Genomic DNA, 144,179 nt, shown 5'->3' on the forward strand with positions numbered 1-144,179 from the left:
TGCATGAAAGGTAGTAAGCCTCTCTTGGAGTTTTGCATTGAATATTTAACAACTATCTTGTCAATATACGATGCTTGAGACAAAGCTAGCGTTTTATTCTTACGATCTCTAAAGATCTGAATACCCAGAACAAATTGTGCCTCTCCCAAATCTTTCATTTGAAATTGGGCTGCCAACCACTTTTTTTATGTCAGTTAGTAAACCTACATCATTCACAATGAGTAGGATATCATCTACGTACAGAACTAAGAAAACTACTAAATTGTTGATGATTCTTTTGCAGACACAAGGTTCATCAAAGATTTGATCAAATCCATAAGATTTTATTGCAGTATCAAATCTTATGTTTCAAGATCGAGAAGTTTGTTTCAATCCATAAATAGAACGATTAAGCTTGCATACCTTTTGATCTTAACCTAGAGTTATGAATCCTTCTGGTTGTTGCATATAGATGGTCTCCTCAAGATTGCCATTCAAAAAGACAGTCTTAACGTCTATTTGCCAAATTTCATAGTCAAAATATGCAGCAATGGACAAAAGTATTTGAATAGGTAGTGAGAGGGTTAGTCCTATGCAATGTATTCCAAAAGAAAGGCGAGATAATTGTTGTAAAGAATGAAATTAATGAACTAATTCCAATGCGAATAGTCATGGGGTAGAGGATTTGTATGGATTACAGCAAGTTGAATGCGACAACAAAGAAAGACTACTTCCCCTACCTTTCATTGATCAAATGTTGGACCGACTTGCTGGAAAGGAATATTACTGTTTTTTGGATGGTTTACTTGTCCCTATGGTTGCATTTCGCAAATGCCTTTTCGCTTATGCAAAGTGCTAGGGACATTCCAAATGTACATGATGGCTATCTTCTCAGACTTTCTGGAGAGATCAATTGAAATCTTTATAGATGACTTCTCAGTTTTTGGGGAATCCTTCAAAGAATGTATGAGCAGTTTAGAAGTACTGGAGAAATGTGAAGAGACACGACTCGTACTAGGAGAAGTGTCACTTCATGGTCAAAGAGGAAATTGTGCTTGGGCACAAAATCTCTAATACGAGATTAGAAGTGGACCTTGCGAAGATTGATGTGGTTAACAAATTGCCATCGCTTTCTGATGTCAAACCATTGAGGAGCTTTTTGGGACATGTTGGGTTTTATAGAAGATTTATCAAAGGTTTTTCCCAAATCGCTAAGCCTCTAAGTAACTTGCTATACGTCGATGAACCCTTTATCTTCGATAAAAATGCAACCAAGCGTTTCAAACTTTAAAAGATGCGTTGACTTCAGCATCTATCCTCATCACGCCCGATTAGTCACAACCATTTGAACTCATGTGTGACGCTCTGGGACGAAAGATTTTTACCTTTAGTTATTTGATCTCAGACCTTAATTGCACCAAGATGACACAGAATGAAAGAATTCTACCTTTATTTTATTCGATCTTAGGCATACATTGCCACGAGACGACTTAAGATGGACTTCTGCCTTTAGTTATTCAATCTCGGACCTTAACTACACTGAAATAGCGCGAAATTAATAAATCGCAAAGAAGATATAAATCGCAAGGACATATATGAAATTTGTGAAGAAAAAAATGACCACACGTCATGAACTTTTCTTATTTTGTTATAACGGACCGTAAATATTTTGGATTTTTGTTACATTTATGTAAATTATTCTATAAAAAATGAAAAAAAAATAATAAAACAAAAATGAAACAAAAACTGAGGAATGATAAAAAAGTGGAAAGTTTATTAAAAACCCACAAATTAAGATTGGAATAAAAAAGATACGAAAGGGTAGACATCGAAGATGTCTAGAAAAAGTGTTTTTCCATGTAAAACCACAAACTCTTCAACCAAACAAGGATTTTATGCCCTCATATACATTCACTCCCTTATAAAACTCCAACCATATCGGCTATTCGAACTTGAAACGTTCATATAATTATAGAACTTTCATAGTCAAACACAAACTAAATAATAAAAGCATTAACAATAACAATATATGAAAAGATTTGGAATTTCCTTCTCCTCCCTCCCTCCCTCCCTCAATTTTACACCTTAAAGATAAATGCATGTGATTGAGTATTTTGTTCTTACTTTTAGGTTAACTTCCACAGTAAAAACTGAAGACAATACCTATCAACATAACTCATGACAAGAAAATAATTTTTGTTTAACAAATTAGTTGAATGGTTAGCATACGAAGTAGAGAGAGTTAATCTAAGCAAAGAATATTAGGTCACGACATAAAGCAATAAAATCATTTAATAATTATTTCGTTTTGAGATCCTTGTTTATAAAAATTAAACAAATTCTCTCAATTTTTTACCATTCACATCTTCTCAAATTCATGGATTGAATTATTAGACAAATTCCATCGACTTAATTTTTGAAAGCATGGGTAATAAACCTCTATTTCAAAAGCTAAAAAAAAAACCAAATAGTTGACTCAACAATATTGGATTGACTAGGTCAAAAGTAAAAGATTTTTTGGAGAATGCAGTAATAGATAATTAAATTTATTTATAACGTTTTATTGTTCATCCTGTCCATCCTACTTGGAACAAGAAAATCTCCAGTTCCCAAATAATCTTATAATGATCTTTTTCTAGAGAAGAACGACGAACCTAGAACTTAACAAATATAATCCGATTGTGTATAAATGAAGCTAGTTATCTCCCTTTCATGACCTTTGCTTTTCACGCACATGGTAAGAGTCCAAACTAGAGATCATGTTCTATAAACAATATTTCACTGTTACTTTAGCACTCATTGACGTTAGAGCAGTTTTTCATTGAACCGAACAGTAGTGTCCCTCTTTGGAATCTACAGCTACAAGAGACAACCTAATCAATGAATAAATTACCTAACAAATCCAAAACCTAGTTCAACACGAAATACAAGTTGAAACCACGTTACAACAGATTGAAACGCTATTCCAAAATTTCTAAACGATACAGAGATCACAATCAATGAGAAAACCACAAGTCCAAAACTCAAACACGAACGAAGCTAACAATTAACTACGAAACCAAGAAAATGATCACAAGAACAAGGGGCAAGAGCTGAAAGAGTCCTCTGAAGATGCTACATTGTTGAGAAGAAGAGCCTCTGAAGAGGAAAGAAATGATCTTGATGGCCAATTTTGGTGTCTTCACATAAAAAACTATTGGATACTCTTATTAACAAAATAGTCTCACTAATACACTCAAAGATATATTTGCAAGCTCTTGTACATTGTGCTATACTTGCAAATACTTTGAGTTTAACCACTGCATTTGCAACTACCAAGCGATTCTTTAAAATTTTAGAATGATTTTAGATTTCCTTTTTTAAAAAAATGACTTATTTCCATTACAAAATCACTTTAGGAGGAAAATGATTTGGACAATAGCAAAAATACACTCGAAAAGAGAACCACATAAGCTTTTATCATTTGATATCAAGAGAAAGAATGAGAGCACAATACAGACATGTTAATTTCCCCAACTGTAATAACTCAAGTATGTGTCAGTCTCTTAAAGTGAAAACCTTTTTCTCTGTTCCTACAAAATTCCTACAACAATCATTACTCAGTGATCCCAGGACCTGCATTCTCAACATCGACTTCCCCCATTCCTGTGTCTTCCTCCTCCTCACTATCCTCATCTCCACTGATTTCTTCATTGTCTTGTCGTAGCTTCGCCATGTGCTCAGCAAGCAATTTGTCATCTCTTTCACTTACCTATAGTAGTAATTGGAGAAGATAGGATGTGAGCTGACACTAAGGATGTAATTATTGATAATGTGTGCATAAATGACAATACTCACCGCTCTGGGTGTCTCCTTCACCACAAGCTTTCCCTTGTGATGCTCAATTGCCTCAGTGCAAGCAGCAATTGCTTTTTCAAGAACAGTGATTCCTTGCTCCTATTCCACACGAAATAACAAATGGAAACCACAAACCAAAGATGTCAGTTGAAAAACATAAACCCAGAAATCCTAGAACTTGAATTCACCATCCTACTGGAAGAGGTGGATTACACCAATAGATCTGCAAGTTCCTATTTGGAACTGAAGTACGCTTCTTTTCTACAATGACTGTTTCTAACTCAAACTCTTTGTAGTTACTATGAGGTCTTAAGATGATTCTAGAATAAGGTGGTATGTAGACTTCTGTTACACTCCACTGTATTTACAGATTAATAGGTGTGAAGTGGCTAAATGTGCTATTCATTATTGTTCCAGATATATAGTTCATATTAAAACAGGCTTTCAATCTTACAGGTAAATGACCAATCAAGTTGCTTCACTCCTTTATTTTCTTTTTTTCTTCGCTGGATGTTTCTTTCTCATCACCTATCTCATCCCATAAGAGGAAAGGAGATCCCCTTTGATTAGGAATGAAAGAAATTAAATGGTAGAAAGGTATACATAGTAAGAGGGGAAGCAAAGGGTGCGCACGTGTAATGGGAAGTATAGCTGCTAAGCCTGGGTCCCACATTTTGTCAGAAAAGGGAGAAGGTTTAAATAGTGAGGGAGTCAGGGAGTGACGGGGCAAATTGTAAGAGGGGAATGTCTATTCCCGGAGAGATGAAAGACAGAGTATTGCCTAGGGTTTCCATTTGTTCTTTCGGAATTGACTTTGTTCTTGTTCTGTTCTTAATGATAGACCAAATCCTTGTAATAGTATTTGGCTATTTCAATTGAATAAGATTCATTTGAGTTGGTGTTCTATCATATTAGTACCAGAGCATCATTAACCTGCTGAGAAGTAAGAACATGGCGCAGTTTTGAGGAGAAATTGGAAGTGTTATGATCAAGAAACGTCAGGCTTACGAGTAGAGATACAGAAATTGCCGGTAACTAAGGAGAATTTTTCATAGCTGGCAGAGTATTGAGCAATTGGGAGTTCAGGCGGAGAAATATCAACAGTTGCTGATGATGTATGTAGAAGGAATGTTGAAGAGTCGTTCTACTACTACTGGAAGTATGTAAGAATCGGCAAGTAAGGGAAAGTCAGTGAAAAGTAGTTTTGAATGAGGATCAATGGCAGTAAAGGAAACTAAATCGGGAAGAGATGAGTATGAATGATCGAAGTAAGTTCAAGAAAGTAGAGATGCCAACTTTTAGCGACATAGATCCTGATTCATGGTTGTTTAGGATGGATCAATTGTCGAAGATGAGGAAGACAATCATAGCAGTTATCAACTTTGATGGAGCAGCGTTAGATTGGTTTCGATAGCAAGAGTGTGAACATTTCAAAGATTGGAAGGAATTGAGGCAGAGATTGTCGATTCACTTCAGATCTGTGAGGGAAGGATCAATTTGTGGGTCTTTTTTGGCAGTTAAGCAAGAGACTTCCGTTGAGTATCGAAATCTGGTAGCGCCATTGTCACATTTGCCAAAGGAAGTTCTAGAGGAAACATTCATGAATGGGCTTAATCCATTGATCAAGGCAGAGGCAAGAACCGATTGGGCTTGCACAAATCATGAAATTAGCCCAACGAGTCGAGAGGCTCCAGGGAATGAAGCAGGCTTCGGCAAAATTATTGAAGGTAAGGCCCAAACTGATTTGAATTTTGTTAAACCTAATTTCGACAATGATAAAGATACTAAACCGATAGAAACTTTAACAATGCGTACAATTACACTGAGAGGAGCAACGATGGTGGGAAATTGACGTGAAGGTTCAACAAAAAGGTTGCCAGATGCTGAATTTCAAGCTCGAAGAGAGAAAGGGCTTCCTTTGTGATGAAAGGTATTTTGCAGGTTATCATTGAAAATGGTTGACTTGATGAATCCGAGTACTATGAAGCTGCAAGGGAAGATTCAAGAGGAAAAGGTGATTATATTGATTGATTGTGGAGCGATACACAATTTTATTTCAGAAAAATTGGCAATCACTTTTGAATTTGCCCACAGTGGAAACTTCAAATTATGGATTAATTATGGGTTCTAGTTCAACAGTGAAAGGGAAGGGCATTTGTGAGGGAGTTGAGTTGTCAATTAGTGACTGGAGAGTAAAGGATAGCTTCTTTACCTCTAGAATTAGGGGGAGTGGACGTGATTTGGGAATACAATGATACATTCATTGGGAGTAACGGACATTGATTGGCTGAATTTGACCACGACATTTAATCAAGGAGGTCGAAGTATAGTGTTGAAGGGTGATCTTAGTTTGACTAAAGCTAGGGTGAGTTTGAAGAGTCCAATGAAATCTCGGTTAGCGTCGAACAAGGGATTTCTAATTGAATGTAGAGCAATGAAGGGTGGGTATGTAGTTGGCAAAATGTTATGGAGTCAAGGAAGTACCTACAGTGGCCAAATCGGTACCCGGTTGTTGTCCAAATTTTAGGATGTATTTGATTGGGCGGAGGCACTTCCACCAAGGAGTATAGAATATCATATTCATTTGAAGAAAGGGCCATATTGGGTGCTGGAAAGAATTAGGCCACTGCCATATAAATTGGAATTACCTCATCTGCTGCAATACGCCCAATGTTTCATGTTTCACAGTTGAAGGGAGTGTTAGGGAAGCATCTTGAGGCGCAGCAAATGGTACCCTATCTGTCTTAAACTCATGAATGGGTGACCAGATTAATGAGGTCTATGGATATAGGAATAATCCTGCGATGAGAGTGTGGGAAGTGTTGATTAGTTGGATGGGATTACCTCCTCATGAATCTACTTGGGAAATTAGTGATAATTTTCAACAGCAGTTTCCGAGTTTTCACCTAGAGGACAAGGTAATTTTGGAGATGGGGAGTAATGTTAGGCCACCTATTATATTGCAATATGGTAGGAGGGGAAGCAAAGGAAACACACGTGTAATGGGATGTATCAATGCTAAGGTCGAGTCCCACAATTAGAAAAGGGAGAAGGTTTAAATAGTGAGGGAGTTGGGGAGTGAAGGTAGGCAAATTGTCTGAAGGGAACGTCTATTCCTTGAGAGTGAGGAAAGGCAGAGAGTATTGTCTAGGGTTATCATATGTTCTTTTGTAATCGTCTTTGTTCTTGTTCTGTTCTTGGTGATAGACCAAATCCTTGTAATAGTCTTTGGCTATTTCAATTGAATAAGATTCACTTGAGTTGGTGTTCTATCAAAGGGTTCACTCCACGCACTGAGCTCATAACCCACCTTCGGTAATTGCTGAGAAGCTTTTAAGTTACTAAATTTTAGAGAAAATTCAGACTCGAGATTGATCGTTGGAAAGTTTCTTGTTATGTCAAATGTCAAAACATCCATTTATGACAATCCATAACATCATAATGGAGACTGCGCTAACCTTGTCAAGTGTCTGAGTAGTAAGGACGTAGAGTGGAGGAGCAACCAATTTAATTTTAACAGGACAATCATCATTTCCAGCAGCTTCAGCTTTACGCATTGCTTCCTGGAGAGTTAGATAGGTCAGTGTTTACATCTTTCATGAAACAACTTCAACAAGAAAACAAATGTTAAAGGAGTCAAACAAGCACCTTTATGTGAAGAACACCATCAAATTGGAAACACTTCATCTCAATATCAGCTCGGACCTTCAAGGGTTGGGGAGTCATTCTTCTTCTAATATTCTTTATTAGTGCATCTTTTACATCCTCGGACATTGCAGGAACTATCTTAGTTTCCTAAAATACAATATACAATCAGATTTTAGTCCAAATTTGAGAGAACAACACCTCAATTTTCAAGGACCAAGGCTACCTCCTGTCCATCAGGACCAGCTTCCTTGACTTCACGGGTTAGAGAATTCAACACTGAGTCAGGGTCAGTTACAATGATCTTGAATGCCTGCACAAAAGATGGTTCAAGTCCCTAAAATCTTCCAGAAGATACATTATTCTTTTAGGAAGCAAAACAGAATGCATACCTCAAAAGCATGACCATATTTCCGGTACAAAGGCCATCCAACATGGATATATAAGTCCTATAAGAAGAATAATACCACCTTAGAATTATATAATTTAGTACTTTCGATAACAACAACCTTGATCCCTCTCACAAAAATACTGCTGATTATTAAGGTCCCGATGACAACTTGCATTGAGATGAAAATGAAAGAACAAAACCAGCCAACAAAACCCGCTATACAAAGGAAACTATACAAAGAGAGACATAGTGAGTTGTGTAGAAGGAAGAGCTCAACACACTTCTACTAGTGGCAAGCAATAGTGTATTGATTTAAAAAAACTATCAAGACTATATTTTTTATTCTTAGGAGGCTAACACCTACATGAAAATGCACACAACAAATATTTTTGTGCCATGTGCATCAAAGAATCATAATATCAACTTGGTGACTTTCCATTAGAATATAAGACTCCAAATATAAATTTAAGAGAAGCACAACAAGATTTCTGGTTATTAGGCTCTTTACTGTATTTACCAGTACCACCTAGGCCTAATAAACTAATGGATGCAAATATTAAAGAAAAGGCACATTCCATTTGTTCTAATGATAATGAGAATGACCCTTACAATTCAAGGAAGTGATTTTTGATGGGAATGTTTACTAGTACTTGGCTTATGATTTCATGATTTTTCTCAGTACATCGAAGATTACACTGCATACAGATTCAAAACTTATGCCTCCCAATTTCCAATTAAAAAAAACCTTGAGACAAATTAACAGTTAACACATTTCAAAATGTGGTCAAAAGGCTCAATGAGGAGAGACAAAGTTTACATTTGCGTCCAGAGCTGATTGTTCAGAGAGGGTGGATAAAATGAAGGGCACTTGCTTGTTCGTTACAAGTGAACAAAAGAAAATAGGGACTAGGACTTGGATCAAAGAAAGGTTATCCAATGGTGGTATTTTGTTTTTTCTTTGGTGGTATTACTAAATACCCTACAAACTCCCTCTTTTAGAAGGAAGTAACAAAACCTAGTCTAGATCAAGGAAACTAGCCGTGAGTGTCCTACTTCAAATCCAAGAAAAGGGTGATTGCCATGTCTTAATGACCACCCCTCACCCATCCCACTGTATCTAAGTAATTGATGTCATCAACACAATTTTAAGTAAGACAACCTTGGCTAGATATAAGCCCCTTCACCAGATTAAAACATTCTCACTATTGTCAATACAAAGGAACCGGATCCAACTAAGTAAACCAATTTGTAACAAAGAAAAGGGGAGAACTCCTATGAACATTTAGGAACCTTTTTTCAATCTAACTTGCACACCTTCAACAGGTAAACAACATGAACCTACAATATTTGGTTGTTATCAAGAAACTCATCGAATTTTTAAACCCAAAGGTGGCTGGCATAGGTTAGAACCACACCCTAAAAGTGCTTCAACACTTTCCCTTACCCTATCCCAATAATCACTAGGCCAATTCAAGTTTATACGTATAATACCCTATAACTTATAGACCAAAAGAATACACGAAAACAACTTAAGACACCAACCAAGAAACTACAACTTAAAGAAAAACGCCTAAAACAGCCATGATACTTCTCAAAGAAGCCACATAATTAAAAGGAAAAAAAAATAAGGATACCTCTAAATCAATGTTCATAGTTTCAGCAACATGGCGCATTATAGAGTGAACGAGCTTGCTCTTGTTATACCTCTCCTCACAGGCCTGAATATCCTCCTCAGACACCCTTCTCTTACTCAAATCAATATATCCCTTCTCCTTGTCAACCCTAAGGACCATGACGGGCTCGATACGGCCGACCTTAATTAAGCTGCTGACACTACGAATTCGACGGCGAGAGAGCTCGGAGAAAAGAATCATACCCTCGATATTGTTGTATTCAAGAAGGGAGACGTAGGCGCCCATATCGGCGATGTTCTTGACCTGAATCATGACAGCCATATCCACCTCTGGGTACTTTGCCTCGTACATCCGACACTCGAGGTTAGGGGAATGGGAAGCCATGGTCGAAAGGCTCTGAGTTCAGAAATCGAGAAATGAGATTTACAAAAGAAAAGAAAAGAAAAACAGAGAAACACGGTGAGGGAAACGAGAGAGAGGGAAGAGGTGAAGAGTTACCTTTGGTGTTTGTACTCACTACCACCGGAAATCGATGAACTGCAATGAGAGAACTGCCGTGAGGGAGATCGACGGTGAGAGAACGGCGAGTTGAGGGAGATGAGAAGATCGACACAAGTGAAAAAGGGAGAATCGGCGAGTGAAGAAACGCTGTCGCAAAGCTGGTGGAACTCGAGGGGAATGCAAGAAACGAAAACCTAATCCTGGGAGAAATGTATAGTTGGTTACGTAGGAGTGAAAACCTACCAATCGTTCGGTTTGGTCCAACTTTATTATTAACTGGTTCGGTTCGGTTCGGTTCATCTGAATTTTAATGAAGTTACGTTTGTAGTTGGTGTTATAAATTTCTTAGTTTAAAAAATGTTACTTAAATTTTCTTAAAATGTTCAAATATACTAGAAAAACATTAAATTATTTTATTAAGAAATGCCTTAAACTATTCAAAAATTTCTTAAATATCCTTAAATTTCAGAAAAAATATCTAAATTTTACGTCGATTTTCTCACCAACCATAATAGAAAAATTGCATCAGATGACAAAAAAATTAGAAAGACTAGCTTATAGCACCTTTTTTTTTTCATATTGCAAATATGACAAATAATTAGATATACCATACGGTTATTGAAAGACTATTAGAGGGCTATCATAGGGTTATTCGCTTTTAAATTTGCTATTTTTGCAATTTAGAAAAGATAGTGAGATTGACTTATTATTATAAAAGTTTTTGTTATTTTTATAAAACGCTCCTAAAATCAAAAGTTTTAAATTAAAAAAATTAAATTTCACAAAATATTAAAATAAAAATTTCTTCTTAAAATATTAAAAACAATAGCTTATCAAATAAAAGATGTGTTTAATATTAATCCACACTAATTTTTTTAAAATACTTTTAGACTTAAATTTTTTTTTTAAATACTCTTATACTTTAAAAAAAATTAAAAATGCCTTGTTATATAACACAAGCTTTTAATATCGTCTTACTTTTCTATTTTTCTTCTTTTTTTTGTCTCCTCTCTCCATAAGAATAAAGAGAATAATAGAAACACCAAATAATTTTAGACTTAAATGTTTTAACGAAGTATGTTAATAGTTTAATGTATATTAATAGTCAAATACACTTTTTTATTTGATTAATTATTGTTTTAGTATGTTTTAAGGAGAAGTTTTTATTTTGGAATTTTGTGAGATTTTGTAGAACTTTATGTTTTATCGTCAAAATTTTGTTTTTATTATTACTTTTTTGTTGAGAAATTTGGTGTTAAATGGGATCTGCGAGTGTTTTTTTAACATTTTTCAAGTTGAAAGGTACTTAGAAACTTTTCTGAGTGTAGTACTTTTTAAACAAAATTTTAACTATTTCTATTCAGAACTATCGATAACGATATTTTTGAACTCTTTTTTAAAGTTTAAGTGTATTTTTTTAACTTTTGCAAGTCTAGGACTAATTTTATACAAACTATAATGTTTAGAGACATTTTATAATTTAACCTATTCATTATCTAACAATTAATTTAAAAATTAGTCATCCATTATTTCGTTTTGTGATTTTAGATTCGGGAGTGATTTGGGAATCAATGGTTGGGGTTCTCAACTTATGATTTAAAATCATTTGTTGTGGTTTGGGTATATGATCTAAGTGAAGGAAAAGAAGTTTTACGAGGAGGGAAGCAAGAGAGTAAAAGGAAGAATACTCACAAAAGAATAATACTAGGAATAGTTACAAATATAACAATTGGATTTAAAATAATTAAGTATTTAGCAACATTTTAAAAAATTGCAAATATAGCAAAATCTATCAAATTCTATTAATGATAGAAATTTATCACTGATAGACCATGTTGTAAATATTGGTTTATCATTGATAGATCATAAGAATCTATCAGCGATAGAAGTATATCACTGATAGATTTTGCTATATTTGAATTTTTTTTTAAATATTGTTATATACTTAATTATTATTTCGAAAATTGCCATTAATTATAATTACTCATAAAACTAAGGTCATGTTTACTCTGGATGAAACATAATCAACAAATGATAATCTATAAAGTGGCCTAATTGCTTACATTTGTTGTTGTTATTGTGTTCCATAATCGTAATGAACTGCAAGGTCTACCTCCAAATTTTTAATCAAAATGTGCAATATGTTTGAAGAATGAAGGGTACTCAATCTGTTTGCATTTGAAAATTACATGAGACTCATTACCTTTACCGCTACCATTGCAAATACTATTATTGTAATAGTATGAGAATAATGAATTTGTCACATTTATTATTGCATTTACCATCTTCATTACGTTACATTCAAAATCAAAGGATAATGATAATAGTAACAGTAACAGTAAATGTGCGATAGATTCGTAATTCTAAGTAAACACAATAAAAAACAATCTAATTACATTTGTAATTTCGTTCCATTACTATTGATTCATCAATAAAATCCTATCACGATTATACTAATTTTTATTATGGATTGGTAAACATGACCTAAAGAACAAAGAGCAGAGTGAAATACTATCAACAAAACAACAAGAGAAACCAAATGATTTACGAGGGAAATTAAAACTAAAGGTGGATAGTGAAAGAGATACAATAATAATACTAGATATGTTGAGACGATACTTCTAAAGTGAGAGCTAAGAGCAAAGAGAAAGAGTGAGGCCGAGAAAGAACTCTTATAGCGAGACTTCAACAACTTGCTTTATTTCCTTTAGTTTAGTTAGTGTGACAAACTAATTTGTACATGTTGGTTTAAGAGGTTAATTGATTCAAAAATATTCGAGGGTGATTACTTTCTTGCCTAAGCAACAAGTTTTTTTTCCTACATTGAGACCTCGAAAAAGATTGTCAAGGTAAGTTTGCAAATAGAGTTTGACATGTTTAGGAGAACAATTAGCCAATTTGTAGAAATTAACCTAGGTCTTCAATATCCCCGTTGTCACCCCATATTATTTAAGGAAGTTAAAGCCTATAGAGAAAATGTTAAAGGCTTCTCCATAAAGGGAATCGTCGTCACATTTGTTGAAGAATGAGTTTTTGTTGATGACTAAGTTTGTAGCAGACCTCAACTTCAGTGGTTTGTAACAAGGAAATTTCTAAAATATTGGAAATTAAACACCTCAATAATAGGTCTATGTCTGACCCATTTCTAAATCAATGTTCTGAAAAGAAAAGTACAAGCAGTTGGAGTTGATGATGTAGTGAAGATTACACCATATTTGTTACACCCCTCCCTAGTACCCTCTTTGGCTTAAGGAACAAGTGTGAAGCCAACACATGTCGACTCTAATGGAAAATATTAGACATGCGCAATAGAAAACAAGATCAATTTTACCCTAATTGCATTTAAACTATTTAGAAATTAACATGCATCATTACCTTAATTAAACGAAATTAGGGTCAACAAAAACCATGCCTTCAAAGTTTAAAAACACAATGAGAGATAATCAAATAACCTTTAGTTAATCCACATGTTAATAACTATTGTAATAACTAGAGGGACAACAAACGAGAATAACACAAGAAACTTTGGTAACCCAGTTTGGCCAATGATGCCTACGTCTGGGGAGCTGCGCACAACCCAGATGAGTAATTTTATTAAAATTCACTTTCAGTCAAAAATACATAGAATCAGCATATGAACTTTGTTCTACTATATGACTATTTAGCATACTCAATAGCTTCAAACATCAGGCTTCCCCCGAATACATGAGTCATCCTTCTCGATGGTGTCTGACTTCAGGCTCCCCCTGAGTGCATAAGTGAATCTTTCGGACGTAGTTTTCATACTTTACTGAAGTTTCTGCTGTGATCACTCAAATCACTTCTTCGTCCTTATTATTACTAATCATATAAATCAACTTAGATCAACATCCAAAACCTTTAGTCATAAGATCGCACTATCTTTTCGTACCTACTACTTCTACTACTGATTAGTACCTCCGGCTTTGGCAAATAGGCAATCGATAGTTTGTCAACCTTCAACACTGTATATTGTTTCTTCGTCTGTTTCGTCAGTCCACACATACATAATCAAAAAGCACACTTTAAATATATATATATGTGTGTGTGTGTGTGACTTATATATATTTCCTATTTTTTCAAAAATATTTTGAAAGATTCCTAAAATAAAGGGAAATTTTTTTATCTTTTGATTATCTTATATTTAAAAATAATCTCATATTTTCTTTTAGACAAAATCTTCAACAAAGTTTTTCCAATCTTTGTAATCTCCTCATGAACACGAACCTGGGACCACCACTAGTGTTGACCCACTATTCTCCAGACTTAGAACTGGGTTGTAGGATCCAATCAGTAAAGGAATTGAGAGAGAAAGAGATGGAAATTAGATTAGGGTTGGGAGAACTTAGGTGAGTTTTCCACTTTTTATTTTAATGTCAAAAATTAAAAATTGTCAAAAGTTTTTTCAATTTTGTAAAATTAGCCTTTAAATAAGCAAAAGTCATGCAACTATTGCGTGTGAAAATTCACCCAAGTCCAGCACCTTGCATTCCACTAATCATTAGTAGAATTTAGTAGGCTCGGTGTTTACATCCCATGTAGCCACTTATCCCACTAAATCTAACAACATGTCGGATTTTCCCACTAACTTTAGTCAAATGGCAAAATGGTCATTGGATCATTTGAGTCAAATTCAAACTTTGACTTTTTCAAATAAAAAATCATTTTTTATTTTTATCATTTTGCCTATCTTGACTAATTTCAACTTTATGAGTGAATTTGCATTCATATTTTTAAAATTCAAATCATATTTGAATATAAAACCAGTCAAAGTTGGAACTTTCCAAAGTCAAAATTTAACATTTTGGCTCTTTACAACTTTGACCACATCCATCAATTTGAGGTTTTGAAATGAATATGAAATCATATTTTTTGTATTTAAATATAAAGAACTATCTTTAAATTGATAACCAACTGTTGTATTACATATATTTGTTGGTTTCTCTCTCCTTACCTTATTCGAACTAATCCAATATTCTATTCTAAGTTAATTTCATATGAGCTAGTAGGGGAACCTAATGTACCTATAGATCATGGACTCCAACAATTCAAGATTAACAACTCTTTTAGACCAAGCTAATCAACATTCCTTAACTAACAAGTCATTCCACTAAAGTCCCGTAGTTACACTCCCCTCACTATAGATATATTTGTGTTCATCTGATGTAACCATGATTAGTAAGTTAATTCTTCAAAGGTTGTTCATAATCTCGGTTGGGTCAAAATAACTGTTTTACCCATTAGATTACATCTCGTTCCTTAAGTCTTACTGAACCACTAATGAATAATTAATTTAAGATCTAACGTGTAAACTAAATCCCTCTCAAGCCAATGAGTGGGTAGGGCCCCTTATTTAAGACCTGGATTTAGTGCTTAAGGGAACAACCTATCTACTAACCCTATAATGAGTAGAAGTGTATTCCATCCTTCACCCTATGTCCTCAACTATCCACCCTAGTTTTATTCCTAAAATGGGAGGCTTATTGGGTCAACGCTAAAGAGTTTCCTCACCTATGCAAATCAAAGAAAAATTCCGTGCAAACAAGAGTTCATAGTTAACTCAGGATTAAGGTTAAGTTACCTGGGTCATCAATAAATGAAAAAGTCAATTTGAAACGGTAAATGATGTTAAAATGTAAAAGTGACTATTTCATAGTTCAGTCTTATGTAAACTCTTTATATAGGATGCCCCTACTTTCATGTCTCCACATGAACGATTCATGATCGCATTGTTTGTACTAAGTACAAAACGGGTGACATCTATAGTGTCCTCAAAATAAGGCACACAATCTTAGTAATATACTATAGATCGTTTAGGCTATATACTCGAACTTGATTCATGTTTATGTCTCTACATAAAGTTCAATTCACTCAAGATAATCTTGAAACCTTAGTTTATTGAATTTAAGAGTATAGTATTCAATTTTCACTAATAAGTTCTCAATAATCACTTTATTAAATATAATATAATTTTAAACTATAAACTATAAACTACGAGTTTTAAGACAAATTCTAACACTCTCTTTCAACATTTACTAACCACCTTGACTTTACTAACTGAAAGATATTCTATAAAAGTTTATAATATACTTTTAACACAATGGAAAACTTACATTAAGTACACCACTTTGAAAATAAACATATCTTTTAAAGGTGTTTTAAAGAGTTGAAAACGACACAACTTTACTGAACTCAACAACTGTACTCTAACTCTGATCAAATAATAAATAGGTCCACTGTGGTCAAAGACCAACCACAACTTACTAGATCCACTAGCAGAATGACAGTAGTAGGCTAAGCTCATGGATCATGATCACTACTTGAAAAATAAAAATATTTTGGAAACATGAGTTGGAAGGCTCAATGAGTGACTATCCTTATTTATCATGTAAAACTTCTAAATCTCGTACTTCTTGACTATTAAATAACTAGCTTGAAATAATATTTTGTTTTATTATTAAAATCACATTCTTTACCCGGTATAATCAAACTTGATTTAAATAACATGTTATTTAAGGAACTTACATAATACTCATGCTTTGCTTCTAAAACATTTCTTTAAACATGCTTTGTTCAATTACTTTGCTAAACTCATGTCTTGCTTAAATACTTTTACTAAATCTCATACTTGAATATTCTAGCTAAATCTCATGCTTTAGAACTCACTAAAATATATACAAAAGACTTGCAAGAATGCGTGTGCATCCAAATCCCATCAATCAAGCCTTGCGCCCAACTCATCCCATTGAGTTGAATGACTTATTTTTTAAATTTTGAGATTTTCTAAGTTAAATTTGGATATTTCTAACATCAAGAGGATTGATAAAAGATTTAATTCTCTTATATTAGGCCCAAAGGAGATAGGGAAAGTTGTTAGAGCTATATTAGCACATATACAGTAGAAGCTTTTGATGTGCTCGTGTGGATATTCTCCTAGGTATCCTCCAGATTGGCCAGCGTTCTAGATCATTTGTAACATGACCAATTTTATCTTAAATCTTGCATTCTTGCCAAATACAGAGTAGGTAATACCAGGGTTGAAGTCGTATAAGTTTGGTGAAGCATATGCTCTACTATAAAGATGGGGTTCTCTTGTTCAGGGCATCGTTGTTTAGAGGAACTCTGTTATTGTTTGCCATTCAGTTTAGTTCATGTCTCCTCTATCTTCTATTTCTCTTCCTTTGCCGAAAGGTTCGCTCAATCTTAAGGTCAAGTATAAATTTTGGTTGCTCACAGTCACTTATAACTTGTTCATGTGCTCTTCGGTTAAACACGCGATTCAGCTTAAATTAAACTTTTTGCATAAGATTAGAACACAAATTAAATCCACAACAAAATTAGCTAATTCCCCAGTAACAACGCTAAATACTTGCTTGTCTTAATTCGTGAAAGCATTTTAATTAGGTTAGGTTCATGTGATAAAAGGTGTTGAATCCTACCTATGCGTTGCTAACTTCAAAGATTCATCGTTTATGTACAAATTTTTCTCTCTCTTGCCAAGGTGTAAGCGAAGAGAGAGGTTTCTTAGTTAAGCCAATGTCGAACTTAGGGAACTAGTGATCTTAAGGGATTAACCATAATGTGGTGTTTGTACAGTATAATTGTATGAACAATATTATCTAGTTTATACACTATGTGCATTGGAAGAGTAAGATGAATATGACATTTATGAATTATGGATTGTGAACTCTAGTGTACATTGGCGAAAGGTAGTGCAAGAATATCTAAATAATTAGGTGTGAAATAAGGGTGACCATGCGTTGAGGCAATATAAAGCATTTGTTAACTTCAGATTTAAGGCGAGCACCAATTGGTGCTTTTGCCATACTTGATCGCGTTTTGAGATCCAAATACTTAAAGTCAAGAGATGATTTATATATAATCCTTCTAAATGAATCATATGCAACTCATCATATATTAAGGCGAGCAACCTCTCGGTGCTTTATCACCACACACACTCTCATTTTGATATATATGCTAAGGGTAAGTTTAGCGACAAGAATGCTACATTCCTTTCGTCGCCTGCTTAGTTAAATCCAAGTCCTCACTTTGTCAAGTGATAAAATTCATTACTTCATTCTTTATCTCAAATGGAATGAGGTATTGATTGTTGCATTTAACTTAACAAGACAAAGGCATCCAGATTCTTTAGCATTGATTATGTCTTACGTCATTTTCCTTTTTACTTAGAATTTAATAGTCCTGAGTAGATACAAAAATGGGAGAATGGAAGTGATAAAACAAGGAAAGCGTCAACAACAGTAAACTTAACGAACCTTTAGTAACCAACACAGGATAGAACTATTGTATCGTATAAAGAATTTAACAGAATAAACACACAAGATTTTTAGTCCAGTTCGACGACATAGTATCTATCTCTGGGGGGTCCTTGACCCAAATCTAGTTTACACAATCAAGGAATAGTATATCTTATTTGAAGTTCTCCCCCTTAATCAGACGTCTCTTAAAGCTTCATGAGCATCAGTACGAACTTCGCACAATTCTATTTGGCTAGTCGAGATTCACAGAACATTCAAACTATTTTTCTAAGCAAACTAACTTATTCAATTCTTCACTTTGTTCAGAAGTTTGCCATAAACAATTAATCTTGGGATGCTTGAGTGTTGTATTGCTTTGCTTCAACCAAGATGTATATATAAGTTTTTACGCCACACAATATTCAGATGAACAAAATCTTTGTCAAATAAAATCTTTTCTTAACAAGATTATTTTTGAAGAATAAAATAAACTTTTTGTAAGAAAATCTTCATAAGGAAAACTTTCTTAATTTGACAAAATAATATTTTCTGAACAAATAATCATCTTTTATGAAGAAGGTCCCACCAAATAATCAATAAACTACCCCTAGGGACCTACTTCCATTATTTATTCAGTCATGCACAAAAGACAGTATGTAGTTCCAAAGTTCATAATCATTAAAGATCATTAGAGGAGTAAGCAAAACAAATATTAAACAACCCACTAAATAACTTCTGCAACATAAACAGATAATGTGCAGCACAAAATAGATGCATCAAAATAGACAACATAAGTTAAACTTCATCTTGCTATAGAACTTCCTCCCCCTTGCATGTAGACAAATAATTCAGAAGCTGGAGCATACCTAGAGGACTCTGGAGATTCAAGAAGAGTCTGAATAGCATGAAAAATAGAGTTAATAGCCACATGTCGACTAGTAAGACTAGCAATCATTTCATTTAAATCAAGAATCGCAACACTGAGAAATCGCGATTCATTAGTTAGAAGTTGAAGTAGGCGATAGGCTAATTTTAAGTGTAGAAGAAGACTTGACGAAAGAATGTTCAAATTTGTAGCAGAAGTCTAAGAACCAGCTTGTGGAGGGTGAAAAATGGATGGAAGATTAAGCACATGCGATCCTTGAAACAACTTGTAACTTAGGGAAATTGTGCAAGGGGCAGGTCCTTGCATATCCTCATCAGTGTGGACTTTTGAATGTTGAGATAGTAAAAATGCATCGAGCAATCGAGGAAAACAAATAGGAATATTTACACCAAAAGTAGTGTTGGAATTTATGTCCTAAAACTCGTAGTTTGTAGTTTAAAACTATATTCTACTCAATAAAGTGGTTATTGAGGACTTATTAGTGAAAATAGAATATTATAATCTTGAAGCCAATAAAACTAAGGTCTAGAGGTTATCCAGTGTAGACTTGAACTTTATGTAGAGGCATAAACTTGAATCAAGTTCGAGTATATAGCCCAAACGGTCTATAGTGAATAAATAAGGTTAGGTGCCTTATTTTGGAATCGCTATGGATGTAGACCGCTTTGTAGTTAGTACAAACGAAGTGATCTTAAATCGTTCATGTAGAGACATAAAAGTGGGGACATCCTATGTAAAGAGTTTACATAAGACTGGAACCATGAAATAGTCCTTTTTTAAGTTATAACACCTTTGACTATATAAATTGACTATTTTATTTAAGATGACCTAGATAACTTAATCTTAATCATGAGCTAACTATGAACTTTTGTTCAAACGGTATTATCCTTAGATCTGCATAGGTGAGGGCAGCTCAACGACATTGGCTCAATAAGCCTTCCATTTCAGAGGTAAGACCGAATGGATAGCTAGGGACACAGGGTGCAAGATGGAATTCAATCCTACCCGCTTTAAGATTAGTAGATAGGTTGATCCTTTAAGGACTGAATCCAATTCTTGAATAAGGGATTCTGCCCTCTCATTGGCTCGAGAGGGATTCGGTTTATAGGTTGGGACCTTAAACTAAATGTTTAATAGTAGATCAGTGAAACTTGAGGAACAAGATGTAGTCTCGGAGGTAAAATGGTATTTTGACCTAGCCAAGGTTACGAGCAACCTGTGAAGGATTAACTTACCGATCATGGTTATATCAAATGGACACAAATATATCTATAGTGAGGGAAGTGCAACTTGGAACTTTAGTGGAATGACCTGTTAGTTAAAGAATGTTGATTAGCTCGGTTTAAAAGAGTTTAGTCAGTTAATCTCGGATCGTTGAAGCCCTCGATCTATAGGTCCATTAGGTTCCTCTACTAGCTCATATAGAATTAACTTAGAACAATATGTTGGAATAATTCAAATTGTTTGAATTAGGTAGGGAGAGAGAAACTGACGAATATATATGATATAGTCATCAGTTCTAGGGCTTTATGTTTAAATGTGATTTAAATGTTAAAAATATGAATATGGACTCATATTTGGAAGCTCGAAATTGATGGAAATGGTCAAAGTTGTGAAAAGTTAAAATGTTGACTTTTGACTTTGAAAAGTCAAACTTTGACCAACTTTATATTTAAATGTGATTTAAATTTCAAGAAAATGAATGCGGATTCATGCTCGGGAGGTCGAAATTAGTCAACATGGACAAAATGGTAAAAAGTCAAAATTTTAACTTTTGACTTGAAAAGTCGAAGTTTGATTTTGACAAGAATGGTCAAATGACCATTTTGCCCCTTAACCAAAGTTAGTGGAAAAATCCAATATTTTGTTAGATAATTCCACTAACTCTTAGTGGGCTATGTGGAAGCTTATGGTGATGACACTAAGCCCACTAAGAGAAAATGGAGTGGTGAATCAATCCACTAATGGATAGTGGATTGTGAGGTTTTGGGCCTTAGTGGTCTAATTACATGCAAATTTTTCATGTAATTTTTCTATTTAAGGGACATTTTTCAAATGGAAAAAAGATTTTTGCAATTTTGTAATTTTTGAATTACAAAAGAATTTTTTTTTCTCTCTCAAATCTCACACCAAAATCTACCTCAAAATTCAATCTTTTTCTCAAATTTCCTACTTTGAACGGGTCCCACAACCCGGTTCCAAGTCCGAAGAATAGTAGGTCAATTTTAGTGGTGGTACAGTTCGTGTTCGAGAGAAGATTTGGAGCTTGGAGAAGCTACAAAGGTAAGTATTTCTTATAATCCTAATCTAATGTAATTAGGGTTGTGTTTAGTATGCATGTTAATCACCAAAGTAGGTTTAGTTGCAATTATGGTAAAAATCCAATCTTTTTTTTGCTGCATTCGTATGCTTTCCATTAGTATCAACATGGTGTAGCACATGTTGATAAATTAAATCCCTAACATCAATTATAGATCCAATTCTAATTAAATATATAAGATTAGCTAGAGTAGTAGAGATGGTAGAAAGATGAATTGTAGGATGCCAGTTGGTAATACCGATCTTGTGAAGAATAACATACTTAATACTAAGTTTCAATACAAGAAATTGTTCATCAAACGACCATTGACGAACTGAACCACCAGATAGTTCAAAAGCAAGTTTCTCAGGGAATGGTAGAGATATAGAATAATTAGCAGATAAAGAATGCTTTAGGAACTGATTGAGAAGAGCTAGAGAAATCTCAAAGCACTTACCTCGAACATGGACCTTATGGTATTCTGGAAAGCAATTATCAATTTAGATCAGCAGGCAGATTTACTATAAACTCATGAATAAGCTTCGGATATAAGGGGCCAACATCGGTGATAGTGGGCAAAAGACCAGCAACTATAATAAGATCAAAGATAACTGTATAGGAGCGGTGTTGATAAAAAATGACAGCTTCATCTACAATGCGCCTCTTAACAACAAACTTCCACTTGTGTACACAGTCTTCTGAATGAAAAGAAATCCCATCAATAGGGACTGTTAGAACATTGGGAGGCACCTTGCGTCTACTAGCCTTAGTTGTAACTACTTTTTGGTTACTGGAGGGAGCCCGATAAATCTTTTGAGAAGGGTATTGGTGAGACTGAAATGGGACAAGAAGGGGGAACTTTAGGTATAGAATCTTTTGCAGCTATGTGATGTGACAAGTTAGTGGTTGGAATTGGTGTCTCTATAAAGGTTGCAGTTTGTGGAGGAACAAGCCCACGAGACGGATCAACCACAGGCTCATGAGAAGTACCTTCACCATGTGAAGTGAGGACATGATAAAACTCAACAAATAGATCATCAATAGGTTAATCAACGGAGAGGTGAGCTTGAGATAAAGAAGGAGCTACTGAGGTAGTGACCTTGCCAGAAGGAGAAAAACCATGACTAGAAGAAGGCGAACCAAACAGTTCGTCGTAAAGCTCTTCTGTGTTTTTCGGTTTGGAGGGTTTTAGCTTCTTGTCATTTTCAAGCTGGCTCCTGACATTGATTTCAGATGATGAAGCAGTAGCCTTACGCTTTAGAACATCAGCCAAAACATATTAATCTTCCTCAAAAGATGCAGATTCAACATCAATAGTGTCTTCTATCTTAGAATTTGAGATGATGACCTTGGGTTTTCGTCGAGAACCAGGTTTACTAGTGGTAGAGGAGATGCCTGAGAAGTTATTGTCGTGGTGCATTTTGACGGTGTTTTGATGGTTCTTGAACCTGGTTTAGTACCAAATTTCCATGTAGGAACTCGAAACACTCTAATGGAGAAGATGATGGTGGAATTTCACTAGCACAACGCAATCTTCGAAAGGGGTGATGAACAGAGATCATCTTGTATCTCTTAGGTTTAGAAGTAGGGTTTGATGAAGAAGATGTAACCGACATTTATGGAAAATGTGGTTGATAGTAGGATTTTCTGGTGGTGACCATAATGAAATCTCTTTGGTCAAATAGCAGTCGTAAAGGAGAACGAAGCGTCTTCAAAGAGCGAAAAGACAGGTGAAGATGAAATGCTAACAAGGACCTGCAATTTAAATTTAAAAGATTTTCTTACGAGCTAGGCAATAATAAGGAGGCCTGAAAAGAAAAAAGACTAGGCCCAATGTAAATGAAAATTAGTTGCTAGTTATTAAAAGCACGCACACCAAGCCCAACCTGGAATTTTTCAAATAAATTAACTTCCAAAGGCTTAGTCAGTATATCTGCAAGCTGGACAAAACTGTGAACATGTTCCAATGATATTTCCTTAGTCTCGACAAGTTTTCGTATAAAGTGATGGTGAATATCAATATGTTTAGTTTGGCTATGTTGCAAAAGGTTTTTGGAGATATTAATAGCACTCATGTTATCACAGTATAGAACCATAGTCTTGATGGATATTATATTATGATAACATCTGGTTTTATCCATAAAAGTTATTTACAATTGCTTCCTACTGCTATGTATTCAACTTCAGCTGTAGAAAGAGAGATGTTGTTTTATTTCTTACTGAACTAGGGAATCAAATTATTACCAAGAAAGAAGCACCCACCAGAGGTACTTTTACGATCTTCAGCACATCCTGCCCAATCAACATCGTAGTATCCTACAAAGACAGATGTTGTGTCAAAAGAGTATCAAAGACCAAATTCTACGGTTCGGTATTGGCTTTCATCAACCTTTTCTTCGACACTATCTTCAGATACTTTGAATTGAGTTACAACAGGAGTTCGTTTAACTGTAGCCTTTTCAAGGCCAAACTTCTTCACAAGATTTCGTGCATATTTTTCTTATGAGATGAAAAATCTCTATTTCACATTGAAGAATTTAAAATCCAAGAAACAATAAAAATTCACCTATCATACTCATTTCAAATTCAGTTTTCATTTGTTCCATGAAGGAATTTATTAGAGACTGGGGTTGACCGCAAAAAATGATGTCATCTACATATACCCGGGCTACGATGAACTCTTCACTATATTTTTTGATAAACATAGTCTTGTTTGTACCTCCTCTGAAAAAACCTTGAGAAAACAGAAAGATTAACAAACGATCATACCATGCTCGAGGAGCATGTTTGAGTCCATAAAGAGCCTTATGCAGTTTGTACGCATGATTTGGATACACAAGATCAATAAACCTTTTCGGTTGAGCAACATAAACTTCTTCGGAGATATAACCATTTAGGAATGCACTTTTTACGTCCATTTGAAATAATTTGATTTTTTATACACACGCTAGGCCTAACAGTTGCCGAATTGCCTCTAGTTGGGCAACTGGTGCGAAGGTCTCTCCAAAATCTATTCCTTTGATCTGAGCATATCCCTGGGCTACAAGATGAGCCTTATTTCTTGTAACATTCCCTTTTTCATCAGTCTTATTCTTTAATATCCATTTTGTCCTTATTACATTTGCATTTGATGGTTGGAGAGTTAGTTTTCAGACTTGGTTGCGTTCAAATTGAAGAAGTTCATCCTGCATAGTTTTTAGCCAGTGTTCATCTTTCAAGGCTTTAGTAACATTTGTAGGTTTTATGGTGGATGTAACACATAAATTTTCAATCATTTTAGCATAATCCAGTCTATTTTTCTTTCTGGTAACGTCTCCACTGTTTAAGTCTCCAATAATGCAATTGGATGGATGATTCTTTAGAACATGAGTAGAGGGATGTGATTGAAGCTTGAAGGGATTAGTTTCTGTAGACTCAGCGTCTCTGTTTGATATTTGAATGTTTATTGTAGATGCATCAGATGGGTCAGGGGTGTCATTAATTGTATTTTGACTATCTGTCATGATAATATTTTGTTTAGAATCAAGTATTTCACATTTTTCTTTTGAAAATTGAACATGGAACCCTTAACCACACAACTAACTGATGCTGATAAGATGTACAGATAGACCATCAACTAGTCTAACTTCCTTGAGAGAAGGTGCTCTTGAACGATTAATTTGTCCTTTTTCAATTACTTTGTCTTTTGCTCCATCACCAAATGTAGTTTGACCAGTTCGGCTTTCTTTCAGATTCGAAAAGAGTAAGGAGTTACTTTTCATGTGTCTTAAGCATCCACCCTTGAAATACCAATCTTCAGCATTTGATGTATAAACAATTGTAAGTGCTACATTGCAGTTAGATTGAATTTCTCCCTTGTTTTCTTTCCAAACTTTCTTAAGTAAGTGTAAGAAGGAGGATTCGTATTTTTGTAAGGCCTAACCTTTTTAATAAAGGTATTTCTACCTTGAAGTTTGTAGCAGAAAGGTCTAATATGTCCTGGTTTTCCACAAAAATGACAAACCCAACATTTAGAACTCCTTTTTGTTTCTTCCGAGTCTTTAGGACATTTTATTATTTTAGAGATATTGTCACTATTTCCTTTTTTCGAGGCACTAACAAAAATATTTGATTTAGATTTTGATGATTCTTCACCTGAGTAACTAATTCCCTTTTTGTCATTTTTTACTTTTTCTTTGCTCAAATTTTTGTTGGGGGTACTTATTCCGAAAGACAATAGTCTAATAGATTTATTTAGAGTATCATATTCTTTTTTAGCATTTTTTCAGTTCTTCTTTTAACTATGAAATTTGCTTCATCAAACGTAAGTTGTCTTTGGTTAGAATCATTATACAATACTGTTGGCGATTTAGAACTTTCTGATCTTCTTCCCACATGGATAACACTTCTTCTAGATCTGTATGTATAGATTTTGATTTATTTTTCTCAGTTATTTTTGTTGAATCTTCTTCAGGGTTTTCTATCCACTAGAAGAAATATAGGCTTTAATGTCAGTTGGAAAAAATGCAAAATGAGCATTAATGTCGGTTTTGAAAAGGCGGATGTTTAATGTCGGTTTTCCACCGACATTAAAGAGTAAGCTTTAATGTCGATTTTAAACCGACATTAAAGGTCCACCATTTTGAAAACCGACATTAAAGGTTTATTTAAATTTTAATTTTAATAATTTTATTTTGTAAAAAAATAACAAGCTTTAATGTCGGTTTTAAACCGACATTAAAGGTCCATTTAAATTTTTATTTTAATAATTTTATTTTGTAAAAAAATAACAAATTCTCTCTCTTACTTTACTCTTTCAATCTTCTCCCGCTCGCAAACCCTTTCTTCTCCAAATGGAATCCATCCATTTCTTCTCACATTCTCACCGGTGAATGCATTCCAATCTTCTCACGTCGTCGCCGTCGACGTCGACGTCTTCGAATCTTCTCACATTTTTGGGTTTGCTCGCGTGAGCTTCCCCCCAAATTCCCCTTTTCATTTTCTTAACTTTTGGTGAGATCTCTCCAATCCTCTCTTGGATTTCATTTTCTCTTCATTCTATCAATTTCAAATACCAAACACTCTATTCTCTATACTATTCTCTCATTTTTCTTCTACAGTTCTAAAGATAGGACAGAGGAAGATGAGGAGGAGGATGATCGAGAGATTGATTCACATGAAGAGGAAGATGGTTTGGGAAATTTTGGCATTGACGCCACCATTGTAGCTTTGGAGGTTAAGGTTATGGAACCAGCTTGAAGTAGAGTTGGTGTTGAAGGTGATGGGATGCGATTTGTGAGTAGTGATTTACGGAAAATGATGTCTCTGCCGCTTGGTTCCCTTCAACTTCTCTCAAATCCAAACATCAACCTTCACAATATGAAGATCTTCCACATCAATCCACTGATGCTGACATTTTCGTCACCGACAACAAAATAGTTCCATCTCATCCCGCTAGTTACTACGTAGCGGCTGGCGGTGGTGAAGAAGGTCAAAGCGGGATTTCCAATGTTTCCTCATACTCGCTCATTTCGATTTTTAATCTTGCTCGCTCTTTGATCACCCTGTAAACTCTCTCTCTCTCTCTCTATTCTTTGCCGATTATTTCTATGATTGGTGTTCTTTTTTTTTTATCATTTTGTCTATGTTATTGAGTGAAGGAGAAATAGGAACAGGTTATAATTTTGTCTTTCAATTGTTGATTCTCTTGCTTACCAAAAGGTGTCTTTAAATTTATTATCCTGTTTGTTTTGGTGATTTCTTTTTCACATGTGTATCGAATTTTGAATTGGGTGAAAATCTGAAAATCTAAGGTGTTGCTTACTTACATTGATCTTGTCATCTCAAATCTCCAAACAGAATAATTGTCCCAAATTGTCTTGCAGTGCTGGTGGTTAACACTACATTTTGATTTGGTGATTTTGAGTAACTATGTAGAGTTATTGTACCAGGCAAGTTCTTCTACCCTTGTTTTAATTTCTTTATTATGCTATCGATTGTTTAGGCCGAACTTTAAACTTTTTGGTTAGAAGATTTTTTGTACTTTGAGAATAATGTATTTTTTTATGTGAGCTATCATCATTTTATTGTATAAACTGTATCTTCTCTCTTTCATCTCTCTCGCTTTCTGGTTCTTCTTTCTTCTTCTCTTTTTTTCTTTTTTCTTCTTTATTCTTTATTTTGTCTCCTCCTCTGTTGAATGCATCAACCCTTTATTATTTGTTTCAAATGGAAAGGATAAAATTTATTATGTTAAACGTGGATCAAAGGTGCTTTTGTATTAATGTTTATGGATTTGGGGGGAGGATTTTTCCAGGAAATTCAATTTCAGAAATTGTTGATACTATTTAACTCATTTAGAGGTACATCATGGTGATGATTTGATGGCAAAGGGAAAGGGATAACCCTTTAGACAATCCTTCATGACCATATCTAATATATATATTAACCCTGCTACAACCCTTTTCTAGAAGTTAAACATATCCATCTCCCTTGTTGCCTAGTTTTGAATTTAGGCATATAGGATCCACGGATGTTTCAATTTGGGGTGTACATTTTTAACTTTGTTCCCCCGTTATAAGAAGGTAAATATTTTTTAAGCAATTCTGGTATACTTTGGTCTCTTGAGAGTATTTCTTCCATCCATATCTCAGAGTGTATTTATTAAGCCTAATCGTTTTTTAGATAACAAGTCTGCTTTTGTATTAGATAGTGTACAGATATTGCTGCTTATGTGTATTTCCTTCACTTAAAAGAGAGATGAAACTAAGATAGACATCTTTACCAACACTAACTTCTGGCTGAACAAAAATTTTAGAAGGATATCGTAATAATTCAAATTGTTACAACTCAAACCTTTATATTTCTTATGAAGAATGAGGTAAGTGAATACTAGTTTCCTAGTTATTATAAGAGGGGTAGATGCTTTAAGCCTCATTGTATTTTGGCCCAAAGGAAGCCTATGCGTTGAGGCTAAAACTTAGAATGCTCGTCAATCTTTTTTACTCGATGTATAGTTAACATTCTTTAATATTATAATTTTTCTTATTTCTAGTGAGTTTAAGGAAACTTGATGAACAGCCTGAGTGGTTGAAGGGAGGCAAGCTTCGAGACTATCAGCTTGAAGGTTTGAATTTTCTTGTTAATAGGTATATTTGTTATTTATTTATTATTTCTAGTGAGTTTGAGGAAACTTGATGAACAGCATGGGTTTGTTTACATTCCATATTTTTTGCTTCTTTGTCATTTAAGTGATGTTGCTAATACAAAGTAGTCAATTAGAAGAAACAACATGAAGGGTCTGTGTGTAGTATATGTGGTGTAAACAAAAGTTAATGATTTTGGCTGTTAATTCCTCCCTTTTCAGGGGACCCTTTCTTTCTCCTATGAGTCCCCACAGGCTAAAGAACTGCTTACTACTATGCTTGACATGTTTGTTTGCTACTGCTTAAATGGTTTATATTGATATTGCTTGTAGAATGATTGAAGTCATCAGATTGAAAGCTAAGCGATTGTTTAGATAGTCAGGCGATCGTTGAAGGTTGAAGACTGAGAAGGCGTTTAGGATTTCTTATTTAAGTCTTGTATTAGGATCTTGTTTCATATACTATTGTAGAATGTATATATAAACACAATATTAAATTTTCATTTTGTGTATACAAATGTAAAAGATAAATATTATAGTTTCTAAAATAATATTAATTTTATTAATTTGTTGGAGCGAGAAAAAAATATTTATCTATATGGATTCAATGTTGGTTTCTAAAAAGTGGACAATAATACAACAATTCAATAAATATAAATTTCTAAAAATGGATAAAAACAAGCCTTTAATGTCGGTTTTAAACTAACATTATTGGTCTCTTTAATGTCGGTTTTAAAACGACATCATAGCCCAATCGACATTAAAGGGCTTCAATAACACTATCAAAGATGTCGGTTTAAAACCGACATTAAAGTCCAACCGACATTAAAGGGCTTCAATAACACTATCAAAGATGTCGGTTGAAAACTGACATTAAAGGCCTTTAATACCGTTTTTAAACCGACATTAAAGAGGCCTTTAATGTCGTTTTTAAACCGACATTAAAGAGGCCTTTAATGTCATTTTTAAACCGACATTAAAGCCCAACCGACATTAAAGACCTTTAATAACGCTCGCAAAGATGTCGGTTGCCAAGTGACATTAAAGCCCTTTAATGTCGGTTTTAAACTGACATTAAAGGTCAGATTTCTTGTAGTGATCAGACTGTTTATAAGGGCTCTTCCGAAAATTTCACAATCACTGTCTGATGAAGATTCATCGTCTGAAAGAGTAGTGGTAAGAGCCTTTTTCTTACGTTTTAAGTAAGTGGCATATTCAACTTGAAAGTGCCCAAAGCCTTCACACTCATGACATTTAATGCTTATATCAATTTAACCAGGATTGTGATCATTATCTTTTCGTCTTGAAGAAGTAAACAAGTTTGAGGATCCTGTAGTTGAATTATTGCTATTAGTGAAATCTTTATTTGGTTGGGAGTTAACACTTCCAGATTTTTTTGTAGAATTTGCTTTTGATTTTTGAAAAGCGTTTGGATATTAGGGCTACAGTTTTGGCCAAATTTTCATTCTGACTAGGTTTGACAAGAAGCATTAGTGGTTTCTTCATTTATTTCGTGAACAGCAACACTATTTTTCTTTGAATCAAATAGTTCATCAAGTTTCATTGTGGTTATGTCATTTGCTTCCTCTATGGTACTAACTTTCATGTTAAAACGAGAGGGAAGGGATCTAAGAACTTTCTTAACTAATTTAGTATCTATGATTTTTTCACCCAACGCAAAGGATTCATTTGCTAGAACTAGAACTCGTACATTGAATTCCGCAATTTTTTCATCTTCTGCCATATTGAGAGCTTCAAACTTTGAGGATGGGATCTGAAGTCTGGAAATTTTAACATTGGAAGTCCCTTCGTATACAGTTTTTTGGATATTCCATGCTTCTTTTGCTGAAGAACATGTGTTAATTAATTTGAAGACATTTTGATCAACACCATTAAAGAGAGCATTCAATGCTCTAGAGTTTTCGAGTGAAGTTTCGTCTTCCTCCTTAGTCCACAATATCTGAGGTTTGGGAGAGATCTTTCTGTTTTCATCCTGGATTGTTGGGTGTTCCCATCCATTAATTACTGCCTTTCAGAATTTGCTATTGGTGAATTTTAGGAGTGCCACCATTCTTGCTTTCTAGTATGCGTAGTTCTTCCCATCCAGAACAGGGGGTTTCATTGTTGAAGTTCCTTTTCATACAGAATCCATTGATCTCTTAAAACCTTGCTTTGATACCAATTGATAAAACAAGGAAAGTGTCAACAATAGTTAACTTAACAAACCTTCAGTTAACCAATAAAGGATACTACTACTAGATCATATAAAGAATTTAATAGAATAAACACGCAAGATTGTTAACCCAGTTCGATGATATAGTATCTAGGTTTGGAGGGTCCTTGACCCAAAGCCAGTGCTTTTAACAACAATCTTATGATCTTTAGTACAAAGTTTACACAGTCAATTTAATACTCTATACTGTAAGTGATACATTTAACATAATAACCTAGATCACTTAGAATAAATCAAATAAGATATACTCTTTCTTATTCAAGTAATTCATCTAGCTTTGAAATAGGGAAAATTTGATGAAGTTCTCCTCTTTAATCAAATGTCTTTTAAAGCTTCATGAGCATCAGTACGAACTTCGCACAATTTTATTTGGCCAGTAGAGATTCACAGAACATTCAAACTATTTGCTAAGCAAACTAACTTACTCAGTTCTTCACTTTTTTCAGAAGTTTGTCGTAAACAATTAATCTTGGGATGCTTGAGTGTTGTATTGCTTTGCTTCAACCAGGATGTATATATAAGTTTTTACACCACGCAATATTTGGATGAACAAAATCTTTATCAAATAAAATTTTTCCTTAACAAGATTATTTTTACAAGATAAGGAAAACTTTCTTAATTTGACAAAATAATATTTTATGAACAAATAATCATCTTTTATGAAGAAGGTTCCATCAAATAATCACCAGGAAGTAAAAGAATTTGCATTTAAAATTAAAACTTTAGGCTTTTCGACAATGATGTTCAAATTACAAATACAATTATAAAAATTACAAATGAAAGTACAAGAAATTCGTCAAGCCACCGAGTATGATTTTTTATATTGATTGGCTTAGCTTTTTTTCTAATACACTGAGGGGAAGCGGTAGGGGGACATCTCTCAACTCTATTCTAAGCTCTCACCTAAAACACAAAAGGAAAAATGGAAGATGGAAGTGAGCTTTCTCTCTAGTAAATTTGAACACTCTTCTTGAAGATGCAACCTTCTATTTATAGGAGAGGATTAATAGGATATCATAGTCCGGGCTTCATTAATTCTTTTGAAAAAGTTGCTTCGTGCTGTAGACGTCAGTTTCATCCTTTTTTGACATTCGTGCCAACTATTTTGTCCACTAACGATGTGGAATGCTTAACTTCATTCTTTTAATTGCTTGGTGGTCGCGTGTCTCCTTACCTGTCGTTTGTCACTCGACTACATTACTCTTTTTGACCCAAAATCTTGCACTTAGACATGAAAAACATGATAAACAGACATAAAATCTCTTTTGTCACTTGTAACGCGTAAGTGACTTATTTTATCTATTTGACTACGCGTTTTCTTCCTTTTTCTTACATTGAGAATCCGTTATTCTATCTGAAAGACTTTAATAACTTGGATTTCTATAAGTTATCAGTAGGCGAGACAAGCTCCTCTGTGCGGCATAATGACTATCCACCCAAAGCCACGACGCAGAGCGATGGAGAAGACATCTTTGAGTACACTGGGGACACTGTTTGCAAGCCCATGCTCGACCATTTTGAGCAAGTGCTTACTAATAGACAGACATGCTTGCGCACATTGATGTCGCCCAGAACACTAGCACTCAGTTACGCAATGAGTTCGCTGACACCCAAACGTTTCGTGCACAACATAGATACTATTTCCATCCTTTTGTAAGAAAAAGGTATGATGGGAAAAACAACAGAGAGTATGCAGCAGCGGAAGAAAAGGATCATGCTTTACTCTATATGCATCTAAACGATTTAGAAATTAACATGCAACTACTAAACGATAGACCTAAACGAAGAATGTAGAAGGTAAACGATGAGCTTACCTTTGTAGTTCTCAACTTCTTCTTTGCTCCAAAGCTTTTTCTCTGCCTAAAGATCATGAGAAAAGGACAACCACTATGTTGACCTACTAATCTCAAGACCAAGAACCGAGTTGTAGGACTCATTTTTATGAAGGATATCTTAGAGAGATGGAAGGAAGAAGGTGTATCGTTTAGAGATTTTTATTCTGAAATGAAAATTATATCCAAAATGCATGCAATTTATTTCATATAATCTCAACTCTTAATTAATCCATTAACTATTAATGGAATTAGTGGCTTCTAATTCATTATAAGTTACCACATTTTCCACTAACAATCAGTAATAAATATATTAGTCAAAGGACAATTTGGTCATTTGATCAATTTAAGTTAAAGTCAAACTTTGACTTTTCTTAGTCAAAAATCATTTTTTTGACTTTTTGCTATTTTATCCATCTTGACTAATTTCAACCTCCCGAGTATGAATCCACATTCATTTTCCTAAAATTCAAATCATATTTGAATATAAATCTGGTCAAAGTTTTGTCTTTTAAAGTCAAAAGTCAACATGTTGACTTTTACAACTTTGACCATTTCAAAACTTTCCAAGCTTCTAAATATGAATCTATATTCATATTTTTATTATTTAAATCATATTAAAACATAAAGCTTGAAGTTTATATTTTACCGACTTATATCATATATACTTGTCGATTTCTCTCTCTTTACTTAATTTGAACAATTCGAGTTATACCAACATATTGTTCTTAGTTGAATCCATATGAGCTAGTAGAGGAACCTAATGGACCTATAGATCATGGGCTCCAACGATTCGAGATTAACTGGCTAAACTCTTTTAGACCAAGCTTAATCAACATTCGTTAACTAAAGAGTCATTCCACTAAAGACTCTTAGTTGCACTCCCCTCACTATAGATATATTTCTGTCCACCTAATATAACCATCATGAGTAAGTTGATCCTTCACAGGTTATTCGTAATCTTGGTTGGGTCAAAATACCGTTTTACCTCCGAGATTACATCTTGCTCCTTAAGACCCACTGATCTACTATTGAACAATTGGTTTAAGGTCCAACTTATAAACTTGAGTCCTTCTCTGGCCAATGAGAAGGTGGGGCCCCTTGTTCAAGACTTGGATTCAGTCTTTAAAGGAACAACCTATCAACTTATTGGGCCAGCGATGATGAGCTGCCCTCACCTATGCAGATCTAAGGATACTACTGAATGAACAGAAATTCATAGTTAGCTCTGGATTAAGATCAAGTTACACTACAAGAAAATGGAGCGTTTCCAACACAGAAAAGGACGTCGGCATAAAGAACGTCGGGAATAAAGGCTTTCCCGATGCCGTCAACAACGCGTTGGGAAAACACTCTTTCCCGACGCATCACGAAGGCATCGGCAAGTATACGTCGGGAAAAGGGTAAATTAATTTTAAAAAACGAACTATTCCCGACGTCGTGAACACTACGTCGAGAGCGGCGTCGGGAATAGGTGTTTTTTCCGACGCAACATCAAACGTCGGACAAAACGTTTAATGAGCATTGAGAATTCCTCTTTTCCCGACGCTTTTTGGGGATTTCCCGACGCCGTGTCACTGCGTCGGGAAATCCCCTTTAAATCGTTTCAGTTCTGTAATTTACAGAACCGAAACCGAGAGGGGAAAAGAGAAGAGAAGTCGAGAGCGTCATCGCCATTTCCATTGCCCTTCCGCCGCTATTCCACCACCGTTCGTCGCCGCCATCTGCCACTTTAGGTAAGTGGAAAAATGGAAAATTATTTAGTTTAAATTTATGTTTTAGGGTTTTTTTTTTATGAAAATTATTTTAGGATTTTCTTTTGGAATAGATTTTTGTTTGTTAAATGTATTTTTGTATAGAGTGTGTGTAATTTGTGGTTGAATTGAAATTTGAATGGTTTAAGGTTTAGGGTTATTTAGAAAATTGAATTGAGGGGGGATTTTATAGTTAAATGAAAATTGAATGGGGGTTGAATTGGGGAGGGGGTTTATTGTTAAATTGAAAATTGAATTGGGAGGGGGGTTTATATTTGAATTGAAAATTGAAATTGAAGGGGATGGGGGTTTAAGTTAAATTGAAAATTGAAATTAGGGGGAGGGATGAGATTTATAGTTGAATTAAAAATTGAAATTGGAGGGGAGGGGAGGGGAGGGGGGAGAGGTTAATAGTTAATTAAATTTGGGGGGGGGGGGGGGGGGAGTTAATAGTTAAATTGAATTGGGAATGTAATATGTGTATTAAGATTTGTTTTGGCTATCCTGCAGTTATGGTAGCCTGTTTGTGTTGAAATTTTTATTGTTGATTTGAGATGGCTATCCTGCAGTTATAGTAGCTTTTTTGTTTTGAATTTGTTTATGTTTAGGATGGTTATCCTGCAGTTATGGTAGCCTTTTTTGTTTTGAATTTGCTGGTTTCAAGGGGTGGTAGTAGGATAGCTTGAAGTATTTTGTTGTTAATAATTAGGTTGTGTTGGCTATTCTGCAGTTATGGTAGCCTCTGTAGTTTGGAGGGGTTTGTAGGATGCGATGATATTTTGAAGTATTTTGTTGTTAATAATTAAGTTGTGTTGGCTATCCTGCAGTTATCGTAGCCTCTATAGTTTGAAATTAGTTATTGAAAAATAGTGAAAATTCAGAGGAGTAGAGAGTGAGAGACATATGTTTCTAATCAAACCTATTTATGTTTTAGGAACTTAAACAATGGATAAGGGTTGGATGAAACTTAGAAATAAGTTATCCCTTGAGTATAGACATGGAGTGACCCAATTTTTAGAATTTGCCAAATTTTACGTTGATGCTTACAGATGATTAAGGTGTCCATGCAAGAGATGTTTGAATTTAAATTGGAGCTCATTATAGGGTGTGGAACGACATTTGCTGACTATTGGAATATCCTCCTACTACACAGAATGGGTGTATCATGAAGAGTCATTAAGTTATAGAGGTACAGAAAGCTATGATTTCTTCTCACTAGCGATGGGACCATCCTTTGACGTTCGTTGTTACAATGGATGCATCGTAGGTGGTGTAAGATTTCACACTATTGAACTTGATTCTCGACGTACTACTCAAAATAGTGGAATAATGGTCATTGGTGAAAGCGATGCAATTGGAACTAGCGACAATAATTTCTACGGTGTTCTGGACAAAGTGTTGTACGTACAATATCCATTGGGAAGAAATGTATGGCTATTTAAGTGTCGGTGGTATGACACGGACGTAAACAAAAGTCAAAGAACAGACATTGAAGTAGGGTACAAATCTCTCAACACATCCCATTTTTGGTACGCAGAGGAACCTGTAATTCTTGCAACTTAAGCACATCAAGTTTTTTACGTAGATGATCCAAAAAATGGTAGCAATTGGAAAGTTGTGCAAGTCATCCAAAATAAGCGTATTTGGGACGTGCCAGAAGTGGAGGATGTTCAGAATGACCATATTAATATACTAGAAGTTGTTGTAAGCCACCAAGTGGATGACCACATCGAGGATGACACTCTATGCAGAAATGACGTTGATCCCACAATCGTTGAAAGACCGGTTGTGCGTCATGTCACTGACGACTTCATCGACGATGTGGATGAACACTTGTCACATGCAAGCGATGAGGAATTATAGTGACAAATTAAACCACGTACGCACATATTTATATCTAGTTTATATATTTTGATTCTAGCTATGTGTTTGTATTTGGTTATTGAATGTTTGTTTTCTATGTCCATAGTCATTATGTCATATCGACGATCAAGTTTTATGGAGATGGACGATATGTTCCTCCAGTTTGAGGATGATTTAGATAACATTGCAGGAGGGTCGTCATCTGTGGGCGACAGTACGGGTGAGTCTAAGAATTTTCTTCATTTTAACTTACAAATATTTCATGTAGGGGTTTCTAACTTTATATGTTATTGTCTATTTATTCAGCAGGGTCTTCTTCTCAACAAACGACTCCGACTCCTAGGAGACGTGCGCAATCTCGACTCTTGGAGTTAGAGCGCCACGTTACAATAAATGAGCGCATTCCGATGACGATCACCCCTAGAGCGGAGAAGCCTATTTCTCCATACGTCGTTCACTTTAGCCAGGCGATAGGCGTGTGCGTGCGAAAGACATTTCCCGTCCGCTGTCTTAAGTGGACAGACGTTGGGAGAGAATACATTGAGGTCGTCAAGGGCGACCTCCAGGTAATTAAATGCATTACACATTTATATATGATTTCATTTGAAACATATCTAACTTTAACCAATCTAATGTGTTATGTTTGTAATGTGTAGCGATTTTTTGTGCTTGATTTCAATGATCAAGCAATGAACAGGTTTGTTAAGCATCAGATGCTCACGACCTTTAAAGAGTTCCGAGCCGACTGTCATAGACATTTCAAAAAGTACAGTGACCTGGAGGAGGCTCGTGCCAACCCACCAAACGCATTGGTTGGACGTGATGAGGATTGACACTTCCTCTGCGACCATTATATCAGTCGTGCATTCCAGGTATTTGTCATGATTAATTATGATAACAAGTTTTAATATGTATAAGAAATAAACAATATAATTGTTTTAATGCATGAGCAATCATGGACGAACAAGGCTGCTAGACAGAAGCAGCCTTACAATCATAGTAGAGGGTCCAAGTCGTTTCTACAACAACAGTATGAGCTCGCTGAAAGAAGAGGGCAGCCGGTCGATCGTATGGAATTATTTCGGGAAACATACGTTCGAGCTGGGACATTCGTGTCGCAGGCCACCGAGGATGCGCATGTAAGTTATGCCCTTATTAATTATCCACTTTCATTAAATATTTTTGCGCGTTACCTAACATAGTTTTTAAATTTTTTGTAGAATCAAATGCTGGAACTCCAATCCCAGCCTACCCTAGAGGGTAGTCAGCCACTCTCTGAGGATGAGATATGCGATCAGGTGTTGGGTAGACGGTCAGGCTACTCAAAAGGCCTTGGTTGGGGATCCAAGCCGAAGGCCCGCAGAACGGCGAGTGCAAGCAGTTCGTCGACATCTTATTCGCAGTCCACAGACAAAGAGATTGAATTACAAGCTAAACTTCATGAAGCTTTGGAATGGATTGAAGTACAAGATAGAAATCACCAAGCATTAGCTTCACAAGTGGAAAGTATGAAAAAGATGATAGAAGAACTAACTCGTGCACAATAAGGACCACCACATGATACCTAGCTCTGCGGTACGTATATGTCTCTATTATTCTTAAGTTTTTGCAATATATGATTATGTACTAATCTTAGTTATTTTTATACCATTTTTAGGACCGAAGGTGTAGAATAACGCGCGTACGCACCTCGTTGGGAGACTTTTTCTTAATGTTTATGTTTTTTCTATTTTGAGAACTATATTTTGTTGTAGTGAACTTATTTGTATTATGTATTTTAATTCTATTTTTTTTAATTTGTGTTTGTATATTTCTTAATTTATTTCAATTTATATTTAATATATTTTAATTTAATCCAAAATGTCGGAAAATTTTTTTGAGATATCCGAACATTATTGTGAATGTTTGAGCAAAATATTATAAGAAAAAAAGTAGAAATAAAATATTTAAAAATATATATATATATAAAGGAATTCCCGACGAAAAGAAACGTCGTGAAAAAATGTCGGAAAAGAGCTTTTCCCAATGCCTAAACATGCGTCGGCATAGGTTGCATCGGGAATACCTCATTCCCGACGCAGCGATGACCGACGCATTTCTCCCAACGTTCTTCCCACATCGTTTGGTACGTCGGGATATCCTTTCCCGACGTACTTTTCATTTTCACCGACGTTTTTTGGCATCGGGAGTACCTCCTTCTCTTGTAGTGTTACCTAGGTCATCATAATTGAAATAGTCAGTTTATAGTTTACGGTGTTATAACTAAAAGTGATTATTTCGTGGTTCCAGTCTTATGCAAACCATTTACATAGGATGCCCCCACTCTAATGTCTTCACATGAACGATTCAGGATTACATCGTTTGTACTAACTACGGAGTGGGCCACATCCATAGTGTTTTTCCAGAATAAGACGTCCAACCTTATTCATACACTACAGACTATTTGGGCTATTAACTCGAACTTAATCCATGTTTATGTCTCTACATAAAATTCAAATGTATTGACAAACTTAGTAAAATAGCATTGGGAGCTTAATTTATTGGTTTTAAAATTATAGCATTCAATAATAAATTTTATTGAATCAAATAACAAAGTATGAGTTTTAGGACATAAATTCCAACAAAGTACGCCTTGAAACAACATTTGCGGACCATTATAGTGGAACAAGTTGATATGTTTTCCTCCCTTTCACCTCTTACTTTGCTGGTTATCTTGCAGTTTCAAATGATGCGACAAATGTCTTTTTGGCATGATCGATAGTTTTGAACTATGATGGACTATACTCACGGGTCTTTGTGCAACGCGTGCCAACTCTAGTCATATTGTTGGGTCTATAATAGCCCAACTATTACATGTCTAATTTCTTTTCCATAGCATAAATATATTCATTTTCTTTATATTTTTATGAAAATTATGAAACTAGACTCTGTTAAAAACTCAACGCAACAAAAATCGCCTTAAACAGAGTTCAAAGGAAGGAAAACGGGCAAATTGAAGTTCAATTGCAAAGTTGTAAATATTTTAACCTTTACACGAGAAAAGGCCCTCGCGTCCATTAATGACCTTAATGTCACTGGTTCAAATCCAAGCCGCGCGTTTCTTTTCTTTCGCCAAAACGCCGTTGTTTTCGTCTTCAATACAAGCCCCAATAGGCGCATTCAAATCCCTACATCTCCAAAACCATTTTTCTTCGAATTTTTATGATGACATTTTCGTAAATAGTTTGGAAAAATCTGAAAACTTCCATCTGGTGTGTGTTGTTTTGCCTCCAAAGATCCGTGTTTGAGCCCCAACCTTGATTTTCCTTCATATTTTTTTATAAATACCCTATTTTCTCCAATTTTCAAAATTAACTTCATTCTTTTAGTTCAATATTCAATTGTACTCAAATCCTCTCTAGAAATAAAAAAAATCTCAGAATTCTTCTTAGCCTTCTGACATTTTTCTCTTCACTTTATGTAGAACTCTTCTCACACATGGAGGGCTAAAGTACTTTAAGTCAGGGGTCTTGGTTCAATTTTATTTTTGAGAGCATGATTACTTAATTTGTTGAATCTCTAAGATTATTGTCTAGCAATCTTTTAATTCTTGCATATTGAATTTCATTTCTTTAATATTCTTGACCAATTTAATTGTTGAAATTCAAGTTCAATTTCTTTTAATATGCAATATACAAGGTTGAGACATTAGGGTTAAGAATTGTTTGTAATTTTCTTTCCTAGGACTATAAGTTTTACAGACAATTCTTGATTGATTACTACGCATAAAACTTGGTATAGTTAATTGCTAATTCAAGTCTTGGGTTGAAATTCATTGTTTAATGCCTTGTAAATAATTTTGTATTAAAAGCAAGTTTTATAAAAACACTTTATTATTTACATTAAAAGATTGAATTTTTTGATTGAGAAAAACCTTGGATCTTAAACAAGTTAATTAAGAATTCAAAAAGATTGGATTCTTGATTAACTTGACCAAGAATCTTGAATTTTCCATTCTTTATTTTTCTTGCTCAATGAAAAAGAAGGCAACCACACTGATACCCTTTACTCTTAATCTCTCGAGAAGAAAAAAAAAAATATTGTCTTTGTTGAAGCTTTCATGCACATTTACCAGTTTTTTTCCTTCAAAAGCTCTCTAGGGTTTGACCCTACTTTTCCACGCTTACTACAGTAAAATTTGTTAGAGTTGGCTAAAAATAAAACTTCTTGAAAGGGTTGATTATGATAAGGATCTACTCTTTTACATCTGAGAATATAAATTTTACATACTTATTCCTACTATTGATTCATTTCAATTTGTTGTAAATCCCTTGTATGTTAGCATTTTGCGACCTTACCATTAATTACATGTAACACCCCATAAATTTAAGGAACTTATTTTGGGTGTTACATTAAGTGGACTTCGAAGTTAAGGAATATATTCGGTTGTTTTGTGTTGGATTAATTAAATATATATACATGGTTGTGTATATTTAATTAAAGATTTTGGAATTTTGTAGAATTTGTTTTTAATTAAGACGTGAGAGCCAAGTATCCCAAGTTGTTCAAAGATTAGAACTTTCGAGGACGAAAGTTTCATAAAGGAGGGAAGATTGTAACGCCTAAAAATTAAGATAATTTTGGAGTTAATTATCTTAATTTTGTTTAATTAGATTTAATGTATTGGGCGTTATTTTGAATTCATTTAATGAGAATTATTTGATTTATGTGGGAATTGAAATTAATTAAATATTTCTTGGACGAATATTTAATTAATTAAAGGTTTTGGCATGTGGTGTTTGTTGAGTTTTTGATTAAATGGTAAGTTAAGAGAATTAAGTAGAGTTGTGGATTTTTAGTGTTGTTGAAGTTGAATTTAATTAAATAATTATGGACGTTATTTAATTAAATTGTGGGATGAAAGTTTGTTGGAAATTTAATAATTATATGTATATGTGGAAATATATATATATATATATATATATATATATATATATATATATATATATATATATATAATTATTATGTGAAAGGAAAAGATAATTATATTTGTTGAAATATAATTATTTAAGGAAAAGATAATTATATTTTGGAGAAAGAATATCTAGTAAGGGAGAAAAAGAAAAATAATTATATTTTGGGAAAATATAGTTATTTGTAAAAGGATAATTATTTTGGAGAAAGATAAATAATAGTTAATTATTGTGAAAGATAATTAATTATTTTGGAGAAAGATGAATAATAATTAATTATTGTGGAAGATAATTAATTATTCTGCAGAAAGATAAATCTTGATTATGGAGTGGAGTTGTTATGGTTTGGTTAAGATAATTCATGTTGAAAGTTATAAGTGATTTACTGGAAAAGATTTAATTGATTAAATTAATTGAGGATTTAAGTTAATTTGAGATTTTAGAGATTTACTGGAAAAGATTTAATTGATTAAATTAATTGAGGATTTAAGTTAATTTGAGATTTTAGAGGGAAAAGTTAGTTTTGGTGGAATTGGATTTAATTGAGTATATATATAGATATATATATTTAATTAATAATTTCGAAAGGTGGAGTTAATTATATTATGGAATATAATTATATTTGTTTGAAAAAGAAGATAATTCATGAGAGAGAGATAATTGATTTGATTTGACGAAAAAGATATATATTTATTTATAAGAGAGAATAATGATTTAAATAAATATATATGTTTATTGTAGATTTTGGTGAGAGAAAAATAATAATAATAAAGAAGTATTATTATTATTATTATTATTATTATTATTATTGGTTATAAATACCTAAGATTTTGTGCATTTAAGGCATTTATTTAGGAAAGATAATGGAAATAAAGATATATGTATGTATTTGATATTATATATATATATGTAAAAGAAAATAATAATAATAATAATAAATATTATTGTAATTATTATTTGGGTCTATAAATAGCATTGGAATGCTTAAGTTGGAAATAAAGGAAAAAAAAAAAGGTTCTTTATCTTCTTCTCTAAGATAACCCTCTGCTGTCGCCGCCTCATCAGTTGAAGTTAAGATTGGTCTCTTTGGAAGCTTGAGGATTTAAAGTGATGAATTTTTCCATCAAGGATAAGAGGATTTTTCAACTTCCATTTGAGTAATCTTGGTAAGCTAATGAAATTAAATTAATATTTTATTAATTTAATTTTGAATCTATTTGGGATTTCTTTAAAGGTTCAATTGGCTAAACTTTTTGAGATTTAAATCTTGGAATTTTCTCAATCAAGGTTGAATTGGTTTCAAACCTTTTTTAGAAAGTTAATTAATTTGGGAGGATTTTTGGATGTTAGTCAATTGCTAATTTCATTAATTAAGATACTGAGTTTTCCTTTTATGATTAGGATCAAGTTAATTGGAGAATTTTTACTATCAACTAGGGAGTACTTTGTTTGGCTAAAATCTCCAGGTAAGAGATTCTCCTACTAGACCTTCGAACTGAGTTTAAGAGACCGCATGTAATTATGATTATGCATTGATGGTAGCTAAGATGCATAATTTGATGCTATTGATGATGACTGTCATTGTATGGATGATTGATGACGATGATTGATATCATGTTATGATTGGTAGTATGTTGATGATGATGACTGAGATTATTATGTTGATGATTGATGATGATGACTGATGTTATGTTAATGACTGGTAGATTGATGTTGATGATTGTTGATGCATGATATATTAATCACATGATTAAGGACGTTAAGATTAATATTCATGCCATGTTATGATGTTATGTTATGCTACATGCTATGGATAAGGTGTTCTGTTAACTTTGTCTATTAGAGTCGTACCTGCATGGGTGTCCTTCGGGATCACCACCTTTTTAAGACTGCGTAGTCCGACGGGATCGCCAGTCTGGCATTGACATAAACATGATTCGAGTGATTCGACGGGATCACTCGCAGCCCGATTGTCTTAGTGTTTTCTTCGGGTACACTAAAGACTAGATTGTCCTAGGTGTTCCTTTGGGTTCACCGAAGACCAGATATGTTCCTACGGGATCACAGATTGCACGTGTTCGGGAACGTGCCAGTTCTTGGCTACCACTTTTTAGGACTTCAATGGGAAGTTAACAGACACCTAGCGGGACTAGTAGTAGGTCCCTTACTGAGTATATGTTTATACTCACTCTTTCTATGTTTAATATTTCAGGCGAAGGTAAAAGTAGAGGAAAGCTGGCGAGCGACAAAGAATGATCCTTGACATGCCATATGGGGACTCAGTTTTGCTTCCGCGTCTATGTTTCAGTGTTTCAACATTCTGTTTTTAATGAAAATGTAGTTTCCCTCTTTCAAAAAAATAGTGTCTCTTGTTATTTCTTTTTAGTAATGACCTTAGCTTAGTATAAAGAGTTGGGTCGTTACATTACATGCTTAAAAATCTACCTTTCACATATAGCCCGAATTAGAGGCACCACTCTAACCACGAACACAAGACAACCTTGGCATTCCTAATCCTCACCAAGATACATAAATTTGAGGGTGTCTACTCCTTTTTGTATTTATTTTTTTTCCAATTTAATTTATGCTCTTTTGAACTTGTACATATAATTGTTTACTTTATTCTCAGAAGTACAAATTTTCTTCCTATCTTGCGTTCTACTTTTCTTGTCGCTAGCATTTACTTTCTGTGTTTTAAAACCTTTATTTCCTTTGCTCTTCGCAAGGATAACTTCCGTAATATTATCCATTAGGCACGCTAGCTTTACTTCAAACCTCATTTGTAAAATTTAAGTTCATCTTGTTGTTCACTTTTCAGCAATGAGGTTCTTACTACGTTAAAAAATTTGGGGTATGCAAAGTCCGAGCTAAAGCATTCAAAAAATCAGGCCATTTCTTGACATTTTATATATATAAAATTCTTAAAAAAATTATACTTTCACTGAAATTCAATTGAAATAACAACTCCAATGTTGTCGCCTCTCAACCAAAAATAAGGAGGAAAGCTTCAAAAACTTGAGAATAAGTAAATAAGTGACAATAAGAGTTATAGTTGAGAACATAAACGAATTCATATAATACCACTAATTTCCCACTTAACACCAAATGTAACTAAGCAATAAATTTATCGCCTAAAGGAATGAATTTTTTTTAAGAACAAAAACCATTCCTAAAAATTGAAATAAGATTTTCTGGAAATGAACAAGAGTGTTTTGTGATTTAAGCTTGTTGTGTTTAGAAACTAGAAATATTTTCACAAGTAGGAAGTATGGGAGAAGAGAATAAGTTGTTTAGAATGTGAAGTGGATTCAAACCGCATTATGAGAAGTTTAGCGAAACCTGTAGAAGGAAGAAAGTTTTAGGACTATGGAGTGATGCTTGTGGACAAACATTATTTTAAATTTGAGAGTGTGATAACTTGTAGAAATACAAGTTATTATAACCTTTTAGGTAGAATAATGCAGTCACAACACAAGAAAAAGGAAAAAAACACGTAGCTAAATAGATAAAATAAGTCAATTACGCATTACAAGTTACAAAAGAGTTTTATGTCTGTTTATCACATTTTCATGTCTAAATGCTAGTTTTTAGGCCAAAAAGAGAAGAGTAGCCAAGTGACAAATGTCAGGTGAGAAGACACGTGACCATCAGACGATCTAAAGAATGAAGGTAGGCGATTCACATCGCTAGAAGACAAAATGGTTGACGGGAATGTCAGAAAAGGATGAAAAGGACGTCTGCGGCATGGAGCAGCTTTATCAAATAATTAATGAAGTCCATACGATGTTAAGTCCTATTAATCTTCACCTAAATAGAAGGTTGTCTCTTCAAGAACAAGTGTGCAAAAAGTATTGGAAGCAAGCTCATTTCATCTTCCATTTTTTTTCGTGTTTTAGGTGAGAACTTAGAATAGAGTTGGAAGAAATTCTCCCTTATTCTTCCCCTTGGTGTTTTAGGTAGAAAACTGAGCCAATGAATATGGAAAATCATACTCAGAGGTTGGACGCATCTCTTTGTAATTCCATCCATAATCTTTTATATCGTAATTGTAATTTGAACACCAAAGTGTAAAGTAGTATGGAGTGGGTTATTACTTTTGGTACACGGGTTAATACAAACACTATTCACTCCCCCTTTCTTCTTCATGGTACTGTTGACTACTCTCTCTCCCCTTTCGTCACCCTTCATTTTCACTTCCTAAATCCCTCCATCTCCCTCACCTACTCTCTTCACACATCAAAATACTTCCTTCACTTCCACCAAACTCCCTCTCGAAGGTGTTTTCCGTCTCGCCTTCGAAGGTGCCTCCATCGTTATTTCTTCCCACCGACAGTTTAATTCATATTCCTAATTCTTCTTTTTTCTTTTAACCTCAAATTTTAACATCCTTACCCTTCATTCTGCTGTTTTCCTTTACGATCCTGTCCAGGCTTCATAAATTACTAACTTCTAATCAATAGTCAGGTTGGATCGACCATATTCCTATTCTTTCTTTTCATAAGAAAACAATACTGTATTTATTTGTAGGATTACCTTGTTCTTTCTAAATTGTAATTAATCTTTAACTACTTGCTCTGATCATCTCTTAGTTACTTAAAATTTTACCATATTCCATTTTAGTCTTCATTCTATCCGTTTTTCTTTTGAATTTTCTGTGCTCTTGTTGTTTGATTTCTATAGGTAAACCACAATATAGGATTTTGTCCTTTGAATACACATACAGTGTTTAATGATAGATCATATGAGATGTCTTTTTGGCGAAAATTTTTTACCAACAAGGATTGAAAATAGATTTTATGAAATTTCAAAGTTTAACACAGGGCATCTCAGATTATGCACATGGAAATTGGATCAATTAGACATCTAAAGAATTATGATGGGATTTAAGTCCCAAACATACCCTTGAGTTTTCTTCTCTCTTAGATTTGAATTACCATGTGCAGAGGAACCTAAGTGAAATTTATTACCTGTATGAACTCTACTTGTCACTATTGCATGTACTAACTACAGTGAATTTATTTTGTGAATTTTACTTTTATGTGTTGTGAACTCTTCTTAAATCAAATGTTCTAGAACAATGTCGATAAGGCAGTTGATAAACTCAAAGCTCAAGGACTTGAAGTGTTAGGGATTGTTTGCAGGTATCAAATGCACAATAAAGGAAGAATCCGGTGGAAAAGACTATCCAGGTGAGAATAATTTTATTCTTGCTTTCTAAGTTCTCCTGAACCTAGTGAAAACTGAAAGAGTGGTTATAATAGATGATCCTTTAACATTATGTTATTGGTAGATTCAAGCTCGTAAGGTTTTTGTTTCAAAAAACAAATAATTTCTCATTTCATCTACTGAAAATTAAAGCGTGGCCAGATTTTTGTTTGATAATAAAGAATGAAGTCATATCAAGCTGAGAGCCAATGATATACACCTGTAACAGTTTTCTTTTGGGCAAGAAACGTGTATATACGGCCACGAGTTATAATGTTCTCCTTCCCATTGCATGTTTCGGTTACTTATTTGAGGTTTAACTGACATTCATCAGTTTGCTTACAGAAATATGGAAAAATAGACGTAGTTGTATCAAATGCAGCTGGCAATCCATCAGTTGATTCCATTTTGCAAACTAAACAATCTATACTTGACAAGCTGTGGGACGTAAATGTTAAAGCTTCAGTCCTCCTTTTGCAGGTACTATATCTTGAGGCACGATTTTTCAGAAAATTGTCATGATTCAGGGTTTTTTGAAATTAAAGAATATTTCGATTTGAGATGGCATTCTATTTCGTGTGAGATTTTGATATTTTGGGCACTTCAAAATGTCTTTTGAACTACTCCTTCCGTAACTTCTCCCTTCAATATGGACACGACTAGTGTATTTAAATTTCCTGAATTTCTGCCACAGGGTGTTGCTCCACACTTGCGAAACGGCTCTTCAGTTGTTCTCATTTCCTCAATGCCCATGATAGTGTCATGGCATGTCTGACTTTAGGTCAACATTGGATCTTTGGAGTTTTTGAGAATTTTGGTTGTTTTCTTGATATTTTATAAGTAAGAAAGAGTTAATATATGAAATATTAATTCATTTATTTCAGACTAAAAAGAGAAAGGGAGAAATTCTAAGCTAAAGAGTTAAGTTATTAATTTGTGAGTGAGAAAATGATTTTCAATGTTTATTTATAGACATGAGTTTAAATCTAAATGTTTTTAGGCATGTTTGAGAATTCTGAATGATATGTCTTTATTGATCTAGTAAATTATTTGAAAAGCATGATTTATAAACTATTTCGAAGTATGTATTATGATTATCAAATCTTAAAGAGATTTAATGCAAGCATGTGTTCAAAGTTAAGATTTCAAGCATGTTCGCATGAATCTATGCCCGTGTGTTCTATGTTACTCTCATGACCAATATATGTGCACATAATGGTTTTCTGTTACTAATGTGAAGGTTAACGAACCTATGTTCCTTGTACCACTACAAGAAGGGGGTTTGCCGAAGTAGAGATGCGTCAGTAGAAGCCAAGATTGCGTCGGAAGAGGCTATGTTGACGCAGAAACGGATGTCGACAAGAATGTCATGAGAGACGGGTCATGAAAGGCACTCCCAATGCGCGAACGGGACGATGTCGATAAAGGGTTACAATCGACGCACTGTTCACCGACATGGTCAACACGTTGGTAGTGGGGAACTACCAACGTCTGGTAATTAACGGCGTTGCAAATAGGTTACTGCCGACGTCGTCAAGTTCGTCGGCATACATGAACCACCGACGCGGCGTCGGCATATCTTCTGACGACACCGCGTAGGCAAAATAACCATTAGCGATGCATAATGTGCATCCCGAAATCCTTATTATAATATTTTTTAATTTTCTTTTATTTAATTTTAAATTTTTTTGCAAATTGGAATCAAATTTGATTTAAATTCACAAATACTAAAAACAATTAACGTAAATAGAATAAAATACCAAATGAAATTTATATTAAAAATAATTAAAAAATACACGTTCGTAGTCCAGAAATTACATACATAATAAAAATGAAAAACTTAAACTAAACACACAATCTAATCGTCGGTGTCCCATGAAAGTTTCCCATGCCTTTGAACCTACAATGTCAAAAAATTAAGTTTAAATATATATCATCAATAATATAAAATTAAAGAACGTAAAAGTTGAAAATTACGTACCTCAATGAAATTAAGGTTCTCTCGAAACCCGTAGAGGCCTTCAATCATTTTCCTCATTTCTTCCATCTGTCGAGCTTGTGCTTCCATATGGCGAGTCTATGCTTCTATCAAGTGAGCACTTTCTTCGTGCTTTCTGTTACTCTCTTCTTCTACTACCTCAAGATGAGTTTTTAGCTCATTAACCTCTCTAGCGTGGGCTAGCTCTCGCTTGACAGATCTAGATAAAGAACTACCAGTAATGTGTCGAGACTTTGGCTAGTGAAGGTACAATTCATTGTGCCTATGTGGAAAAGGTTACCGTTAGAATTGTGTCTATGTCAATAGAATGATGGTAAGGTGTTTTAACACCCATGTTTCATGTTATGAATGGGTTATAATTAAATGATCAAGTACAATTTATGATATGTATTTCAAACGTTTATAAGTTTTAAGATACATGCTTATGAAATTTGATTAACTACTTGACTGTTCCTAAAACTTAAAGATTTATGCATAACTATTTTGAAAAGCATGTTTAATAAAATCGTCACTCACTAAATCTTTTAACTTATTCTTTCAAATGCTTTCTCACTTTCCAAGTAATGATTATCGTGCCAAGCCTGCCCTACAAATGTTATCCGCTATTTGTGAGTTGAGGTTAATTTATCTTTTAGTTAGCATGTTTATGTTTGAGTATGAGTTTCAAGTTGTGGGCCTACATAGTAAGTTATTATCAAGTCTATGTTTTTGCTGAGTTTCTGTCAAAGACTGCAACTAGTAGTCCAACTTGTTTGCAAATCATTTAGCTTGTGTTGTTTCTTATAAGCATGCATTATTTGTGTTATGACTATTGGTTGAGTCAGGTAGGTTAGTTGGTTGGTAAATGTTGTCCAATTATGGCAATGCTTGCCAGCCCTTGTAACCTCTTTTGGAATTAGGTTAGGAGTTAGAGAAGGGACTTCTAGAGGGGTGTGATAGGAAACACTCTGAAACTTCTCGAATCAACAAAACACTCTACATGTATAACATGTTTTTTTACAGTAGAAAACATCGACAAAAGCTTGCTTATCTCTCTCATTTCTTAAATAAATTACCGCAAATTTCTTTCGTAAAACTTATAAAAAACCTTTTAAATAACTAACATATGAATTTGGAGCTTTAAAATTGCTTGAATTGATCAGAATCAACCTAAAAACAACTTTGCTTTCATTTACCTGAAATCTTATACATTATTACGTTCCTTATTATTCTAGTCATTTCAAGCAAGAATTAGCTCTTAAATCCTTCATGAGAAATGTAGAAAAGACCGCTATCTTACTAACCTCCAAAATTCAATATCTAACTCGTTCTCTACACTTCAGAATTGTTAAAACACTAGAGTGCTACAAATAAACCCAAAAATCTGCCAAGCTTGCTATTTTCCTCCAATTTTCTTCGGCTTCTCAACCATATCTTTCCATGGCAGCCAAGATCCATCTTCTTCGAGCAATTATCTCCACTTCTTCTATAGCAAGCTTGATGAAAGAGTTTTTAGAAATGGTTGCACCGATGGACTTAAGAATATGGTTTTTTTTCCTTCTCATGGTCGACCAAACTTTCTTCTCCACCTTAAACACCTTCCACCTTCGACCTCCTACTTTCATTTTGGTGGCCACCACTTAACATCCATCCAAATTCCACTTAAACCTTTTAAAATTTTACGTAAAACTTAATGGATAAATAAACCATTACAATCCTTCTTTGAAGAAATAAAGATGAATTAAATTCTTTTTATTATTTAAGGATTATTTAAAAAAAGGTAAAAAATATATTTGTTTTGGAAGATAAAAGATCTTCCTCATAGATAAGAATATGAGATTCTTTTTATTATTTAAGGATTATTTAATAAAGAGGTTAAAAAGATATTTATTTTAAAAGATAAAATATCTTTCTCATGAATAGGAATCTTTTATCTATATCTAAGATTTCGAAGATTTGATAGGTGGCTATATATTGAAGCTTTATGCCTGGTTCGTGGTGGGCATCACTGGACATTCAATTTGCAAGCATTCTTTCGGGAGAAAGGTTTCAAAGGTACATCAGTTACCTTTTTTCTGATGACAAATTACTGAAGATCTACTGGTGATCTTACTGTAGTTGATAAGAAATATGAAAGAAAATTGAAATAGTTGAACTGCAGTCAATGAATTTAGGGGAGCATACGTTTATTTTCAAGAAGATTCATCCATAAATTCAGGGAGGAGTCTGACTGATTTAAGTTATATTGTACGTAAAGATAGTCATATACATAAGAAGAATGTTCCTTTATATTGATTTATATTGACTATTGTGAATCTTAATAATATTTCTTATTTGAGCTGTGCGCAGCTCCCCAGACGTAGGTGACATTCACCGAACTGGGTTACCAAAGTTCTCTGTGTTATTTTTCTTCAACTGTTTACTTAGCTATTTCGATTGTTATTTACTTACTTTTGATTATCTCACACCGTTTTTCAAACTTGAAAAGGCCATGGTTTCATTTTTAGTAACTTTCAAAATTTTCTTCATTTTTTTTATCCTTAGCAACCTTAGAAAAACTTTTCCTTGTATTGATCACACTTTTGAATTAAATGTTTAATTTTATATACATTTTAAAAAACAAAGCTCGGGCTTAAAGTTTTAAGGTTATAAGGAATTTGGAAGCATTGAGAATCATTGTCTAGCAGCTTAGAGTTTAGACGGTCGCCGTTTGGTTGAAGTTGTGAAGGATTGAAGCAAGACTAAGTTGGGTAAGTTATTGGGAGTCATCAGAAGAAATGTAAATTTGAATTTTATCTTGAAGGACATATTTTAAATATTTTGGCTCGTTTTAGGTTTCGATTCAAGGTGGTGAAATTGGATTTAGAAGTGGGCTGCTTGCATATTTGTTATTTGTGACTAAATTGAGGTAAGTGCACTTACTATCGTTTGCCCTTGAACCCAAGTTGACATTAGGAATATGTATACAAATTAAAGCATCCTATTTTTGTGTTGGAATGAATTGTTCTGTTATGTTATGAAATGCTATGTTGAACTGTTTGCAATGATCTGGAAGTTCATGAGATACGTTACCAAAAATTAAGAAAACATGTTTATGATTTCATACCGAAGATGAATGTTGAATATTGTATGTTTAGATTGATGGTAATTTTGTTAGTTTTCCTATCAGGTTGTGTATACTTGTATGTTATGTTAGGACACCACTTACACTTACGACTAATATATGTTCCTTCGGGTTCACTTACGACTGATTGCATTTCTTTAACTTCACTTACGACTGATATTTTATATACCCTAGATCCTCTAGCCTTTTGTTTATTGATATGTTATAATGACTAAGTTTTAAGTGTAGCCAAGACCGCATGTTTAAGTTTTTTGAATTAGATCAAAATTTGGTTAAATAATATTTGTATTGTTGATTTGCATTTGGCCTTTAAGTAATTGTTAAGTTATTATGGGCATCAAGGTGAATAAGTTAGAGCAATTATATAAGTAAAAAACAAAAAAATAAAAAGTAAAAGAGAAAGTGGAAATTAGTGTTAATTAATTTGTTAAAGGTTTAAAGAAAAAAAGAAAGAAAAGAGAACGAAGGGGAAGGAGTACATGAAGCCTTTTAAGTTCTTCTTCAGGTATAGTTCCCATCACTTTGCTTTTTCTCTCAGTTTTTCCTCTCAAAGTGGTTGCTGGAAATTGAGGAAGGAGTTAGAGAAGAAGATTAGAGAAAGTTGAGAAGCAATTTCAAGTTTGGCTGAAATTTAGAGCAAGCTGAGTAATCTCTTATTTCTAGGGAAGAACAAGTTGTAGAGGTGAATTTACAAGTTGAGATTGGTCAGATTAGAAAGCTAACTCAATTCTTAACAACTTTTATGAAGAGCTTTTGAGCTGAAAATGACATAAATTGGGTGAATTTTCAGGTGGAAGTCGAGGGTTGTCTGGAATCTCGAATCTGGAATAACCTCTAAATTGAGGGAATTTCTGAACAATTCAAGGGTTTTTAGATCTTCGTATCTTCATATAAGTTGCAGAGGACTTAAAATAAAGAGTTTGACACAAAACTCACATGATTTGGTTAAGTATTGGCTGAGTTGTGAATTTTTGAAGTTGGGGTTAAATATGAAAATTGTTGGAATTTGTTCCTATCTATTGTGCGCACGCCTCATGGTCAAGACAACCCCCAACACGCTTTAGCACGCCTTTAAGCCTTCCAGCACGCCCATCCTTGTCCACATGGAGGTGTCACCAGCCCATAGCACCTAAACTTGGGTAGTCAAAGCTTATTTTGAAGTTTTGGTGAGTTTGGCTCATATTTTGGTTATTTTTTTAACTTATTGTTTTTTTTTTGCTCAAATAGGTATTTTAGAATAGTTTTACTTGAAATAACTGAATTTGGAGTTTAGGTGAATTTTGAAGATTTTATGTTTATTGACAGAATATGTTGAAAGTAAGTCTAATCCGATTACAAATAAAGTTTGAAAGTGAATTTAGAAGGTTGGGTAAGGTTAAGAGTTCATGGTTAAGCCCATTTTTGAAAAGTATAACTTAGCTTGAGTTTTGACAAGCTGTTTAGCCAAACAATAATTTATAAGGGACTTGTTTTTCTGGTCAGCTAAGGCTTTGCAACATGTATAAGCCAAAGAGAGAAAATTTATGAATTGCGAGTGACGAAAATGAGTTTCAACTTGATTTCTAAACTTGTTTTTCCCAAGTTTTTGTTCTAAGCATGCTTTGAGATGAATGTTTGAGCTATACTTGATTTATATATGATTTCCAAAGCATGAGTTTGAAGTTTAGAAATGTTTGAAGGTTTAAAACATGTTTGTGCTAAGTTTCTAAAGTAATTGAGTTTAAAGAATGTCTTTGCTAAGTATAAAGATTGCTTGTGCAAAGAGTTATTGAAACATGTGTTTAAGATTTAAATGCATAGTGTTTGAAAGCATGAGATGTTTTAACACATTTTACTCTATACTTCAGATATTCTTAGATATATAGCAATCCTATGGGGGAGATTTTTCTGTGCATAGAGGTCTTGTGATAAGGGTATTCAATAGATGCCTAGAGTTTTCATCACTAAGACTAGGTTAGAGATGAGGGTCTCTACAAATACCTAGATTTTTCATCTCATGTAGCTATCACAAGATAGGACACTACTAATGTCTAGATTTTTGTCTTGTAGTATCACATCACTAGATAGAGCTCTATTGATGTCACACCCCCTCCTAGAGTCCTTTCTCTCACTCTTAATCTAACCTTAAAAAAGGGTGCGAGGTATGGGAAGCATCGTCGTACTTTGACAACACACTCACCAACCATCTAATCTATTTGACTCAACAATAGTCTTAACACAAGAAATGCAAGCTTAAAAGAAATAACACAAACTAAATGCTTTTGCAAACAACTTAAACTACTAGTTAAACCTTTGACAGAACTTCAGCGGAAACATAGACTTGATAACAACTTACTATTTAGACCCATAACTTGAAACTCATACTATAAACATGTTAACAATGAAAGTATAATGACCTCAACTCATAAACAGAGACTAACATTTGTAGGGTAGGCTTGACATGAGATAAAGTGATAAAACATTGAAAAATAAGTTGAAAGGCTTAGTGAGTGACAATTTTAATAAACATGCTTTTTTAAATAGTTATGCATAAATCTTTGGCTTAGAGAAACATTCAAGTAAATCATTACTGGTCGGATGCCAACTGCTATTTATAGTGAAAGATAATAATTAATAATTGCTACACAGCAATTATTAACCTTCACTATTGTCTTCACAGTGGCCCAACAAAGTTTGATAATACAAAAGATTTTCAGAATGGCCGACAGGACAAGACCCCTATTTTGGCTTTTTTTGAGAATCTTTTCTTTTTTGAAAATTAAAACTAGTGGGACAGGACCCCCACTATGGATAGAAAGCATTTAAAGAAAGCACTAAAGATAAATGTGATATGTCTGCTGTTTGTCCCTTTCTTCAAAAATGAAAATTTGTTGGGGAAAATAATGACGTCACCCGATTGTCTTCTGCTTGGCATGGAATATAATTCTTGATAGATTAATTACTCTCTTTGTAGCGCACATGCTCCCAGTTTGGTCTTACTACGGCTTCCTGCCTGGCTGCCAATGGAGCGCCCGTAGGCCCTGCTACAAAAATTGAAATTAATTTCTCAAGAATTCTCTTGGAAATAATCCCATCCAGAGTTATTCCTTTACGCTGTCTGCGTTGCCTGAGGTTGGTGAGTCCTCTACGGAAGTGTATCTTCTCCGTCATGGAGTCTTCTCTTTCAAATATTCTTCTTGAAGAAAGTTGAGATCAGCAGACTGTTAAAGCAAAGGATAAGGTCGGAATACAATGACCTCATCTAAATAAATGCGGTAAAATTTAAACAAATTAATTTACATAAATTTACAATATTATACATAAACACTTGAAATTCACTTGAAATACCACATATTTGGACTAATATGGTTGTGTGTCCAAAAATGGGTCGTTGATGTCGAGGCCTTCGTATGGGTCATAGTCAAGATCATCGACATCATTAACGGAGGCTGGGGAAGCGTCCTCTGGTAAACCGTCGTTATCGTCTGAAAGGTTCACAACGACGTTATTGACAACAGAATTGAATTCCTGTTGAGTGCTTGCTCCGGCAAGGGTTGACATGACTGCGTTTTTGGTGAGGAGAAAGGCTTCGTCCTCTTGCCTAGTCATATCTTGTAGGTGAATGTTGGCTTTAAACCAATCCTTGATTTTGTTGACTTCGAGATGGGAGTAGTTGAATTTTTCCCACCATTTGATTCTGAGGGATTTACTCAGGGCTTTGAAGTTTCCCGAAGGCCCTAGCTGGAAATTCCAACAAAAGATCCAAGGAATTTGGAAATACAAAGAAAATCTAAACGTCTTTGAGAGAGGTGACGAATAGATACTTTGTTGAAAAAGGTGATATGAACGTTGAACTTCTACTGGAAATATTTCTTTGGAGAGTCCAAAATACATCCACCAATTTTGAAACTAGTTTGGGAAGTGCATTTTGTAAGCTTGCTTGCAAAATGTCACAAACCAAGAATGGTTGTAAGCTTGGAGCCAAAATACAATATACCATGCTTTTGTATAGTCACGGTAATTGTATGAAGGTGGTTTGAAGGGGTGAGAGAATTTTCTTCCCACAAACATTCCCTGTTTCCAGTAAGATGGAGTGAGAACACGAAAAATCCTCAACTTTGAATAAATGATCTTAGAGGGATCATTTTTGTCTGGAATGTGAGTAATTTTAGCTGATTTTGAGTCTACTAAAATGTACTCGTAAAAGGTCCTAGTTTTTGAAAGATCCTCAGGTAAGAAGTTAAACCCGTGAGGAAATATTTGATTACAGACTTCTTGGACAGAAGGTCCATCGAATTCTGGTTCTATAGTTAAATCAACCATTGTGGTTTTGGTGAAATAACCATTAATTGGAGGTCTAGGCTGGAAAATATTTGGCCTAACGATTTGAGAATACGAGGAAGGATTCCTCGGTATTGCAGACCTTGAGGAAGAAGCGGCCGGGGAAGCGGCACGCTTATTTGGAGCTGTTGGTCCAGAGGGACGCAACAATGCGGTTGAAGGAATAGGGGGAAGACTCGAAGAGTCTGATTGAATAGTCAATGTTCTTTGACGTCGCCTGGAAACTTGTTCGAATTGCAAATCCATGGCGTAGTTTTCTGCACTCATAGGTGACGGTGCAGAGGATTGAGCTGGGGATTTTTTTTCTAGAAGGAGTAGTTCCTGAGGAGGTAGCTACTGATTGAGGTGGTCTCTGTGGACTACTATTTTGACTGTTTTGCGGCGGTTGCCGCTGGTTCGGTGGTCGTTGCCGGCCAGGAGGCGGTTCCATTTGGCTGAGGATTCAAGGCTGAGGAGGTAGTTTTCAAGAGATGTTCTCTTGAGAGGTAATCAGCAAGTGAATTTTCACTACCTTTTATAGGCTCGATTTTGAAATCAAAGCAAGATAAGATTGTCTGCCATCTTGCAAAGATTTGCTTTGAGATAAGATTCTTGACATCTTTTTCAAAAATGAATTTGCTTGCCTTTGAATCAGTACGAACAAGGAATTCCTTGTTGATAAGATCTCCTTGAAATTTTTGAACGGAGAGTACTATTGCTAGGATTTCCTTCTTGACGATGGAATAGTTCTTTTGTGCACTATTCCATATTCCCGAATGATAACGAACAATGGAGATTTTTCCGTTAAGTTCCTGTTTAAGAATGCCTCCGTATCCAATATCAGATGCATCTGTATCAATAATGAGTTTGGCTTGTTCATCTACAAGAGATAAGCATGGGATGCTTTTAGCCAATGATTTGATTGATTGGACTGCTCGAGTATGCTCGTCCGTCCACGGCTTTGGATTCTTTTTTAGTCTGTCGTATAATGGCAGACAAATTAAGCGGAGATCTCGGATAAAATCACCGATATAATTTACGCAACTGAGATTAATTGACAAACTTCATTTTTGAAATTCGGATGAATTGACAAACTTCTTCTTCAATACTTAGAAAACATTTTTTCTCGTTTACACTTGGGCAAGAGAGAGGAAAATTTATACGTACACGATATATCTTTAGTCATAGCAACATTTAAGTAGATAGGTGTCAGACTATTTTATCGCTTGACACTATCTTAGTCGCAAATTTAAAGCCTATATTTTACGTCCACGATATAGGTGGGGAAGTAAAATTAATCCTTGTTCATACATGGGCTTCTCCGGTACGAAATGAGCCACTTCAAATAGGTTCATTGCTCCGACCCAGAATACGATTAATCCGGCATGGGCTACATGAGCCCCCAGTAGTGTAATTTCATGGTATACTCATGGATTGGCAAGTTCCTATTTGGAAGGATGCAACTCGTAGAAGACAGAATATAAGAAAACAAGCAAGTTTTTAGCAGACTCGAAGAAGCAGAAACAATAAAATGAAAGAAAATCTTTGGAAAACTTAATTATTTTTTAGAACAAATATCTATGCGCTGTATAATAAAAGAAGTGTTAGGAAAAGTGGAGACAAATTTCCATTTATTCTTGAAGTCCAAGATTTGGCCCAATCATCTTATTAATTAACCAACAAGGAAAGCTTTTTTATTGGTTAATTCTGGAGGTATTTCTCGACAGAAGGAAAAGAAGTGGAGGCGATGGAACTCATCTGCAATATTGATCAAAATTAACAAGAAAAACAAGTGGCTGACTTTTTATTCAATTTCACCTAAATTCATCAAAGCAAACTCAATATCTACAACAAATGGTTGAATCCTCCCTGCGTAAATACAACGACAAATCTGAATAATGAAGAATCAATCTTGGCGTTGCTCCTTTGGAAAGTTTTCGTCAAATTTGTTCCTAATTTTGTGCAATCGTTTAATGCAGATATTCTTTCGTTGTTATTCCTTTTCTTCTAGCCTATAAGTGCGATGTATAAAAGAGAAAGAAAATAACTCTAGATCATTCATTAATTTGAAGAATAATATACCAGAAATTCTTCTTATATTGTATGGCCCATAAGAATTTTTCTCTCTTCATCGAGAGGTTGTTTTTGCTGGAAGGGAGGAAATGCACCCTACGAGAATTGAAGAGTTATTTATTTTCTGTGTGTAATTTCAACTGAGGGCAGTGTACATTCTCACTAGGTTAAAGAGTTTCTCTTATTGTTTATTTCAAGTTAAAGTTAGTGAGTCGTGGTATTTGAATTTAAATAGTTCTACTTGGGTAAAGAGATTTGAAGAGTGGATTTCTGTATTTTCAATCTCTATTATAATAGAACTTGCAGTCATAGAAGACTTGACGGCATGGTCTTGAGTTTGGTGGTACTTAGAATTAAAATAATTTTTGTTAGGCTATTTGAGTAGAGATTTGTAGTGTGGATTTGAATGCCTTCTCAATCTTTATCATAGGAGAACATGCAGTTGTCGAAGACTAGTCCTGAGTTTGGGCAAACGAGTATATTTTTATGTTGTCCTTCCGCTTTTTCCGACTGGTAAAATGAGAGTTTGATGTACTCCATGTTTTATTTCTATCTCAGCATCAATTTTCAACAAAATCACCACTCACAAACTTCGGTCGAAATAAAATTTGGATCCATTTTAACTAATTTCATGAAAACACACAAAATACCTAATGCTAACTCTTGACGTTTATTGGATTCCAAATTCATGTTCTTGAATTACCAACCCTCCGCATACGATCAGAAACCCTATTTCTCAACAAATCCATATCCACTCCATTTTTTAACAAATCCATATCCACTCAGAATTGACAATTCTCAATTCAATTTTCATCATGTCCATTTTTGGGGCAAGAGTTGCTGACCGAAAGAGGAGATTATTATGACCACAGAAGAATTAAGACAGTATTTAGTAACCATAAAGATTTTTAGTGTTTGGTTTTTAAAAAATTAAACTTTATTTTCTTATAATTTCTTACCCTAATTGAATTATTAACCAAATTTCAAAATCGAAACTAATTTGTTAGTTACCTAATTTTGATTTATATTTTAAATCATTGAAAAATTGGACTAAAAAAAAGGAAAACATTTGGGACCTGTTTGGCCTGCAGCTTAAGGAAAACCAAATATTAGGGTTATTGTAATCCATCTCACTATCCCATTTCCCTATTCATCACTCCACCATTTTCCCGTTCATCATTTCCCCCTCAACCCTTCACTGTTCACCATTCCCCCTCTCTCCTTCCCTCTCTTTTCGTTTTCCCTTCTCCGAATTGTAATTTCTTTTTTGTTCGCATCCAATGAAACCTCCAATTTCTCTTCTTTTTTTTTTCGTCGGTCCTAAAGGAATCAGAAGCTATCCCCATTATATGAATTACTGATGAACGAGAATCAAGGAAAAAGCCAAATACATCGAAGGAAGGCAGATCCAAGAAGAGTTTTGGAGGTCTCCATCTCTTACCTAATAGAATCCACCACCCCAAGAGGGAGCTACAATTCGCGTATGAGTAGCGTGATTTACTTTCGATTGTGATTTTGTGTCATTTTCAGTAGTTCCTTAGCTTAATCTTCTCTTCTTCTCGCACTCTTTTTTCTTCTTCTGCGTTTACCCATCTTACAATCAAGCTTCAATTCCTCGGGGTTTAACGATTTCGATCTTCTTCGGGATTTCATTTGATTTCTCCTAAAAATTTGAGATTTCTTTTCTTTTTTCCTCAATTTCTAAACATTTCAAGTTGTATGTGCTTTCTCTTTGTTCCTTAAATTTGTTACTCTCTCATTGTTATAGCCTGTGTTTGAAGTTGGAATTGGAAGGATTTTTGACTTCTTCATACAATTTGTGGAACTTGTTTTAATTAAGATAAATTGGAAGGAACTTCTTTTAACTAGAGGGAAACAAATTACAAGAATACTTATTTTTTTGAGAAATTTGAGTGGTATACTTTCTTTGGCAATGCCTCTATTCTTGTGTGTTCGTGTGTGTAAAATATCTCATTAGTTATCCTTTCTGGTTTTCTAATTGATGGTTTCATGGCATATATGTATTTTTTTTCTGCATCTTTTCATTTGGTTGGAGTTTTATTTGCTTGCAATGCTACTAAATGAATTCAGAATCATAGAACTTCATTACCATATGTTTAATAAGTAGTTGTTTCTTAATGAAAATGTGGTTGTCTATCCTCTTGGCTTGTAATTGCAACCGATGGTTTTATGATCTGTCCTCGAATTTTTTTTATAACACCAAAAAGGAAAAATAGTTATGAAATTTCGCTATTGTAATTGTTTTTTTTTTTTTTCATAATTTATTCTGTTCATTTTATTATATTCGATCACAAAAACCAAAAAGGCCATTTATGAACCACTTATGAGATATAATTAAATTATAAGACTAAATTGAAGGACTAAATTGAAGTTGAACTAAATATGAAGCTATATTCAATTAGGAAGGAAGGTTATCAACTGTACGTTATGTTATGTTTCTCTAGTAACGCTGTTTTCTTGCAATTATGAATGAAAACAAAACCTAGAAGGGTAAATTAGTGTTTAATTTTCAGAGGCAAGAATTTTATCCCTAAATTTGTTCATTTGTTCAAAATTTTACTCTCAATAACAAATTCACTACATAAGGCACAAAGGTAAGTGTTTTGCGATTTTAACATTAAACTTAAAAGAAATGAATAATGATTAATATTTATATATATAGTATTTATACATGGCAAATCAAATTAAAATAATTTTCATTCCAACCCCGACGCTTCCTAAAAGTAAAAAGTAAACTTGTCCCAAAAGTAAAAAGTAAACTTGTCCCAAACACCTCCTAAAAGTAAAAAGTAAACTAGAGAGAAAAAAAACTTACCGGAAGCAGTGAGTAATTTTAAAAAATCGAGACAAATTTTATTTCCTCAAAAATTGGATCATTTCCTCAAAACATGTGTCTTGCAAGAAAAAGTTTAGTAAAAAAATCATTTTTGATATACCTCATAATATAATAATTTACATTCCAAACACATTATAATAATCCAAACTATAATAATCTGCATCTTAAAACATATTATAAAAACTCCTATATTAACCTAACTATAGATTATAATAACCCACTCCATGCTCCGAACGCCTCCTTAAAAGTGAATGAACAAAACTTCAAGGTCGAACATTGTTTAGAAACAGAGCATAAAGCTAAAGGAATCAGTTACTCGGTGAAAAACACCCATAACAAGATAGAATAAATAGTACAGTTAGAAAAAATTTGATCTATAAACCAAATAAGACAGACAAAATTAAGATTATACTAGAACTTCAAAAAATACATCGTGCAATAGCTAACTCAGATGAAAAACACAATGACATCAAAACTTCAAAAAGCCTAAAAAACAAGTAGATATGAACTGTCCCAACAAGGAATCCAAAAAGAGAATCTTACACGATAGTGTTCATTAGATGAATGTGGCCACACAAGAAAAATAACATAAAACTCGTGCTATGCCACATAAAACGAACAGTGAAATATAACCTCAACGATTAGCCTTTGCAACTCTCTCAATTTCGTCCTTTTTCTTGATTGCGTAACTGTTTGAAGAACCCTTTGCTGCATTAATAAGTTCATCAGCTAAGCATTCTGCAATAGTCTTGATATTCCTGAAGGCAGCCTCACGAGCACCAGTTGTAAGAAGATAGATTGCTTGGTTAACACGACGCAAAGGCGATATATCCACAGCTTGACGCCTAACAACACCAGCTGAACCAATTCGAGTAGCATCTTCACGTGGCCCACTGTTAACAACGGCATCAACAATGACTTGAATTGGGTTGAGATCGGTTAGAAGATGGATAATCTCCATTGCATGTTTGATAATCCTAACAGCCATAAGTTTCTTTCCGTTGTTCCTCCCATGCATCATAAGTGAATTTGTGAGCCTCTCCACAATTGGGCACTGAGCTTTTCGAAAACGCTTGACAGAGTACCTCCCAGCAGTGTGGGGGACATAGGTGGCATGCTTGGCAGGTGCAACCCCAATGTAATCAACCAGGGAGATGTCATTCACCTGGACATCATCGAAGGTCCACCGGTTGAACAGCTTCACATCATGATGAGGCTGGGTCAGTTCCTGGTTTACCACATCAATTTCAACAGCCATGATTCCTGAAGATCAATTATTTGCACTAAAAAAGTGAGAACTAGTTGGCTTAAACATGTTATGCATATCAGGATACCTAATCATTTTGCTTTTTCCAAGGACAAAATTACAAAGGCAAGGAAACCGAGCAACACCAATCCACATGTTCTCTCAAAAGCAACTAACCAGATAGCCCATTCCTAATAGAGAACTTCAGAAAAATAGAAAAAAATTGTGATCACATGAAACAGCTCTGTAAATCTATTGAGAAATAACAAATTCCTACCAAGATGTGAAAGGCTTGTTTTTCGTTCAATCATAGCTTTGTGGGTCACTGCTCTTAGCTATCGACTATGTGACATTGAACCAAACATTCCTAATAGAGAACTTAATGAGTAAAAAAAAAGAGAGAAGAAAACTCAATATATGTTAACACAAAGTTCTTAGGATTCCAATAAAATTGAAAATTGTAACCAAACTTTCCACAAATGTAATAAGTCTGAACTTCAAAATTATACCAATAAAACTCTAATTATTATTCAATTCACTAATAATCGATAAATATGTGGATCACACAGTACAATTTTGAAAAACATGGCTTCCTAAATAAGAAAAAAAAAGTTGTGAAGGTTCGTTGAAAATATTAGTATTCGTCTTCCCCTTCCATTCAAATTAAAATAAGGAGAAGTATTATGTTCACCACATTTAGAACAAAAATTCCCCAAGCTTAAGTAGGAGAGAGGGTTTTCTCAATAAAAAATTGACATCCCTAAATGCTATTCATCCTCTCCATAAACAAAAATGTGCAACTATAATAAAGTGGCACAAGTGATGTGTACTAAAAAATGAAGCATACTCTCAGCAAGAAATAAACTAGATACAAATGCACACAAATGCAATAATTAGAACAAATACAGAACTTTCCTGCATAGGCTATTTTAACCCTAACAACATACCTTTACACCCTGAATGAGAAAGGACTAAGGATAAAACTTTCAAATGAGTCAAAATTTACGAGTAAAAGATATCATATATGAATAAGTAGTCATAAAAGATATATTAATAACCAAAAGAAAAAAAAAAAAAAAACGGGGAGAACACCCTAATTCATAGCAGAGCACAAGGGTTCCAACCAAATACCCAGAAGACCATTCTCAAATACCATCCTAAAACAATTCATTTTAATAACCAAGTAGGCAAAACTCACATGACCATTCTCAAATACCATCTTAAAACAATTCATTTTGAATAACACAACAGATCAAGAGTATTATCCAAGGCATGAAGTACATAGATTTCAACTAATTCCTGCAAGTATAAAAAAAAGTAAAAACAAAACTCGAAAAACCCACTACATACAGGCGAAACAAAACACGAGCCGAAAACGTCATAAATGTACAGAAGAACTCCAAAGGACTAATGACAGGATTGAAAAAACTAGAAGCCGAAAGCAGTAAGGTCGACTTACCGTAGTAGGGAGTCAAAGGATTATTGAGCTGCTCCAATGGCTGACCGTGGCCTCAGAGAAGTGGAAATGCGGTGAAGTCTTGAGAGAATAAAAACCCTAAAGGTGTATTTATATAGATGCTAAACCGGCCGGTTCGGGTTATATTTTGGATCCGACCCGGACGGTCTTGACAATTTTTTTTTTAATTAGAAATTATTTTAAAATTTGTCTCTCTTATTGAATGTTTACGTTACTTTAGGTTGGGTTAGTTTCTATTATGGGCTTTTAACTAGAATAATATAAATCGCTATATGATTTCTTTCTAATATATTTCATAAAAGTCTTAAATGGGCTAACATTTTTCATAAAAGAATCCACTAATTTATCTTATTACCTAAATGTCATTAATGTAAACGAAAAAATAATTGAAAAAGGAAGGTTTGAAGACGTTGAATGCGTGAAAAGGGGGGTTATTTGAGTGTAAAAGGAAATTTCAATATACCGACGAAAGATTTTTAAAAAAGACTCCCAATTGTTCACCATCTTCAATTCTAAGCTCACATTAGAGTTTTCCTTCGGTCTCCAACAGTTCCGAGCTCCGGGTGAAAGTGAGACACCTTCACAAACAATTGGTGCTCCCTAAGGTGACACACTAGGTCAAATGAAACCCTTGTCTAGCAACTCCTGCACTGGACCTTCAGCTCTTTCAACTCAGTTGGGGTTATTCTATAAGAAGCTTTAGATATGGGAGTAATGCTGGCTCTAACTCAATAGCAAAATCAATCTCCCTATGAGGTAGAAGTCCTGAAAGCTCATCAAGGAAAATATCGGGGTATTCTCTCACCACCGATTCAGATGATAAGGAAACTTCAGGCTCTCTGGTGTTTACTATATTAGCCAAGATACTCCAAGTACCCTGGTTGAGTAGTTTGCTAACTTTTATAGCTGAGATGACTTTAGATAGGACCACAATCCATGCCCCCTTATACTTGAAACTAGCCACTAAATGAGGGTTAAAAATTACCTCATTGCAGGAACAGTCTATACTTGCATGGTTAGTAGATAGTCAATCCATGCCTAGAATTACATCAAAATCTCGCATGTCTAGAACTAGTAAAGTTACATCTAACACATGATTTGCTATCTCTATTTGACATGCTTTTATGTTTTATTTGGACAACATAATTTCTCAAGATGGAGTAGAAACAGATAATAAACTATTTAACGGTTCTACCTCTAAGCACATATGCTAAACAAACACAAAGATATGAAAGAATGAGAAGACCCAGAGACAAACAACACAAATGCGAAGTGCCCTAAGATTAGGAGCGTACCTGTCACCACAGTACCAGCTTGCTCGACCTCCTAACGAGTAATGGCAAAAACCCTTCCCTACTGGGAAGTAGAAGTCTGGTTCGAGGTAATCCCAAGCAGTTTCTGAGGACAAAAGTTAGCTATATGCCCTGGTTGCTTGCACTTATAACAAACTTCATTTCCTGCTAAGCAACGTCCTCCATAAGATCTCCCACAACTATGATAGGCAGGTAGTTCTCTCAAGGTCTTTCCAGCTGCAGCCATCTCCTAACGATGCCGCTGGAAAGCACCACCTGACCTTAGATTCCTCTATGGTGATATAGTAGGATGCAACTCAGTCTTCCTCTTCTAATCTAGGGTTGACCCTCTCCCTGCAGCCTTAGACGGATCAACTCTCTCATGCAGACTCATATCCACTACCAGACGCAATGCATCAGCATAGGTGGTTGGCCTGAAGGCTCGAACGAAGACTTGGAGTTCTAGTTTGAGATCGCTAACATACTTGTCGGTTCTGGTAGCCTTATTCGTTACCACCTCAGAAGCAAAGCGAGACAGCATATCAAACTCTGCATCGTACTGCTCCACAATCATATCGTCTTGCTCTAGGTTCAAAAACTTTTGCTGCTTAGCATACCGCAGGCTAGCAGAGAAGAATTTGGAATAGAAGCTCTTCTTGAACTGCTCCTAGGTTATCTGATTGACATCTCCACCCAACATTCTCTCTATGGTCTCCCACCAGGCGGTGCCTCTATATGTAAAAAAGAAAACTGCGAACTAAACCTTTTAGTTGTTAGGGCACTTCATATACTTGAAGATGGTCTCTACAGAAGCCAACCACATCTGGGCCTTGGTGGGATCTTTCAAGGACCCGTCAAACGTCTTGGGGTTGTAGTTCTTGAAATCTCTTAGATGCTTAGCCTCTGCTGACAGTTGGTCTGACGCATTCTGGGGTTCCACTAAGACCTGAGTAGGGGTTGACGGAGTCTGTTGGATAACATGAAATGGCGCCAATGCATCTCTTAGCATATTTTGGTATTTCTACTCCATTGTAGCGAGGTCTGCTTGAGTAACAGATGCAGTAGGGTTGGCAGCTTGTGCAGCAGGTTGCTTTTCAAGCTGGGTACGTCTAGCTCCTCTACCTTCCCTACCACCTCTACGTGGCGGCATTTTTCCTAAATTCCACCAGCATAAGTCTTTCACAATACAATCATAACATTCATACTTTATCTAATTTAATTCAAGCAAAATTATAAACATAGTATCATCATAAATCATAAAACATACCTGGTGAGTAACGAAGGACTGTATTAGCCATAGGGGTAAAAAAAACAAAGACTTACATCGTAAAAAAAACAAAGACTTACATCGTAAGTTAGTTTGCATAACCTAAAAACTTAGGCTCTCATACCAACTGTAACGACCCAACTCTTTATACTAAGCTAAGGTCATTACTACTTAAAAGAAATAAAACTTTCTTAAAACAAAATGGAAATAACTAATTTTCATAATCAAAATCTCGAGTATTCATTCAAATCATAAATAAATCACTTTAAGTAGAAATAAATCAAAAAATAAAATTCTAACTCGGACCCTATCTAATTTTAAAAGAGTGAGATAAAGAAAATACGAAAATACTGAAATCAAGACCAATAACATAACGTTGGAAGCAAAACGTTTCCCTATGGCACGCCACGATCACTTCTTATTATTTGCCAACTTTCATCTACCCTTGCCTGAAAAATTAAACATTAAAGAGTAAGTATAAAATTATACTCAGTAAGGGACCTACTACTAGTCCCGCTAGGTGTCTGTTAACCTCCTATCACTGTCCTATAAAGTAGTACCCCTAAACTGGCACGTTCCCGAACATGCGCAATCTATGATCTCGTAGGAACATCTCTGGTCTTCAGTGAACCTGAAGGAACACCTAGGAAAAACTAGTCTTCGGTGAACACAAGGAACACCTAAGACAAAGCTGGTCTTTAGTGAACTCGAAAAAAATACTTGGGTTGTGACTCGACCTCGAGTCACTCAGATACATATCATCTCATATTGGACTGGTAATCCTGTCGGACTACACAGTCATAAAAAATGTGGTGATCCCGAGAGATACTTGAGACTGATACGTCATTAGACAAGCAATGTTGTCGACCTATTCGAAAGACATCAACGAGCATTTCCTGATTGGTTTAGAGATCAAGTATGTATGTGGAGTACATAAATCCATTTGGAATTTTCCTAGGCTTATTTCATAGACGTATATAGTTATTAACAAAACAATTTTAGGTCATTGAAACGCGTGAGAGAGACAACCTTTTGCATGATTTTCTCTCATTTGTGATTGGACCTTCACTTGACATTCGATCCTACACTAGATGCATTGTGGGTGGCATACAATTTCACATGATAGATCGCAATTTTTGGCGCTTAACAAAAAATAGTGGAGTCATGGTAGTTGGTGAAAGTAGTGCAAGTGGAAGCGACGACAATAATTTTTACGGTGTATTAAATGAGATTCTTTCCATGGCATATCCGATAGGCTACCATGTTTCGCTATTCAAGTGTAGATGATTTGACACGGACAGGAAAAAAATCATAGAACACATGGGATACAAATCTATTAACACATCCCATTTTTTGTTTTCTGGAGCACCAGTCATTCTCGCAATCCAGGCACATCAAGTTTTTTACGTCGACAACCCAAAAAATAGTACCAATTTGAAGGTTATTCAGGTGGTTCAAAATAAACGTATATGGGACATCCCTAAAGTAAATGATGTTGAGGATCAACAATTAAATGTACCTGAAATTGCTATCGGTCATCTTATCGCTAATCACGTTGAGGACAACGCCCTATGTAGAGTCGACGATTATCCTATAGTGGTGGAAAGACCAATTGCACATCATGTCGATGACGACTTTATAAATGATCAAGATGAACAATTATTCATTCAAAGCAGATTAAGCGCTGACGAATTACATATTAGTTTTTTCATTTTTTTTACATATTTAGTTTTACGTACTCTCATATGTTTAATTAATTTTGGTTTATATGTTCACATATACTATGTCTCAATTCCCATCGATTTCGATGAGAGCGATGGCCTATTCGATTTTAATGCTGAGGAGTCTAATACCATTCTAGGCACCTCATCGATCGACGACACACCTAGTTAGTCATCATAATATAAACAATTATTCATAAATAATTATTTATGCATAAGTCTTTTTGTTATGTTTATGAAATTATTCTATTTTTCTAGATGCCTTCAACGTGCTACTCCCACTTCCAGGAGACGACGACGCTCCAAGAACCTGGAGTTGGAGAGATATGTTGCACAGAATGGGAAGATCCCCATATCTATCGCTCAAGGCTAGGACAAGCCTATCTCGCCATATGCTGTTCACTTTAGCAATACCATCAGTGTGTTAACGCAAGATACTTTTCCAGTTTGCTTTTTTAAGTGGGCTGATGTGACACTAGAGTACATCATTCTCGTTAAGGGCAGTTCAAAGGTAATTTTTTAAATCACCCATACATATAGGTTACCTATACGTATACTCATACACTCAATCTTAATTAGTGTGTACTTTTTCTACAACAATGGTTCGTGTTGGATTTCACTGATCCAATGCTCACTCGGTTTGTTAAGCATCAGATGCTCAGTGTATGGAAGTTTAGGGGATAGAACCACCCCCATTTTAAGAAGTTCAATGATCCTGAACAGGCTCGTGCCAACCCACCCCCATATTGAGCAATCGAGTTCAAGATTGGCACTTCCTCTACGACCATTACCTCACTCGACAATTTCAGGTGATTTAGTACTTATAATGCTCTCAAATGGTACCTCATTTTTTTTTATGTAACATTTTGATTGTTTGCATGTATGAGCAATCACAGGGCTACTAGAGCGAGGCACCACTACAACTACAGTAGCTACGCCAAGTTATTTCTACACTGACAACACGAGCTCGCTGAACAGCAGAATCATCCGATCGACCATGTGAAGTTATTCAAGAAAACACACGCTCGGGGTGGCCAGTTTGTTTCACAAGTGGCTGCGTATGCGCATATAAGTTTATAAGCTGTCATTTGTCTTATTTCACACATTAGTTGATTTGCACATTTTACTTAATTAACAAAAAATTTATTTGTAGAATCAAATGTTGGAACTCCAGTCCCAGCCTACCCTAGAGGGTTTTCAACCACTCACTAGGAATGAAATATGCTAGACCATTTTGAGTAAACGACTAGACTACTCAAAAGGTCTTGGGTGGGACACCAAGCCAAAGTCCCGACACACTACAAGTAGTTCTTCATCTCCATCTGTCGAGCGAGAGCTAGCCTACGTCAGAGAGGTTAACGACGAGCTAAAAACTCATCTTGAGGTAGTAGAAGAAGAGATTCACAGGAAGCATGAAGAAAGTATTCGCCTGATTGTAGCATAGACTCGCCTATGGAAGAACATGCGCGCTATATTCAAGAACATGCTTGACAGATGGAAGAAATGAGGAAGATGATTGAAGACATCTCCTGGGCTTCGAGAGATCCTTCATTTCATTGAGGTACGTAATTTTTAACTTTTACGTTCTTTAATTTCATATTATTGATGATATATATTTAAACTTAATTTCATGTAATTGCAGGTTCGAAGGCATAGGAAACTTCCATTTCGTAGGACATCGATGTAGATTATGTGTTTAGTTTTATGTTTTTAAAGTTTAAGTTTTTTGTTTTCATTATGTATGTAATTTATGTATTGGAACGTGTACTTTTGACTTATTTTTAATTAAATTTCATTTGGTATTTCATTATATTTTAGTATTTGAATGAATTTAAATCGAATTCGATTTCAGTTTACATAAAAAACTAAATTAAATAAAAGTAATTAAAAAATATTATAAGAAGGATTTCGTGACGCACATTATACGTCGTAAATGGTCGTTTTGACGACGGTCTGTCGACGCCGCATCGGTGTGGTTCATGTACGTCGACGTACCTGATGACATCGATAGTAACCTGTGAGCCAATGTCACCACTAGAGGTCGGTAGTTCCCCAATGTTGATGTGTTGACCATGTCGACGAACACTGTATCGACAATAAACCTTTACCAACATCAGCCCATTAGTGCGTTGGAAGAGCCTCTCATGATTGTTGTTCTTACCAATGTTCTTGTCGACGTACATTTCTGCATCAGCGTAGCCTCTCCCGATGCACTCCTTGCTTTAGCCAACGCATCTCTACGTCAGCAGACCCCCTTCTTCTTGTAGTGTGAACAATCAAGAAATTTCTTCAAGTTTCCAGCATCAAACTTCAAAGATTTCTTCTCAACAACCCTCAATCATCATCTAGACTCATTTAGCTCCATTGTTTTCTTAAGAATTTTGGTCTTTGCAAGGGAGAAAATGGTGAAGTTATTTGTCCTTCAATTTTTATTTTTAGGACCTTAAAACATGTATTTCTCGACACTCTTTCTTCATTTTTAAACCACTTAACTTAATTTTTTATTCTTATTCTCCATTTGTCTACCACTATCTTATAAAGCTCCCTACTTAATGCCTAAATTAACTAAAAAACATCTCAAAATCGCATACTTTTCTTTGCGCATACATGCGTTGCCGCCTAACTCTCAACTTATGCTTATCATGTGGCAACACATTTAAGAAAAATCTCTCGATCACCCAACTGTTGATTAGAATTCACCTAACTGCAAGCTTAACAATCTTAATCCTTATGACCGCATAGCCCTCACACATGCTTAACGCATGACTTTCAAACTTAAACATACTCTGCGACTTCTTGGCCACTACGTTCTTAAGGGACCTTCAACACTACCCTCAACACATGCTTAGCCATCTTGCTTCTAATCAAGTCTCAATCCTAAGCCCCAACTTTTTGTCTGTATAGCAATCTTGGCCACATAATGTTTGTGCGAGGTTTACTTAGACAAATAAACTTTTAGCCCATGCATGGTCGCCCACTCTATGTCAACACCAAGGCCTCTTAGTCACATGATGTCTTTATCCTAGGTGTCCTAACTTTAGAGGCTTTCTTTCTTCCTTCTAACTTAATCTTACATAAACTTAGGTTCATTAAGCATATTTTTCTTAATTATGAATGACACCAAACAACAAAGCACATAAATGAACTTGAGCTATTGAATGAAATGAGTTGGGGTTTACAACTACATACCTCTTTAAAAAAAAATTCGTCTCGAAATTTGTTAGCTCTTACTCGACTAAGGTAAGGTACTTTTGCTTCATTTGGTCTTCTAATTCTAATGTTGCTTCTTCCACTTCTTGATGTTCTTTTACATCTTTTAGTTTCACTGATTATTCTTGTAGTGCATAGGATGGGTCTGGAACATACTTCTTTAGCATGGATACATGGAATATATCATATATCTTAGACAACATTGTGAGACACTTTAACTTATAAATTGTTATCCTAACTCATTCTATTATCAGATATGGCTCGATGTACCTCAAACTCAGCTTACGTTTCTTGTTAAAACTTAAAACATCTTTTCGTGAAGATAAGTTTAGGAAGACTTAATCTCCCTCTTTAGAATCTAACTTTCTTCGCCTCTTGTTTGCATAACTTTTTTGGCCATTTCAAGCTATCTTCAAGTTATCCTTCATCAACTTAACACTTTATTAGTACTTTGGACCGACTCTAATTTTACAAACTTCCTTTCACCATTCACGTTTCAAAAAATTGAAGTCTTGTATGGCATGTCATACAAAGCATTGTATAATGGCATTTTGATGCTTGGATGGTAAGTGTAGTAAGCAAACTCTATTAAGAACAAGTGAGTATCCCAACTTCCCTTAAATTGTAATACACAAGCTTTAAACATATCTTTTATGTCTCGATGGTCCTTTCTGACTAACCTCATATGTCCAGAGATGGAAAGTTGTACTAAATGTACTTTATACAAACTTCACCAAAACTTAAAAATAAATATTGAGTATCGATTTGACAAAATCAACACTAAACTCCACACTAACTCACAATTCTGTCAACATACAAATTAGCTAGTTGATCTAGTGTAAATGCTATCTTGATCAACAAGAATCTTTCTATCATAGTATGTCAATGAACAATCACCCATACTCCATCAATGCCACTAGGAGTACAAGGTAATTTGAATAGGAAAACCGTCGTGATGTGTTCCTACTTTCGCTTAGGTATTGGAAGTAGATTTAAAAGTCTTTTGGTTTCTGACGTTCTGGTTTACCCACTGGCCTATCAAACACTTATTAACATATGCAGTTACCTTGTGCTTCATACCTAGCCATCAATATGTTTTATTTAGAGTCCTGTAAATTTTAATGCTCCCTAGCTCCCTAAACGTTTATCATAAGCTGAGCTATGAGCTTTTTCTAGGATAACATCTTTAAGATTTTTTATACTTGGAATACATAACTTATCTTCTTTCACTAGAGCACGAGTCCTATTTAAACATTTGTTCCCTAATTCTATCTTACCTTCTCAACTATTTTTCTAAGATCTTAATCATTTGATTGCCTTCTAACAATATCATATTTGAATTACTTTGGCTTTATTGGCTTCTTATAGATATAGGTATTCCTTATAGTCAGTTACTATACATCATTGTGATAAATACTATGCTATTGGGATTGCTCACAATGATGCACGTCATGAACGCACCAAATATAATGAAAATGACTGCCATTTTGTTCGTCACCATTTTGTTCATCACCATTTTCAGAGCAACACTTTCATCTTATGGTCCATCTCTACTCTGAACAACTTGTTGATATCTTCGGGTCACTTCACTCAGTTGCTTCACAAATTCAAGTTGGTCTCTACTCTACCACCTTGAGTTAGACCAACTTGAGTTTGAAGGAGGGTGTTACCATATATGCATATTAAGAGTTGTCAATTAGCTAGGTTAATTTAGAGACTAGTCTTGTGAACGTCAAATATACATGCTAGCGGAGTATAATTAATTAAGCACTCTAGATTTCATGAATTTTGAGGATTAAGTATGTTAAGAAAATTGGGAAAAATTAAGATTTTAGAGCACTTACCTCTGAAGCTCAAAATTCTCCCTTAATTCTTGATGAAATCAATTTGTACACAAGCACAAGAGTCTTCTCTATTATCCTCAAGGCTTAGAACTTGATTGTACGATCAAGAAAACGAACAATTTTATGAGTTTTTTTTTAAGAGAAATGAGTTTATGAACACTTGATAATTCAAATTACTCAACTAATGTGTGCATTACATGCAAATTACATTTGCATAATAATTTGACACACAACATTCAATTAGATAGTGGATTAGGTGGAAGAACAATTGATGAACAAGATTATAAGCACATAGTTATTCATAAAAAAAATGGAACAATTCGATTCGTGTGGAATTATCCACTAACCCATGGTCAAAGTTAACATTTAACTTTCAATGATCAAGAGTCAACAATTTGACTTTTGACAAAAAAAATTCCTATTTTGCCCTTTGATTTATTTAATTTAATTAATTAAATAATTAATTTAAATTAAATAATTATAAATAAATAATTTAACAGTTTTAATTAAGTAAATTCTACTTAATCCCAATCAATCCAATTGACCTAATTCGAATCCCTATTCAAATTTTTAGTATTTAAATCTCATTTAAATACTATTTCTCTCTAATTTTGTAACCATTAATTGTATTGAATATTACTAACTATTCATTTTTTCAACTAATTCAAACAATTCGAATTTTTTATCACTTTGTTTTAAGTTTAAATCCATAACGAGCTAATAGAGGGACATAAATGACCTACATATCATAAGCTCCAACGATCTGAGATTAATTAGCTAAACTCTATTAACTGAGTTAATCAATATTCGTTAACTAATCGTAATTGTACACCATAGCCCGTAGCTATACTCTCCTCACTGTAGATATATTTGTGTTTACTCAATATAACCATAATTAGTAAGTCAACCCTTCACAAGTTGTTCATAATTTTGGCTAGATTAATTTAACATTTTACCTCTGAGATTACATTTTGTTCCTTAAGCCTCAACTGATACTCTAATAAACAATTGGTTTAAGGTCTAATCTATTGAAATTTATGCCCTAAAACTCGTAGTTTGTAGTTAAAATTATATTTCATTCAATAAAGTGGTTATTGAGAACTTATTAGTGAAAATAGAATACTATAATCTTGAATCCAATAAACTAAGGCCCCAAAGCTATCTAGTGTAGACTTGAACTTTATGTAGAGACATAAACGTGAATTAACTTCGAGTTTAGTCCAAACGGTCTATAGTGTATGAATAAGATTTGATGTCTTATTCTTGAAACACTATGGATGCAACCCGCTCTATAGTTAGTACAAACGATGTGATCCTGAATCGTTCGTGTAGAGACATGGGAGTGAGGCCTCTTATGTAAATAGTTTGCATAAGATTTGAACCATAAAAGAGTTTCCACAAGAAAACATAGTGTTTATATCGACAAATGCTACTTTCTTGGAAGAAGACCACATGAGAAATCATAAAGCACGATGCAAATTAGTACTAAATGAAGCTACTGATGAATCAACAAGGGTTGTTGATGAAGTTGGTCCCTCATCAAGAGTTGATGAAACCACCACATCAGGTCAGTCTCTTCCTTCTCAATCGTTGAGAATGCCTCGACGCAGTGGGAGGATTGTATCACAACCTAACCGTTACTTGGGTTTAACTGAAACTCAAGTTGTCATACCAGATGATGGTGTTGAGGATCCATTATCCTATAAACAGGCAATGAATGATGTAGACAAGGACCAATGAGTCAAAGCCATAGACCTTGAAATGGAGCCTATGTACTTCAATTCAGTGTGAGAGCTTATAAATCTACCTGAAGGTGTAAAACCTATAGGGTGCAGATGGATCTATAAAAGAAAAGATAGATTCAGCTAGGAAGGTACAGACCTTTAAAGCTAGACTTGTAGCAAAAGGGTATAACCAAAGGGAAAGGGTTGACTATGAGGAAACTTTTTTCCCTGTTACTATGTTATAGTCTATAAGGATTCTCTTGTCCATAGTCACATTTTATGATTATGAAATATGGCAAATGGATGTCGAGACTTCTTTTCTGAATGACAATCTTGAAGAGAGTATCTTTATGTCTCAACCCGAAGGGTTCATAACCCAAGGTCAAGAGCAAAAAAGTTTGCAAGCTGAATCGACCCATTTATGGGTTAAAATATGCATCCAGATCTTGGAACATTAGGTTTGACACTGCGATCAAGTCTTACAATTTTAACCAAAATGTTGATGAACCATGTGTATACAAGAAAATCAACAAAGAAAAAGTAGCTTTCTTAATACTTTATATGGACGATATCCTCCTCATTGGGAATGATATGGGATACCTAACTAACGTTAAAACTTGGCTGGCAGTCCAATTCCAAATGAAAATTTGGGAGAGACATAATATGTTCTTGGGATCTAAATCATAAGGGATCATAAGAACAAAATGCTAGCACTGTATCAGGCAACCTATATCGATAAAATGTTGGTTCGATATTCAATGCAGAACTCTAAGAAGGATATATTACCTTTCAAGCACGAGGTTCACTTTTCTAAGGAACAGTGTCCTAAGACGCCTCAAGAAGTTGAGGATATGAGACGTATTCCATATGCCTCAGTTGTGGGTAGCTTAATGTATGTTATCTCTACACTAAGTCAGACATTTGTTATGCAGTGAGAATAGTTATTAGGTATTAGTCCAATCCAGGGTTAGACTACTAGACGATGGTTAAAATTATTCTTAAGTATCTTAGGAGAATGAGAGACTATATGCTTGTGTATGGAGCTAAGGATTTGATTCTTGCAGGATACACTAACTCTGATTTTGAAATCGATAAGAATTCTAGGAAATCCACGTTAGGATTAGTGTTCACTCTGAATGGGGAAGCTGTGGTATGGCGTAGCATCAAGTAAGGATGCATTGCAGACTCCACCATGGAGGCTAAATACGTCACTGCTTATGAAGCAGCAAAAGAAGTAGTTCGGCTTAGGAAGTTCCTACATGATTTAGAAGTTGTTCCAAACATGAACTTGCCCATCACTATATATTGTGATAACAGTGGGACAGTACCCAATTCTAAAGAACCTCACAACCACAAACAAGGGAAACACATAGAGAGGAAGTATCACCTAATACAGGAGATTCTGCAATAAGGGGATGTGATCGTCACTAAGATCGCTTCGGACATAACATTGCTGATCCATTTACAAAGACTTTCATGGCTAAAGTGTTTGAGAGTCATCTAGAAAATCTAGGTCTACGAAATATGTACATTAGGTAATCTAGGGAAAGTGGGAGATGTGTAATGGATATGAGAATACCCTAGTTTATTGTATTTGTATATATATGTTTTATGTAATATACTTCTACATTTTATCATTTCCAATGTTTGAGAATTACTTTATTATGTACATCCCATAACGACTAGAGTTTTAGTCCAAGTGGGAGTTTGTTGGGTTTTATGTCCAAAAACTTGTAGATAATAAATATAATCCATTGACCGTTATTAATAAAGTATTATCATTATAATTTCAATAAGTGTTATTGATTATATTATTAGCTTTGTCTTAATAACATAAATCCAATAAACTAAAATCTTAAGCTATTTGATGAGTCTTGAACAATATGTAGAGACATACAGGGATCAATGTTCAAGATCAGCTTAAAAGGTTTATAGTAGAGGGTTAAGGTTAGGTACCTTATTCTGGTAACATTATGGATACGGCTCACTTTATATTTGATACAAATGCATTGATCAAACGTGTTCATGTAGACGACATGCGAGTAAAGGTATCCTACGTAATGAGTTTGCATAAAAATGGACCACGAAATAGTAACCACTAGATGTAACTTCATTAACTAGTTGGGTTTCTATTTCATTAGGATGACCAAGGTAACTTAGTCTTAATCCTTAGTGTATTAAGAACTTCTGTTTGCGAGTGATTGTCCTTTGATTTGTACAGGTGAGAGTGGCCAAATTACCGACTCAATATGCTTATCATTTTGGGGACAAGACCAAGTGGGGAGCTGGGAACATAATCACACAAGACGAAATTCACTCCTTTACGACTTTAGGGTAAGTAGATAAGTATTCCCTTAAATGATGTCTCCAAAACTTAAATAATGGGTCTTTCCCTCTCTATGGCACGAGAGGAATTTCTGTTTAGTGGTTGGACCATAATCATGTTGTTCATTAGAGGAGCATTGGTATTTACGGATTAGAAGTAACCTAGGGATAAAATGGTAATTTGACCAAGCTGGTGCTACGAACACTTGTGAAGGACTAACTTACTGGTATTGGTCTATATCCGTGGATATAGAAATATATCTATAGTGAGAAGAGTTTAGCTGTGAGTCGTTAGTGAAGTGTACATACAGTTAACAAATATTTATTGATGTGGTTAATGAGTTTAGCTAATTAATCTCATTTCGTTGTAGCTTCTGATCTGTAGGTCCATTAAGTCTTCTTCCTAGCTCCTATAGGGTACTCAGACTTAATTGTATTTGTTGTAATTTCAAATGTTCAAATTTATTTTGGAAATTAATATAATGCATGGTTATACATTATAATATAAAGTTTATATTTTAATTAAACTTTATTATATGAATTTAATTTTGGATATGATTCAAAATTAATTTAGGAGAGAATAAAGTATTTGAATAAGTTCAAATATCAATTTAATGTCAATTAGATTCATATAAAAACTATAGGTTAAAATTTAATGTGTATATGATACATATTAAAACTATAGGTTATGAGAGAAATTTATATCTGAATATGATTCAAATTTGGATTAAATTAAATATATGATATTTAATTTAGTAATTAATTAATTGAAGAATTAATTAATAGTTTAGTTTAGTTTGATTTAATTAAATTAATTATATTAAAACTATAGGATATGTGGGAAATATTCATTTAAATATGATTTAAATGAAATATTAATTAAATATGATTTAATTATGGAAACTTTCGTAAATATAATAAACTATTTAAATATTTACGGCATGTGTAACAAAGCCCATAAAGTTAGCAATTTTTTAAATATTTCAAGTTTGCCCTTGTTGGAATTTATGTCCTAAAACTCGTACTTTGTTATTTGATTCAATAAAATTTATTATTGAATGCTATAATCTTAAAACCAATAAATTAAGGTCCCAAGGCCATTTTTACTGAGTTTGTCAATGCACTTGAACTTTATGTCTACTTTATGAGACATAAACATGGATTAAGTTCGAGTTAATAGCCCAAATAGTCTATAGTGTATGAATAAGGTTGGACGCCTTATTCTAGAAAAACACTATGGATGCGGCCCGCTGCGTAGTTAGTACAAATGATGTAATCCTGAATCGTTCATGTAGAGACATGGGAGTGGGGACATCTTATGTAAATGGTTTGCATAGACTAGAACCCCGAAATAGTCACTTTTAGTTATAACATTGTAAACTATAAACTGACTATTTCAATTATGATGACCTAGGTAACTTGATCTTAATCCTGAGCTAACTATGAACTTTTAATCATTCGATAGTATCCTTAGATCTGCATAGGTGAGGGCAGCTCTTCATCGCTGGCCCAATAAGCCTCCTATTTTAGGAATAAGAACGACTGGATAGCTAGAGACATAGGGTGCAAGATGGAATTCGCTCCTACCAACTTCTGAGATAGTAGATAGGTTGTTCCCTTAAGGACTGAATCCAAGTCTTGAACAAGGGGCCCCACCTTCTCATTGGTCTGAGAAGGACTCAGGTTTATAGGTTGAACCTTAAACCAATTGTTCAATAGTTGATCAGTAGGTCTTAAGGAGCAAGATGTAATCTTGAGGGTAAAACGGTTTTTTGACCCAGCCAAGATTACAAACAACCTGTGAAGGATCAACTTACTCATCATGGTTATATCAGGTGGACAGAAATATATCTATAGTGAGGGGAGTGCAACTAAGAGTCTTTAGTGGAATGACTCTTTAGTTAATGAATGTTGATTAAGCTTGGTCTAAAAGAGTTTAGCCAGTTAATCTCGAATCGTTGGAGCCCATGATCTATAGGTCCATTAGGTTCCCCTACTAGCTCATATGGATTCAACCAAGAACAATATGTTGGAATAACTCGAATTGTTCGAATTAGGTAAAGAGAGAGAAACCGACAAGTATATTTGATATAAGTCGGTAAATATAAACTTCAAGCTTTATGTTTAAATATGATTTAAATAATAAAAATATGAATATGGATTCATATTTAAAAGCTTGGAAAGTTTTGAAAAGAAGTCAACATGTTCACTTTTAACTTTAAAAGACAAAACTTCGACCAAAATTATTATTCAAATATGATTTGAATTTTAGAAAAATGAATGCAGATTCATACTCGAAAGGTTAGAATTAGTCAAGACGGGTAAAATAGCAAAAAGTCAAAAAGTTGACTTTTGACTGACAAAAGTCAAAGTTTGACTTTGGCTTAAATTGGTTAATTGACTAAATTGCCCTTTGACTAATTTCTTTATTAACTAAATGTTAGTGAAAAATGTCGCAGATTATTATGAATTAGAAGCCACTAATTCCATTAAATAGTTAATAGATTAATTAGGTGTTGAGATTATATGAAATAAATTGCATGCATTTTGCATGTAATTTTATATATAAACTTCTTATTACAGAATGAGAAGAGGATGATGATTTCTCATATAAAATCTCTAAACGATACACCTTCTACCCTTCATCTCTCTAAAAATTTACTTCACATAACGAGTCCCACAACTCAGTTTTTGGTCCTGAGATTAGTAGGTCAACATAGTGGTTGTCATTTACTCGTGATCTTCAGGTAGAGAAGAAGCTTTGGATCGAAGAAGAAGTTGAGAACTACAAAAGGTAAGATCATCGTTTACCTTTTACATTCTTCGTTTAGGTCCATCGTTTAGTAGTTGCATGTTAATTTCTAAATCGTTTAGATGCATATAGAGTAAAGCATGATCTTTTTCTTCCGCTGTGCATGTCATCTCTGATGTTTTTGTTCCATCAGCCCTTCCATCTTCTTCTCCTCTCTACGATTTTTTTATCATCTTTCCTCTTCTTTTTTAGCTGCAATTTCTTTCATCTTTCTTTTTTTTTTACGTTGTTTAGATTTAGGTAACCAAATCTGATTTCTTTCAGTCTTTCTCTTTTTTTTTCCTTCTTCCTTTCTTCTTCTTCCTTTTTTTTTCATTCACTGCATGTATCGTCTATTTTTTTTTTGCGTTGTTTAGATTAGGGTAACCAAATCTAAAGATGGTGTATAAAGAATTTTGAAAAAAAAATCGTTTAGCCATTTAGATTAGCGTAACCAAATCTAAACGATCGTGTAGCCAAATCTAAACGATCATGTAGCCAAATCTAAACGATCATGTAGCCAAATCATCTAAACAATCGTGTAACCAAATCTAAACAATTGTGTAACTTAATTATTTAAACGATCGTGTACCAACCAATAACCAAATCTAAATGATCTGTACCAAATATATTATGCGCGTTATTAAATATATTACGCACATTGTTAACGGGGTATTTTTGGTAATTTACACGGTGTGCCTCTGGGTTTTTTCTGTTTTCGAAATTGTTCTATACATTGTAAATATTTTGTCGCTTTTTTATATTTTTGAAAAGACCCCATTTAATTAATTATTAACTTAATTAATTAATTATTTAATTCAATATTAAATATTAATTAAATATTGATTTATTAAATTAATAGGGAACGTGAGTGGTTTTCCCACGTTCCCATTTTTTCTTTCAACTTTCAACTTCCCACTTCTTCCGTCTGAAGAAGAGGAAAATTTATGCGTAACAAAATAAAAGAAGAGTTTTGTGTTTTTGTGTACGTTAAGAAGAAAATTCTTTCTCGCTCTCTAAAAAATTCCATTCTCCAATTTTGGTCCCCACAAACCAAATAACCCAGAGAATAGAAAGGTTTCCAAGTTGTGGTGCCTCCAAATTTGGTGGTTAGTAGATCCAGAGTCGTCCATGATCTAAGTTTCTAATTATCTGTAATTCACTATATTTTAATTTTAGAAGCATGCTTAGCCTAATAAGTAAATTGGTTTTTGCCAATGTGCATGTATATTTAATTTCCAATTAAAATTGGGTTATGGTCTTTGTTAATTTTTCGCTGCATAGGGCTTTCATCCCTTCACTCCCCACGTTAAGGACCATGGCAAAATATTGTATAATGCAACACATTCCTATAGATGTGGACGCATTATTGTATATCAAATTAGGTAAGTTCTCAACCAATCTAATGGACAACTACTAATTCCTTGGATCACGACAACACTATGCATGAAAATAAGTATTCCTAACGAACCTTAGGTTGAAGTTGAAGGGCTTGTTCAAGGGAATGCCTTGCGAACAATTCTACAAGTGAAGGACAAGCCCAACAAGAAAGCAAAGAAGTCAACCCCAAAGAGAAAGGTTGCTAAACCTTCAATTTCTAAGTTGAAAAGGAAAAAGGTGATCTTTGAGAAGTCTAACGTAGATGATGAAGAATAAGAACAAAACCAACATTAAAGAGACCAACAATGTTGATTTAAAATCAACGTTAAAGAGGTACAATGTCAGTTCTAAACCGACATCTATGATCGTGTTATTAAAGCCCTTTAGTGTCGGTTGGGCTTTGACGATGACAACTAAAAATCGAGATTAAGGAGGCCAACAATGTCCTTTTTACAAATTTTTTTTTATTAATTGTTGCATTGTTGTGCATTTTTTATGACGTCAAATAGTTTAAAAACCAAAATTAATTATCTAGGGTTATATCAACAATGTTTTTTTAGAAACTATAATATTTCTCTTTTACTTGTATACATACAAAATGAAAGCTTAATATTATGTACGTTTATATAAACAACTTGGCTCCAAAAACAAATAAAGTGAGAAGATTAACTATTACATTAATCATCCTTTGGAAGGTCTAAATTAGTCCAAATCCACCATAAATCTTAAGCAATCTTCTCAATTAGCCCACACCTGCAACCAACAACAGATAGGAGTTAAATGTAAAGATACTAAATTGAAGAAAAGAAAGGAAGAAAGATACTCAAATCAAGTTTTGATGCAATCAAAGTGTTGTGGAATTGGATCCATTACAATGATCTCTATTACCATTCCCAAAGCAAGGGAACATATGCAGAAATTTCCTATGCCTGTCAAGACCTACAAACGAAGCAACAGTGATACACGATCGTTTACTCTCTTACGATCATTTACCCTATTACCTCTTACATGATCGTTTACCCTCTTACTTCTTACAATGGTCATTTACCCTCTTACTTCTTATACTATTGGCTAACTTCTTACACGATAATTTTTAGTAGACCATTTACCCTTTTACTTTTTACACGATCTGCTAACTTCTTACAATATCGTCTATCCTCTTACTTCTTACATGATCGTTTACCCTCTTGCTTGCTCCACCTTCCATCTCTAAGAACCTTCTGTAGAAAATCAAAAGCCAAACATAGAAATTCAATTACATATCACCTAAAAATTGTAGTTCCACTAGAAACTTTAAGCATCTCAAAGACAGATGAAATTAAGCTAATAAGGTATAGTTTCTACCAAAAAATATAACACACACAATAATTCATCTCTAATACCTTGGCTTGGAAGCAAGATGAGCCATGAGAGCAGTTGCGGTATTTCTTGCATTGTTTTCCTCAATAAAACTAATTGTAGAGTTAATGATAAGTAGGGTGATGATGCCAACAAAATCTTGCCAATCGAGGGGCTTTCCCTGCAAGTGAGTAAATAGTACTTAGAACAATGAACAAAGGAAATATGAAAGAAAGAAACATAAATAAAAATTCATGTAGCTGAGCATTACTCCTCCATTTGCAAGTGCAATAGCCCTAATTGCACCAACTTCCATGACTCATCATAGAGGATTTTACATGAAACCCAAAAACTTCAAAACTTTGCTTTCCTACAACCATACAACAAGAAAAATTCAGACCAAATTAATAGAACTAACCACAATGCTACTAGTAAGTGAAGCATTACCTTCTTTTCCTCAAGCTTATTGTGGCAAAAACTCTCCAACCTTTTCTCAACAGCCTCACTGGTACAACCCTCTTTGCTACATCTAATATTTTCAAAAACCTCATCAATTGGTATATTTTCATGCAATTAAACAAAATGAGAAAAAGGCAAAGTAATCAAACAACCAAACACCAAAAAGACTTCAAAATGCTCAAATCTGTCTATGTATATGTCACTATTTATCCATGCAAGCACATTTAAATCCTAACTCATCAGAAAAATCCATGATCTACGACCATAAAACAACCAAGAATCGGAGTTAGAACAAGAACAGAGAAGATAAGAAATCAGATGATGTTGAGCCAGTCTGAATCAGAATAAACAATCGAAATCTATCACCAGAGACCGAATCGATAAGAAACCACGATCAATGTGTAGATCTACACCAAATCAATCGATCTACGCACTTCAAGACGTCAATAGAAAAGAAGACGAAGCTAGATCTATGAAAGAAACATGATGGAGCACAAAAGTAACATCAAAGAAATGTGACGACTACGAAAGACGTCAACAGTGCAGTGGTGATGGCGAGACTTGGTTCAGTAGATCTTCAACGGTGATGAGCACAAAGGATGGGACAACGGTGCAGATGTGCTTTGGGGGTGGAAGAATGGGTGATTGAGAAGAGAGGGTTTGGGGAGTTTAGTGTGAGATCAGATGAGAGGGAAGAAGAATGAGTAAAGTGAAGAGAGTGAGGAGAGACTTAATTTTTTTTAAAAAATAAAACAATATAAAAATTAAGGATAGCTTTAATGTCGGTTTTAAACCGACATTAATCCTTCCTCTTTGATATCTGTTTAAAACTAATATTAAACATTCATATTTTAAAAAGCGGTACTAAAGATCCATTTTCATTTTTTTCAACCGACATCAAATGCGATACTTCTTCTAGTGATAACACCTCCCCTTTTGCCAAAAGAGGTCATGACTAGCCATATAATGTAGCTTGAAGCAGACAAAAGTAAGAACATTGCACAATCTATTGAATCCTCCTCTTTCAACATTGATTTTCCCTTTACTCTAGAACAATCTCCCGAAACTTCATAAAAAAAAAATACCTTCCCCCAACCTGTACTAGATTCAACAAAAGCAAGCATCTCTAGAGGATGGAGTGAGAACCAACCAACAACCTACAATCAAAGTGATTCAATAATAAGACGTAAAGATTGCATGTTGATGACATTGTTCATTCTTCTTCTTCAACACTTAGAAGCAAGCTTTATTTCAAATCTCTCTTTGCAACGTTTCGACTATATTTTTCTTTTCAATAATGAGAACCTTAAGATACTCTAATTTAAGGGTGTACGAAGGTTTAAGCTTATATGATTTAAAAATATATGATAGGCACATACCATTTTATTCAAATATAAAAAAAATTTGATTTTTTTTTGAAAAAAATAACAACTTCGTTGTCATTACATAGGGCTTAAGGGTAAAATGTGAAAAAAACCTAAAAAATGAGTAATCAAATAACATAACGTCAAAGTCTTGACAAAGAAAGCAATATTAAAATTTGAAGTTGTGAGAAGGAACAAATTCATAAAATACCAACGATTTCCCTATCAACGCATAATAAACTCCATTGTCATAGACTTGAGCTGAAACTAATAACTTTTCTTAACAAATAAAATGGATGCTCTCCTTATCTTTAGAAATGTTAGCCTATTGAAGTAAAGGAAAATAAGATAGTTTGAAACAAAGTAAAAAAGCTTTATGACTTAAGCTTGTCGCACGTATGGATTAAATAAATATCTTTAAGCTAGTGATTAAAACTCTAGCAAGAAGGCTTAACTTGTGAATTTCAAAACTAAGGACGCATCTAGTAGAAGAAGATCAAATTCTATGTTTGAATCTCTAAATACACGCTTGGGACAAGCTTTGTTAAATTTGGGAGTGTGATACTTATAGAAATACAAGTTATTTAACTCTTTTAATAAGATTAATGAGAGAAAAATAAGAGTTAGCATAGCATTTTGCATCATAATTTGTAAGAAAACGCTTAGTCTATGCATCATAGCCTGGAAGAACCATATCCTTTATATTCGTTAATATTTGGTGTTGTTGAACACAAGATTTTAGAAAACTGAAGACTAGGATGCATGAGGAAAAATGAATACAAGCAAACCATGCGCGGTCAAGATATCACTCTAAAGTTGAAGCATGAATAACGCAGCGCAAGATTAAATGTGGCACAATATCAAAAGAGAACACAAGGACAACCTGGACTCTACACTTTACATCTACTCAATACAACTAAAGCACATCGTCCATAATGCTAAATGAGACAAATATAATGCCTGAAGACATAAAGAATATTCCTAATTTCAACATCCACCAATAATGTGAGCTATCAAAAGCTGTCTCCTGCATCCGACATCTATAAAAAGCAATTGGAGTTTTTCATTAAATCATCATATAACTAGACACACAAGCTACTAGATCAATCAAGATCGAAAGTTACTAAAACTTGCGACACTCTAGTTAACATCCTAAGATTGTATTTTAATCTTCTTTCCATGATAGACACTTATGTGGAGTCAATCAACTAAGTGTGAGAGATCTTAAAATCAATCAAAGAATCGATCAAGATAGCATAAGAGTAGAGTTTAAGTGATTTCATTAGAAAGAGTGAAGAGATTTAAAAGCACGAATGATGTCACGTCCCGCCTCAAAACTCATTTTACGCGACCAATTGGAGGTGTTCCGCCTAGACACTCAACGCATATCTCTCAACGAGATAGCAAGCTGAACGCCTAGTAAGCGAAAATACTTCAACAACCAACCACAACACAACTTCGATAAACACAATACAACGAAATCATAACAAACAACCTTTCTTTATTTACTTAGCAACAAATGTTCTAAATATAATACAAAGCTCATGCTTTCTTTACAACGAAGCTTAAAACATAAACTTTAGGCTATCAACGCCTAGTGCCACTTCTTTAGCTAAACGCCTAGCTTGCTCACCTTATCCTTCTTTTACTTAGCTTCAACGTCTGGTTGCCTGGGAAAGAAAAACTTAAAGAGTAAGTCAAATACTTAGTGAGTGATGTTTTTAGAAATCCTTTTAGGGAATACAATTAAATAAAAAAATGCACTTTATTTTCAAAAACAGGCTTTCAACGCCTCATTTCATAAAACATATAAATCACAAATTAGCCTTTACTTATTCATTTCCACTAAGAACATGATATATTCCCTTGCATAAACTTGGGATTCATCTCACTAGTATCTCTTGGGAATTTTCCTGATTCATTTCTCGTTGCTTAGGCCGTTCACTTAATGCCTTTACTCATTATGTGCATACCACATAATAGTTAGCTCATTTATAGGAATAAAGCTAATGGTTTACTCTCATACAAGAATCACAACCATCAATCAAAAAATATTAGTTCATAAACTTTCTTTTCAAATAAACAACATCAATCATCAAGAACAACGTAATAATGCACGCTTACAACACAAGAATTAGAAAGAAATCTTTCAAAATACTTATTTCCTTTATAAAAATCACTCTAGTTCCTTTTTCTCGCCTAATGCTTCTCAACAAGCAGCTTAGCATTTATTCTCAGAATAACACACCTTATTTAATCATTCCCAATTTTATTTATACTAATCCTTTTTCTTGCTTAGTCATCACTAAGTCTCTCTTAGCTTGTCTTGTCCTACTTATAATTTACACATGTGGACTTATAACTTCTCAGGCCATGCTATCATCTAAAGCTCAACACGTAACCAACTGTTAACTCAAGTTTAGATATTTTCCTTAAAATGCTAAACTTATCTTTTTAAATACTAAACTCTTCCTCGTCTGGTCACCAACTTGCATAACAACATCAAAACGCCTAATTCTTAGTGTTGAACGCGTAATTCCTTCTCACCATGTTGTCAAGCTTCAACGCCAACTACTACTTAAAACTCTTCTTCTTTACACCTAAGAAAAAGTAATCCTTTTAATCAAAATTCTTCCCTCAGCCGAACCCTTCTATTTCGGATATGTGCCTCATAAAAAAATCTGTCTTATATCACTTCATTGAGACTTTGTACAACACCTTCACATGGCGTTGGGAGTAAGACATCATTATAGTTGCAATTCTTTCTATCAACATAATCATTCTCTTGTCCTTTTATATTTCTTGTTAATCATATTCTGTGGCAAAAGTTATTGCTTTGTTATTAACATCGGTTTCTTACTTTATCATAACAACTTTTGTTATAATTATCTAAAGCATGTGTTGGCGTTCATGGCCATATGATTCCTAACTTTTGATCCTAATATCAATTCACATCAAGTGGCAACAATTCACTACTTGAACAAATAAATGATTGAATAACTCATTAAATCAGGTGAAGAGGTTGTTTAGACATAAATAAACTCTTTATTTCTGCTAACCTTTACATGTGTCATAGAAATATGACATATGAGGCTAATTCACACTCATCTCATCTTCTGATCTTATTCATCTCTTTTTCTGTGTTTGATACATAGTTCTCACACACTCTAAATTATGACACATACCTTTTCATAGTTTAATAGATAACCACACCTCGAATATTTGATAAACACTCACTTGCACAAAAAACATTTTTCAATTTTTTAACCATATGTTGCTTATTCCTTATGTTCGACCTTAGTTAATCTTCAAGAAACCTTTGTTTAAATTACATTTTCGTTAGGGATAGGAAAACTTATGGCAGAGCATTACCAACGTATTTAAAGATGCATTACTCATATTCATACACCTCATCATATCATCAGCCACATGTGCACACAACATCACTCATCACAAACCAACAGTCATATCATTGGGGCTTCTAATTTGTAAGTCCATTAGTTCTCCTTTTTAGCTCCTTAAGGGTAATATTGAGAAATAATTGATGGTGTTCAAATTATTTATGGATGGAAAATAGACATGCACAACAAACTTTAGAATAATATTTTACCCTAAATGCTCCTTGTAAACATACAACCCTAAACTAAATTGACTTAGGGTTAGGTGAAGTTTTACCTTTGTAGCTTTGTTTACTCGAATATTTTTGCAGAAACTTGATTGGACCACCACTAGTAGTCACCTACTATCCTCCAGATTCAGAACTGGGTTGTGGAACCCGATAGATGGAGGAGTCGAGAGAGAGATTTGAGAAAGAGAGAGCGATGGAATTGGAAGGTCAATAATTTTATTAAGGTTGAAGATTGGGATTTGTTTTGGTGAAGTATATATTTCGAAAAGAAATTTTTTAAAATCATCAAAAGTCTTTCATAAGTTGAAAAACGCTTTCTTAAATAACCTAATTACATACAACTATTGCACGTAATTAGTTCACTTAATCTCAACACCTCACTTTCCACTTACTATTAGTGAAATTATTCACCATTGTATTTTCTCTTAGTGGGCTTGGTGTCATCACCATGAACCTTCACTTAGCCCACTAAAAGTTAGTGGGATTATCCAACAAAATCTTGGATTTTCCCACGAACTTTAGTCAAAGGGAAAAATGGTCATTGACCATTCAAGTCAAAGTCAAACTCTAACTTTTTACCATTTTGACCCCACTGACTAATGCTAACCTCCCGAGTGTGAATTGATATTCATTTTCTCGAAATTTAAATCATATTTGAATATATCAGTTGGTCAAAGTTTGAATTTTAAAGTCAAAAGTCAACCCTTTTACTTTTTACAACTTTAACCATTTACATCAATTTCGAGCTTCCGCATATGAATCCACATTCATATTTGTTTTGTATTTAAATCTCATTTAAACATAAAACTCTATCTCAAGTCTGAAAATCGACGATTATAACGTATATACTTGTCGATTTCTCTCTCCTTACCTAAATCAAACAATTAGAATCATTCCATCATATTGTTCTAAGTTTATTCCATACAAGCTAGCAGAGGAACCTAATGGACCTATAGATCATGGGCTCCAACTATTCGAGATTAACTGGCTAAACCCTTTTTGACCAAACTAATCAACATTTGTTAACTGGCGTGTCATTCCATTAAAGTCCCCTAGTTGCATTCCCCTGACTATAAATATATTTGAGTCTATTCGATATAACCATGATCAATAAGTTAATCCTTTACAGGTTGTTCTTAACCTTGGCTAGATCAAAATGTCATTTTACCCTCGAAATTACATTTAGTTCTAAGTCCCACTGATCCACTATCGAACAATTGGTTTAAGGTCCAACCTATAAACCAAATCCCTCTCGGGCCAATGAGAGGGTGGGGTCCCTTGTTCAAGACTTGGATTAAGTCCTTAAGGAAACAACCTATCTATTAACCCTAAAATGGATAGGAATGAATTCTCTTGCACCCTATGTCTCTAGCTATTCACCCGATCTTACTCCTAAAATGGGAGACTTATTGAACCAGAACTAGTGAGCTACCCTCACCTATGCAAATATAAGAATAACCGCATGCGAACAGGAGTTCATAGTTAGCTCAGGATTAAGATTAAGTTATCTTGGTCATCAATAATCAAAATAGTTAAAACTGTAAATGGTGTTATAATGTATGAATGAATATTTCATTATTCAATCTTATATAAACTCTTTATATATGATGCTCCTACTTTCATGTCTCTACATGAACAATTCAGATCACATCGTTTGTACTAACTACAAAGCGAGTCGCATCCATAATGTTCTCAAAAAAGGCACCCAAACTTTACTCATATACTATAAACCGTTTAGGCTATATACTCGAACTTAATCCATATTTATGTCTCCATATAAAATTCAAATTTACTCCAGATAACATCGAGACCTTAGTTTATTGGATTCAAGATTATAGTATTCAATTTTACTAACAAAATCTGAATACAATTTTATTGATTAGAATATGGTTTTGAATTACAAACTACAATTTTTAGAACATAAATTCCAACATTTATAACAATTTTATATTAATTTGATTTATATAGAGTATAATGTATTTATTTTAATGTTATAAGGTATAGTTAATTGTAAATATGATTTGTAATTAAAACTATATTAAAAGAAGAAATATATTAGAACAAGATTCATAATACAAATTATATTATTCATATTAATAATATATTGTAGACAATTATATGCATATAAAAATATGATATTTATATACATTAACTAAATATGATAAAATTATTAATTAGTTAATGGTTAATTAATTAAATTAATAATTAAAGGTGGCTTGAAAAAAGGATCATTATTCCCTATAAACAATTAAGAGTTAGTTTAACGGAGAAAACCTAGCAATTTTATTTCTTTTTTTCCCTCTCCAGAAAGAATTCCTCTCACCAAAGTCGTGGAGCCCACACATCCAATTCTTTGAATCCTACGAGAATAATAAGGAAACCCTTGGTGGTAGTGTTCTTGTTGATCAAGTTCGATGAAGGAGCAATAGAAGAGAGGAATTGCTTGAAGACAAGAAATCTTCAAGGGTAAGTTTATCTTAAATTTAGAAGTAAAAGGCATGCCTACAGAATCTGTATGTTTATCTTAAAACAAAAGGCATATTTAGTTCTTCCAATTTTATTGTTCTTTTAAATGAATCATAAGTGGTATGACAACCATACATTTCCACGTAAATTTGATTTCCTTTACCGTGACCATTTTCTAACGACAGACGTTGGCCATCCTTTGACGACTATTTTTCAATAACCATTGCAAGACAACTTTCAACCACGTCTCCATCAATTGTTTTCCAACGACTGCTAACAGCCAACTTCTGGTGTTTGGTTTTTTGACAACCACTACCAACCAACTTCCAATAATCACTTTTCAATATCCATCCTCAACCAACTTCCAATGAATATTTTTTTGACAATCGTCGTCGGTCAACTTCTAGTGTCAACTTTACGACAACTATTGATGACCAGTCTCTAACTATTATTTCTCAACATCTGTACGTGGTACCTCCTACAACTCTCCAACAATTGATTTTTTGTAGCCAACTTTAGACAACTATTTATTCAACAATAGTTGTTACTCTCCTACCAACAACCTTTTTTTTTTCTGTGACTATCATCAACAAACTTTTGACAACCTTTCTGAACATCACCAACCACCTCTAACCATCATCTCCAACAATCAGAAAAATGATTGCTTGAAGCCAATTGTTATATAAAACATTTTTTAAAACAAATTAATAAGTAAAGTGATAAAGAAAAAAAAAAACATATTATATAGTTAGTTAAATGATTCCTAAAAATAAATATAATTTGATAACTAAAAAATCAAACCAAGCATAATAATTAAAAATCACTTAAATAATTTTTGAAACAAAATATAATATGAGTGTTAAAACATCTCTTTAACAAATTCTTTCCAAAGCATTCCCCGCCTTGTTGAGGGATATAACTGAGTTCGGCTGTTGAGATTGTATGTTCCCATAGTCAGAAGTTCATGGATGAAAATATTTCATGGTCGTCCTTATAAATTTCATATATAGAGCAGTATTAAATATTTCTCCAATTCTAATTAGCAAAAACGAATTTTTATCTGGACCACTTTCAAAGAAAATTGCCCACTGAATTCATTGAAGTGTATCAGAATTTAGATGTGAATCATGAAATCCAATTGGAGCAATATATTCAAAAGGGAAGGTTGGTTGCCCCTTTGTCGTTTTTTATTTCAAAAGAAAAAGGAAAAAAAAGCTATCAAACATAAAAAATAAAAATCTCTTTGGAAAGGCAAATTGGCCTCTTTTCCACTGTCACAATGATTGGAAAACTTTGAGCACCAGCAGGCAGCATCAACGATAGCAACTTTACAAGCAAAATTAGGCGAAATATGTAATATCGGTTAAATAATGTATTTACAGATTTTCCACCTACTTCTTAGTCGAGATAAAAAAGCGTGACAATTTTCCGGAGATTTTTTGCCTCTTGACATGTTTCCATGAGCAACCTACTATCATGAAATGCAAAGCAAATGACCTGCTGCACGTGCGAAATGATGTCCATATTACACAACCTGCAACTTTCAACAAACCCATGAGATGGAACAATGCAATGATACATAATTTCATTTTAAAATTTGTGAACTATAAATTAAACACAAAATTCAACTTTATATCCACGACTTTGAATTTTTAATCTTGCGTTTAATAAGATCGGTGGTAAATTTCACAAAAAGTCAAATAGGTAAAAGATTTATTGGACAGGGATCTATGAGAAGTTTTGAAGTTCAAGTACTATTAGACACAAAATTGAAGCTTTAACAACCTATTTAAAATTCAAACACCTGTTGGACAATTGGATTTTAACCATAATTTTATTATATATATACATACATGTAGATAAATCACAATAAGCAGTGGATAGAACATCTGATACTATTTAGACATAATCATAGCAGCCGAACTTATGTATTTACTATTTAGACAAAAAGCTAGGTGAGTTCGAGACGGCCTTCAAATATCACTGGAGAACAAGGACAATTGTTTTCTATATTATCTATTAAACACTAAACAGGCCCTCATGCAGGCATCTATCTAAGTTTACTCCTTAATGGTTAAAACTGCTTCTGTGGTCCCTTCACTTTCCACTGTGTAGTAGGGTTGTTAACTTTTAGATGAATTTCCCAATTTAACCCAAGTCCCAGATAGCTTTCCTTCATTGTTAGGAGGTGAGGAGGTAGACCGTGGTTGATCGGGTTTTGAAAATTCAAGCCGTTGGGCATTTGATGGCTGAAAACTCTAAACAGTGCCCAAGCTGATATCTGTCACCGCAAATCAACTTTTAAACCCAGTGATCTGGTGATGGTTTATGTTAAGAACCGTTCACCTGCTAGATCTTATTACAAACTCTCAGACAAGAAATCCATTATGGCCCCTCATCAGATTATAATTATAAGAGAATCCAAATTCAGATGGAACATCAATCTCTTTTTATAGAATAACAAATCATTCCTCAGTGTACAATAAAAACGAATAAGAGTGCGATAGCCAGCATAAAACCTCAAACTATCATCTTTCTTTATAATTAATAACGCCATACTTGAGAAAGGACTTGTGTTTGGCCGGAGTATCCCCGCCAACATTTCTTTCATCAGACGTTCATTCTCATCCTTTTAAAATTGTGGATATCAGTATGCTCAAACATCTACCAGTCCCGCCCTTAGAATTAATTCAATTGGATGATCTTTTACTTCTAGTCAGTGGCAATCCATCTAGAGGCTCAAACACAAAAGCAAATGTTGAAGGATTAATCAAATTGCAAGGATGATGGGGAATTGCTTACAGAAGCCTCAATACTCAAGAGAAGCTCCAAAGGAAATTTCCTAATTGGTCTCTGATCCCTTCTATGGGCTGCCTTTGCTTTAGAGAGATGGAAACAGTTGATCACCTGTTTTTACATTGTGATTTCGCTGCTAGAGAGTGGAGTAACTGTTTAGGAGGGGTGCACCAAGCTACGATGGTGAGCACTCCTTAAAAGGTTAATTTAATATCATGTAGGCAGATGGCCCACATATCGGATATTAAATTAACCTTTTAAGGGGGAGGGCTCACTTTAATACTCTTGGGTTGAATAGCTGCCTTCCTAAGAAGGTCGATGACTAGATGATGGATAGTCTAAATGGGAGAAGCTTTCATGGAAAAGAAAAAATCCTTTGGAGTTGCACTTCCCATGCGCTTTTATGGAATCTTTTTTTCTTTTTTTTTTTTGGATAAAAGAAATGATTTCATTGATATATGAAATATAGAGAAGGGCTGTGCCCAAGACCAATGGAGTTGCATAAGATTTCTCCAGTTGGTTTAGAGGGAGGAAAGATCATAAGAGTGAAAAAGGGAATTGCCTTACACCAGCTCATGGCATGATAAATAATAAGGTTGAAGAAACAGTCATAGGAGCTTTTCTTCTCAGTGAATAGACTTTTGTTTCTTTCCTTCCAAATGATCCACGGAAAAGCTCGGATCGTAAAGTTACAGTACTGCTTCAAAATTGAAGTCTAAAGAGAACCTTGAAATCTAACCAAGGAGCAGACATCACTAAGATCTCACTCTCTTCTTCTAAAAATTCTATCATTCCTCTCACCCCAAATATCTCACAAAAACGCTCACACACTGCTAACCACAAAAAGCAACCTTTTTCTTTGAAAGGTGGATTGAGAAGTTCACTAATCATTGCTTGATTGTCATGCTGTCCTGCATAACTAATACCAAAACATGTAGAAATAAGCTCCACACAATTGTCGTGTAATGGAACTCCCAAAAAAGGTGATTAAGGTCTTCCTCTGCCTTCTAACAAAGAATATAGCAAAATGGTCCCATAAGAGAAGTTCTTTTCCTCACTACCCAATGTAAAGTATTAACATGACCAAGTAACACTTGCCACATAAAAAAATCTCACTTTCTTAGGAATCTTGAGCTTCCAAACAACCTCAGACATAGACTCTATGCTCGAGATGCTCGAGAAGTATCCAACAAAGATTTGAAAAAAGATTTACAAGAAAAGCCTAAATTAGGACTAATCGGATATCCTCTCCCCACTCTAAAAGATAACTCTCAATGAGAGACAAAAAAGAAACAACCTCAGTCGTTTCTTTATCAATCAAATTACAATGAAACCCAAAGGAAAAAGATAGAACTTTCAAATCTCACCAAAAAATCTGAAATAGGACAATTTTTAAAGGTAGATAAGTGATACAAATGCAGAAAAAAAAAAAGAAAGAATATTATCTCCCACCCACTGATCCTCCAAAAAATAAGTGTCCTTACCATACTCCACAATACGAGTAAATAAAGAGAACGAAGGTAATTCAAAAGCATTGCTAATCCAGGGGATTTTATACTACCTTCAACCCTTTGTGATATCCATTTAGAGGGATGGTTACCATATTTACTCAATGATTTTGTGCCACAAAGCCTCTGGTTCATGATAAAAGCGCCATAGCCACTTTGCCAACAAAACTCTATTGCAATTCCTTAAGTTACCAATCTCCAAACCCCCTTGATGCAACAAACCCCCTCACTTCTCCCGGCTAACAAGATGAGAACTCGTTCCTTCATAAATACCATTCCACATAAAGTCTCTTATGTACTTTTCTAAACTCTTACAAACCAAACCGGGAATCCTAAACAGAGAGAAATAGTACATTGGAACACCTGAAAGCACAGCTTTGATCAAAGTTAATCTTCCCGCTTGAGAAAAAAAGCATTGTTTCCAAGATGCAAACCTCCCGCAAATCAAAGCGGAGAGATCACCCATGTCTGAGCTGGACACCTTGTAAGCAATTCGTGATAGAAAGCTAGACATCAAACTTGTCATCCCTCAAATTTCTTCTGAAGCTAAGAGACCACAAATGTCTGGGGTCCCACAAACCCATTTAGCAAGGAGCTATATTCTTATCTTTCAAATTTTGAATTCCAAGACCCCAGTGGAGAGTGGTTTAATGATCCTATCCCAGCAAACCAGATGAGATCCATTTTGGGTGGTATCCCCTATTCATAGGAAATTTCTATAAATTCTTCTCAATTTTATTGGCCACCATGATAAGAAGCTTAAATAAGTACATGTAATATCTAGGAAAATTGGATAGTCACCTGAAGAAGAGTTAGCCTGCCACCTTTAAAGATATGTTGATGGTTCCATGATGATAATCTTTTCTCAATCTTTTCCACGATGGGGTCCCAAAAAGAAACTGATTTTGGTTTGCCAAACAATGGGAGGCCGAGGTAGGAACAAGGCCATCGATTGAATTTGCAATTATATCTAGTGCCAAGCCGAAACAAGTCCTAAGGAGGTGTGCAAATGCTGAATTTCCAACTTGTTGAGGTTAATGCTGAACCCTGTTTCCTTTTCGAACGAATCGATGATGGCGAAGTGTTTATCAATAGCATCCTCTTTTAGTTCAAAGAAAAGAATGGTATCCTCAGCAGAGAGGAGGTGGTGAACCTAGATGGAATTGAACCCCATTTGAAAACCTTTCATTCGATGAAATGGAGCTAGCTTCAATAAACATTCTGCAGAGGCAATCCATGACAATGATGAATAGGAAAAGTGATAAATGGTCCCCCTGTCTAAGACCCCTTGAGGCATGAATCTTTCCTCAAGGGCGACCATTGATTAAGTTTGAGAAGTTGGCTGTGGAGATGCGACCTCTAATCCCTTTAGACCAATTTGATGTAACTTTTACCCTAAGGACAAGATCAAGGAAATCCCAACCAACTGAGTCAAATGCTTTTTCAATATCAATCTTAACTATGATTACCTGTCTCTTCTTCCTAGCACAATCTTCAATATCTCATTTGTAATCAAGGAGGCATCTAATATCTATATTCCTTCGACAAAAGCAGTTTGGAAGCAGGGATATGGTATAAGGAAGAACCTTCTTGTCTTTCGGAAAGGACTCTGGCAATGATTTTGTATTGATGAAATAAAGACTGATTGGCCTTTAGTCTCCTACCAATCTTGCATCAATCTTCTTTGAGATGACATTTCATTCATGCAAGAATTGATGATACCGTTTCTAAAAAAAGTCTTGGAATACACCTAAAATATCTTCCTTTAGAGTGGTCCAGTGTTTTTTTTAAGAATTCAACGGTGTATCCATTTGGGCTAGGAGTTCCATTAGATCCAAGGTTTTTGGTGGCATCCAAAATTTCCCTCTCAAGGAACAGAAGCTACAGTTGATTCGCTTGTTTTTTCTTTTTTTTTTTGGGAAAAAAGGAGACAAACTTCTTTATTAAATAGAACTCAAAGTACAAGAGGATTATACAATGAGAAAAATAAAGAAGCCAAAAAATAGGATTAGGAATCGCACCCAAACATCTCAACTAGGTTGACAACCCTTTAGCACAACCATCATATCTAATGATACATCAAATAATCCATAGAAACTCTTACAAAAACAAAGTAAAAACCAAATAAGGCAAAAACGGAAGAAACATAAGGATTACAAGGATTAAACAGGTCCAAAATAAGACTAAAATAAAACACCAAAGGCGAACATTAGTAAGTAAAAATATGAGATCTTCAGCAAAAGACTTCAACAAGATTTTTCGTCATGAGATATGGCCGAGAATTCAGCACGAGCTATTTAGGTTGTGAGATGAAGGCCGACCAATTTAAGCATAAACCTTGAATGGAGTAATCACTAAATTCATTGTTCGAAGTGCACTAAGCTGCTGTATTTCTTTTTGCATTGTCTAATCTTTTGAGCCAACCCCTCACCTTGTCATGAAAGATCGTCGATTACGTTTGAACCAAAGTTCCACAAGCAATGCTTCGGATGTTTTCCCAAATTATTCTATGTCGCTTTGGTAGAAACGGGTCCCTAAGCAGCTGAAAGATGTTCAAGCTTAAAGATCCATCAAATACCCAAGCCACTTCGTAAAGGGAGAACAGATTCCCCCAAGAGTTGGCTGAATAAGAACAGTTCATAAATAGGGAACCGAGGGCAAACTGCCGAGGATCTTTCTTTGCATAATCGAGGAGCAATTTCGAAGGCCAAAAAGCATAATCCAGATCAATACATTTACTCTCCTTGGACTGCTGAATTTCAACAGAGCTTTGAATATTCCTTTATCCAAAGGGGATGATGAAGCGAGGTGGGCTGAAAGAGACTTAACTGAAAAGTTGCCCGGGTTGGGTGACCAATGACTTCTATCATCCAAATTTAGCACCCTTTCAGAGGATAGTAGATAAAGCAAAGCTTAGAAATCTGAGATTTCATGTTCTTCTAATAGTCTTCGGAAAACAATTGCCCAAGACATAGTGGAATTATCCCATCACCAGGTAGTAATGCAATTCTGAAAAGCTTAGGGAATTGAAGATTAAGGGGATATCACCTATCCATAAGTCTGTCCAAAAAGCAATTCTTCAGCTATTGCAAAGAACATTGCCGGGGCTTCCACCTCCCTCCAAGCCCTTGAAAAGCTAACCTAGGGACTCTTCAAACTATCGTCGGATTTACCCACCGTGTGCCAATCAAAGGGTTCTTTCCCATGAAAACTTCTTATAGGATCCCAGTTGTTAATCTGTGGGAGACTTCTATGTCCATTATCCTTGATATAAAGACTCTCATGGAAAGCGGTAAGTTCAGCCACAATCTCTTTTTTTATAAGAAGGTTGTTCCCCTTTCTAGATAGAATTTTTGTCATCAAACATTTCCTCTTTTTAGCATTCATAAGACGATCGAAATAGGAGGAATTCATATCTCCGTCTTTAAGCCACCTCTTACATTTTTGTCTCCAGGATATTTCTTCTTTTGTATTTATGGAATGAATTTGTGCTTTAAGTTGCCTTTTCGTTCCAATGTCAGATAGAGTCAGGGAGTTATTCTCTTCAAGAGTGTCGATACCAGCAAGCTCAAATAGCAATCACTTCAGGAATAGAAGGCAGCAAAATGTTGATTTGTTCCGATCTTTGACCACAGGTTTGAAAGTCTTAAACTTCTGTATGGTACCATAGATCGGCCAACCAATGAGGGGATTAACGTGCCACCATTTATCAAGTAGAGGCAAAGGTGCTAGATGTCCTCAAAGCAAAAAGGAAGAAGACCCCAATTAATATTTCCAAGCTTTAGCATAATGAGAAAATGGTCTGATGTTGGCCTATTGAGCTTTCTTGTGGTAGCTTCCTTACACTTGTTGAGGATGGAATCTGTCACGAGGAATCAAACGATACAAGTCAAAGAAGGGGAATCTATCCACTAAGACCAAGTATAGAGCCCAGGAATTAATCGATACATGTCAAAGAAGGGGAGTCTATCCACTAAGACCAAGTATTGAGCCCATTTTTATCTATGAATATGTTGAAGTTTCTTATAATTCTCGTGATCAGTCCTTAAATTTCTCTTGCTTCCATCTTATCATGTTGAAATCGCCACCCAAAATCCAGTTTCCATGCAAAGAGCTGATAGGTCTTCTAACTCTTGCCAGAAGACAAGTATTTCTCTATAACAGAAGAGGTCGTAAATACCATATAACCAAAAATTAAAGCCATCAACTATAGTAATGAGCATAATGAGAGTGCATTGACCTTTAGCAATGTCTGATATGGTAAAGGCAAGGTTATTCCATATAAAATGAATACCTCGATGAACCATTTGCCTCTAATGAAGTCCATCCAATGTTACAAGAGCTCCAGATAGATTTGATGAAGAGTTGTTCAATATGAATAGTTTTTGTTTCTTGATGGATGACAATGGTTGGGCTGTGTACGGAAATCTATGAATAGTTTTTGTTTCTTGATGGATGACAATGGTTGGGCTGTGTACGGAAATCTCTCATTTCATAAGGGCCCGCTTCCTAGCCTCTATGGCCTCTGACATTCCACGAGATGACGATCATGACGAAGTGGATCGTCCACCATGGATGGAGGAAAATGGTGGCTTGTCATAATTAATGGGTGAATGAAAACCTGTTAATTCCCTGATAAGAAGTTGTTTGTTCGCAATCTTGTGGTTCTTATTTGCCGCATGAGCAAAATGATATAGCGTTCGGTCTTGGATAGCCATGGTTGGATAAATTTTAAGTAAAACTCAGTCTTCTAGTCCCTCTTCGCAATCAGATTCTGGGTGAGGAGTTGAGATATTGATGGGGTCAGGAGTTGTAGTTGCTTCGCCTTCAACCATAGCTTGTCCAATGGTAGTGTCCTGTAACATGAGGGGTATGGGAGGAGGAGAGGTGGTGGAGCAACGTTGAGAGGTAGGGGACTCAAAAGATAATTGTTGGAGTTGATTTCCTCACTAGATGTTGGTTGAATATTTGTTGCCTAGCAGAAAACAGGTTCATTTATTATTGACAACAATGATTTTGTAACCTAAAGATGTGGTATCTGTAGGTAGTTTGGGGAGAGTTATGTCGAGCTGGGTTGAAATTGGGGCTAGGTCAGTGTTCGATATTGGGTTGGGTCTTTGTGGTGGGTTGATGGTTTGGTTTCCTAGTAGGGCAGTTGGGTATTTTGTTGGGTTGGGCTTTTGGTTATTTGGGTTAATGGTGGGTTTATTGAGAGGCTTGAGGAGATGGAACTTGTGGGGTTGTAGGCGTGGAGTTGGATGGAGGTAGGCCATGTTGAGATGTAAGCATGGAGGTGGGTCAAGCTCGAGTAAGTGGAGCGGTGGGTGAAGAACGAGGAGGTGGTGGCAAAGAAATTTCAGGTGGAGAAGTGGGACTAGAGCCAAAGGTATGGGTCCACAAAACCATACGGCCAACTAAATTGTCCACAAAACCACTGACTAAATTGTCTAGTGGAGCCGAAGGTATGGTTGCAGCAACGATAACTTCAAATTCATTTGTCATTTTGTGCTTGGACTTTGTTCGGTTTGGGTTGAATCTGAACATCCTCTTTGATTGACAGTGTACAATTTAGTCGGCGGTATGATTCCGTGGACCAAGTAGCCAATATAGTTCTCTATTGAGAAGAAAGGGTAAATGTGGATGGAGAAAGATGAGGAGTAGGAGGATGGTATCCATACCTCAACCAGAATAAATCCATTGATTTTTATGGTAGTGTCCATTAGGTCAAGACAAGATAGTATCTTTCCATTGTATAGTTGTCTCGTCATACTGATTACCTATAGATTTGAAAGTATCATTGTCCCACCTGTCGAGAGGCAGGTTTCTGATTTTGATCCAACCCCTCGTAAAAAGGGGCAACTTGATTTTTGTATGGAAGGATCAGATCCCATTGACCGAATTTCAGATGAAAAGGACCGACTTGTACCAATCCTTAATTTTGCATAAGGTGGCTGCTTGTTCCTCACTTTCACATCTTAATGGAGCAAACCATCAACCCACCACAAAGACCCACCAATGCATTTAACAACAAATTCACAACCTTAACTAGTTTGGGTTCAATATCGAGCATTTCTAACGAAGTTGCCACTTCATCCACCACCCAAATTTCCTGTTTCACCAATTCATCATCATGGTGCACCATAATGTCCAGCTCTCTCTTCAAGCATCGATGATTTGGACATTAATTTTTATTACAATGGAAGCATATTCAGCTTGGTCTTTAACACATACAGATGCCAATTAAGTTTAACTCTTGTTGGCAAGCTAGTTCTGATATATACCAAATTTGAACCAAACCATTTATTTGGTCCAAACCCAACTGCAAAATATTCAACTTGGTTCAGTTCGATTTTTTGATTTTATATTTAATACATACGAGTTGGTTCAATTATGAATTCTGCTTTCAAATCCAAAACTAAAAAACTTCAATGAAGATAGGATTTTCAGTTTGGTTCACTTTGGTTTTGTCATTTGATTTGGTTAGGTCGATTTTAATGTTCTCTACTTGTTCTTCAATTCACTATCTGATAGATACTTATACACAACAGTGGTGACTACTTTTCCTTGTGCATCTTTTAGGGTGACCAAATTCTGTAGTGTGTTAGGGCATTTTGACCCATTTGGGTCATCTGAATCGTGTCATTTGTAGCTTTCAAAGTTTGACCAATATCTATGCTTCCTCTTCCGTCGAGTTATCTCACTATCTTTAGTGAGTTGGTGCATCTTCATCTTTCTTTTTAAGGCGCTCCACAACTCAACTCCCATTGCTTTCTTGGTATGTTCCTCCTCTTCCACCACACAGTTGTTTTACTTCATCGATTATCGTTCTCTTATGGATCCATAACTTCCACTTCCCTCAACAGTTTCGTTATATTTACCCTATATAATCTTTAGTTCAATCGTCTACCATAACTCATCCTTCACGAAGGTCAACTCCATCGCAATTGTGGTCCAAACACTGTTGTATTTTAGCAAACTTTTGGGGAATTTGAGTTTCCACACCAACGTGCAACAATGTGTGTGTATGGCCAGATGAATTTACCATTTAGGCAAAAAACCAACGTTCAAGATCTCCCCCTTCTCTATGCTCTAAAGAGCTGCAAGACAAATATGCCGAAAGATGAAATTTACCTGCCCTTCCCCCTGCCTTCGAAAAGGCTCTCTAGCTTTCTGTAACCAAACAAATATCCCATGGACCCCACACAAACAATACAAACTCACTCCCACATAAAACAACTTCCATTTCACACGTATTACATCATTCTCCTCTCCCTTTCTCTCCCTCATTCCTTCGAGTGTACACTTAAGTTATCGAGGGCTATCATGTTTGTTGTTATCCTGGCATCTTTGTTACTACCTTTGTACGGGCTGAGTAAGAAGCCTTGGACTTATGAGTTTAGTTTGTTTGGAAAGGATGGGGCTCATTTCATTTTATTACTTTGTTTCCATTTCAAAAAAACATAATAACTATAGGTACGTCAAAGTCAATTTTTATTAATTAAGTATAATCATTGATGGACTAATTCTTTTTCTTTACGAATAAACTATTATTAAAAATCAACATCTGTAAAAATACTCACTATGCGAAATTCTAATTCACTTTACGGTCAACTAAGAAAAAAACTACACGCATACCTGCTAGCTTCTATTAAAGATAAATGATCATTGTGGGGCTTCTCTATCACATTCTTAACCTACAAATTCCAAGATAAACAAAACAGAAAAAGAATTTAATAAAAAGACTTATCCAAATAAAGTTATCAACAATAAAATTAGATGACCTAAGCAGTTGACTAAAGGGACAAACTTTTTTTTAAAAAAAAAGAAACAGTTGACTGAAGGGCCCTTACAATTCATTCTCTATTGTATTAACCAGCAGGCGACTTACATTTTAGACGATCAAAGTTGGGAAAGATTTAGAAATGGTGTTTAAACTATTTTCTGACTCTAAAAAAAAGCACACTGTAAAAACTCTTAACCTCCCACTCGCCTGCCTTGGTTTGACGGTAATCAAGAGCTTCAACAGGGTATGTTTTCCACACAAAACTCTCATCCAACTGCTGTAAAGTTGTCTGCACATCAGTATGCTCACCCACCAGTTTCTTCAATTGAGAAACATGAAAAACAGGATGAATCAGCGACCCCTCGAGTAACTCAAGCTTATATGCCACCGGTCCAATCCTCTCAAGGATCTTATAAGGACCAAAATATTTGGCCGAAAGTTTTTCATTCCTCTTTCGCCTCAAGGACAGCTGACGATATGACCGTATCTTTAAAAAACAAGATCACCCACACTATATTCGACATCGCGTCGCTTTTTATCTGCATATTTCTTCATTTGGTCTTGGGCTAACCGCAAATTTTCCCTTAAGGATAATATCATCTCATCCCGTTCCTTCAACTGCTCATCTAAAGTAACATTAGAAGTGACTTGAGCACCATAAGATAACAGAGGAGGTTTCCGCCCATAAACGACCTGAAAAGGTGTCATACCCAAAGCCCTCTGGAAAGTGGTATTGTACCAATACTCAGCCCATGAATCCATTCCTTAGGCTTTTCATTACAAAAGCATCTCAAATATACTTCAACTCCTTTATTCACTACCTCGGTTTGACCGTCGGATTGCGGGTGATACGCAGAACTTCTATTCAGTTTTGTACCCGCTAAATGAAACATTTCCTTCCAAAAATTGCTAAGAAACACCCGATCTCTATCCGATACAATGGATGTAGGGAATCCATGCAGCCGAACCACCTCTCTAACAAATAATTCTGCCACTGTCTTTGCAGAATACGGATGTTTTAGTAGTAATAAATGGCCATACTTACTCAACCGATCTACAACCACAAAAATAACTTCAAAACCAGCTGCCTTAGGTAAGCTCTCCACAAAGTCCATAGATATATCACTCCAAACTTGTGTAGGGATAGTCAAAGGAAGTAGTAAACCAGCCGGGGACAAGCACAAAGTCTTATTTCGTTGACAAATCAAGCATTCGGCACAATACTTCTTAATAACAGCTTTCATGCCCTGCCAATACAACTCCCCTGCAATGCGTTTATAGGTACGAAGAAAACCAGAATGGCCCCCCACAGCAGAATCATGATAGCTATGCAATATATGTGGTATCAATTTGGACGACTGCGATACTACTAGTCTGTCTTTGTATCTCAACATACCATTGCATATCTTAAACTTGCCATCTTGTTGTGCAAGATCGCCATTCAAATCAGCCACAACCTTTCTCAACTTTTCATCCTTCTCCACTTCCTCTTTAATAATATGCAAATCAAGAAAAAATGGAGCTGTTATATTACACAGTTGTACAGTAGGAGGAATTCTTGACAACGCATCTACTGCCTTATTCTCAATTCCTGGTTTGTATTCCACATCGAAAGTATAGCCCAACAATTTAGCTAGCCATCTTTGATATTGCGGTTGCACCACACGCTACTCTAATAAGAATTTCAATGATTTTTGATCAGTTCGCACAATAAATCGGTTGCCCAACAGATAAGGGCGCCAACGTTGCACAGCTAATACCACAGCCATCAATTCCCGCTCATACACTGGTCTGCCCCTGTCTCTGATGGCTAATGTATGATTGTGAAAAGCAATAGGACGCTTGTCTTGTATTAATACAGCTCCCACGCCATACCCCGAAGCATCAGTTTCAATCTCAAAGGGTCTATCAAACATAGGTAAGGTCAATACCGGTAAAGACATCATCGCTTTTTTGAGCATTTCAAACGCTTGTTCTGCTTCGGAAGACCAATTAAACCCTCCTTTCTTGAGTAATTGGGTTAATGGGGCTGCCATAGCACCATATTGATGTACAAATCTCCGGTAGTATCCCGTCAATCCAAGGAAACCACGGGTCTCGCGTATGTTTGTTGGCTTAGGCCAATCAGCTTTGGCCTTGATTTTTTCCAGATCCACTTCTACGCCCTTGTCTGATATGAGATGTCCCAAATACTCAACTCTAGCCATACCAAAACTACATTTCTTTTGATTTGCAAACAACTCATGCTTTCGCAAAACCAAGAAAACTATCTCTATTTGAAACATATATCTATCGACTATAGATCAATATATCATCAAAGAAGACGAGAACAAACCTCCTCAAATACAGCTTGAAAATCGAGTTCATCAGTGATTGGAAAGTAGCCGGGGCATTAGTAAGCCCAAAAGGCATCACAAGAAACTCGTAGTGGCCTTCATGTGTCCGGAAAGCAGTCTTCTCTATGTCTTCGTCTACCATTCGGATTTGATGATACCCGGCCTTCAAATCAATCTTAGTAAATAATGAAGCTCCTCCCAATTCATCAAATAATTCTTCTACCACCGGAATCAGAAACTTATCCGGAACAGTAACATTATTCAAAGCTCGATAATCAACGCAAAATCTCCAGCTACCATCTTTTTTTTTAACTAACAATACCGGGCTTGAGTAAGGGCTCACACTTGGCCTTATGATCCCCGAAGCTAACATTTCACTAACTAATCTCTCCATCTCTTCTTTTTGATGATAAGCATATTGATACGGTCTGACATTAACCGGATTTGTACCCTCCTTAAGATGTATATGATGTTCTATACTCCTCCGTGGTGGTAGCTTCTCTGGCCAATCAAAAATATCACTAAACTGATTCAGTACTGGAATCAGCCTCTCTTCAGTTTCTCCTCTCTCTTTTTTTTGATCAACCATTAATTCATTCAACTCAACAATTTTGATTGATCTGCACTCGATCAAATAACCATGATCCTGCTTCTCCCAAGTCTTCATCAAATTCTTCAGACTTACCCTTGCTTTAGTAAGACTCGGATCTCCCTTAATACAAATTTGTTTCTCATTATCATAGAATGTCAATGTCAAATTCTTCCAATCACATACAGTCACCCCTAAGGAATACAGCCATTGCATACCGAGGATCAAATCAACTCCTCCAAGCTCTAATGGCAAAAAATCTTCCTTCACTGTCCACTCATTCATTTTAACTTCTAACGATTCACAAACTCCCTTCCCCTATATTGTCGTCCCTGATTCAAGGATCACCCCGTAATGAGCAGTCTCTTTAATTGGTAATTGTAAAGAATTTACCAATTTTTCGAACACAAAGTTATGTGTGGCGCCACAGTCAATTAAAATCACTACCTCCTTATCTTGCAATGATTCCCTAACTTTCATTGTTCTCGGATCATTCAATCCAACCACAGAATTAATCGAACAATTCTACACAAGCTGTAGTGTGAGACTGTACCTCTGCAGTTCTTAACTCAGCGACCTCAGCTTCCACTTCTTCAACAATTTCCAATTCTTCATTATTATTATTTACTACAAACATCCTGAGTTCTCTTTGTTCTTTCATTTTGCACTTGTGATCAGCAGAATATTTCTCATTACACTTGAAACAGAGCCCTTTTTCTCTTCTTAGTTGGAACTCTGCATCAGGTAACCTCCTAGAGGTCCCTTCCTTCCGTATTTCTCCAGCATTTGGACTTTTCAATGTAATTGTTCTTATTGGAAACGTAGTATTTACTTTATTTTCTTTGTTTTGTTGATAATGGTAAGACTTCGTGCCTGTCGCTAATTGTGATGAATATTTCCCGCCAGCATATCCCTTCAAATTCGCTTCGTTTCTCAGAATTTCTCTATTCTCCACTAGCTGAGCTGTTAGCATCATTTCAGCCAATCCTTTTGGTCTACAAAGAATAACTTCGGCTCGGATCCGTGGAAACAATCCAGTCATAAACGTTTCTTCAACAACTCGGTCTTCTAGATCGGACAGAGGCACAACTAACTTATCGAACAGATTTCGATACTCCTCTACCGTCGTCTCCTATTGAATTCTCAAAAAACGGCCCCAAACAGTTCCTTCCCTAGTAGATCGAAATCGTACCAGCAACCTCTCCTTCAGGTTAGACCAACTCACAAATTTCTCTCTTTCTTCCTGCGAACGATACCAGTTAAGCGCCGGTCCATCAAAACATATTGTTGATACCAGCATTTTTTCCGATTTCGTTAATTTGTGGATCTGAAAATATCTTTCCGCCCGAAACAACTAGGATTCTGGATCGCGCCGGTAAATACTGGCATCTCCACCTTCTTAAACTTACTTCTATCGGCCGAAACCTCATCCATATCGGATTTCCTCTCTGCACTGGTTTCTCTAATGTCGCGGCTGGAAGTCGCTTCGCTCACTTTCGATTTCATCGCTGGCGAGTCCCGAACATTCGACTCGATCATTCGTTCACTGATAATGGATCTTTCTTTCGCATTGGCTTCCATATACGACAGAATGGCTTGTTGTTGTTTCTCTGATTGCAAGCGCATCATTTCCATATTCTTCGATAATTCTACCAACGCCGATTCAATTACCGGCATCTTCATTAACTCTTTTTAAATTCCGGCAACTTCCTGCTCAAACGACTCCATCCTTTCTTCGATTCTTGCTTGCACCATTATTGCTTTCCCTTAAGGATCGTTTCGGCTCTGATACCAATATGATAGGTATCGATCGCTAGTAAGAATATTCAGCAGTTTAATGCTAGTAAAATCAGTAGGAAATGGAATTGAGGAGATCTCAATTCATTTACAAGTATTTGTCACAATCTCTCTTGCCTTCTCCGCTCAAAAAATGCAAGATCTAACTCACTCCAAAAAGCCCCCACCAATCTCCCGCCTAAAACCTTTTATAACATTTCTCACCGACTTCCTATTCTCTCAACCACTTCTAACAAACTTTCTAAGAATAACCCTTTATTACAAAAATGCCATCCCCACTAATTCTTTCTCTTATTTCTCCTGCTGTACTGGAACAATATTGGAGGTCTAACACTTTTGTCCCCTGGTTTGAGTTAGGTTGAGTGGGAAAAAAAACCATTCAACGTTTGGCCCACTGTTTCTAAAAAGTGGTGGATGTGTTCCAATTCTGTTTTAATATCCCTAATTTCCAACCCACCAGAAACGGGTGGAAGTGTTCCAATTCTGTTTTAATATCCCTAATTTCAAACCCACCAGAAACGGGTGGATGTGTTCCAATTGTTTTTTAATATCCCTAATTTCCAACCCACCTTTTCACTTCCCCATGAATATCTCACCAACTTCTACAGTGCACGTGGTACGTCTCATCATCTCTCTCCCATTTGCAACCTCTCATCTCCCTCATCTTCTCTCTATCTGTGAATTTTCCTTTTTTGCCATTAAATTTTGTATGCATCTCCCTAATTTTTGTGTACATCTCCTCCCCCTGTTTTCCCTTATGTTGGTCTTTTCCAGATTCCCCTCGCCGCTTCACTAATAAATTATGTGCCTTCCCATTGTGCTTTTATTCCTTTTCAAAACGTTTGGTTGATACAGTGGGGCTGTGGACCATGTTATTGGAGCTTGGTGGGAAGAACCAACTGCACTCAACCGCAAGTGTCGTTTGAGGGATTGACTTGAAGAAGTAAACGATTCAAAAACTGGCGTGCTGTTTGAAATGGAAGGATTTTAAGAAAATGTTTGCACTATATCAAAACTAATAATTTGACGTAAAAGTAAACAAAACTGTTTTGAACTAAAAACTTTTTGAAAATAAACAAAATTATTTAAAATCAGCTAAATTGTTTTCAAGTAAAAAAAAAAGTTTTGAAAATCATAATTTCAGTATCGTGGCAAAAAAAAAACCCTAAATAGCCCTAAATAGAAAAAAGAATGTACCACAATTTTCCTTGTTCGAGTATGAATATTTTTAGGTATTTGAGTGTGAATCAATTTTGGTGTATTGTGACTTAATTTTGCATTAAATTTTGTTTTAAAAATGAAATATAATAACATACCACGTATTAAAGTAATTGAGCGATGAAAATTTGTGTTTAGAATATGCAAATTTTTCAAGAACATGTTGAGTTTTTAAGAATGTAAAAAAGATGTGCTAAGTTTTTAAGTAATTGAGTGTTCAAAATTAGTGTTTAGGATATCTCAAGTTTTTAAGAATTCAACAAAAATATGTCAAGTAAATGAGTGTTCAAAATAACTTTTTAAGAATGGAAAAGATTATTTTAAGGTAATTTGAATACTGAAAGTTTTAGAAAAATATGCGAGCAATTAAATACTTGCACAAAAAAGTTTAACAGAAAAAAACAAAAATCAGAATCCTTCAGAAATACTACACCAGATACCATAACTCAACTCTACACTCTAAATACCATACAACAATTTAATTACTAACTCAACTTTGTGCAACAAAACCCCCTCCCCTCCCCCAAGCCATTTTAAATAACTCAAAACGGAAACTTGACTTAACCAATCAAACAACACACATATACAAGATCTAACTCTTGAGTAAATATGTTTATAACCAATCAAACTTACTTTGGATAACAATTCCTGGCTTTCAGGAGGTTGTTTTTTCAAACTTTGTGGCAAAATGACAGTAAGCAGTTCTGGTTTTTCAGCCCTCAATGCACCTCTGATAACTGCTGCATTGGTTCCAGATGCTCCTGAAGTATAGATGTGGTTCTTCTGCATACAGAAGATACTAAGCAATATGAATTTTTTGCAGTCATCAAAGACTAAATAGCGCTTCAATAATGCAGCGATGATAAATCACATATTCTACCGTTATAACCATTGCATAGCTAAGAATCTCAATAAGTTCTTGATGCAAGAAACCCATATTTCGCGTTCCAAAGAAGCCAATGGCTCTAGGACCTTGTTGTTGAATGGCCAGTAACTCCTGCAAATGAAAAAAATAATGATAGTTAATAATAAAGTTAATAAAAAAATTGTAATTTGGAAGGAGCTGAGCTTCACACCAAGAACTATAATTGAGAAATTTGTGCACTGGCTAAGTAAGAGATGTGACGGAAAGGTTAACAAAAGATTTGTTTCCTCGGGTAAGAATGGATTTTTTGTAAGTTTGAGGGACTGCAGCCCGTTCTTGTAGATAGTTGAGAGCTTTTGGAGAACGGCCTTTATTTGTATGTCCCTGTATAAACTTTTATCAACGAATTCTTACCCCCCCCCCCCCCCCCGGCACCCAAAAAAAAAGAAAATAAATAAATTGTTTCCTTGAAAATTTGTACCATTTGCAAATCTAAAAGTTATATAGATAAAACTTTACACCTTTTTTAAATGGAAACGAGTAGCTTTATTAATATTCATGATGAGGCAAAAAATTCAATGTACAAGAGAGTTAAACAAGGGCTTACAAGATAACTAGTAGGAGAAGAAAGAGACTCCGAAACAAAAGGAGGAAAGCTATAAAGATTGCGTACAACCAAAAAAAGAAAAAACCAGAAGCCCAGACACATTGGGGAATAATCAAGCTGGAGAAATGAAGGCACTCCAATTTAAGTTGAGCTCTTGGATGCTGTAGCTGCTGAAGATCTTTGAGGCCTAACACCATGAGGAGGTATTTTGATGCACGTTTTCAAAGTGATCCCTTCCAATCAAGAGATTTATCATGAACACCCTTTGATTCCTCTCAAACCAGATTTCTGCCGGTATAGCTTTCACCGTGTTAACCCAAAGTAAAGAAGTTCCTCTATTTAGACATGAGCTGGATTAACAGAGGCATCACATTATCACAAAAAGTTGCACCAAACGCCCAGGTCATATTAAAGAGTTGAGCAGCCTTTCCCAACAATTGGCCGGAAAGTTGCAGCGGAAGAACAAGTGTTGGCAATCTTCTTCATGTTGTAGATACAGCGGGCAAATGGAGGGAGAGAGGCAACTATTAGGCAATTTATGTTGCAAAGCTGAGGACACATTTAGTTGACCTATCAGGGTGATCCAAATGAAGATATTAACCCTTCTCGGGCTATTAGACTTCCAAAGGGCCGTTATAGAGGAATTTATCCAAATGGGAGGAAGCAGACAGGTGAAGTGTAAGGGACTTCCCTGTAAATTTTCTCCTGCCGCCAGGAGACCATATTTGTCTGTCTTGAACTTCAGAAATATTTCTGGATGCTAATTTTCAAAGCAGTACTTGGAAGTCTGAAATCTCTTCATCTTTTAGCAAACGGCAGAAGATTAGGGACCAAGATGATAATGCAGAGTCTCACTGATCAGCAACCGAACATTTTGTGACTAAAGCTATTCTGAACAACTGTGGAAAGGCTAGATGAAATGGTCACTCCCTCCCAGAGATCTAACCAAAAAGCTATCCTTCTCCCATTTCCCAAGCTAAAGCTGGCTAAAGCTTCCATTTTCAACCAAGTTCTGGAAATAATAACCCAAGAGCTTCTCAAGCATTTGCCTTCTTTTCCGGCGGTATGCCAATTAAAGGAATCTTTGTCATGGATACTCCTGATAACCTTGCACCACAAAGAGTCTTCTTCCATGTATCTCCACCCCCATTTGGCTAGAAGAGCCAAGTTTTTAGATTTGAAGCCACCAAGGCCAAGGGCCACCATCCATCAAGGCTTCGTGGACCACTTTCCAATTAACAAGGTGGTTTAATTTGCTGCCCTTATGGCCCTTCCAAAAGAAATTCCTCAGGATTCTTTCCAATATTGAAGTGACTTCTTCTGGCATTAGGAATATAGACATGTAATAAGTGGGAAAGTTGGAAAGAACAGACTTACAAAGCGTAGCTTGCCCCCCTGTCGAGAGGTTAAACCTCTTCTATTTATCTAACTTTAGTTGGGTTTTATCAAGCATTGGTTGCCAAAAAAAGGATAGTTTCAAGTACCCCCAATGGCAAACCGAGGTAGATCAAAGGAGGTGTTCTGCTTTGCAACCTAAAGAGGCCACGGTGGACAACAATTCCATCTCTTCCACATTTATCCAAAAAGGGCCGACTTGTCTCAGTTCACCTTTTGGCTGGAGCACCATTCAAAAACCTCTATTGTCTGTTTCAAAGTTACTAACATGTTGCAGTCGTATTTGCAAAAAAGTAGGGTGTCATCTGCAAATTGAAGGATTGGAACATGAATCTTGTCCTTTCCCACTACAAAACCTTCATAAAGGCCATTCTGATGTAGATTTTCAATTAGAGCACTAAGGACTTCACTTACAAGTATGAAGAGGAAGGGTGAAAGGGGGTCACCTTGCCTGATTCCCTCTGCGGCCAACGCTCTTCCTCTCGGTCTTCTATTGATGAATACTGAGTATCTCGGGTTCTTAACACAACCCAAGATCCATTCAATCCACTTATGGTCAAACTTCTTACTCATGATTTGTTTGAAGAAGTCCCAATCAACCCTGTCAAAAGCTTTTTCTAGATCAAGCTTGAGAAGCCATCCTTTCTTTTTCCTTTGCCATGTATTCCTCAACAATTAAATTAGCAACAAGGATCGGATCGAGTATTTTCCTTCCTTCTATGAAAGCACTTTGCGATGGGGCAATGATGCACAACATTACCTTTTTAAGTCTCTTGACTAGCACCTTGGCAATAACCTTGTAGGTTATAGTCGTAAGACTAATTGGCCTGAAGTCTTTGATAACCACTGCATTTTCCTTTTTCTGGATTAAGAAAATGAAGTTCTCCCGAACACAAGCATTTTGTTTTTTATTTCTATGAAAATCGTCAAAAACCAAATGAAGTTCAACTTGACTAAATTCCAATACTTATTAGGAATTCAGTCGTGAAACCGTCTGGACCTGGGGTTTTCCACTTTCCAAGGGAGTTAACAGTTGCTTTAATCTCCAATTTGGAGAACTTTGCTATGAGCATAACATTCTAAAAGGGAATTACACAAAGCCAGTCGAAGTTTGTGGGTTAACATCTCGGACCCGGGCTTTTGGGGAAGAGCCTAGTATAAAACTCCAGATTAAGCTTTCAATTTCTGTAAAGGAGTTGGTTGGCTGGTTGGCTCCCCCAAAGTCATTAACATACTCACTAATCAGGTTCTTCCCCTTTTGAGTTGTGAGAAATCTGTGGAAGAATCTAGCGTTTCCGTCCCCTAAACAGATCCAGTTCAACTTGCTTTTCTAAATTAGATTAATCACCAAAACATCAACTCCGCCTTAAATGAAGATTTGGATTCTAGTTCAAGTTCTGAAAGACGAAGCGAGTCTGCCAAAGCATCCCACTTTCAATTTCTTGAGTCAGCTCTTCTTCTCTTCTTATTTGATTTTTCTAGAATTAAGCCACCCAAGCTTTAACTGCAAGTTCAACCCTTCTCAACTTGGCATTAAGAACAAAAGCTGCCCAGCGTTCTGAACCACTGTTAACCCATGCTCTTTCAACTGCCAAATCTCAGTCTTTGTCGAGCAACCAGCTGTTGCAAAATCTGAAGGGGGAGGGCCCCCAAGTAACTGATCCGGCCTCAAGCAATAAGGGAAAATGATCAGAGAATAAACAAGCTTGCCTAGAAGCTCTTGTGTTTTCGAATTCAACATCCCAAGCCTTGTTAATGACAAATCTGTCCAAGAATAATCTTGCAACTGAAGCCCCTTTCCGTGACCAAGTAAACCTGTCATTTCCAAGGGGAATTTCCAACAGTTTAGCTTTTTCAAGGAAGTTATTAAACAGCCGCATGCCTCTAGTTGTTCTCCCTAGTGGAAATCTTTCATGCACCCATCTTGTGATGTTGAAGTCACCTCCAAAACACCAAGCTTCCATACAATAATCCAAGAGAATTAGTAGTCCGGGCCATACAAATTTCCTGTCCTTATAATCAGTAGGACCATACACATTAGTAACACAGCAAGTTTTTCTCTATAATGTGATGCATTTTACAGATAAAGAGTATCCACCTTGTAGCATTTCAGTGACCGATGGCGATAACTTATTTGTGTCCCACATTGTCAACATTCCTCCTGTGGTTCCAAATAATTCAACAAAATCCCATCCAATGTCCTTTGAGCTCTATAGTGATTTTATAAAACACAATTCAAAATTTTCTTTCTTTGATTATTGAATAAGTACCAAATCCAGGTTATGCTTTTTTAGGAATCTCTTGAGTGCCAATCTCTTGTTTGCATCCTTCAGGCCTCTCATGTTCCACAAGATAATTTTCATTAAAACCTCAAATTGATCTACTAAACGAAATCAAGCCAAAATAAGTTTACATTTGTCAGCAAAAGACTTCAAATGAGGTGGAATTTGGTGCTGAGAGTCTTGAAGTACAGATTCTGTTTCTTTCTTTTCGAAGTTTTGAAGTGGAGGTTTCTGTATTAGATCATTTAATCCAGCTTCTGAATTTTGTTTATCAAGGGGTTGGGGCCTCCTCTAGATAGAACCAAGCTTTGAGAACTGGTTGCAGAGAGTATTTCTCAAGCTGAGGTTCCTTCCCAGTAGACCTTCCTATAAGAGAGTTCCTCGCTACTCATGCTAAATGGCGAATCAAACTTGAGACTCCCCTTTTTTAGGGAGGAGCCAGGGTGAGGATTGGAGTGCCTCTCAAGAATTTGATCTTTAGAGTTAGGAAAGGAGAAAACAGAGTTGGGGATGAGAGGGGGGCTGGGGGTTTGACCTGTTGGAGTGAGAAGGGGCTTGAGAGTGGGCACAATTTGACTCTAACAAGTCCGGGTTTTAGTCTGCAAATAGCTTAGACTTTGGGGAATTTTTAACAGAAGCTCCCTTCAATCTCCTTCTAGCGAAATGTTTAGGGAATAACTTGAAAAAATGTGTATGCGGCTTGGGAGATTTCTGTCTCTTGAAGTTTGCTCTTGACCCTGATCTTGCTGAAGAAGAGAGAGAAGAAGGGGAGGAGAGTGAAGCAGAGGAAGATGGGTTGATTAGATCTTTAACGGGTGGAGGTTTGATGGATTACAGACTCAAAATGCATTAGAGGAAAAATACAGCCCTTTTTTCTTATATTTCAGTCATATTTTACAGAAGATGGCCAACATAACACTACTCCACATAATTTAAATGTTCAAGTATAAAACCATGTGCTTTTATTAATTTTAAAATTAACCACTATCAGGTTAACTTTACCAAAATAAATTTAGACTCAATAAAAAGTATTTGTAAATTATAACGAGAAACTAATCCAAAGATGTGTTAAAATACAAGAACTAAATTTGAATTTCTAGGAAGTATGTGAACTTGAATAAAATGAGTCCCAAAATATGAAGATCAAAATCTTATTTTAACCTTCTTTATCCCACAGTTAAATTTAAATGTATCGAGGGAATAAAAATCATTTTTATTAAGATAAAAAGTTTAATGAAAACATAAGAGTCTACTTTTTATAATAAAAAATATAAACTAGTTAGGGATGGAAAGATTCAAACCACAATCCTTTTGTCATTAAGCTGAAGTGTAAATTTAATTAGTTTGAAAAAATATATAAAAATACAATAAGTTTTCAAGTTGAGATGGCCCCTTAGTAAATCGGCACTTGCTCCAGCATGACCATATCCTACTTTTCTAGAAATTGGGACATTGTCATATTATATGGCGTGTGGCACTTCCATGTCTGTACATCTTAGGTTCTTTCAAGCCCTCTTTTAGTTTTATAACTATTAACCAATCTGGATAGGACTATAAACTTTTTCCTTTTTGAGTAAGGATTGGAGTAGGACTTCACTTATTACTAATTTCATAGTCATTAAAAGAAAATAAAAGATTAGATCCCATAACACTCACCTGTAGATAATCAACATCAGGAACTGGTTTGAACTCAGAAACCATAACTGAACCTGATCCTTCCACAATCGATTGGGCTTGGGTTGGAATTTGAGTGCCTGTCTCATCATTAGATCCAAATCCAAACATCCGCGTTGTATTCTTCTTTTGAGGCACACTACTTTCCCCATCTGTATCTCCTCTTATATGCCCTCGAATCCACTATAACCAGTACATAAAAAAGATCCCCTGATAGTAAATCATTAGTGAAAACCAACTGCCCACAAATGTGGTGATGCAAAAACTCCCTAATTTCAAGCCAACATCCAAATAGTCTCAATACACATAAAAATAAATAAATAAATAAATTAGAAGGTTTGAAGAGCACCAAGTCAACTGGGAATCAAAATCTGGTCAATTAACGAAACAAGATAAGAACATCAACTTTTTTGATAACGGAATCAGCGATTGTCATCGCATATAGAAAGATTCATAACATGAAAATGAAGCTAACTAATCACCATAAGTAATTGAAGATAAATTCAGAAGATACCAAGTTAATCATGTCAACATAGATACCTAAATGGTGCCCCGAAAAATAAGGATGGGTGCCCAGAAGCCCAAAAGATTAGAGTGTTGGGTTGTAGTGAGAGATGAATATATACTACAAGGATGGGATTGGGAGGGTGTGACTTTGCTAGTATCTTGTTAGAGAGAGGGGAAGTTCAATAATTCTTCCTCGGTTCAGCATCCTTGTTGATAAATAATAATTCTCAAAGGTCACCTGCCATCAATCTATCTACTGATCCAACCTTTCACATACACCTCAGTATCTCTTCACCAAATTTGCATTGGATTCATGATCATAACTAAACTGCACCGTTAGTAATTTGATAGATCCCAGACAAAACTGGAATGGTATTTTTTTTATTGAAATATTTGACAAGAGATATAAGATAACTCCAGCATTCAATATACTTGGAACCTTCTCTCTCTAGAGTATACTAACTCAGGCCTAAACCATCTTTTCTTTCTTTCTTTTTTTTTTTCTTTTTTTTTCTTTTTTTTTTTCTGATAGAATCAACCACTTTATTAAGAAAAAAAATGAAAGAATACAAATGCATAGAAAAAAAAGCCCACAAAAGCATCACTCTATAGAAAGGGTTTCCAACTAAGATGTTACCTAGTGAACAATTGCAAAGAAAGAAAAGCTTCAAAACTAAAGTCCAAAACAAAACATGAAACCTCATCAAGGACCAAACCTCACTCAGATCCCCATCCAAACCTCTCCCTCAAATATCCCACAAAAAAGTAGACGCCCCACGAAACCATCAAAAATAACTTCATCCCTTCCTCCTCCATCAATTTATAACCAAATACCATAATAATCTCTCTAACTAATTACAAATTTGCAGTTCACTTCCTAAGATATTATTCTTTACCTACCCATCCAAATGGCAGCTTCAAAGTGAGCACGATTTTTATAGATTTGATGAGGAAGAGGAAAAGTGAGAAATATCTCCCTTCCAATATGATGTGGAAATACGGCTGCACGAAGAGGGTCAACTTTTTCCTTTGTATTCTCTGCTCAAACGTCTAATGCCTCCCTCCCTTCTTGCATAATTTTTCCAGGATGATGTACTCTTTGAAAGAAAGATCAAAAAGCATAGGATCATCTTCTCTCAACTGGCCCTTTGCAGGAAATTGATGATGTTACCTACCTCATGAGGAGAAGCATCACTTTCTTTGGCTTGCAGGAGTGGTGCAATCTTGTACGTGGTGTAGGGCAAGTGGAAAAGATAGGAGAAGAGAATTGATCCAAGCTGCTGGATATTATTTGAATCCATCACTTTTCTATGAACACAAGAATAGAATTACTCAAGATGTTGAAGTCATGAGTGGTCTTCTTAAAGTTGTGCAAAGATCAATACCATCTACTAGTGATCAAAATCAATGCACAGTGGAATTAGAGTTATATTCTGAAGCTAAAGGTATATTTGGCATTGACTTAGCAATTAACACAAGAAAAGTCTAGGCATCAGGTATGGACATTCCCTACTGCATTAATACTTACTAGTGTATATAAGTATATTATTTCTAGGTCATGTCAAAATGTGTGAACAGCATCGTGGTGGGCTCTTTATGGTGGTAGTACTCCAATTTTGCAAAAGTCAGCAATGAGAGTCCTTAATCTAACATGCAGCACTTCTGGGTGTGAACACAATTGGAGAGTTTTCTAACATGTAAGTGATTATTTTGTTTTTTAACATTATTAATTTAAGATTTAAATTATTCTTGTAACTCCATATTGGTAATAATTTGTAGATTCATATGAAAAAGAGACAGATTGGAGCAAAAGTGCTTAAATGATTTGGTTTATGTAAAGTATAATCAAACACTTAAAGAGCACTTTGATCTAAAGGATCAACTTGATCCAATCTCCTTGGATAATATCGACAAGAATAAAAATGGAAGGTACATTGGATGAAGAAAATAATGAAGCTGAAGTTGACAATAAGAGAGTTTTTGATGACATCAACCTCACATGGGGAGATGTAGATCGTGCTACTGTTAGAGAACTGATCACATACACTAGATCAAAAGGAAATTCAATTGCCTCTACCTCCATTTCTAGAGTTCAAAAGAAACACCAACTATACAAGTGGTTAGTGATGAAAATGCAGACGACAATGAAGAGGAATTAGACATCAAGAACAATGGCCAAGGAGGAGCAATGGATGAAACATTAGATTTAGATGGGGAGGATGATGAATTTGACATTTGATCATCTTTTAAATTTTACTTTTGAATTTATGTTCATTTTTATTGATTAGATAACTACTATAATCTTTGAGGCTTACACTTGTGTATAAACTTATGTTCTGCTTATACGTATATTATTTATTTATTTATTAATTGCGCATCACTTCGCTCAGTCGTCCCCTTTTTGTCCCCTCTCGCCTTGAGGGGGTCAAGGAACCTGTCGCCCTAAGTCTTGCACTTCGAAAACACAAGTGTGGAGAAGGTCCCAAGCGAGATATGGCTCCTTTGTCGTTATCATGTTTCTTCGTGGAATTTGAATTCTAAGATTTTTTGTAACTGTACTATAGGTATTGTTTTGCATAGATGGGTCCTTTTCTTTAGGGGTGCTCCTCCTTTTTGGGAGTTGTATTTAGGATATCCTTGTATTCTTTCATTTTTTTCAATGAAAGTTGTTTTTGATATATCTGTGAGTACTTGGGCCAGCTTACATAACCTTGACTAATTTCAAGTCAACCTGCATGATTCTACAACATTTGGATGTCGAGGAAACTCGTAATGAACCCATGACCTTTTTACCATATATTGAGACTTTGTCTCATTTTTTACCCTGATGGTTCAATTAAAGTGAAATCTCATAAAAAAAAACTGGAAATTAATAAAGTTCCTTGCATTCTATTGGTAATTGGCACTTGACCATTGCCAAGAGCGCCTATTAATATCGTAAACCAACTTTACAATGACTTTATGGTTCAAAAGGAAGAAAATTATTTTTTATCAAAAGAAAATCAATGCCTTAAATCATCGAACTCCAGATTATCTGCCAAGCACTAAAAGCTCATGTCTCCAAATTTTTTATAAACAGTCCATGATTGACTGACCTCAACAATTAACAACAGTTCTCTCGTCCATATAATCATCTCTTTATCTCAAGAATCACGTCTCTCTCGGTTATAAATTTTGGATACAAAATATTCAACAAATCTCTACACATAAACACACAAGAAATTGGGTGCCATACAGTCAATAAAGAACAACAAATCAAGAAGCAGAAAAATACAGGGCTTGTAAAGGAAAAGCAATTTATTTCAACAAGAGATTTGGAAATTTAACCATTCCGAATCCCAATTCGTCCAACACCAGAACAAGAAAAAACGAGGGAGCAAAAAGAGAAATGAAGAGTGAAAGAGAGAAGTTACCAGAGATGTATTGAGAGAAGAGCGGCGCCTGGAAGAAACAAGAAGTGGGAAATTAGGGCTTGGGGAGAAGAAGGGATTGGAAATGTTGATGAATCTAAGAGAAGAGGAAGAAGAAGAAGAAGGAAAAGGGAAGAAGAGGCAGAGAGATAAAGAAGAAGAAGAAGAAGTCATCCTCTGGACCTCTCTCTCTCTTTCTAGTTTTAAGCTGAAGAAAAGTTGTTGCGCTTTGCAGCCTTCTTATTTTCTCTTCTGTTTTCTATCTTCATACTTTCTTTTTTAATTTTTCTTATAGTTCTAAGGAATATTGTGCGAGGAGCTAACCAAATCCTAACTCTCACAACTGATCTTTCAATTCTAATTATTACACTGTTTTTGCTTCTTGTTCTTTTTCTTCTTATTTTATTGGGAATAAATACCTTTTAGTACTATAATTCTTATTTTTTAAAAATGTCACTCATTTTAATATAGTACCATTTGCATATATAAAAGTTTGGAATTTTTTTATTACTTTTAGTTTAGTTTGTTAACGAGTAGGTTTGAAATCTTAAATTTGGGAGGTTTAGGTAGCTTAAAAATGTGAGAACTATGTCTGGAGTGCAAGTTTAGGTTGCCTTAGTTTGAGAAAACTATGTTTGAAGTGTATGCTTAGGAAGCTTATAAATGAATGGTATATTTTTAAATCTCGAGTTTGTGAAACTTTTTGTATTTAATCATTGATTAAATTTTAAATTAGTTTAAATTTGTCTCATCTTAATAATTTAAATAAAAATAAATTTGAAATAAACTAAAGAATTTCTAAGAATATCTTTTTTTTTAATAGAGATTTGACTATAATTACAATTTTGCTATTTAATTCAGTGGATGTTGAAAACTGATTGAATCTAACTAGAGAAGTGTTTTCAAGTAATAGACTACCTGAAAAAATAAATGGTTAAGTTAGCAATTTTTCTACTGTAGAAAGAGGCAAAAGGGTTGGTGGAAGTTGATTATAGCTCGACAAAAAGATGTCGATACCATGGATTGGAAAACTTTTAGAAGAATTTTCAAAGATAAGTATTACCCAACTACTTATTACAAATATAAGAGGAATGAATTTTTAAGTTTAATACATAAGCCACTTTTAGTAGCTAAATATGAAAGGAAGTATACTCACTTTCTCAGTATGCTGAACCAATAATTTCATTTGAAGGTGAAAGATGTCAAAGGTTCGAGAAAAGACTACAAAAAGAGATACATACTCTAGTAGGGCAGTGGCCAAATGGACTAATTTCTCATAGTTGATCGAAACTGCTCTACATTTATAACAAAGCTTGCTGGAAGAAGAAATAAAACCTAGAGAAGGAAATTATCAAATAGTTATTGTACCCAGCTATAGTGAAGAAGAGAAGAGAAGTCAAAAAAGTTTTACCCCCAGCTTCTCGGCAAGGAAGAGCTTAAAAGCAAAGTATGGAGGGCAATCACTTTGGTAGGAAAGTTTGAGAAGTGTCTTGCAAAGAAAAGGACAAAGATCTAACCATCAATCAGTAGAACCTCTATGGAAGCAGATATCCACCGTATGTAGACAAAGGAAATTGTGTAAAGATTGTCAAAGATTTCATAAAGGTTAATATCTGAAGGGTGCTAGTGTGTGCTTTTACTATCATCAACCAAGGGACTACTTAAGGGAGTGTCCATTGCTAAGTACAAAACATCAGAAGGAACAGAGGATTGTGTTTTAGTCACTAAACCAATCTAGGATTACTTTAACTGATGGAGAAGGACCTAGTGACACTAAGAAAAAAGGAATCTTGAAGTAACCAAAATGCTATGTTTTATATGTACTTTTGGAAATTCAAGTTTGTAACTATTACAGCCTTATGTTTATACATGATAAAAGTTTCTCTTAAACCAAGTGGTGTGAGAATCAAGGAAACAAAGATAAATAAGAAATTACTTTTGCTTAAAAAGTTTACATGAATTTTGAAGAAGAAATTTCTTAAGAGGGGAGGAATTATAAAATCTCAAACTTATTTTACCTAAAGTACACTAAATAGAAAAGGAAGGTTAGTAAGACTTAATAATATCTTTAAGTGTATAATGGTGCGTCATTGAAAGCCTTGATGAAAAAAAAGTTAAGAGAAAATTTACTAAGTTTCAATAGTTGCCCAAGTGACATAATTAGTGTGTCATCGTAGCTAGGGTAGCCTTAAGGAAGGAACTTTGACTAAGTGTTTGATTGGTGACCAAAGAGGATACCAAAGTGGGAAAAATTGGCTTAAGTATCAAACTATGCGTTTTGAGCATAGGCTAGGCGGCCAAGGAAAGTTGTCATAACCCCTCTCGAAACCATCAGTCACTGATCCTAAAAGAGGGTGCGAGGGATGGTAAGCATTGTTATAAGTTGACAACAATTACCAACCAGTCAAGACTAACTTTTAAGTTATCTTAACAACTATTGTTAAGCTGTTTGACTTGACAACAGCAAGCTCATCTCAAGGAAACACACAACCGTTACCAAGAAAATGAGAAAACATTTTGAAAGAATGAGTTGAAAAACTCAGTGAGTGACAGTTTTCTAAAACATGATTTTCTAAACAATTATGCTCTTTCAAACATACAATTCATGAAATACCATAAGATATTATGTAAATATAACTTAACGCTCAACATCACCTCATAAATACTGCATTTAAGCTTTTAAAATAATTTCATAAGCTCTGAGGTACATTAGACTATCATTGGATTCCAACTGTAACATTCATCCATAATAAACAATAGACCAACATTAGTTGAACTTTCTCCCTTAGGCACTAGTGCCTTCATTGATGTATACATAGCATAGGTCCTCTAAAACCTTCACATTAGTATATGAATCATATATGCACATTCAGAGGTAACATAATACAGTCCTGCTATAGCTTTCAAACCTCATCGTCATAAAACATGTATGACAATTCATGAATTGTATCTTAGAAAGAATAGCTTATAAAACATGTATGGCATAAGCACATTTATTAAATTCATGCTTTGCAAATATCTTTCTATAACAATAAATAATCTCACTTTAGAAATCTCAAAGCATGCTTGTAAATCATTTCTAAATAGCTCAAACATGTTCAACTAAGATTACCTTCAACATGTTTATAAATAGTTTAAATTAATCATTGGAAATCATTTTAAATGCATTTGTCACTCACAACTAGTGGCTCAAACCCCTTGGCTTGAAAATTCCTCCTACCTTCTCTTGCCCTGAAATAATCACATTTAATTTCCAATAATTTCCTTAAATATATAAAATATCTAAACTTCAAGTAAAAATTGTCAAAATATTAAAAAAAAAAACCTAAAATTGGCATGTGGGCTAGGTTGGCATGTAGGCATGGGCGGCAGGCTTGGCACACATGCTAATATCGTGTGTCTGTGTTGATAGAAAGCGGTAGACATGCACAGCAGAATTACAAATCAATTTAACCCTAAATGCATATGAACCATTTAGAAATTAATTATGTGAAGTTAGGGTTAATTAAAAGTCATACCTTTGAAGCTTCTTGATCCTTGTAATCTCCTTATGAACACAAATCTGTGAACACCACTAGTGTTCATCCGCTATTCTCTTGACTTAGAATTGGGTTATGACACCCGATAAATGAATGAATTGAGAGAGAAAAATAATTTTGGTATAATTTTGTAAATCAAAATCACAAAATTACTAAAAGTCTTTAAACATTTGAAGAATAGCATTTAAATAACCTAATAACATGTAAAAATGCATGCAATTAGTTTACCAAATCTTAACACCTAACATTTCACTAACCATTAGTAGAACTTAGTGGGTTAGGTGTTTACGTCCCATATAGTCACTTATCCCACTAAGTGTTAGTGATATTATTAAATAAAATATTGGATTTTCTCGCTAACTTTAGTCATAGGGCAATATGGTCATTTGACAATTCAAGTCAAAGTCAAACTTTGGTTTTTTCAAGTCAAAAGTCAACATTTTGACTTTTTACCATTTTGTTCGTCTTGACTAATTTCGACATCTCGAGTATGTATAGTTGAAATTTATGTCCTAAAACTCGTAGTTTGTAGCTTAAATTATATCTTATTCAATAAAGTAGTTATTGAGAACTTACTAGCGAAAATAAAATACTATAATCTTGAATCTAATAAACTAAGGTCATGAGGCTATCTAGTGTAGACTTGAACTTTATGTAGAAACATAAATGTAGATCAAGTTCGAGTTTATAACCCAAACGATCTATAGTGTATGAATAAGGTTAGACGCCTTATTCTGGAAATGCTATGAATGTGGCTCACTTTGTAATTATTATAAACAATATGATCTTGAATCATTCATGTAGAGACATGGAATTAGGGACATCATATGTAAAGAGTTTACATAAGACTGGAACCATAAAATAGTCATTTTTAAGTTGTAACATCATTGACTGTATAAAACTGACTATTTCGACTATGATGACCTAGATAACTTAATCTTAATCATGAGCTAATTATGAACTTCTGTTCATACAGAATTATCCTTAGATCTGCATAGGTGAGAGCAGCTCAACGGTGCTGGCCCAATATGTCTCCATTTCAAGGTTAAGATCGGGTGGATGGCTAGAGACATAGGGTGCAAGATGAAATTTACTCCCACCCGCTTTAGGATCAGTAGATAGGTTGTTCCCTTAAACATTGAATCCAAGTCTTGAAAAAGGGGTCTCACCCTCTCATTAGCTCGAGAGGGATTCAGTTTACATGTTGGACCTTAAACCAATTATTCAATAGTGGATCAGTGGGACTTAAGGAGCAAGATGTAATCTCGAGGGTAAAACGATATTTTAACCCAATCAATGTTACAAGAAACCTGTGAATGATTAATTTACTGATCATGGTTATATTAGATGGATAGAAATATGTTTATAGTGAGGGGAGTGCAACTACGAGACTTTAGTGGAATGACTCGTTAGTTAACGAATGTTTACTAGCTTGGTCTAAAAGGGTTTAGCTAATTAATCTCGGATCGTTGAAGCCCATGATCTATAGACCCATTAGGTTTCCCTGGTAGCTCATATGAAATTAAGTTAGAATAATATGTTGGAATAATTCAAATTGTTCGAATTAGGAAAGAGAGAGAAACTGACAAATATATTTGATATAGCCGTAAGTTATAAGTTTAAGATAAATTTTTATCTTTAAATATAAATTAAATATTAAAATTATGAATGTAGATTCATATTCGAAGCTAGGAATTGATGAAATGGTCAAAATTGTTAAAAGTCAAAATGTTGACTTTTGACTTTGAAAAATGAAACTTTTACCGGCGCTATATTTAAATGTAATTTGAATTTCAGAAAAATGAATGCGTATTCATGCTCAAGAGGTTGAAATTAGTCAAGACGAACAAAATGGTAAAAAGTCAAAATATTGACTTTTAACTTGAAAAAGTCAAAGTTTGGCTTTGATTGGTCAAAGGACCATATTGCCCTTGGACTAAGTTAGTGGAAAAATTCAACATTTTGTTGGATAATCTCACTAGCACTTAGTGGGATTTAGTGGGATAGGTGGCTACATGAGATGTAAATACTTAGCCCACTAAGTTCCACTAATGGTTAGTGGACTGTTAAGGGCCCGTTTGGTAACGTTTCTATTCTCTGTTTCTTGTTTCTTGTTCCTTGTTCTCTGTTTCCTGTTTCTTCTTTTTTTAGAACAAGAAACAGTAATGCGTTTGATAACTGTTTCTATTTTTTGTTTCTTGAAAAAATAAAGAAACATAAACAAAAAAAGTGTTCGATAACTGTTTCTTGTTTATTGATTTTCTTCTAGATTTATTTTTTATTTTTCACATCTACTTCAATTAAACATTAAACAAAAATATAGGTCTATCCATCAAACATAACAAATAAAATTATCAAAAGTTTATTCATTTAATACGAAGAAGTATCAATGCACGAATAAAAATAATAACATAAACATAAAATTATATTTATCCTTCAAATGTTACCAAATTTGATTGGCAATATCATCTCTTACTCAGGCAATTTCTCTTTTTAATCCATCAATTTGTACAATCTCATCGTTATTTTGTGACATCTAGAATTTAATATTAATTTTAAAGTAAGTTATTATGTCTTCAATATTCAGAATTGAAAGAAACAAAACAAAATTTAACCTTTAACTCACTAATTACATGAAATTTTGCATGTAACTAGATTATTTAAGAGGCTTTTTTTTTAGATATTGTAACACCTTTTTCCATTTTGATAATTTTGATTTACAAAATTATTCCTAATTTTTTTCTCTCTTCAAATATCTCAATCCTAAATCTCAACCTTCCAATTTCCATCTATTTCTCAATTTCCTTCACTTAACGGATCCCACAACCTGATTCTAAGTCTGAAGAATAGCGAGTCAACACTATTGGTGGTCCCTGGTTCAAGTTCATGAGGAGAGTACAAAGAACGAGAGTCTTTGAAGGTATGTTTTTCTTCAACCTTATTTTAATTCAATTATGGTACTTAATGCATGTTAATCACTAAATATAGTTTAGTTGCAATTAGGGTAAAATTTGATTTATTCCGCTGTGCATGTTTCATATTCCATCATGAATTTTCCTTCATTTTTCGATATTCAAATCATATTTGAATATAAAAGTCAGTCAACTTTTTAACATTTTACAACTTTTACCATTTTCATCAATTCCGAGCTTTCGAATGTGAATCTGTATTTATATTTTTTATATTTAAATTATATGTAATATAAAGCTTTATCTGATAACCAACCACTATATCACATATACTTATTAGTTTCTCTCTCTTTATCTAATTCGAACAATGCGAACTAGTCCAACATACTGTTCTAAGTTAGTTCCATATGAGCTAGTAGGGGAACTTAATGGACATATAGATCATGGGCTCTAACGATCCGAGATTAACTGGCTAAATCATTTTAAATCGAACTAATCAACATTCATTAATTAACGGGTCATTCCACTATAGTCTCGTAGTTGCACTCCCTTTATTATAGATATATTAGTGTGCATCTGATATAAGCATGATTAGTAAGTTAATCTTTTATAGGTTATTTGTAACTTTAGTTGGGTCAAAATACTGTTTTTATCTTCAAGACTACATATTACTTCTTAAGTCCCACCAATCCACTATTAAACAATTGGTTTTAGGTCTAACTTATAAACTGAATCCCTCTCGGGTAAATAAGAGGGTGAGACTAGCATTGTTGAGTTGTCCTCACCTTTGCAGATCTAAGGATAATTCCATATGAATAGAAGTTCATAGTTAGCTAATGATTGAGATTAAGTTACCTAGATCATAATGATCGAAACAGCTAGTTTTATACAGTCAACGATGTTATAACGTAAAAGTGACTATTTCATGATTCTAGTCTTATGTAAACTTTTTATATAGGATCCCCCATTTTCATGTTTCCACATGAACGATTCAGGATCACATCGTTTATACTAACTATAAAGCGGGGTGCAACCATAATGTCTCAGGAATAAGGTGTCTAACTTTATTCATATACTATAGACCGTTTGAGTTATATACTTGAACTTGATCCACGTTTATGTCTCTACATAAAGTTCAAGTCTACACTAGATAACCTTAGGACCTTAGTTTATTAAATTCAAGATTATATTATTAAAATTTCAATAAGAAGTCCTCAATAACCACCTTATTCAATAGAATATAATTTTAAGTTATAAACTACGAGTTTTAGGACATAAATTCCAACATACTCATGTCGTGCACGTCTCTTGGCCGCTTGCAATGTCGCATTGCATGCCTTGCATGCTGCATGGTCTAAGCGTGCGCCTCATGCTGCCTGATCGTGTTCTACCATGCCCCTTATTCATTTAAACCTTACAAATTAACCTTCTTACCTTTTTTTGCATGCAACACGATCCTTGTGTCCTGATGCTCAACCCACCTTGCTTAATTCCCAAAAACTGGATTTTTGTCTAGAATCCTCGTTCCAACTTTGAAGGTTAATAACTTCCAAGAAATGAGCTCTATAGCCTCTAGAAAGCCTACGCTGCTTAGATTTTTCCAAAAATTGACCTTTTTGGATTTCCTTTCTTCAATGCGTGCCTTCCTTATGGGAGTTTTTGTAATTGGATTTACTCAAATGGCAAGAGTAGATTGTGAGAGCTATTCATCCAAAGCTTCCTTTATATATTGGCTTTTGCATGCCTTCTTTGAGATACCTCCTACTTGTAAAATTCTAGGTGTTTGCATGTCATAACACATGGATTCCGATTCCACCTCTTGCCTAAAATGCCTAAAGCTTTCTTGCTTGCATGACCACTCCCATGCACATAACCAAGCCTCGTCACACACCTTCTCGAGTGGACCTTACTCGCAAGCCTTGCCCTGGTCATATGGTCTATCTCACATGGTCCTTAAATGCTTTCCGCTTATCTTGGTCGAATGATGCAGCTCGTCTAGCCAAGCTTGCTAACCTAAACACCTAGCATGACTCAGAACGCCTAGCATACTATGCTTGGTCGCATGTCCTTGGTTGCATTAACTTGTCCTTAGAGGTTTTTCATGACATGGTTGGTCGCCTAGTCCTTCTTCAAAATGTCTAGCTCACTCATGACTGCCTATCTCATGTTCTTAAAGGTTATTTTAACACTCCTCAGCCACCTATCCTACCCAAAACGACTAAAGACTTCAAATGCCTTGCTAAACATACCTAAGACTGATTACTTAGCTTCTTTACTTTGATATCCAAAATTGATTTAAACTTCTCTTTTCCTTTACTAAAACTTCACAAGTCTAAAACGTTTCTTATGAATTTTGGGGTTTTACAAAGAAGTGTTAAACGACTTTTGATCTTGTGGACCCCATCTAAGGTTGGGATGATTCCTCCATCCTGAGTTATACATTTTGCTTTGTCAATGATTCCTCCTAAAACCACCTATTGCACTTACCTCTTTCAAGTCAAGACATTGATCGTTATGGTGGCCAATCATGCCACATACTCCACATGAAGCTACCTTGAGAACCTCACCCTTCACAAGAGAGGAAAATAATTCAGTGAGCAAACTAACTTGGTCCTTTATAGAATTTTCATTAGACAAAGAGTTATTAGATTCCAAAGCTCTACCTCAAAAATTTTGAGAATTTTTTGTCATCCTCGAAATTAATGTTTTTGCTTTAGAAGAAGTTTTATCAAAAAAGCCCCTCCTGCCACAACATCGACTGAATTTCTATTTGATGGTAGCAAATCTGAATAAAAGTATTGGATTATGTCTGTATCAGATAATTGGTGATAAGGTAATTTGGCACATAACTCGTTGTATCTCTCTCAGTATTCAAGCCTCATTTTGTAATTGTTTAACACTTAAAGTTTCTTTTAAAATTGATTGTGCTCTAGTAATTAGAATAAATTTATCTAAGAATTTTTTAGTTGTTCCCAAGATGTTACAGTTCCTGGATCTAAATTTATCAACCATCTCTTTGCACTGGCAAGAGAGAAAAGGAAAGCTCTTAGGTTCATTTGTTCCTCAATAACCCCGTGAGGCCCAAGCAAATTGCAAGCCCAAGAAAAGTCCTTAAGATGTTTGTTTGGGTCTTGGTCATTGCTTCCTCTAAAGATGGGCAAATTGGAAATTAAATTTGACCTAAGATGAAAATTTATGGTAGTAGGAGGTATAACAATACATATTGATTTTGGGTGGATATCGGGTTCTTACAGTTCTCTTAATGTTTTTTCAAGTGCCTCTTCTTCTATCCTATTATGTATAGGGTTTTCAAGGTTTGGCTCTAAAGGTTGTTCTGAATGTAGTCGTTCAACTATATGTATGTGAGATTCTAGATTTGAAGAATTACCTTGCTTTCTCTTTTCTTTCCTTGATTTTCTTTCATGCAAAGCTATGTCTTCTATAAATTCAATATTAGATGCAAGCGAGGACCTAGTCATGCATTACTAAACGAGACAAAGAAATAATTAACACGCAAGCTTTTTAGGGGCGTTTGCAAAAATAGCAAAAAAATTTATGATAATAAAACCCATGTCACTACATTTTCTACATTGCAAAAGTAGTAAATTTAAAAGCAAATAGCCGTATGATAGCCCTCTAATAGTCTTTTGATAGTTGTCTGATATATCTAATTATTTGTCATATTTGTTATATTTGCAATATGCAAAAAAGAGGTGCTACGGGCTACCTTTTTCTAATTTTTTTGTCATCTGATGCAATTTTCCAACTTTTTATATATTTTTTTTCTCTTTTTATACTACTACAAAATTAAAGATACTTTCTAAAATCACTAACAACAAAATACAAGTAAAGATATCAAGAAACGAAACTACACCATGCCAATACTTCCGCCAACGGCACCATTTTTGGACAACGGTAAGGTCATTTTATGACAAGAACTGCAACTAAACGAAATTATTAGTAACAAAAGTTGGTTACAGTTGCAAACAAAAAAAATTGAAACAAGGAAAATCTTACGGTTTTTGCCTAAAAAAAATTTTAATTTTTCTAATTCAATATGCTTTGTTGTAGTATACGGGAGTAAGGATTGATCAAACCCAAGGGAATGCTTATGGAATAAAAAAATTTCTTTAAATAAAAACTAATGAGAAAAATTGTTAATGGACAAGAGGAAATATAAAATATTAATGCAAGAATTTAAAGAACAATTGTTTGGACAAAAATCAAAAGAAAATCAAAGGAAATTTTAATTCAACAAGAGTGGAATTAAACTTCTCAAATAAATAAAAGAGGCAAGGACATTGGTTCTAGGTGCAATCTTTATCTTTATCATTATCATTATCATGAGCAAGAAAACAAACACGAAGATTTGAGATTTAAAATGATTATTGGTCAAATTATTTGGGAGTTCAATGTGCTTAAATCCTCAAACAATTTGTACAAGAAATGAAGAATCATGCATTTGCATAACTTACTTCTTTAAACACACAATTATTCACAAAAATAATAGACAATGAAATCGCACTATGTCCAAGAACTCAAATCGCACTATGTCCAAAAATTGTTATTAAAATTTTAATAGGATTGTGAAAACATTACAACAAAACATAACATTAATTTCTCAAAAGAAATGTATATTGTACACATAAAACACAAGATGCTTCAAGTATTCAAGATACAAATTTAAAGAATTAATTTGGAAACAAAATACAAAAAAAATTGAAATATTGTTCTTGAAAGAAATTAAAGGAATTCTACGACAATCTTGACAAAATAATGAAAACACTCAAAAGATAAGAAAATCCAACCTCGTAAAGAACTTACCCCTCCATTTGAATTAAGACAATCTGTTGGAAATTGAAGAGAAAAATGGCAGAAGGGTAGGAAGAAATATAAGATTTTTATTTCTAGAAAGAAATCGAATACATTTGAAAGTTAAAAAGGGAAAAATGAAGTTGAATTGGTTGAAATTGGGGGAAGGGGTATTTAAAGAGAAGAAATAGAATACAGTGGGTTGGGTTCGAAACCATGCAAGCGAAGTGAAAAGGCAGAGGAAAAGGTGTGGTTTGATGAAATATTTCAGATAGTTGCGAGAGAATTATACGATTGTCATTGAAAATAAATGAGGAAAATCAATTATGCAGGAGTGGAGATTTGAAGCCACGACATTGAAGGCGCACGCGGTGAGTGACAATTGGGCACGAGCGTAAATTCAATATTATTTTGCAAAAGTTGGGATTCCATCAAATGACTTGGAAGTCTAATTGAAGGTAAAACGATGATGTTTTGGCGATTGAAAATGTGGAAGAAAAGAACTGTACAACTTGGGCTCAAATTTATGACTTGACAGATGCACGTGCTTTTTCTTGTGTAAAGTTTCAAATATTTACAACTTTGCCACTAAACTTCAATTTACCCGTTCTCCTTCTTTTGTGATTTATTTTCACTAGTTTTCATTGCATTGTTCTTGTATCGAAGCCTAGTTTCATAACCTGCATAAAATTATAAAGAAGATGAATATATGCATGCTATGGTAAAGAAATTTATAAACATGAAATAGTTGGCTATTCTAGATCCAACAGCTAGGCAGCCATGATGTTGGGTAAGAAGCCTTGCACAAGAGGAAGGTTGGGTGGCCAAGACGTTAGCATGGTGTTTTGAAGCATTAAGCATTTTAACGGCAGTATGGATGAGGTTGTGAGCCTGTAGTCGACCTAAGCAAGTCGGTTAATTGCTTTACAGGTGGCGTCTGCATGCATAGCCTATTTTTGCTGCAAGCAGGAGGTCAAGTATAGTGCCCTATAAATAGGTAACTTTAAAAAGGCATTGCTTACAATCTAACAATGCTTTTTTACTCAAACCACTTTCAAAAGCTCACAAATTGAGTCTAGTTTTCATTGTAAAGCTGGTAGTCAAATTTGAGACAAGGAAGATTAAGTTTGGATTGAAGAAAGAGGAAAAGATCATTTTTTAGAGCAAATTGAGCAATGTGCACATTTTAGAAGCCACAGAACACATCCCTTAGAGTTTTGAGCGGAAAGTTTTAGGTAAGCAAGTTAAAGACAATTCTAAGAAATTGGACATAAAAACATTTTGTCAAAAGAGTTATAGATTTTTAGTTATGACTTTTCGAAGTTGAGTTAAGTTTCTAAACAAAAAATAACTCCTGAGTAGTGCTAGGGGGTAGCTGAGTGACAAGCGTTGGGCGAGGTGGGTATGAGTATTGGTTTAAAAGAGGTTAGTGGCATGCATTTAGGCTTGTGTTGGATACACGGCTAAGGGATGTGTGGCAAGGTCTGCGCGCGAAAGCAAGCAATGCACATGGCACACGCGACAACCCTTGTACGCATGGAGATGCACAGAGGACTAGGCACGAGCATGCCCTATGTGTGACGTTAGCACACAACGAGGCTGGGCAAGCCCTGCACGCACGCCAACTTCCGTTGTCCCCCATGTCTATGTGCTATCCCATGTCACTTGGTATTTTTGGGCCATTTCGATGATTTTTGAAATGTTAAGTTTTGATATTTTCATGATCAAGGGAATCTAATTGGACTTAACTACCATTATTTCAAGTGAAGAAGAGATCGGAAAAAATTTAAGCACCTAAGCTTGTATCTGTGAGTGAAAAATGGATTTATAAAGTGATTTCGAACCATGTTTCTCAAAGTGTTTAAAGTATGATTTCAACTAAATGTTTGAATTGCCTGGTTTATGAATGATTTTCAAAGCATATGATTTCATTAAAGTATTTGATCAAGCATGATTAGTGAAACAAATTCATGGCTTTCAAGGATAAATGATTTTTTCAAGACGTGATTATGGTTTATGGTTTACTTTATGCAAAAGATTTTTTAACGTATTGAGATATTATTTGCAAAGCTAATGATTTGATAAATGTTTTGTCTAATCCAAGTTATGTCAAAATAACCATATGAGGTAAATCATGGGGTACCATGGAAGTAAGGACACTTGTCTCCAAGGAACAGAGTTAGGGACGCTTAGTTCTAAGGACTGGAGTTAGGGATGCCTAGTTCTGAGGAACAGAGTTAAGAATGCCTTTCTCTAAGCTTTGGATTTGGTACTGATTAGCTCTTCCATCTCCTAAGGAGTAGATTCTTGGTCCTAGACAAGAAAAAACCAATACTTATGTACCAATTTCTAAAATGTTTGTCAAGCTAACGTATTTATGAAATCATTTATGATTATAGCTTAAATGTTTATGGAATGTTGTTTTAAAACCTATCACTCACTGGGCTTGTTTAGCTCATACTTTCAAAATTGTTTTCCACTTTCCAAGTAAAGGTCATGTTCTCAGAGCCTGCTTCGACAATATCTGCTGTTTAAGGGTTTTGTCTTTTCTATTATACGTGTCTTGTTGTTTGAAATCATGTATTGTTGGTCTTGTAATTTTTCCATAATTAGGCTAGAGTTGGTTGGAGTCGGAGTCTGTTTCCATGTAAATACGGGTACTATTAAATCTCTATATAAGGCTTATGTTGAAGTTTGTTAATAGTTGGGTTGCACTGTAGTTTTGTTTACCAATTGTATTATTGGCTTCCGCTTGTATTTTATGTTGAAGATTAAAGATTAAGTGTCAGCTGGTGTCGTGCAAAAGGAAAGCATCAGTTGACCTCACATTGTCTCTCGAGTTGAGAGTAGGTGATCTGGGAGGGGTTGTGACACGTGCGGCCATGAGACGTGCTACGTGTCAAGCGCGAGGTTAGCATGTGACAAGACTTCCCAAAGCCCTGCACATGCCCCACCACCCTATCGCCCATGCTCATGCGCTAGACATGCCAAAAAAGCATATTTGTTTAACTATTTTTTATCCTTTTACCATTTTTTTGGTAAAAATTGGATATTTTCTAAGGTTAAGAGATTAATTAAGACTTAAATGTGGATATTTCAGAAAAAGAGGAGTCTGAAGGATTTTCAAGCTAAGGAGTTAAGCCACGAGTTTGCGAGTGACAAAATGATTTTAAATGTTTAGTTATAAACATGAGTTTAAAGCTAAATGTTTTCAAGCATATTTGAGAATTTTGAAATGATATTTCCTTACGAATTTAGTATGTGTTTAGTAAAACAAGACTGTGAATTTGAGTTCAAATGTATATGTTTGGTATATGATTTATAAACTATTTCAAGCATGTTTTCTTAAAGGAATTTAAAGCAAGCATGTGCTTCAAGCCACGTTTTCAAGTATGCTTTCATGAATATATGTCCGTATGTCCTAGATTACTCTCTAGGACTTTATGTGCACATGGTGGTTTTTCATTACTGATGTGAAGACTGGCGAGCTTACGTTCCTTGTACATCAGTGAAGGTACAATTCGTTGTGCCTATGTGAAGAAGGATATAGTTAGAATTGTACCTATGTTGAGAGAATTACGTCATTGACAATGCAGTGTACCAACACTCTTAGAAGATCGGCAGATGTCAATACGATGATATATTTCGAAGTCCTCAATCCAAGCCATTTAGAAGAAGTTAGGTGACATCATCTTCTCCTACAACAAGATAAGATGTGAAGATTGAAGTCTAAACAGACATATTTGGTCTATCTTTATTTACTTTTGTCTTTTATTTTTTAATTATGTTCTAATTAATAAGGGCAGGGAGTCCTGTCCCACAAATCTTATCATAATCTTTTCTTCTTTAAAAAAGAAAGATTCTTCAAGATAAGATGTCAGTCAGGGGTCATGTCCTATCGGCCATATTCCTTGAAATCTCTATCTTTTCAATATTGTATCAAATTATGTTGAGACTAGTGTCAAGACAGAAATGAATAATTGCTACCCAAGACAATTAGTGATTTATCTCTTCACATAGCACTTAGTTTCAACCTTAAATGATATCAGAGCAGATCTTCTAAGGAATAAAGATATTAAGGGTCTGATTAGTTGGCAGTCTAGAATTTGTTTTATGTTCTCAGATTCATTGAATTCAGTAAATATATATGTTTAATAGGCAACTTTAATTTTGTTTCTACAAAAAAAATTTAAATTATACGACCCAAATCGTGCAAATTCTAAAAACAATATTTTTTTGTTTTAAATTTTAAAATATAAAATGCAAAACTATATTAAATAAAGATAATAACATTTGAAAATAAAATATGTCATACTTGTAAACTCAATTCGTTTTTTTAAATTAAAATATAAATAATGTAACATATTTATACCAAGTTTAATTGCAAATTTAATCCTATAATTTGGATAGAGTTGGAAGTTAATCTATGCAGTTTTCTATAAGGGTTTTTTCTTCAAAAATATAACAAACCGGCAAAATATTTATACTACATAGAACAATTTTGAGAATGAAAAAAAGTACAGACGCATAATGGGAATACAAAAAATGCTTCTGTCAACATGCGATTAATCGACTACACTTGTGAGTATAATTTTTCTTCTAAACGATCATGATACGCGATCGTGTAGAAAATTGTATACGATTGTGTAGGAAATGGTACACGATCGTGTAGGTAGTATCAACATTGGTCACACTCGCGTGTACAATTCTTCTTCTAAATGATCACAATACACGATCATGTAGGAAATGATACACACTTGTTTAGATATTGATACAAAATCTTGATACATGATCTTGTACCAATTCTAAACGATCTCGGTACACGATCGTGAACCAAGATTGTTTAGATATTGGTACACGATCGCATACCAAGATCTAAATGATTGTGTACCAAATCTAAACGATCTTGGTTCACGATTGTGTACCAATATCATTTATATTTAGTACAAGATAATGTACCAATATCGTTTAGATCGTGTACCAATATCGTTTAGATCGTGTACCAAGATCTAAACGATTTCTTTTCAAGATCATGTACCAAGATTTTCTAAATTTGGTACACGACTGTTTAGATCTAAAAGAGGAAATATATGATAGATGACGAAGATCGTTTACCAAGTGAGAATTTGAAGAAGTGAAAAAAGTAAGAAAAAAATATTAGAGATGATGAAGAAAGAAGAAATTCTATAAGAGGAAATAAAAAAATCACAAACAAAAACAAGTGAGAATATGAAGAAGAAGCAATAATATGAATAAATTAATAATAAAAAGAGAAGATGAAAAAATCGCAAAAGAGAAAAAAAAAAGTGAAAAATCGTCTGCAATAATCAAGAGCAAACCTGAAGTTTACGAAATTATCATAGGTTTTTTTATTTTGTTACCCATGCCGTAAGTATTTTAGTGTTTTATTATATTTATGAAAATTAACCTTTTTTAAATTCTAATTTAGTTTCTATTATTTGATATAACTAATCCTCTATGATAGTGAAGCTTTTACCGAAACCGTATAGGCTATATTACAATTGCAAATTGTATAAGACATAATTATATAACTATTTTAAACTTAAAACAGGTTAAAATGATAACAATTTTGCTGGTAAAACTATAACTATCATAGTATTAAATTAAAACCCAATTTTTAAATCTACTTCCAAACACAATTGAAATTATGAAAAGTTCGGAAATACGAAATGCAATTGATCATTTGAAATTATGAAATAGAATTTATTCACGTAATCATTTAAATTGTGAAATACAATTTATTTTCATGTAATCTCTTGTTTTAAAATTGGCTACCAAACCAGTCTCTAAACATCTGTCAAAATCGCACGAATCAATTAAACAAGCCTTGAATTTATACCAAAGGCTGTACTCCCAACCAAACAAGGTTAATTTGACCATGACCATGGCCCCATTCTACAAATTCATTTTTATTATAAATAACAAATAAAGAAAATGAGGGAATGAAGGCCTGTCTTAAAATCGTCAGAAGCAATTGATGTCCTCATCAATCAAATCAAAGCAATAACAATTGAGACGGTGCAGCAAGTTAAAATTCAAAGCAGAGAGCAAATTACGTAAACAAATTGGTGTCATTTGTGGAATGACTTTGTGAACCAATGTCGAGAAAATACATTAATTTGAGATGATTACATGTAAATCTTCAACCAAATGACGTATCATCAAGAGGAGGATAAGGCAATCAGGAAATTATACAATTAACAATAAATTACACGACAGGCTAACCTGCCAACTTTCCATCTCCCCTTTACAGATGGGGCAAATGTGATCAATTTTGCTGCAAACTCCACAAGTTGTAATCCTTTATTTAAAATTTTCTTCTACGTTTTCTTTTTCTTAAACTATGTACCTGCGAAATGTTTCCTATTCCTACCCCTCCTTTCTCTTTCTGTGCCCAATTTGATTATCTATGGCTACTATTTTCTCTATTCCTACGCCTCCTACCCGAACGTCCCAACAGTACCCTCCCATGATGGCGAAGGCGGCTAACCAATGACATACCACTCCCATTGTCGTCGTCACTTCCACCATTATCACTGCCTTCATTAATGGAATCAAAACTACTGAGTGGAGTGGTGTTCGGAATGCCTGCCACGCCTTCGTTTGATCTGGGAGAGAAAATTCTCTCTGGCTGTCTAAGCCGTCTGTTGAGGTCACCACTCGATGGACCAAAAGCATGTAACAGAAGAAACATATTCACCAAATTACTATCAAAACCCACTTCAAAACCCCCATTCCTCTCTGCAGAATTAGCATTCAACCCTCCGTCCTCTTCGTCAGAATCAAATCCAAAATTATTTCCTTCTATCACATAATCCCCAAAGACCACAGCTCCAGGCATTGTCGACCGGATTGTGCTCATCACATCATTCCTCTCGCGTTCCCGTTCCAGACTTCTCCATTTTTGTTCAAGCACAGGATCCACCTCCCGCGGCCTTGCAGATGGATGCTCCGATCTCACGTGCTTCCTTAATTCCTTGTAATTTCCTACGAACGTGCAGCTATCCTGCATACAGGTCCTCTTTTTAGCATTCAGATATTCTCGAGCAGGTTCAACCACAGTCCATCCTTTCACCTGCCCACGACAGAGGGGGCACGCTAGCTCAGTCACTTCATGATTTTCACCCAGTAAACTTGGGTCTTGTACAACACCTGGGTTGTCGATTGAGGCACTCACTGCTTGTACGTTGTTGGATGAAATTACTTTGGTGTAAGCCTTTTTGTACTGGTCAAGGCAATTGGAATAACGTAGGCTTGTACCACACATATAGGGACGACAACCCTTATCATGAGATGAACAAAGTAACAGAACAGCATTGTGTGGGTACTCCATGCAAACCGAGCATGTTGAGTCTTCCCAGTACTTCTTATCCACAGCGTTGACACAATCCCTTGGGCACAAATCCTCTGGGAAAACCCTCTTATAAGGGAGTGGATACGGGTTTGACCTGAATTGACGGGAAGCCAACCTGCGACGTCCCTTGCTCCCTTTTGCCATTTTGAGTTTCAACCTGTTGCATATAGCCAAACATTATCAATAAAACTAAGTGGATGCTGTTACACTTATAATAATTTTATATATAGAAATAAATAATGAAACTCACACAGCAAATGTTATTTATGCTGTTACACCAATGGAACAGGTCCTCATTCAAATAAGGCACCTCATCCGCTTCAATTGACGAACAAATGATAGTAAAATTTTGTAAGGGACTCCATTCAAGTTCACAACCAACACAAACTACATCTTGAACACAGTCGATTAGTTTTTCAGCACACAAGCCCCACGACAAAAGAAGAGAATAAATAACCCATAAATAAAACACAACTGCTCTGACAACTATAGAAAATGCATAGTTTAGCACTATCTCTTAAGGGAGCAAACAACACTTGCCTGAGTGGCTAAGTCTGAGCTTCATAGATGAGATTAAATCAAGAAATCAACATCCAGAGTTGTTCCTTATCCATGGGTATAAGCAATCGTCATGGTCATTCATTAAAGGGTGTTTCTTCCTGTCTTAATTCCTATGGTAATACCAAGATCCTGATCCTTCATGGAGACGGGGCATTTGATGGTTGGAAAATTCATCCGTTTCTTTCCATCCAAAATACTCAAACAAGAGCTTATCAGTGCTGATTTTCTTTTGAGTTTCATAGTAACGGTAAGAAATAAAATCTTATTTGCTTTGATGCCAAAGAGAGATTTTGTCAAAGATTTTCGCTCAAATAGTCTAACCACCCTCCCCCCATTTTTTTGGCTTCTCTATTTTACTCTTGAGTTTTATATTAAAAAAGAAGCTTGTCTCCTTTTCAAAAAAGGAAAAAGAATATTGTTTTAAGCTTCTAGTTTAGTTTTTACATTTTGTTTTGGATGAAAGTGTGATGTATATTTAGGATTTTGTATTTGTATCGTAGTTTGGAACTTTTAAATGAACTCAGATAACTAATGTAATTTTTATTTATGTTTTGGAGTAGTGTTATGTTCTAACATATATGAGTAACCTATCTACAAGTATTATCCACATGTTATTTAAAAAAAAAAAAGGAAACTACAACGTATGTGCTTCCTAGTGCATTAGTCTCTTTTCAAAACCTCATTTTATACAAAAGAGTGGTGCTAGAAAAACCTCAAAGGATAAGGGAGTGTTTGGGACAAGAATTATATAAAATTATAATCACCACCCCTTTGCAACAGTAAAAACTATTAAAACCCTAATTAGCTACGGTTAACACTATTTCAAAACCTTCGATTTGCTACAATTTTTACTATTTTACACTCATCATTTTTTATTTTTTGCTATAGGCTTAATATTTCCTTCTCAAACTAAAATAATTCACACCTCAAGCACATATTATTATAATCCAAACTAAATAATTTACACTTCACACCCAAACTATTATAACCCAACTAAAATAACTTAAGACTATAATAACTCATTAATTGCCTCAAACACTCCTAAGGGTTATCTTAGTGTTTTAAAATGTCCAAGGCACACTAAGGCACAATGGCTCTTTGAAACCTAGGCATAAGGCACACAAAAAGACACAAGCTTTTTTTTTTTTTTAAGGCGCACTACATATAAAATATAACTATAGCTCTCTCATCTCCTCTGCCATTCTATCCATGGATTTTTTCATTTCTAATATCATTTCCTTCTGTCCCATTATTTCTTTCTCCGTATCCTCCCTTCTTTCTTCCATTAAACGTTGAGCGATGGAACGCATAGTAACCCCTAGTTTTCGAGCTCTGATACCAAGTTGTTAAGACACTTAACAAGAATAACCTTGTTGTTAAGACACTTAACAAGAATAACCTTGTTGTCAAGACACCTAACAAGAATAACCTTGTTGTCAAGACACCTAACAAGAATAACCTTGTTGTCAAGACACCTAACAAGAATAGCCTCAAATATACCCACTTAATGGCTGAAGCAGAGATAATACTCTGTTGATTTATATATATATATATATATATATATATATATATATATAAGCCGAAATATGATAACAAGTCACAAGATGATGATAATGAAAACAACAAACAACTAGAAAAACATACTAGCTCCCTTCACTTTCAAGCTACAGCAGCCTTTACAACTCAAGATGGAAATAAAATAACCTAGCTATCCAACCCCTAAAAAGTTCCATATATAGCTCTCTTATCTTTCCTCCCCGTGGGTTCCTCTTGCACAATCTTTTGCAGATTCTTTTTTAGAATATTCCTTCCTCATTAATTGTCTGTTCAATTACCTTCTTACCCCTCCTCTTGTAAGTATTAATAATAGGAGGCCTTACAGGCTCCTCAAGTATTGCCAAAAGGTCTTATACTAAAGAACCTAACCATCTGGTGGAAGTTGGCCTCCTCTACCGTTAGAAGTAAATTTATGATTTTTAGGGGAATAGCAATCAACTCCAACTCTTCCACTTGATTGTTAAAAGCCCTCATACTTCTAGGTATCCTACCCCGTTTAAGTTTTCAAGAATCCAACACACTACATTGAAGTCACCACTAATTTTTTAAGAGAAACAAAATTCATTGACAACTGAAAATAGTGGAGTACAATTCCAAAAGCCTAGAATAGTCATTTCCAATTCACAGTTAAAGTTAGGCTATAATCAGAAAAGGAGCATTTACATTTACACAAATTCCGAGCGTGAAAGATAATTAAATCCGTAAAACTATCAAAATCAAAAGTATAGAAAGTCCCAAAAAAATTTTGTCATTCCTCACACCTCGAAGATACCAAAGAAAAACTCTGATAAAGACAAGCCACAAAGTCTTCTTCACACTGCAAAACGGATGACCATCAAAGAATGGAGACAATGAAGATCATAAATGTTCTGGGGCAAAGGTAAGGCCACCCAAAAGCATCTAGAATAAGAGACCACAATCTAGAAGCAAAGGGCCAATGAGCAAAAGATGACCAGGGTGCTCATAACTAAATGCACACATAATACATCATGATGCAGAAAAATAGAGGCAGGCCATATGCAGATCCTTTATTTCATGCATAGAACTTACCCCTTCAACTGGGAGTGTCTAGCCCATAAACCCATATTAACCAACCGTCAAAAGAACGGTATAGATAAAAAGAACATGCCCATGATAAAATCAGAGATAACCATAATGTCTTCTTTGCACAAAAGCACCTAAGATCAGTATCAAGAGCTACCCAAACAATTCTTCCCGAGCTCAATATAGACTTGGTTGATCTTCTATTCAAAGAATTGAATTTTATTTTTCTAGAGACCAACTATATTAGGATTAGTTTTCCTAATTTTATCCTTAACCAAAGCTCTTTTATTAGTAGCTCTGAGGCCTCTAACATTCCACGACAAAAGCTTCATGGGGAAACTTCATGGACCTGTTCACTACTTTCATCATTGGGCAGTTTAGCAACTTCATTTTCCAAGATCTAAACAAGCTAACAAGTTCTCTATATTACTTCTTCCCTACAACATTGCCTTAGAAGAATTCCGTTCTTTAGGGGATTGCCCTGATGCCTAACTTAGGGCCAAAACCAAATTCTTCAAGTAATGGGAAATCCTCCTCTAATACCTCCTCAGAAAACCTGCTTAAGGGTATCTTCTAATTATAAGATTGTACCTGTGTCATTCACTTTGAAAGAGATCAAAATAATTTGTTTTGCTTTGTTGTCTCCTTCATCATTTTGTTCCTTCAGTTTGGAAGTCTTCTTGGAAGCAATTATGGTAGTTATCTAGAGGGTTTACAACAATGGTGGTGGTTTGGCAAACTTCTAAACCTTCCACTTGGGCCAAATAATCAGCACTTTGAATGGAAAAGATGGAGCTATCTTCCTTTTCTTTACCACCGTGAATTTACTTGAGGGCTAAGCGTCAATTTTATATTTGTCAAGCAAATTCTTCCATTCATCTCAAAAGAACAAAGTTAAGTTTCCCAGAAAAGAAACCCATTCTCATTTTCAATGAATTGTCTCCAGTAATTTTTAAATGCCTAATCATTCACACTAAAAAACAAAGGCACTTTTTCCTTGCAGAAATGGATTGACCTGGGGGATGGTTGCTATCTCAAAATGTTTTCTTTGTTCAGCTTAAAAACCATCGGTTCGACCATTGACCCATAATTAATGAAATGGTAGACTTTTCAAAATTCCAGGGCAGGTAAAAAACCAAAATGGTGGGAGTACCAAGTATTAAGTGTCGCCCAAATTACACCGTTTTGGACCCTCCATATGCCAACCAAGTATGGGCCTAGGCCATCAAGGCCTGAATAGAAACATCAGCTTATGACAAGAAAGAACCATGGATTCTAACTTCCTTTTCAATCTACAAACTCAAATTTTCAATTACATGGGCCACAGATAAGAAATCATTCTCCGTTAATCTTAGGAATCAAGCCAAAATAGTTCCTGATCACCTTAGTTGCAAATTTGCAACCTCGATACAATCAATAACAGCCAAGTTACAATCAGGCTGCTAGAGCAGATCTCCAACATTTATGCTTTGATTGTGGTTAGGCGACTGGTTGTTGGAAGAAATTGCTGCCCATATTCCACCTTCATTGGGTCTTTGGTGTTTCTTTCAAAGATAATGTTCTTCAAATCTTATTTGGACCATCTTTTATTCCCACGGCCCAACTATTGTAAATCAATGCTGTCAAAGCACTTCTCCCTGAAATTTGGTTTGAAAGAAATCAAAGGGTGTTCCATGATAAATCTCTTCAATGGGTGGATCACTTTGAAGCTGCTAGAATCAGTGCCTCATGTTGGTGTTCTTTTTCTAAACTCTCTGTGAACTTTTCCATCCAAGATATTTGTATGAATTGGGAAGCACTGGTATTTTCTGCTTAAACTTTGATTTTTGGTTGTTTATCTTAAGGATCTTAGCAGTTTTGACATCTTCTTTTGAATACTTTGTATCCTTGTAGTCTTTTGCTTATTTTGCTCTTAGTATAGTATTGTACTTTGAGTATTACTCTCATTTATTATTAATAAAGAGGCTTGTCTCCGTTTACATTTCAAAAAAATAATTTGTATCCTTGTATTTTGAAGATTTGTCTCTTTTTATTGTATCAATGAAAAGTTATGTTTCCTTTCATGTACATACACACACACATACATACATACATATACATGAGCATGGTCCACCCTCCCTATGAAATGCCACATTTATTCTTCCATGGACATACTTGTTCGAATTTGGCCATTTCAATTTCAAAGTATGCTTAGTTTCTAATTGGGTATACCATGTGTAATCATCATGGATTACCCATTTCCTTTGTAAATTTCATAGATCAAATGTCATTGTTTCTTATTTATATAAATTGAAAATAAAAACGGCTTCCAAACCTACATGAAGTAATATAGTTAACCACTAAAAATTGCAGTCTAGGATTTTGTGTTGCTATAAAGCAATTTCCAAAAAATGGCTCTGCCTTAATCATAATAGATCATATTAGAGAGACACTAATAAATACATTGAATGATAGAATAACATTAGTAACAAAAAAAAAAAAAATCTACCACTAAAGGAATCAAAAAGTATGTATAACACGCAAACATACTTTCTTCTTCAAGAGACACATTGGACACATTCTACACACCATCCCACCTTATTTCTTCATGTTGTTTACTCCCTTCCGTTTCTCCAATAAACATGTCATATTATTTGCATAGAACCATCTTTTAACAAATAGAAACATAACGGTAAATTTAAAAGTTTAGGAATGAAATAGAAATTCGTCAAAGTTCAAGGATTAGGGACTAAATCAATAATTATGCAAAAAAAGATGAGGTTTGTTTAAGAACTATTTTCAGAATAATTTTATGGTATTAAGATCAAAAGATTCAGTAAAAATGTGTCTGGACAGCTGCGCTATATTAACAAGCGTTCTTTTAACTGGAAACAAAACATAAAATGGCTTTGGAGAACAGTTCCACAAGAAAGGCCAAAGCTGTGACAGTTAATTAGCCAAGTAATTTGCTCTGAACCAACTATTATTGATGAAAACTGGGAGTGGAATTCAGATCGAATATCCTCTACAAAGCACTCAACAACAGAAACTAACTTCTATTGCACAACGAAATTAAAGGAAAGAATAACAACAAAAGGAAGAAACCCATAATCAAGTATAAACGGTGGAATCGATAAAGACTCCCAGAAACAAATTGATTGTTAACAAAATGTCGAAACGTACAAAAAAAAATTGGTAGACAGAAAACAGTACGAAGCAAAAAAGTCTACGAGATCACCAACAATTTCCAGAAGGAAAAAAAATACGTCTAAATCAGAAGGCGAAGACTCACCAGCTTCAAAGTTCACGAAAATTTAGATCCACAAAAAAGTCAGAAGGGAGAGATCGAACCGCACCTGAAAT

The 144,179-nt window shown here is 34.9% G+C and overlaps 3 protein-coding genes, 2 long non-coding RNA genes and 3 other non-coding genes across 39 annotated transcripts in view; 1 reads left to right on the plus strand and 7 right to left on the minus strand.

The window, feature by feature from the left end:
• Nucleotides 1-3,073: 3,073 nt before the first annotated feature.
• Nucleotides 3,074-3,665, minus strand: MIR854 (microRNA MIR854). Its single transcript, NR_120718.1, has one exon. It is a non-coding gene; the product is annotated as a microRNA MIR854 (primary transcript).
• A 147-nt stretch (nt 3,666-3,812) lies between these two features.
• Nucleotides 3,813-10,209, minus strand: LOC103489680 (uncharacterized). Its single transcript, XR_007818880.1, has 8 exons — nt 9,985-10,209; nt 9,487-9,882; nt 7,854-7,910; nt 7,688-7,774; nt 7,465-7,611; nt 7,275-7,379; nt 5,632-5,803; nt 3,813-3,915 (listed from the first exon to the last, which is right to left on the minus strand). It is a non-coding gene; the product is annotated as an uncharacterized LOC103489680 (transcript).
• A 35,065-nt stretch (nt 10,210-45,274) lies between these two features.
• On the plus strand, nt 45,275-69,551 carry LOC103489681 (uncharacterized). Of its 21 annotated transcripts, none has more exons than XR_007818888.1 (13): nt 45,275-45,669; nt 46,347-46,394; nt 46,756-46,890; nt 47,651-50,443; nt 51,014-51,138; nt 51,223-51,296; nt 52,051-52,194; nt 52,303-52,678; nt 68,003-68,255; nt 68,393-68,553; nt 68,641-68,802; nt 68,898-69,305; nt 69,387-69,551. It is a non-coding gene; the product is annotated as an uncharacterized LOC103489681 (long non-coding RNA). The 21 variants fall into 21 exon arrangements; XR_007818887.1 differs by having other exon boundaries at nt 68,399-68,553; XR_007818893.1 differs by having other exon boundaries at nt 45,276-45,669; nt 68,468-68,553.
• Nucleotides 61,130-63,560, minus strand: LOC103489682 (40S ribosomal protein S5-like). Of its 2 annotated transcripts, XM_008448942.3 has the most exons (3): nt 63,447-63,522; nt 62,265-62,354; nt 61,130-62,004 (listed from the first exon to the last, which is right to left on the minus strand). In XM_008448942.3, the coding sequence occupies exons 2-3, from the start codon at nt 62,296-62,298 to the stop codon at nt 61,376-61,378; spliced, it is 663 nt and encodes a 220-aa protein (XP_008447164.1). In that variant the 5' UTR covers nt 62,299-62,354; nt 63,447-63,522; the 3' UTR covers nt 61,130-61,375. The 2 variants fall into 2 exon arrangements, with proteins under 2 accessions (XP_008447164.1, XP_008447165.1); XM_008448943.3 differs by lacking the exon at nt 62,265-62,354 and having other exon boundaries at nt 63,447-63,560.
• LOC127144351 (small nucleolar RNA snoR2/U65) lies at nt 62,209-62,346 on the minus strand. Its single transcript, XR_007816007.1, has one exon. It is a non-coding gene; the product is annotated as a small nucleolar RNA snoR2/U65 (small nucleolar RNA).
• A 21,871-nt stretch (nt 69,552-91,422) lies between the features above and the next one.
• LOC103489683 (uncharacterized) lies at nt 91,423-119,465 on the minus strand. Of its 3 annotated transcripts, none has more exons than XM_008448944.3 (6): nt 119,044-119,465; nt 115,106-115,306; nt 109,181-109,297; nt 108,934-109,083; nt 102,213-102,271; nt 91,423-91,807 (listed from the first exon to the last, which is right to left on the minus strand). In XM_008448944.3, exons 1-6 carry the CDS (start codon nt 119,212-119,214, stop codon nt 91,672-91,674), a joined length of 834 nt encoding a protein of 277 aa, XP_008447166.1. In that variant the 5' UTR covers nt 119,215-119,465; the 3' UTR covers nt 91,423-91,671. The 3 variants fall into 3 exon arrangements, with proteins under 3 accessions (XP_008447166.1, XP_008447167.1, XP_050937135.1); XM_008448945.3 differs by having other exon boundaries at nt 115,106-115,333; nt 119,044-119,195; XM_051081178.1 differs by lacking the exon at nt 119,044-119,465 and adding an exon at nt 116,531-116,933 and having other exon boundaries at nt 115,106-115,333.
• LOC127148166 (uncharacterized) lies at nt 109,688-115,095 on the minus strand. Its single transcript, XR_007818920.1, has 2 exons — nt 113,266-115,095; nt 109,688-113,174 (listed from the first exon to the last, which is right to left on the minus strand). It is a non-coding gene; the product is annotated as an uncharacterized LOC127148166 (long non-coding RNA).
• A 16,908-nt stretch (nt 119,466-136,373) lies between the features above and the next one.
• LOC103489685 (uncharacterized) overlaps nt 136,374-144,179 on the minus strand; it is an 8,827-nt gene continuing 1,021 nt past the window's right edge. For 3 of the 9 annotated variants that reach the window (XM_008448946.3, XM_051089486.1, XM_051089480.1), the window contains exons 2-3: nt 144,109-144,172; nt 136,374-137,832 (exon numbers count right to left, since the gene is read on the minus strand). In XM_008448946.3, coding sequence (XP_008447168.1) covers nt 136,725-137,819 — 1,095 coding nt within the window. In that variant the 5' untranslated portion in view covers nt 137,820-137,832; nt 144,109-144,172 and the 3' untranslated portion in view covers nt 136,374-136,724. Of the gene's footprint in view, nt 137,833-137,925; nt 138,069-144,108; nt 144,173-144,179 lie in introns of all 9 variants that reach the window. The other 6 variants (XM_008448948.3, XM_051089490.1, XM_008448949.3 and 3 more) reach the window with 3 other exon arrangements.

The sequence above is a fragment of the Cucumis melo genome, chromosome 1, assembly GCF_025177605.1.
Source record: "Cucumis melo cultivar AY chromosome 1, USDA_Cmelo_AY_1.0, whole genome shotgun sequence".
Classification (NCBI taxonomy): Eukaryota; Viridiplantae; Streptophyta; class Magnoliopsida; order Cucurbitales; family Cucurbitaceae; genus Cucumis; species Cucumis melo.

Coding starts and splice junctions, on each gene's coding strand:
- LOC103489682 (XM_008448942.3), bottom strand. CDS start 62,298: ATGATTGAACGAAAAACAAGCCTTTCACATCTTG. Junction 62,005..62,264: donor AACAAGCCTTTCACATCTTG/GTAGGAATTTGT, acceptor ATTGATCTTCAG/GAATCATGGCTGTTGAAATT.
- LOC103489683 (XM_008448944.3), bottom strand. CDS start 119,214: ATGACTTCTTCTTCTTCTTCTTTATCTCTCTGCCTCTTCTTCCCTTTT. Junction 109,298..115,105: donor CTGATGTTGATTATCTACAG/GTGAGTGTTATG, acceptor TTTCATTTGCAG/GAGTTACTGGCCATTCAACA. Junction 109,084..109,180: donor GCTATGCAATGGTTATAACG/GTAGAATATGTG, acceptor TTCTGTATGCAG/AAGAACCACATCTATACTTC.